This window comes from Lonchura striata, chromosome 7 (assembly GCF_050655825.1).
Source record: "Lonchura striata isolate lonStrDom1 chromosome 7, ASM5065582v1, whole genome shotgun sequence".
Taxonomy (NCBI): Eukaryota; Metazoa; Chordata; class Aves; order Passeriformes; family Estrildidae; genus Lonchura; species Lonchura striata.
The window spans coordinates 39029861-39173453 of NC_140709.1; the positions used below are offsets into that span (position 1 = coordinate 39029861).

Genomic DNA, 143593 nt, shown 5'->3' on the forward strand with positions numbered 1-143593 from the left:
CGCCCCCTACAGATGGGGACTCTTGGGTTGGGTCAAATCATTAGTTCAAACTGCTCTGTTACTTTTATTAGGCCTTGTTGTGTTTGTCATAGGTTTTAGTATTTTAAAGAAACTTATTTTAAAAGCACTAAACTCCACCATATCTATCAATCAAGTCCAGCTTTCCATCAAAGAAGACAACCATCCCTCACCAGAAGAAGAGTGCCTCAACCAAGATCCCTGGTTCGAGGATCAGATGGACTCAGAAACCCCCGTTTAAGTTCAATTATTTTGATTATCGTTACTCATTTCCTTCTTTTCTTTTTAAACAAAAAAGGTGCAGATGTGGAGTTGTGTTTTTATGTTTTATTGTATTTCCTTTTCAAATGGTTTACCCCGTTGTAGCCCTCTGTATCCCCTTGGTTTCTCCCTGGTTTTTCCCGCCTATCCTTGTGTCCATCAACATTAAAACTGCTGATTCATTCCCTCAGCTCCCCCCAGGTGCCTTGTCTGTCACTCGGAGTCCCTTCCCCTCTCTCTGGAAGCTTCCACAGAGGGCATCAGGTGGTTGGACAAGGGCCTGGGCTCCCTCCCCTGTTCCTCCTTAACTGGATCCCCTGTTTGTCAATCCCTAAGAGAGCCACACCTCTATTCCTTCCCATTGGCTGTTCAGGTTTCCCCTCCCTCCCTGTATAAGTTACCGTTCACAGCATTCCAGTGCTCTCTCCCGTTGGATTTATTCATGTGCAGTTGGGCTCCGGGGGCTTCCTGGAAGTCATAATAAACCTCGGAGTTATCCCCAGGAGAGTGTCACCTCCTCTCATTGCCGTTGGGATCAGCAGTGTCTTGGGACCCACAAAGGCACTCTCTAAAGCCCTGCAGGTTCAGCAGAGAGTGCCTCTCGCTGCCCTATCGCCCTGTGGAGAGCTAGCTGGGGCTGGCAAGGGATCTGGTCTTGCTGAGTGGGGACGAGAAGTGGCAAGTAAATGTCGTGGCAGCGTTCTGAAGACCATGTCAAAGTACCTCTGGAGTGAATGCTGTCACAGGCATTACCTGGCGCTCTGAGGCCTCGTGGTGCTCACCAAGGATGTCTCGATGGTGAGGAGGAGGCAGCGGCTGAAGCTGCGCTGGGCAAAGCAGACCCTTGGGCTGGCAGGGCTTCAGGAGCTGAGGCAGCCGCTCCCAGCTCTCCTGCCTCACCTGCCCCAGTGCTTTGGGACAGGCCTTTGGCCTGTGGGCCCTGCAGCAGCAGGGTGGGCTTGCAGTGCCTGGGCGGTATTGGCCGTGCAGCCGTCCACGGCTTCCCAGCACAGCCTTGTGTTCTGCACAGGCCAGAAGAATGTACCCTCTATCCTAAAGGCTTCTGGAGCTGCTGGGGGATGCAGATGTGGAGGTGGTCAGCATGAGCCTCTGTGTGTTCATGAATGTGCTCCAGCACCAAGACATCCTGGTATCCAGCACCACTGCCCCGAAGCTCGCTGAGGCACTCCTGCTGCTCTTTGACCACGTAAGGTTCTGCATCCTGAGCCACAGGCATCAGGTGCTTCCCAGAAACTTGTTCCTGGTTAGGGAGGACGTGGAGCTTGGATGATCCCTTACACTTCACAAGCCCCTTCATCGAATTCCATGAGAACATCAACAGGTCTTCCTTCCCTGGAAGAATAGAAAGGTCTCTCGGCTGCCTGTTCTCAGCGCTGGGTTTTAGAAATGAGCTCATCAAAGAATCATGCAGTTGGGAAGCAGGGCTCAAAAAGCAGGGCTGTGTAGCTGAGGTTGGAATACCATGGGATAAAGATCCCTCATCGTCTTTGAGCTCCAGACAGGAACCCTCTTGGGGGAAGACTTTGTCCTTAAACTGAGCTGGAATTTCCCGTGTTCCCTCTGGTTCCTGTTTCTGCTGTTGTCCCTTGGTCCCCAGCAATGATTGCAGTGGCTGGTCCTGGCATCCCCCATCTCCAGGGCTGGAGGCCTGGGCCTGGCTCCAGGCAGGATTCAGTGGCTCCTGGACAAGCTGTTCTTAGAGAGTCACTATATTTAATGCCTTCCACACGTGCGGACTCTCCTTTCTTGCCTGAATCTATCTCTGAAATTTTACTAACAAAATTGTCTGACAGAATAGTTTCAAGTTGCCATGGTGACCAACTTGCTGAAGACACAGTGTGGACTACAGGGTGCTGGGGAAGCTCTCACATGTTCCCTTGGAAAAGCACATCTCCCATTTCTTCTGAATATTGTGCTCTGGATTCAGATCCATTTCAGAGCAGACCACACATCAGCTTCTAGCCTCAACCAGCTCTGATTTTGGGACTTGACAATACGTGTTGATTTGTGACCCATGCATTTTATTTCACTGTTGTTAATTTTTGTTACAGTCTGTTTCTTTTAATTCATTTTTCTTTTCACCCTAATTAGCCATTGCTACGACATTGGTGCACATACAAAATGTTTTACATATGCAGGTTTCTTTTTGCAGATTCCACAGGGTGGGAAGGAAATTAATAAGTAACTTGTTGAAGCTGAATGCACTTTTCCCAAGGATGTTTGGTTGGTTCTGAGACAAATTTTCAGACATTTCTCCTTGCTCTCTGTTTTCAAAGCAGATTGGAGAATGAGAAAAGTCAAGATTCAAAGATCCAGCATGGGAAGAAAGAACCTGATGCCTTGGCCTTTCCTTTTTGGTGAAAAAACTTTTCTTCCGTGTAGTAAGAGTATTTCCCCAAACTGACTTTCTGCTCTGACAGCAACTGGAGGAGCTCATGAGATGCTAAATACACCCTGATCCATCGATAGCCCTTTTGATGTGTTAGGTCTCCCTGGGAGAACTCTAATTTAACTGTGTCCAGGACATTTCCACCATCCCATAATGATGCTATTAAAACCTCATTATTCCATTTGTTTGTTCTGTGTTTCTCTCTGCTTGCTTGTAATTTTCTGTGGTGCTCCCGGCTAATTATTGATTATTCAAAAGAATACACCCACACTGAATTCCTTTCTCTCCGGGCTGCAGCAGCTGCAGACAGAGAAACCTCGCTCCAAATCCAGAGACTGGTGTTGTAGCCCACCAGGAATTCGGCTTTAATGGGTACTTGGTCGCTAATGTAGAGAGCTGAGGGCTGCTAATGACAATGATTGTCAGGTACTAATGGCTTTTGGAAGAAGGCCAGGTTATAGCAGACCTCTGATGTGTTCCTCACCTGGGAAAGGTCTCAGCAGTCTTGTCCCCCTTCTCTCCACTCCCTGCACAGAGCCCACCCTTCAGCTCTTCAGGAAATGGAAGATTGCTGTGCAGCCTGGGTGTTCTTATCGTTTTTGGTTGTTTTTGGTTTTTTTTTAAGGATTTATCAGTCACAATAGAATTATTTTTCTCTCTAAAGCCATTGTCCCACCCAGTTTGACTGTCACCCATTTTTCCCTCCTGATTGCAGCAAGGTAAGCTGATTTGTAGGAATTTCCACCTCAAAAGCTTGAGAATATGTAGTCAGAGCCCTCGATGACCACCACCGGGGAGCAGGGAGCAGAGGGTGCTGGTAAGGTGCAGAGGTCTAACAGAGGAAGTGATGTTTTCCTTTTCCAGAGTTGTTTTGCTTTGCTTGGATGAACAGGATGGGAACCTTCGAGGCCAGGCTGGATGGGGCTTAGAGCACCCTGGGATAGTGGGAGGTGTCCGTGACACGTCAAGGGGGTGGGATGAGATGAGCTTTAAAGTCCCTTCCAACCCAAATCAGCCTGAGATTCCATTATTCCTTTGCTCTGAATGCACAGTGCCAAAGTCCTCCATGATTTGTCTCTCTTCCAAATCTTTGCTGAGCATCTTTTTCCCCAATAGGGCTGATTCCACCCATCTGTGCTTATTTTAGGTAGAACCATTACTCTTCATTGGGCAGGAACAGCCTAGGTGCTTTCTGAAATGCCTGAGCTCAAGAGATTGTGGCTTACATCTTTTTATACTGTCTTTCTGGCACAGGTGAGCAGAAGACCTTCCTGGCCTGTTTCTCCAAGACCTGGCTTTGTTTCCTGGAAGGAATGAGGTGGATGGACACAGGAAACAGCTTCAGCTGGGCTTCTACACTTCCCTGCTTCACTCTTGCTTTTCTCAGTTCCCCAACAGGCAGTTCTCAGGACCAAGAGTTGGACTCAACAGTCCTCGTGGGTCCCTCTGACTCAGGCTATTCTTTGACTTTATATTTTGGTAATATGTGATAATTAAATGTGCATGTCTCTACACACACACACACACACACACACACACACACACACACACACTCCAAAAAAAAAAAAATCCCCACCTTCTTTCCCTTTTTTTTTTTTTTTTTTTTTTTTCCCCACCAGCCAAAATGATTGCAGTGTACTTTAAACTCCTGGCTGCATGCATGCAAATGCCTTCACACCTAGGAGCAGCTGATGTGGCATCTGCTGTGCAGATGTTTATGTGGCAGCAGGGAGCAATATTTCCTTTGTCCACATTACTTTCCTGAGCCTTTCCTGGTCCCAGATTGCTGACTCAAGAACTCGGTACTCCAACATATCAGTGACCCTTGCTAGGGATGCTCCCTTCCAACTCCCCTGGCTGAAAGTTTGGTCTGTGTAAGCAGACCAAGAGTTTTGTTGTTGGATTTTGCTTGGGGAGTGGAGATTTATGCAGCAGCAGGGATAGGGAGGGAGCTTTCCCCGAACCCTTAGAGGCACTACTTGCCCTGGAAGGGATGTGCAGAGTAGAAATTCTCTCTTCCTGCAGACTTTGAGGCTATTCAGAAACTCTGAGGCAGCAAAAAAGGGAAGGGAGACAGGAAAACCATGGGGCATGAGTCTGGGCCTTGCTGCATACAGGGACTTTGTGGCTGTTTGAGCTTTGCTGCCTTAGCAGAAAGTGAAATGTTGTCACCCTTCCGATGCAAAGCAGTTGTAGGATGAGGAAAGAAATGAGAGTTTGGATTTGTGCAGTGACTTGGGTAATGAACTGAAGCTGCCCACACAGGACAGGACACCTGGCCCCTGTCCAGATCTCCAGCACTGCAATCTGTCCCCAGGGAAGGGTGGAAACTGCTGACTTTCTGCTCTCTGAGAAAAGCAGTAAAACCTGCATCCATGGCAGAATCACTCTTTTCATATTCATTTTCTCTGTTTGGTTTTTGTACAGCCCGACACTTTTTATGCTGACAGTGTCTGGGCAGGAATTCCCATGGTGTGGGATGGATGAAGGACAGCACCACGCAGTGATACTGCAAAAAAACTGGGCTCAGTTCCCTTCTCTCCCTTCAGTCAGCACTTGTGGAATTTGGGCTCCAGGGTGCCACAGCATCTCATTTGCCAGACCCTCTTTTTGGCATCATGTCACAGATGCTCCATGATGAACCCCCCACCCCTGGAAGTGCTTCAAGGCCAGGTCAGACAGTGCTTGGAGTAACCTGGTCTAGTGGAAGGTGCCCTCAGATGGTCTTCAAGGTCCCTTCTAGGCCAGTCTGTGATTCTGGGATCACTGCCAGGCACCGGTGTGACTTGTGCCACCACGAGACTGGCGCTGGTGTGTTGGCAGCCCTACAACAAATCCTGCTCATATGGGCTAGCTGGAAATGGGTAGAGCTACCAGCAATAAAGAGGGGCCCAGTCCTACATGGAGCTAGCCTGAAAAAGTTCCCAAAGAGCAGAGATGATCAGCTGGATGGAGCTTAGCCCAAGATAGAGAGAAGGCTGTTGCTCATCCTGGAGGAATGTGGAGATTTCTGAGCACATGCTCGGCTGTCAGCAGCCTCAGCTCAGGCTGCTCATCCAGCCTGACCCCTAGATGATCCCTCTGGAATGAAGAAGAGGCATTAATTGCCCAATCTGTGTCCTGATTCAGAGTTGTTGAGAAACTGCTGGGAGCAGGACCTGAGCATTTTCCCGTGGGCTCTGCCGTGGAGCATGGGCTTGGAGCAGGTCTGCAAGTGCGAGTTCAGCACGGACACTTGGCAGGGTCCTCAGGAGCCACAGCTGTGCTGAGGGTGATGAACATCCTCTGTGGCACAAAGAATCAGTGGCTGATTCCAGGGCTGTCAGTGAGCCTGCCTGGCCACTCCTGCTCCTGCTCCTCGTTGGTGCTGATGCCCACTAGATGTCAGAATTGAATAAATGCAAGGGGAGGCAGCATCTCAGTTCTCAAATTATTCCCCTTTCTGGCCCGCCCCCTTCTGATTTCTGGCCATCTGTGTGATAAAATGACCTTTGTGCAAGGAGGGTCGGTGCGTTTAAATGGTGAAGAGAACAGGGGATGCAGAGGAGAAATGACAAAAAATCCTGTCTAGATTGGAGTGCTTGTTTTGCCTGTGGCAGCCCAGAGCTTAAATTCTGCCCCAGTCATGAAGATGGTTTTGCTTTTTACTCTGTGGACAGTGGAATTTTCTTTCTCCTGTATGACAGACTTATCCTTTTTGATAAAATGGCTTTAAATCAGATTTCCTAGCCTTGGCTATGCAGTGCCTTTGGTAAGAGGAGAGCTAGAGAAATAAATGCTGCTTGTGGAGAGGGTCTGATTTCAGCATTGAAGTCTTCTACTGTTCCCAGCTCCCATTTCAGCTCTTACTCAGGAGCTCAGCTCATTCACTGCAGCTGCTTAACTTTAGCAAGAGCATCCTAATGCCTCTTAAAGATTAGTTGAGTTAATTAATGCTTCCACAACCAGGAAGAAATCTTCTGCACTCTGACATTCACAGCTGCCACAGTGTTTGCTCCCTTCAAACCTCCTGCTGGCCTTAAAATCCTGACTTTCCCCCCTGTTTTTTCCCCAGGACAAAATGTTGCCTCTGTTTCATGGCACAGTGGGAATTCTTTGAAGGAAATGGTGTGCCAACACTTGGCAACCATCATGTGATGGAGGCTTCTGAAAGGGTGGTGGTGACATGTCTGTGGGCACTGCTTGTCCCCTGTGGCAAACAAGGAGTCTGGACTGGAAAAACGGCATTAGACCTGAAAAGGGGATCTTAAAACATGGGCCTTAACTCTTCCAAGGAAATAAAGCTCCTGGAAGTTATCTAGATGTCCGTTGGAGATTAAATCAGGGGGAGATTAAGCTGGGAGAAACAGCCCAAGAAGGAAATAGGGATTTCAGGCTGGCCTCCAGAGACCAAACTGGTTTAGGGCATTATTTATCTGTGACTTGAAGGAGGAGACCACCAGGAAAACCACAAAGCCTGGCAGGATCCCAGGGATTACAGGCCTTGATTAATGAGAGTTTAAAAAGAAACTTATGTGCTTGTGGAATATTCTTTCTGAGCAGTGAGAAGGTGATGCTGCTGGCTGAGCCTCCTGATGTGGAATGAATAATGGAGAGGAAAAAAAGCCCCAGTGTTAGGGAAGATGAAACAAAAAAGCCTTATAAATATGATTGCCTGGCAAAAGATTTAGGAACTACAGAGATTGAAATGGTAACAAGTTTTGAGATACCAAACCTTAGTTACTGCACAAGTAGAAGACAATAGTACAGCCAGGATGAAGACAATCCCCGCTTCTGGTTGAACAATGCCCTTACCTACAGGTAGGTCCAAAGGTCAAATGGGCTGTTCCATCTCACCCCCCAAAATGTATGGTTCATCCCACACCTGTAACCTTCCCCTGAAGCATCAGGTGTCTGTGACCCCATTGGCCTAAGTCTTGTTCCAGCCCACCTTGAAGCCCCCCTGATAAGAAGTCCCTGAGGAGCCAGACGCTCTCTTGGAACTTCCACCCTCTCCTGGAACATCCTCTTATCTCCCCCTACCCCTTGCCTCTCCCTTCCCCCACTCCCTAGGGCCGGCTATGTGTTGTGTCTGGTGACCCCAAGCACGGCCTGTCACCCTCTCTAATAAACCATAGATTCTAAGAGCAGCCTTCAGAGATCTCTTGTCTCCATCTATCCAAACCGTCCTGGAGTCCAGCATCCCCACAGAAGGGCTTTTCCATAGCTTAGCTAGAGGTTTGTAAATGCCTGACTGCATGTTTTTGGTCCCCTCCCAGGTAAATCCTGTCCTAGGTGAATAAAATGTCCTGGAATTTTCCTGGCTGGAAAGTACCTTAAATATCATCTAGTTCCAACTCCAGTGCCTAAGGAGAGCTTGAGATGGAAACGTGCTGTGGGATCTTCATTGTATTTGTAACTTCCTGATGTGGGAATGTGGAGAGAAAATAGATCCAGGTATGTCTGAGGTGTGCAGGAATGGGGCACTGGACACAAGCTGGAACACAGGAATAAGTAGGAGAGCAACCTGGGATAGCGGAATGTTGGAACCCTGGTTACTGAGAATTTTAGACTTTCTGTGTTGACAGGCACAGACCCTCAAGAGAACACTGCATTTGACCTGACGCTGTGGAGAAGGCTTCCAAAATTGAGTGATAGAAGTTGGATTGTGGGTGTGTAGCTTGAATAGAAGTGTGTGATATCACAGGGTGGAAAACTTAGAGTTTAAGGTTTTAGAATATTGTCTAGGTTCGACAAGACAGGAATCTGCGAAGGAGGGCTAAAGCCTCCTGTGCAATGGAGAAGGTAAACCCCCTCCCTCCAAATTACTAGGAGTTTTAAATCAAAAGGCTCTCAGGCAAAGATATGGGAATGGGAGTAACAATTCTTTACTAGGAGAAAACTAGACAACAATTTAAAAAGGCAAATGCAATCGGTACAAACAAAACCAGTGAAAAAGTCCAGAACCTGAGGATTCGGGGTGCCAGTAGCAGTCCTGCTGGGACGATTGCTCCCCTTGCAGTGGTTGATGAACTGCAGCTGCAGTGGTGATCTTTTGAAGGGTATAGTTTTCCTCTGAAGGTCTGGTGGCAGTGGGGCCGGTCTTCCTCTGCGCCGGGGTTGCCTCCGAGCTCCGCCGCCACCGCCTCCCCGGCTGTTTCGCTGTGAGATCCCGCGAAGAAGAGAGAGAGAGCTGCTTCACTGGGAATCCCGCGAAGAGAGAAAGCGAGCTGCTTCTCTCGGAGTCCCGCCCAGAGAGCTGCCTCGTCTCCCCAAAAAGCTACCCCTTTAAACAATAATAGAGTGCTTGGCTTCCCCCTCTGGGTGGGACCCCTCACGGTGTTACATTTACCAGCCCGGCAGTGAGTCAGTCAGTAGTGTATAAACAAACCATTGCCTCTACGGGGCAAACCATTGTCTTTGGGAGAGATAACAAAACCTGCCCAACCTTTCGACAGATGGCAAATAGAATACAAGCTTATCTTACAACCCAGGACAAATATACTAACATATAGTAATATATAGTAATATAAAGCTAAGATGGAGATTTTAGGGCAGAGACTGATCCTTCTTCTTCACCTGCTTCTTCACCTGCTTCTTCACCTGCTTCTTCACCTGCTTCTCCATGGGTTTGGGTGGTATTTTGTAATTGGACAGAAAAGTCCACACTGCAGGACATGGGTGATTGCTTATTGGGTTAAAAGTGAAAATAATTTAGGTGTCATTTCTGAATTTGATAGTTTTTTCCTTAAAAGACCTTGTAGAGATAGATATAGGGCCATTTTATGGCTTGCTAGTGAAATGCTGGAGAAGTCACAACTTGTAAGACTGTAATACAGATAAGAATTAATAAACATCTGAGTCCAAACACAAAATACCATCTCGAGCACTTTCAATCTAAGCTCTGACCCAGGCAGAAAAAGAAGAAAGAAACGCAATAGTGGAAGGTGTCCCTGCTCAGGGCAGGGGCTTGGATCAAGATCAACTTTAAGGTCCCTTCCAACCTAAACCATTCTGGGATTTTCTTGTATCAGAAAAAAAAAAATCCACCTGAGGATTTTCAAGCACTAGAAAAGACTCTGGAGAGACTGTGGGATTTATGTTCCTTGAGCTCTTGAGTCACATGTAGTTTAGTTCTGACTTATTTGGACCTCTAGAGGTACCTTCCCACTTACTCTGAAAACTCTGATTTCCATGGATTAAAGGCATTTTGCCCAAGGTATCTCTGGATATCTGGTTAAGTGTAGCTTTTTGGGGTGGGATAATCTACTGCCTGCTGCTGACACACACCATTATCCACACAGTGGTGTGAGACTGGAATGGAATGGATGTGCAAGGTTTGCATGTTACACCCAGCTCCCAGAGAATGGAGACTGAAATAGTCCCAAGCATATGTTAATTTTCACTGAATATTAGATGAATTTGACAACGTGTTTTAGTCATATGGCTCTGTGAAACAGATGTACTTCTTCACTGGAGGGAGGAGTTTATGTGGACTAAATGAACATTTGAGAGCTTTTTCTTTGGTCTTACCACTTGTTTTTGTGCTGTATGGCTTTGATTTCTGTATATGATCTTAGTGCATGCAAAACAGGCACAGGAAATTATGCATAAACTCTTAAAACAGAAAGATGATACAGTCTGGGCTGAATTCTGAACTTTACAAGAGTAAATGACAGCAGATATTACTAAGGATAATACTCTGAATCTTGCAACAATATTACCACGAGCCTTGAAAAATTAAAGAACTTGGTATTTTCCTTAAATATTCTAGCCATACTCAAATATACTTCATTATTGAAATGTGTCCTTCCTTTCCAAGAAGGTGGTTTTCATGAAGTTTTGATGCAAAAGTAAAAATAATTTCATTTATTTATTGCATTTAGTTTGATTTCTTTTAAGTTTTGAAAGTTTTGTTGCTGAGACTTCCCTGTGATTGTCATCAATTGGAATATTCTGGATTAATGCACATTTTAATTTTGATCCTAGTTGAATTCTAAGAAATCCATGGAGCTGTAAGTAAGATGTGAGCCCACTGCATTGAAACTGGTGGAAGTGAGTCTTCAGTTGACTAGAGTTGTGTTAATTAGAGCCTTCTTGTTGCTTTTTCTTTGGGTTTCGGGTGTTTTTTTTAGCTCATCTCAAGCATGCATCTCCTCTCCTCACCTCTCCTCATTTTTAAAGCTTGATGAACACTTTTTCAGAACTTTTCCATCATATAAAGTGCATAAAAGCCAGAGGTGCACAATTTCTAGTCACTCAACACTGATAAGCTGAAAATTACATAATTATTTCTGGTGGATTTTTGTTTATTTATTTATTTTATTTTTAGGGCTTTTTACAGAAAGAATCTGCCAGTGTTCTGTTCCTACCTATTAATATTTCACACCAAAATGCACTTTCAGAGCTTTCTGGGCTGACATGCACATCAGAATGATTTCATTGTTCTTCAAATGCAACGCACCCTCACACTGAAAGGAAATACAAGTGTCTGCACTTAGGAATGTAAATTGTGAAAAAGGGTTTTAAATGCTTGTGGACAGCAGGATGGGTGATGAGGGAGGGCAGGACCACAGCTCTCTGCTTTGTTGTATCCCCATTTTCAAGGTTCCACAGCATTAGGTCTTTATCTCTGCAGGGTCACACTTAAATTTTCCAGGAGACTTTTGTCTTTCAGTGAGACTAGTTTGACACTCAGACTAGTCAGAAGTGCTTCTAATAGATTTAAATTCCATTAAAAATCCCTTTTTGAACAGTTCCAACACCACTAATTGCCTTAATATTGCCATTTTGCACCAGCTTGTGTTCTCTTTTCTCTTTGGTGTGTCCTTTAGTGTGTCATTGCAGGATTGATGGAATGTTCTGTTACATCCTTAGGTAAATGGCTAAAAACTGCTTTCAGTTATTATTTCAGTTATTAAATTAAAACTCCCTGTGACTTGAACAGCTTGATGGAAATATACCATAAAACAATATTTGCCATTCAAATGAGTAAGAGTCACTGGAGCTGGGATCTTCTATGAAACTTGCTTTGTGTCCAGCAGTGCACCTGCCCTCCTGAATGCAGAAGAAAGGAGGAACCAGAAAGCGCTGCCTGCACACAGAACTTTAGCAGCTGTCACCACAGAAAAATGCTCTTTAGGCTCTTCCAAGATTTTTAAAGAACCAAACCCCAAAGAAGTTGTGCTATCTGTGCTTTTGTTGCCAAATTTGTATGTAGCAAGACTTAGACCACCTCTGCTTTGGGTAGGACTCCAGTCTAGTTTGAGTAGTTTCATTGACCTTGCTTGCACTGAAGAAAACCTTCTGTGGCTCCTCACTTTAGTGTGCCTTCATATAACCCAAAATTAGGACAACAAATTGACTGTATTATTATGGCACATAATTCTCTGTATTCCTCCTCAGGTTTGTTGTGCTCATGCTCATTATGTTAGAGATGCTTCTGAAGATGAGGAGTGCTCAAATGTTATCTTGTAGTTCCTATTTAGGTTGTGAATCCAAAATCCCAACATGAAGAGAGTGAGGAGCCACACAGTAGCTGTTATCCCTGTTCAAGGTGGGCTTCTGCAGCTTGGATAAAAAGGGGAGAAGTAGATTTTTGTACAAGCAATGAAGGGGTGCAGAAGGCAGGTCATGCACAGCAAATGAAATTCTGTGTGCAGCTGCCAGTTTCCTGCTCAGAAACAGGAGCAGTGTTAACAGCTTGCAGCCAAAGCAAGAGAAATCCAGAGGGATTTGGGGGATAGAAATGTTCTTTGTGACTCTCCATGTAATGCTTTGTTTGAGCTGCTGTAATTAGTAAGTACCCTGGCTGTTCTACGACAGTGTTTGACATTTTGTTCTCTCTGGCAATCCGTGGGGAGAGCTGAGATGAGGGAATGTTCGTGATTAGCACTCAACAGAGTAAGTATTAGTTTTTTTGCCTGTTTGAGCCATCATACTTTTAACTATTGGATTCTGTGGAGCCTAAGCTTTGAAACCCCACATACAGATCTCCAGGAAGACATTGCCTTGCAGCAGTGGGTAAAAATTATAGAATCCCAGAATGGTTTAGGTTGAAAGGGGCCTTAAAGCTCATCTTCTTCCAACCTGACATGGGCAGGGACACCTTCTACTAGACCAGGTTGTTACAATGCACACTCAAAGCTTAGCCAAAAAACCCTTCCTCCTAAAAAGGGATTTCATGGCTAGTAATGGTGATCTCATTGCTGTCAGACAATGATGGTCTCCTTGGCATTAAAATTGTTGCTTGGTGTGGTGAACTGAGACTGACTTAATTTTAAAAAGCTCCCCACCCCAATCTCCAAAATAAAATAAACTCTACAGGAGAGTTAATATATATTTCACAGGGATATAGTGATAGGACAAGGGGAAGTAGTTCTAGAATGAGAGAAGAGAGCTTCTTTAGATGAGATGACTGCAAGAAAGTCTTCCCTGGGAGGGTGGGCAGGCCCTGGCACAGGTGCACAAGAGCTGTGGCTGCCCCTGGATCCCTGGAAGTGTCCCAGGCCAGGTTGGACACTGGGGCTTGGAGCAGCCTGGGACAGTGGAGGTGTCCCTGCCCATGGCAGGGGGTAGGATGAGATGGGCTCTTAGGTCCCTTTTGACCCAAACCATTCTGTGATTCTGTGATTTCACTTGATTTCACAGGTATGTAGTCAATTCTGCCTTCACCCATAAAAAGCCCCTCTCAAGATTTCACAGGTTTTGGGAGAAAAAGTGATTTCCTGCCAGCCAGTGAATTCAATCCCATTGTACCTGTTTTTGTGCACAGTGGGGGCTGCAGGGCTCAAATCCCTGTAGCTCTTCAGGCACCATTTTCCTTAAAGCTGCTCTCTGGCTTTATACTTAATTTTAAACAATGATAAGGCTCATTCAGATGCAGAAGAAGCTTTTTTCTTCACAGTCTCTTCACTGCTCTCAATACAATGGAAAATATTTTCAAAGCTATGTGAATTTCCATTTAGTAATACAAGTGCTTGCTGCATTTTGATTCCTGCATAGATAACAAGAATTCTGATCCTGAGGCTGACATCTTTTACTTTTTCTCCACCAGAAAGACACAGATCTCTTTGTCCAGGATCCATAACATCACCTTTTGGTTGTTCACAAATAGCTCTGTCTAGTCCAAACCTATTTAAATAACTTCTGTGAATTGGGAGATGGGACGTGCTGTGCAGTTTGGCAAGTTCCCACTGAAATCTCTGCTGGAGTCAGCCCTGTTTTTCTGGAATACAGTAAATATTAACATGTTCCTGTAGATTTGGAATACCTGTATGTGTATTCTCCAAACAAGAATGCAGGAATGCTGGGAAGTGTGAATTATTGCCCATGGAAATGCTCTTGTCTTTGGAAAATATTGATTATCTTTACCCTAAAACCTTTCAGAGAGCATTTTTGACTTACGTTTAGGATACCAAATTTCTTACTTGAGAACCATAAAGTGGCCCCAAAAAATCTCTCTCTTTTCCAGGTTTGCTCTACCTAAGAGAACGAGGCAGAAAGGTTTGCTCCTCAACTGCGTAATAACATTTTTAAAATAATAACTGAGCTCTCCATTTATGTACTGGGTAGTTATTTTTCTTGAGAGTTGCCAGCCAGGCTGGTTTCACAGGGCAGTGATTAAGGGGTTATCTGCAGGTATAAACCACAGTAAAGATTTGTGTTCAGTACCTCAGGAATGTTGCTGCATGACCATAGTGCTGCTGTCCATGAAAACCCTGCTTTAAGGAAACAGGGTGCCAGAAAATGCACAGGAGCTATTTAGTTTCTTCTCAGGTTTAGCTGCAGATCCTTGAAATCTGTTTTCTTTGTGTTTTTTTAGGAGCAGTGGGTCACTGGATGTGTTCTGTCATTCTCATCAGACATGTTTTAGGGACATGTTAGATGCTGCCATGTGGGGTGTGATAAGTGATGATTCATGAAAATGCAGATGTGTATATGCCAAGGTAATGTGAGATCTAAGACAAATAAACCTACCTTTCATCACAGAAATAAAGATTACTCTGAGACTTAAAATCCTGAAATGATTTAGGTTTGAAGGGACCTCAAAGCTCAAATTTTCTACCCCCTGCCATGGGCCTGGACCCTTCCATTAGACCAGGTTGCTCCAAGCCCCTTCCAACCTGGCCCAAACTTGTCCAAATTGGGTGACTGAAAGGCAGCAGAAGACTCTCCAGCAGCAAATGGAGCAACACTACTTTCTGCAAGGAAGGTGGCCTGGGAGCAATCCATCTGTCCATGGAGTCACTGAATAGCACAGCAATAGAAATTGCTTTTACCTGAGTGAAAAGCTTTAAGGCAAAAGCAGGAAAACACCAGATTACTCTATGCCGAGTGTCAAACAAAAAATTAAGGAACTGAGTCTGATTTTTGTTGAGTAAAAACACTTTTAAAATCCTCTGTTGCACTCAACAGCACTTCAACAGCCTGGTAGTAAATTAGATTAATAGGTGTTGATTTTACAGCTGCTTCATTATCTCCTGCAACATTAAAAATCAACTTATTTATTCCCACAAGCGTTTTCTTTTACTCCTGGCTTTTCAGCGGTGCCGTTGATGCCACACACGAGCTGCAATGTTTTCTGTTCCCGCAGTCCATGGGCAGCAGGTGGGACAACAAACACCTCCCTCAGAAATCACCTGCGGCTGCTGTTCCCCGCACCCTGCTGCAATGAAGCCTCCTCAGGAGCTGGGGAATAACTCCGCTGATCCTCGCTCCTGGCCATGATCCCTCCCTCCCGTATAAGGAAGGCGTGACGCAGATAAAGGTGGGGCTTGGCCCACCCGACTATTTCAGAGCCTTCCCTTGCAGTCATGATTGCAGGAGGAGTCCTGGGGCATATTCTGGAGGCTTTGGTGAGTTTGTGCTACTGATTAAATCCTGGTTTTTCTGTCCTTGAGTACGCTTCTATACGCTTGTACTTTGAATACGCTGAAGTTGTGCGAGCGGGTGCAGCTGAAGTTCGGCCACATCCTCTGCTGCTGGAGAGGTTTCATGTAAAGCCAGTTTTGGGAATTGTTAATGCAATTTGTGGTTCCGTGTATCTAGAAGCTTCCTGAGAATGGAGCTGGTCTTGCTTTTTCAATTGCAGACAAATTTCTAAAAGCCTCTTACTTTGTCTTTTTATAAATAGTTTTTTTTCCTCTGTTTTATGTCGCCTCAGGCTGAAGTTTTCTTTGGATATGCTCCTTGAATTGCCTTGGAAGTTATAGTCTTATGCTTTACAGGATTATTTTGGAGTTTATCCAATGGTTATTATTCTCAATATATGTTGCTTTAAGACAGTTATGCTTCAATGCGTTGAATATTTTTATTTAATTTAATGGGTTGGAAATGTGTTAGCAAAAGAGTAGTTTGCCTGTTCCGTGGACTGCATCTATGTCGCAAGTTTTAAAATATGTATAATTGCTGTGTTATCTGCGACACTTGCAGAGTTGATGAATGTCACTCACTGGTATCAGCTAAACACTGTGCTATCGATGAAGCTGTTATGTGTAGTAAATATAATTCGTGCCATTCCTTGTATGAAATATGAAATATTGGATACTTGTTAGATTATGCCTGTTTGTATTAGCTTCTCCCCTCTTTGCAGGCGAGACTGGGTGTATATTGGAAACTGATTTACAAGTAAAAGGATGTGGCTCAGCCAGGAGTTGGGCCATGTCTGGGCTCCAGGTGCTGACCATTGGGACTCCAGGTGTTGATCATCACATAAACGACCCAAGATGGATATCATGGAAATCCTCAGACAGATACATGTGAATGCAACCTTCCCGTAAAATCTCATCTGGGATTCACCTACTCCAGACACTGAATTATTCCTCCTCATCACCAAAAAAAAAAAAAATCTTATTAACCTATGGACTCTGAATAGAAGAAAAGACTGATTGCTGAAATCTTGGCCTCAGGTGGAATTTTCCCTATAAAAACTGCTTGTGCCAGGATGGAGGTGTGGGCATAGGAGAAAACCTCTCCTGAGGCTGACTCCTTGTTGCACACCCAGGGTCGATTCCTGGGCTCGGCTCTGTCTTTTTCCATGGCTGGCTAGATAGAATTTGACTGCTAATAAAATTATTTTTTTTTTTTATTTTTAATCTGGCTGAATAAATTCTCATTTATAACAAAGATTTTCAGCATTTAGAATTAAATACCAGGTTTTCAGAGGGGCTCTTTGCACTCTCGCTAACTCTTTTCAGTTTGTTTGTTCATTCTTATAATAACTTAGGAAAGCAGCAAGGCAAACTTGAAATCCTGTAGTGTTTGGAATTAATAATTTAAAGCCTTTGTTTCCTTTTAATTTCCTCTCTGTGCAGTTATGTCCATAGTCACTTTTCTGGTGTTAAATTTATTAAACAAATCAACAGTGAAAGTAAAACTGTCAATAAAGAAGTAGCATAGATCCAGATCTAAATGTAATTTCCCTCCGTGGAGCTTTTATCTTGAATTACAGCTTTAAAATCATCTTTACACTGAACATTAATTACATGACATATTAAGAATTCCTTTCTGGGTTACTAGGAAATATGTCTTCCAGTGCAGAGTTCTCTGTGTCCTTAAACTTCAGGTTTATCAGTGATAGAGTGGCATAGATCCCTGGGCATGCTGCAGAATTTGGGGGAAGTAGCTGAGGGCTTCTGCCATGCACAGTAAACAACACTGAGTCAATCATGCTCCCCCTCAACTCGAGATGTTTTTCAAAGGATTTTTAAAATAACTATAACACATAAATATATGTGTCTTTATGGAAAGCTGCCGTTCCCTGCTGCTTTGGGGGCTTGTGCGGTTATCATGCTGGCATGGTAGCGTGGAGGAAGGTTTTAGAAAGGCCTTGGGAATGGTAAAATGAGGAAAAGGATACATTCATGTATGCCCCATTGTATTAGAAAGGCTTTGGGAATGAGAAACTGAGGGAAAAGATACATTTATGTATGCTCCACTGTTTCGGGAAAGTCCCGCTTCAGCATTCCTCTGTAAACCCCCTTCTCCCCACCCCTGAGCAGTTCGCATTGGACCTGGCCCCTGGGGTGGTTCTGATGTGCCTTAGCTGGACACTGTCTCTATTGTTTAGTCCTTATCTCTTAATTTTGCTGTATAAAACTGTATCTGGGCAATAGCAGGATGCTGATGGATTTGTCACTTTCCCCTTTATGGAGAAATTTTCCTGACCAGTGACCTTCAAGCAGCAGCTGACACGGTGAAACCCTAAGGGTGTATTGCCTTCCTTTTGAGCCCTGTAGCTCTTTATTGTGCTTTCTTCATCACTTCTGGTTTTAAACCTTTTCCTGCGTTGCAGCAAGAGACAAATTTGTCTGTGTAAAGAACCACCCCAAGCTCTTCTCGCAGCTTGATGGCCAAGGCAGCCAACATATGGTTATGTTAAACATCCCTTCCTGCCTGAAAGATCTGCTGATTCCAGCAATTGTCTGGCAGATTCCCTGCTCCTGGTGGGTTTACAGAAGGCCTGAATGACCAATTCTTAGGACTTCAGCAAGTGCTTCCTCCTCCTTCTGTGTTTTTGGTCATGCACATTTGTGACTTTTACCAGTTGAATGCGTTCCTTTCCGTTTTCCTTGTTTTGGATATAATGCTTGTAATTTTTTATCTGCTTGGAATAACTTCTCCTACCTGCTGTTTAACCACAAGTGTTGTGTCAAATGGGCAAACTGAACTGTGACCGCCTGTGTTCCCTTTGTGTCCCAGTGAAATCTCACCCTGCAAATCTAAGCTGTACTTAAAAGCAAACCAAAAACCCCCAACTCTTCATCAGCAAGTGAGAATTTGTCTTTGCTTTCTTAGCTTGCAGAGGCAGATTAGGGATGAATTTGCATTCCCCGAGTGTCAAAGCTTCTCCAGGGAGTTTCAAGGTTAATAGCGGAATTAATAGTTAAACAACCTGGAGAGACTTCGCATTTCACTGAGCTCCCAGAAAGGAGAACTTGAAGTTGTTCTGGTCTCCTACTGGGGTCTTTGTGTGTTGAATTAAAACAGTCTCTACCTTAAAGAATGTTACAGTCTTCCCTATTTTATCTTTTTTTTTTTTTTTTACCATTGGGAAGAATGTTTGCCATAGAGTTTTAAGCAGTATCTTTGTGTTCACACTGTCTGTGTTGTTACTGAGGTATCTTCTGTTCATAAGTTATCAGAAATAAGCTTCTAAAAATTATTTTCCAGGATCTGGCCAACTTCATCCAAGAAAACTTTAAGAAGAGAGAATGTGTCTTTTTTACAAAAGACACCAAGTCAATGTAAGGAGACACTTTTCTCTTTCAAGAACAGGGGGCTGGTATGTGAGGGTATTTCTGTCTGCAAAGGCAGGGAGAAAAGTTTTGGGTTTTTTTGTTCAGAGTCTGGATCAAGCAGTACAATCTCACCTCAGTCTCCTTGTTTGAGTTACTCCACAAGTAATTTGATGCGGAACTAGGGATCTCATCTTCTAGCAGCTCTGTCACAGGGTTTAATATCAAATTCCCTATTTGAAGCATAACTGGGACAATAAGATGCTTGAAGGATGCAGCACTGATATTGGTGTATGAGAAGGTATGCATCAGAGGTTTGCATAATTTGAATTTTCCTTTTAAACCCAAATCATAAATTTAATGCACAAACCTTCCACAGGCACTAGGTTTTGCTCAGGCTGATGTTCTCTTGAAACAGAATATTAAACTGGCCCCATTTTTAGGCACAGGTACCAGTGCAGTGCTAGTTTGAGGACCATAACATTGTTTTGTGGTTTGGGGGTGTTTTTTTTTGTCTCAGAAGAAAAATGATCAAACTAATATAGCTGCAGAAATCCTAGTATTGAGCTCTGAGGGCTCTGTGACACCACTCTGCTCTGAAGCTGGAAGGAAATTAGTCTCATTTCAGAAAGTCTTGCTCGGGGTTTTCCTCTGCCACCAAAAATGGGATGTCTGGCAAGGCACCAGTGGATTGAGGAGCTGGTTCTCATCAGCTTTTCTTCCTGCAAGCCCTCTGGGAGAGGATTGCAGAACTTGCTGGGTTATTTTTGTCTAGATATTTTTAAGGTAAGCTGGTTTCATTTGCAAGGTACAGAAGAGTAAAATAAACTTTTCTAAAGGAGACAAGCAATTCCACCTTCTCTGTGTCCTCTGAGGAAGCAGGAGTGTGGGCTATGGGAGAGGACCTTTAAAATCAAGTCAGCCCAGCACCACCACTAAACCACATCCTCAAGTGCCACATCCACGTGATTTTGGAATACTTCTAGGGATGGTGGCTCCACCACGACCCTGGACAGCCTGACCAATGCCTGACAGCCCATTCCATGCAATTGCTTCCCCCCTGATACCCAATCTGAACCTCCCCTGGCACAACTTGAGGCCTTCTCCTCTTGTCCTGTCACTTGTTACCTGGGAGAGGAGATGCAGTGAACTCATTCTGTGTGGTTAAGAGCACAAAAAGGGGAAGAAAGCCCCTCAGCACAGCCTGGTTCCTGAGCTGTGTTCCACTTCCCAGTGCCGGGCAGAAGCAGGCTTTTGGGGAGGAAGCAGGATCAGCTTCTGCTCTGCTTTGTCAGGTGGTAAATCCCAGTAGAGTGCCACACATGACTGGTTCTGTAGCTCCACCTGCTGCTTTCCTTGCTGGCAGAGCTCCCTTTTCTGTGCTCAGCGTCCCTCAGGGGTCTCGTGTCTATTCCCTCTTCTTTCAGGGGTAACTTATGTAAATGTGGATACCCTGAAAATCAGCACATAGAGGGCACCCAGGTTAACACCACCAAAAAATGGAACTACAAGAAGCGCACCAAGGAGCTTCCTACTGATGCCTTTGGGGACATTCAGTTTGAAAACTTGGGGAAAAGAGGAAAGGTAAGTGGAAATATTAAGGATATTCATGAGTTCCCCTGTTGGGAGCTCCTGAAAAGCAAGGAAGGTGAAATGGATTTTATTCTAATGGCAGGAGATAGGCTACAAGCGACAGAAGCAGGTTTTTCAAGCCCTGAAAATAGGTAACAAAGGATAATTCCTTCTGTATTACTTGTTGGTTAGGCTGGTCATGGGAGTGAAAAGATACACTCTTTCCAGACGTGGCAGGTGAATGAGGGTGATATTCAAGGATTATTTTATATACGCAGACCAGCTTGCTCAGGCCTATAAGCATTTGACCATTTCCCAGGATGGAGAGTTCTGGAGGGGGATGTAAGATATCTGTGGAACTTCAGAAGTTTTATTCCATTTGTTTTTTTTTTTTTTCCTTGTGTCTTTGCTCTGAGTGTGCATATAGGTCTCCTAGTCCATCCCATTGGAATGTTGGCTGGAATCACACCTTAATTCCCTCCTTATTCCCTACACAGCAAGGCACCTGCTGCTTCTGAAGATTGCCAAGTATTTTCTGTTGATGCACGGCAGGGAGGACTTCAAACTCGGGGTGACCTGAGAATTGCTGTCAATTATCAATGAGGGATGGAAAGTTTTATACCCTGCATTGTGACACATGAGTCCTAAAAAGTTCTGCGCAGAAATGAGATGTGAACAGACCCATAAAGAGGTTTGAGGACAGGCTGGGAGAGCTGGGGGTGCTTAAGCCTGGAGAAGAGAAGGCTTAGTGATTAGATTATGTCTAATCAAATAGATCCAGAGAGACCTCAGTGCCCCTCCCAGTGCCTAAAGGGTCTCCAGAGAAGCTGTAGAGGGGCTTGGGATAAGGGATGGAGGGACAGGACAAGGGAAAGTGGCTTCCCACTGCCAGAGGGCAGGGTTAGATGCGATATTGGGAGGAAATTCCTCACTTTGATAATGATGAGGCCCTGGCACAGTTTGTCTTAGAGAGGCTGTGGCTGCCCCTGGATCCCTGGAAGTGTCCCGGGCCAGGTTGGATGGGGCTTGGAGCAGCCTGGGATAGTGGAAATTGCTCATGGCAGGGATGGGACTAAATGATCTTTAACTCCCTTCCAGGCCAAACCACTCTGGGATTCTGCAAAATATCACCTTCTGTAAGTCGTGCTTTTGAGCTCTTCGTTTCTGCTGTGCTGCTCAGACCCTGTAACATCCATGAGCATCTCAGTCGCTGCATTTAATGTTCTGGGAGCCCGAACCCCAGAAAGACTTCCTGAATCACAGCCCTGGTGTGGGAGCAGCATCCAGCAGTACCACGAGATGGCATCCTTGTACTTCAGAGGAGGGAGATGCTGAGCTGAGGAGTTCACCTGCTGCAGTGGAGCTGTCAGCTTTGCTGTGGGCAGGGCTGACCACGTTCTTTTCCTGGCAGCTCCCCCCTCTCCTATAGGGAAGCCTCTCCACAAAAACACCCAAAGCGTCATGTGACTGAAGCTTCTTGGGGCAGAAGCTGTGAGAGTCCCTTAGCTCTCCTGGGCATCCTCTGTGATGGCCTAAATGCTTTAACTCCTTCTGGGAACCTGTCTTGGAGCACATGAATATTTTTATTCAAGTACATTGTCTCTTAGGTGGGGACATTTCTTTCTCAAAGCAATATTTCATTTTGCTCTCCTGCAAGTACTGGGCAATCAATATGAAATCCTCTATGATTCAGGTCCAAGCTGCTCTTTTTCATCTCCTAATTTGGCTTGTGCAGCCATGAATGTCTTCCAAAAGTGATGAAACTGTGAAGGGGCTTTTGAATAGCAAAGTAAGACAGGGTCAGAGGAGCTTTTACATAAATGGAGACATGTTTAGTCCACCTGAAGCCAGATAATCTTTCTTACTTTTTGGCATCTTTGTAGAGCATTCAAGCTTTACTACAAACTTGGGATATTTGTTTTGTCTTACACTTGAAGCACTGGAGTGGGTACGTGTTGTGATAGGGACACCACTCACATGGAGCCTCAAATTTATTTGACTAGTGAATCAAAATACAACTGTCCTTATTAGTTCACTTGCAATAATGCTGCCTCTCATTCATAATCTAAGCTTTAAATAGCACCATTGGAGTTAGTTGCTGTAGTGGTGGTGTGTTCATCCTTGTAGAGTTCCTCTGAAGCCCCAGGTCACTGCTCTTGCCTTCTCTAGAGGAAGCTGAGTTGGGTGCCTGGTTGTAGGGGAGGGATAAAAGTGCTTCAGAGGAAGAAATAAGGATTTCATCATCACCTGGCCTTTCATGTCCTGGCTGTTGAAGCTAAGCTGTGCAGCAGAGAATAAAATGCAATCTCTGGGTTGTTGCCAGCCACCTCGGTTTCTCTCCTGCTATATTTGTTCTCCTATTTTCTCTCCCCCAAGTACATACGCCTGTCATGTGACACAGACTCAGAGACACTCTATGATCTCATGACCCAGCACTGGCACCTAAAAACCCCAAACCTCGTCGTCATCATCACCGGCGGCACCAAGAACTTCGTGCTCAAGCCCCGCGTGCGCAAGATATTCAGCAGGCTGATCTACATCGCCCAGTCCAAGGGTGAGCACCTACTTCTGTGCCTCTGTTAACCTCACTGCTGCACAACAGGCGTGCAGAGGTAGCAGCTCAAAGGGTCTGTGGGGGAGCAGAGCGTTCATTTTGCTTCTGCTTAGCTGCTGCACTTGGAACACATGTGACATGAATGGTTTGGAAGTAACACGAGTGGGATTTAGTCAGGGGTGCCTGTGATAGCATAAGGTGAGTTGTGTAGCATCTCTTCTGTGCTTAATTAAAGAGCCAACCCCCAAGGTAACGAAAGGGGTTTGGGTTAAGTCTTTAATGCCTTGGGAGGGTGGATGTTTGGCTGTGTTCCCCCAGGTGACTGAGTGTTGTTCCAGGAGCCTGGATTTTCACCGGGGGAACGCACTACGGGCTGATGAAGTACATTGGGGAGGTGGTCAGAGACAACACCATCAGCCGCAGCTCTGAGGAGAACGTGGTGGCCATTGGCATCGTGGCCTGGGGCATGATCTCCAACCGGGAAAACCTCATCCGCACGGCTGACAGCGATGTAAGGAGCACGGGCTCAAGGAGTCATTGATGAGCTTAGAGTTAAGGTTGGACAAACTGAGACTTCTTCTGAGATCATAGAGTCCAGCTGTCAGCCCAGTGCCACCACCACATTCACAATGTGAATTAAACCACGTCCTCAAGTGCTGCATGGATGGGTTGGTGGGAAAAGAAAGAGGAAGCTCAGCCTCAAAACTTCGGGTGCTCTTCTCAGAGCAGGAGCAAAGTAAAATGTTCTCATGCCTGAGTTAGTCCAAGGTCACATCAGGCCTGGTGAGGAGGATTTCAGCTGTGCCAGATTTTGGCATGTCTGTGTGGGAGTTCAGCTGCTGTAACTCCATGTCTGGCATTGCTTTAGGGAATAACTACTCCCATGGTTATTCTAGCTCTGAATTCCCCGTGCACTCTTCCACAGTAGGGGTTCCCATGAGCTAAGGCACACGGTACCTGCTGCTGCTGTTTAGGATTTTCATTGACACTGTCATCCTACCTGTCAGATGCACTGGGGTAGCCCCCTTTGTCTCTTGTCCACCAAACACAATAGAGCACATCTAAAAAATTGTCCTACCCCATAAATAGGGTGGGCGTGTCCTTGTCCTTGAATTCCTGGCTCAAATGCTAGGGGAGTTACCTGGCCCACTACATCATGGATGACCTGAAGAGAGACCCCCTGTACTGCCTGGATAACAACCACACCCATCTCCTGCTGGTTGATAACAGCACCCACGGGCACCCCACCATAGAGGCCAAAGTGCGGACCCAGCTGGAGAAATACATTTCAGAGCAGGTTATCCCAGGTATCCTCCTCCTCCTCCTCCTGGCTCTGCATGCTTTGGGGCTGATCCACAATTATTTTCTTGGAATAAGAAAGTAGTGGCAGCATCCTGTGGCTGCTGAGCTGCAAGGCATCTGTGTGTGAACTGCAATGCATCTGGAGCTCTTTCAGGAGCAACACCTTCCCTCATCTTCCTTTCTGTGTGTCCTTTGTGCCACAGCAAATGCGTCACTTCAGCCACACAGCCCTTCCCCCACTTCCTCTTTGAAGCTCTATATCTCTTCTACCTGTCACTGAATTCCAGGTAGCTGGAGCACAATTACACAGGCTTTTCCAAAAATACTTATTTATGAGGTTGATTGAGCTGCCTGCAACCTGCTGCTAAATAATTTCTCTTTTGCCCCCTTCTTTACAAAAAAAAAAAAAAAAAAAAAATCAAAGGCTTTAGCAGGAAGTTCTTTAAAAGCTTTTTGACATGTTGTTGTTCGGGTTTTATTGTTTTGGGGTTTTTTTTGGAATGTCTCTCAAGCACTAGCTCCTAGATTTGCAGAATTCTTACCTTTCTTCTATGATTGGAAATGTGAACTCAGGTTCTTTGTCTTGAGCTTGTGATAAGAACCTTTCACTGAGACTCAAAATAAATAGTCAAAGGAGCAGATAAATGCAATAAAATTCCATTTTAAGGGCTTCAGAGATAGCAAAAATTTGGATTTCTAGAAGGAAAAGCTGTTGGAGAAGGGTGTCTGAAGTTAGCTATGCAGAATGTTATGCAAAACTGAGTTTCTATTAAAAATACCTGTTAGTAACTGGGAAAATCAGCAGCAAACTAGTATTTACATGAATTGTTCGGAAATTCTTTCATTGTACTCAAGAAAAGTAAGTTATTCAAACTGCATTAATTGATTTAATATTTTCTCTGTTTTTTCTCTTTTGATGTATTTCACAGAATCTAATTACGATGCGAAGATCCCAATCTGTGAGAACCCCGGCCTTGCTCTGGGATCTCATGTGGTGGTGAAATTCCTTTTCCAACCCGTGCTTCCAAAGAAAAACTCCGCAGGCTTTAGCTGTTCGGTCTCAAGGCAGTTTATTGCTAGTTATCTAACAGATTATGTTCTTGGACTGCGGCTGTTTGATCAGCGGCCTGGGTAGAGGCACACACACACACTGACATCCTCTCTATCTGCTGTCTTCTTCGTCACTCCCTCCGCCCAGGGCTGCTGCTATCTTTTATAAGATATATTACGTATAACATGTTTACAATTATTCCCCAATACCTACTACCTACGTTGCCAAGTGTTTTTCTACTCTAAACCAATCTGTGAGTGCCAACATCACCAAGAACATGGAGGTAAGGAAGAAGAAGGAGGAAGAACAGGATCAGCCCACTTTCTGCCATCTTAGAACTTCTGACCCCCATGTACAAAGTGAAAACCCCCCTGTACATGTGTTAAAACCCCCCTGTACAATACTAAAAAAATTTCCCCTCTACTTTGTAACTACTTTTACTATACTATCTAACCTTTTGTGATTGCTTGTTCCACCTCCAAAGTTGGTAATTCATTCCATGGCTCAAACTCAAAATCACAGCTGTTTTTCAGCTGTCTGCCAGGGTTTAGAATGCTTCTGACCAAGGCCTGGAACCTCTAAAAATGTCTAAGAGACATTTTGAGTTCACACATCTCCCCTCTCTGTTTGAACCAGAAACACCTGCTTTGCCATGTTGTTCAAGGCTCTTCGAATGCACATGAAAATGCATGGCAGAACAAGTAGAACTACAAACCCTATAAGAATATAAAACACTGTTTTAAAAAGTTTTTTCCACAATGGTGAAAGATTTAAAAGGCCAATGAAATCATTTCACCGGAATCCTGTAAGTTTCTTTTTTCCCAATTTGCTGATACTACTTTGTATCTGTTTTGTATTCTCATGAATAGATTTTGAATGATCAAACAAGTTCATGCAGCATGTCCCCTCAAATTTTTCACGTCTGTGCCCATGTGACAGCAGCAAATAATCAACTGCTGCCCTGTTCTGAAACACCGCTTGTCTTGCACTGCTGATATCTGTTAACATGTCACTCAGTGCAGACGAAATGGCACGACTGTGTTTACTCAACCAGCATGCTATGTGGTCCAATTGTGTCAAGGCCACCCCCAACGCTGTTTTTGGGGTGAGAAAATTGCAACTGCAATTCTCCGAGCCTTGTCCCAAGTACAAACATCATTATCACAATTTGGCTATATTGTTCAAAGAATGTTTTCTCTTTCCTGTGTGTCTGCTCCTTTAAAGTTCTCAAATCAGGTGTTATCAATGAGAGCTCCTCAATGCTGCATGGATTGCTTTTGACTTTTGCAAGGATAGCAGGCCAAATTCTGTCCCCGCAAACTAAAAAACACTCCCTTTGGTAAAGTGGCTGGGTGTTGAAGGGATAGTTTGCTCGTCACTTTGGTGTGATTGCACCAAGATGACACATCTCTATAAAAGAACTGATTTGGAATGATATCTACTATCTGATTATCTATCTTTGCCACTCTCAATGGATTGAATTTGATACCAAATTCCATTTTTGTCGATCCAAAAATTTCCAACTTTGGAGGTTCAAAGTGAGCCACAGGAAGGAACTGTGTCCAGACATGCCATCCCTCCATAGGATCCGAAAAAGACTTCAGAACCTTTTGGAGGGGTGTCCCCTGGAATTGGTCATTCCTTCACTGGCACACCTACCAAGCATGTCAAAAATTGTTTCCCCAGTTCTGAAGGGTCAGGCAAATGCTGTCCAGACCCACTGCCTTTGCCAAAGTCTCCCACACCTTTTCCCTTGGCTGTCTCATGGGAAAACCTGTCCCATTGCCCAAGGCAACAAGCAAGGGAATGAAGCACATGAACACTATATGTCTGAACCCCATGTCCATGCCCCCAACCTCTGTGAGAAACCCAGCAATGCAGCAACACCCAAACAACACTTGATTCCCCAGAAAAACCCCAAGTCTCTGAGTTGCCAATCGTTGTCTGACGAGACATCTGCAGCGTTGCTGTCCATCTTTGTCTGCATGCTTGCTTCTCTGCTTCTCTGGTCCATGTTCACTGGCATCTGCACCCGATGAGGTTTCACATGCCTTGCCGACACCCACTTCGGTGCTCGTTCTATAGAAATACAAACAAAACCCTTGCCCCAAGTTATTAATGTAAATGAACTTTCAATTTGTCCTGACTCTGGGTTTTTGACCAAAACTAAAGAATTTTCCCTTAGCACTGCTCGTGCACTGTTTGTAAAATGTCTGACAATTCACATACAAAACTTTGTTCAACTGCATGTGGGATGTTGCTCCTGCCTCCTCCTTTTCTGTTTATCCAAATGGATTTTAAGGTATGATATATGCTGTGGTTTCTCCTGTATGTCATGATCCAAAAATTGCTTCTGGAAATGTGTGAACTGAAATATAAATGTGAAAACATATTAACTGAAACACAAATGTTTTCAAGCCTCTCAAAAGATGTATATTTTGTGACATCAGTTTGCCACAGCTGAAGACTTTTTCAAACCTCTCAAACTGGTCACTCCTGTAAATACAGGATGCTGTACAAACTGACACTCTGACAAACACTGATGATTTCCTTTGCCTGACCTTTAGAAAGTGAAAGGATTCCATCAATGCTTGTATACTTTTGTGAAAAAATGCATGGCTCAATTTTTCTTGCTCAAAAATGTCTGGCAGTGTTTGTGAGATGGACACTGTAAATCTATCTATATGAACATTCACTTTTACTAAAAACCTCAGAAGTGAAAAATGCATTCTGATGTGCATAACAAAATATTTATGTTCTCTGTCTTTTAGGGTTATTTTCATGCATAATAGATACGAATATAAAATTTCATTGTCCATATGTTTTAAAAGTGATTCCTCTAATTGTTTGGCCACATTTGAAATATACATTGAATCTGTGATCAGATTGATGGCTTCTGAAATAACTGAAAAACTCTGACTATTGCTACTAATTTTACAATTTGTGGTGAGTCTTGTACCATTTTTTACATCTGATTCCCATTTCTCTATTTTTGGAATTTTCCATGTGATTTGTGAGTTTTCCTTGAACTATCAGTAAACACTGTCATCTTTTCCATTAATTCTTAACTTATTTTTGATTTCTCTCTAAAACTTATTTTTACATTTAATGTTTTGTGAGCTAAAAAATGAACTGTGCAAACTTCTGGGTATTCTAACAACGTGATTGAAAAATCTTGTGACTTTGGATTGTCCACTCAAAATATTTTTTCTTTCTTTAAATGTAAATGAATGATTAAGAAATCTTTGCCTGACATTGCCAGCAATCTGGTGTTTGCCTTAACAATGATCTGAGCCATTATCTCTAAATCTGTAAGAACACCTTTTGAGGGCCTGTAAGCTAAAAACAAATACCTACTTTAAACGTTATGAAAACATTACCACGATCCTTGCTCAAAGTTATTAACTTGACTGATTTTTTCAATTTGATCCGTCCAGTGTCTGGCACTCTCTTCATATTTTCCTCGACAATCAGCGAAATCAAGTCTACAAAAGAACAATCTCAAAAGATTAAAATATACAAAATTTTCATTACTTATTCCAGCCTTATTTCAGGCACTTCTTCACTTTTTTTCTTTTTTCTCTTTAAACCATTTTTCTTTTTTCTCTCTTTCTCTTCTTCTCTTTTGAAACAAGAAGGTTAAAATATAAAACATAATATAGAACAAGACAAAATATCTTAATAATAAAATGCAGAAAACTTATTAAAATCAATAACAATTCAAAGGAGTTCAAAAGAAAGATTCTAAATAACATATATAATATTGAACAAAGCATAATTATCAGAAACATTGTGCCAGTGGTTCAGAGTCTGCAAACAGCTGAAACATTTGTTTCCAGTGAAAATTGGCATCCCTTCCCGGGCAGGGCTGACAAGTCTCACCCCGAAGCTGTGTCAGCTGTCACATGTGTAGGATCGAATTGATGGATCAAAATTATCTATATAACATTCATTTTTGTGCAAAAACCTCTGAATTTTGCTGGCAAACTCATCCGTCCAAGTTAAAATCAGGGCCTGGCCAAAACCCAAACTTTAAATTGGAGTGATGCTCTTTAACATACTATCTTAAACAAAGCTTATACTAACATTACATATATGATACCTAAAACATAACAACTTATTATAACATTTTCATATAAAATAAGCACTCAAAGTTCAAACTGATAAATTGATCAAATGACACAAGGATTCATTCTTCTTGAAACTCCTTTGAAGGCAACAGATGTTTTTTCAATTGAAAGAAACCATAAAATTAACATTAACAAAAGACTGTCAGAGTGCTTCAGGAATCTGTGTCTGAGATTTTCTGAAAAACATTCAAGAATGTTAAAAAATAGAAATGCAATGATTCCACTCACAAGAGACATAAAAACAAACCAGATAGTTCACCTAGAAAAATGCACAACATAGTTAAAGTCCAAAATGAAACTTCAGAATGACATGTAACCTGGATGAGATTACAAAAACAAGAATAAAACATACAAAAATTCGCTATGAAAGAACAAAGCACAGAGCTTCACCTGATAACATGATAAAATTTCTTAACAATAACATTTATAAAACACTTAAATAGTTAAACGCAAAAGAAAGAATTTGGAAATAAACACCCTTTGTATCATTACACCAAGAAATAACAAAATAAACAAGTGATCATTAAACAATGAAACCAATATCAGAAAAACTCAGAATAAATTTCTTCAAGACTCTTATACACTGATAAGCTTACAATAAAACAGAAAATACTAAAAGAAAACCAAGAATCCGATAGACTGTCTTCCCTTTAACTTAATATTCATTATCATCTCATAAACTCTTTCAGTCAAAACCTTCTTATCCTTTAAGAAAAACAACTAAACTTTGTTAATTGAACAAACTTAACCTTTGAAAAACTTAAAATATTTTTTGAATTAAACATTACTTAAACTTAACATATAAAATATTGGTAAAAAATCTCTAAATTATATTAACTTTATGAAATATATATATATATCAAATTAACAATATATAAATCTATTATCAATTAAATGCTTATAAACTTAACTTTTTCAGGGCCCAAACTAAGATAAACTTAAAGTTATATACTCTAATTAAACAATACTTAACTTAAATTTAAATTAAACTATATATAAAATTCAATTCTATTATTAATAGAATGCTAAAATACAACTTAACTTAAACCTTAACATAATAAATAACTAAAGTTTCATACTATTCAATTCTCTATCTCAATTCTCATTATGATATCTCTTTTTCACATTATGTTCTATAAACAATATTCTTCACCACACCGGATGGGTGCATGTGCTGATCAATTCTGTCACCTAACTAAAAAATCTGGGGTTAACGTTTAGAAACATTGGAGAAGTTTGAAGGAGACCCTTATGATTTCAAGTGGCGACTTAGCTGTATCTTATTTTTTTGGGTGAATGTTGGAATTCCATCTTGTCATTGCTGTGGGACAACATTTGGTGCAATACATGTGCTTTGCAAAAAGTTGTTTACTTTGGGTGCTGTGGTTTCTGGGCTGTGCCGTGTATTTGTTGTTAATGTTTGGATGTGCACTGCAGTGGAAAAAGCCTCGGCATCTGTCACACCGCAGCTCTGCTGTGGAGAGGCAGTGACCAAAGAAATCCCTGCCTTGGCTCTGCCCAGTCCCCGCTTGCACGAGCCTGAACGGTGTGCAGGGGAGCAGTTTTGGCACAGTCACGCCCCGCTTCTGCCTGCATTGGGGTGACTGTGTCTCTCTCCTGCTCTCAGCCCTCGCTCACACCCAGTGTCGGCTGTGCTGGACCCGTGCCTAAAACCTGTCCCTTAGACACTTCTGCGTTTGCTTTAACTTCTGCAAACGCAGTGTGCATTCTGGATTCACCCGTCTCTCTCTGTGTTGCCATGGGAACAAGAGAAGGAACACCAGCCCCGACTGTGCCCCACCGCGCCGGCCCCGGCCACGGCCGTGAGCTCGGGACTGCCCCCTCTCATGCCCGATTGGACCTGGCACCGCTCCGGTCCCGCTCGGGTCGTCCCGCCCGGCCCCGGTGGCTGTCCCCATCTCAGCGTGGTTCGGCGCTCTGCTGACGTCATCAGCGCGCGACCACCGCTTCCCGCCGCCGCCGCGCCCCGCGCCGCGTCCCGCGCTCGGGTTTCCCCCCCCCGCACAGTCGCCGCGCAGTCTGTGGATGCCTGGCTGGCGGCCATCGCCGCTGCTGACAGTCTCACTGCCCGTGCCGCGCTCGAGATACGAGAGAACCCGCGCCACGGTTCCATGCACTCCGCTCTCCAATTTGTACTTCCGACAATTGATTTACATTCGCAAACCCCGTACTAATTCCTGATAAACTTTCAGTCTAACATTTATTCTTGTTATAAATTGTGACACGACAATTTGAAGTGTCTTAATTCAATAAAGCAATTTTATTTAAAATAGCAAGCGAGTAAGGCAGGCAAAGCACAGCGCTGGGCGGCCGGGAGTCTCCTGCTCCACCAACGGCGCACAAAAATGTTCTGTCCCAACCTTCCTTTTATCCCCCCCCTTCTCCTTGCAGGCGTGACTCTCCAGATGTAGTCTGAGTCTGGTCGTTGTGATAGCTTCTAAGTCTCTTCTTTTGAGATACGGCAAGCAGACCAGATACACACACCCAGGACTCTAATCTCAACCTCCTTATCACCTTGTAAGCAAATAAACATTTCAAAGACACACCAGTACATTCTTATGCAAACCAAGGTAAGCGAGCATACCACAGTGAACAAATGATCTTCCACTTATCTCATTCTGACAACCGATCTATGTGTAACTGATTCTTGATGCAATAACTATTAAGTTCTGGTCGTGTCTGAAACTGACAGGGGTTGCTGTGGGTTTATGCTGGCTGTTGCCATGGGAACCGCAACGGACCCGTTCCCTGAGTCATCCTGGCCACGCTCCGTCCCAGCCTGTGTCACCCCGGGGGTGAGGACGCTCCTGCTCTGGTCCCGGCCGTGCTTTCGCCTCGCTCCGGCTCGCAGCGCCTGGTTCAGAGCCACTGCCGTCCCCCCCGGGCTGACGTAATCACCCTCCTGTTCCCATTTCGGCCCCGATGTCTCCCATCTCACTTTGCCCCTCTCCTGACTCTGTTCCAGCACCCACAGCCCGTGCGCGCCGGCCCCGCCCCGCCTGCGCCCGTTCCGCGCGTTCCAGATGCGAAAATTCCCCTGCACCCGTGGCTCTCGGGCTTTGCTCGACCTTCACGCGCGTGCCCGCCGCCTGAGTTGCAGCGAGGGACGCCTCTCGCTGTCCCTCTGCTATTTCCTCAGCGGGTCTGGCTGCCGCGGTCTGGGAGCTGCCCCCCCCGCCTCTTGGATGGCCGCTCTTGCAGCTTCACGGATTCTTGACACTGAACGTGCCACGGGATGCTCGGGACGCCTGGCCACTGCACCCGCGCCCCCGCCGCCCCGTGTCTGCGCTGTTCTCGCTGCACCCCTCTCGTCTGCACCGCGGGCTGTTTTGAACTCCCCGCCCGCACAGCTACGAAAGATTTCTCCTCTCCCCTCCTCTTCCCTCTCTGCTCTGCACTCCCTCTTCACCCTCCCCCGCGGAGACGCCGCCGCTGCTGCCCCTCTCGCTGCGGGTTTGGACTCGAGCAGCGCGTGGTCCCTTCCCCCGCCGGGGGCTGCGGCTGTGCTGGGCTTATCTCTCTGTCTGGGGGATTTGCATTGGAGGAGCTCAGGGACTGAGGTTCAAGGGAAACTGAGGAACAGTGGGAACCTGGAGACACAGGGCATGATGACAGACCATCCCCTGATCCTCCATGGGAGGCTGTCCTGCTTCCCCTGGGTCTGTGGTGAGGAAAACTGCCCCAAGCTGCTGGCTGGGCGATCTTCCTCCTTTGTGCTCCCATAGAAGCCCCAGCTGTCCGGCTGGACGTGCCGTGCCGTAGAGCTGGCTATAATATTGTCCTTGTTAAAAGCAAATGTTTTGTGGCAGTCTTATCTTTTTGTCCTTTTGTGGCTCAGTAATAAAGTTACTTATTGATTCTTTGCCAAAAATTCAATCCCAAGAAAAAATATATATCTGTGTGCGAGTGACTACACCGCACCTATGATAACAAAGCTTTCATTTCATTTGGGCTGTCTCTACCTGATGGGTAGAAGTTTCGCCCTATAGGGCTAAAAAAAAATCTTTAGTGTGTCATTGGGAAAAATCCTTCCCTCCCCATGTTCTTAATTTCGACCATTCTCACCAAAAGCTGAGTCAGCATGAAGTCAGTCCAGAGATGGCACTGTCTATCGTCCAGCAGGCCACAGGCGAGGAATCCCAGGCGCGCTTCTGGTTTCTCTCCTCCTGGTTGTCCTCCAGACGAAATGCCTTGGTGAAGGTCAGGTTCTTATCTTGAGCTTTCCGCTCCCTTTCTTCTTGAAATTGCGGAGAGTGTGTACTGCTCTTCTTTTTTTTTTTTTCTTCTTTCTTTTTCTGCCGATGAAGGTTGGAGGTTGTTTGATGTTTCTTTTTCTTCTTTTTGTTGATGCCCGACCAGGGACGCCAATTGTGAGAACCCTGGCCTTGCTCTGGGATCTCATGTGGTGGTGAAATTCCTCCTCCAACCCATGCTTCCAAAGAAAAACTCCGCAGGCTTTAGCTGTTCGGTCTCAAGGCAGTTTATTCTAGTTATCTAACAGATTATGTTCTTGAACTGCCGCTATTTAATCAGCGGCCTGGGTAGAGGCACACACACACTGACATCCTCTCTATCTGCTGTCTTCTTCGTCTCTCCCTCTGCCCAGGGCTGCTGCTATCTTTTATAAGATATATTACGTATAACATGTTTACAATTATTCCCCAATACCTACTACCTACGCTGCCAAGTGTTTTTCTACTCTAAACCAATCTGTGAGTGCCAACATCACCAAGAACATGGAGGTAAGGAAAAAGAAGGAGGAAGAACAGGATCAGCCCACTTTCCTCCATCTTAGAACTTCTGACCCCCATGTACAAAGTGAAAACCCCCCTGTACATGTGTTAAAACCCCCCTGTACAATACTAAAAAAATTTCCCCTCTACTTTGTAACTACTTTTACTATACTATCTAACCTTTTGTGATTGCTTGTTCCACCTCCAAAGTTGGTAATTCATTCCATGGCTCAAACTCAAAATCACAGCTGTTTTTCAGCTGTCTGCCAGGGTCTAGAATGCCTCTGACCAAGGCCTGGAACCTCTAAAAATGTCTGAGAGACATTTTGAGTTCCCACACTAATCGTGTGTTTTGCCCTAGGTGGTGGGAAGGAGACTTTGAACGTAAGTTAATTTCTTTTATTTCTTTCCAGGAATCACAACAGGTCATTGCTCTAATATTGGAGACAAATTGCTCCAAAAGAAATTTGACTAAGTAGACAGTGCTGTTATTTACAGAAGCTTGCCTTACTTCCTGTTCTCACCAGAGCTGTGATGTTACTGTTGAGGTTGATCAAACTACTTGGCTTGTCAGGAGGATAAACAATGTGATTTCAGAGCATGATCTCTGCTTCCTCTTCATTGCTGTGTTAATCAATTGGTCTGAATCAGTGTGAAATTCCAGATTGTTATCCCAGCCTCCCTGTATGTTTCATGGGAGTTTGGTTCCATTCACATGATGAATTTTATCTTTGCCCAATTGCGATGAATGCAAATGCAGTGTTAATTGGAGGTCCTGAGATGAAATGAAGCATCCAGTCAGGATTTAGAGGAAGGTTGTGCTCAAAGGGTTGTGTTGGATATGTCCATTTCCATTTAGCTCAAAATTGCTGATGTTTGAGAAAGGATCTGGCTACCACTGAAGGAGCTGACTGACTGCCAGGTGCTGTAGCTGTGCAGACTTATGATTTTGTATTCCAAAAAAAAAGATTTTTTTGAGACCTTAGACCCACTGTTAAGCAGTGATACACAACACAGACTTAGTAGCTGCCTAACCAGAATGAGTTAAAGCCTTGTTAAATAAATGCATAATTCCTGGCAGGAGTTTCCTCTGGGAAGTACCTGGATGATTATTCAGTTCAGGGTCCATGCCGCTCTCTTGGCTATTTCATAGAATCAAGACAACATTGAAGTTGGAGAAGACTTCTAAGATCCTGAGGTCAATCTAGCACCATTACCATGTTCACCACCAAACCTGTCCTCACATGCTACATCCACACATTCTTTGGACACTGCAGGGATGGTGACTTCTTAACCAGCCTGTCCCAGTCCTTGACAACCCTTTCAGTGAAGAATATTTTGTGATATCCAACCTAAACCTCTCCTGGTGCAACTTGAGGCTGGTTTATGTCATGCTGAGTTTTTATTTCTTGGTGTTGGAAGTGCACTGAGATATTCTGAGGTGAAGCCTTTCTTAAAGGAGTAAATTGAGTCTCTGACCAGCCCCAATGACTCGGCAGAGTCCATGCTCTGGATGTCTGTCCTTGCCATGCCTTGGTCCTAGCAGTGCTGGCCAGGAAAGGCTCCCTCTTTCTCAGCTTCTGTGACTGGTGCATGATGACTAGAATCAGCATTAGTGAGGGAGAAGTAAAACTGTTCCAAGCTTCTGTTTTAAATTTCCCTGTGATGTAAAACATGCACTTTAGCTGAACCTTTTTTTAGAAAACCACTTTCATCTAGCTGATAAGAAAAGCCTCCTTGCCTTTGTCAGAGACCTGCTCTGCAGTTGACAGGAGGAATGCACGCACAGTTTTGATGACTGAGTTGTTTTTTTTTTTTGTTCTCAAAAAGCTCTCTTAACTAATAGATGTTCTGTCTTTCCAGTGTTTGATGATAACTTGCATTGAATCCCTTTGTACAATTTGCTGGCAGCCAGCTTATGCTGTGACTGTTCTCAGTATAGTGATGCGAATGAAACCAGCATCTCCTATGGTCTTTGCACCAGGAAGGTTAATGGTCCTTCCAGCATTATTTCAGCAGGTTTTTGTCTTGCTATTAATCCATGTACTATATTGCTGTGTGCGAAATCATGTAAGTGGCTACTTGGAGACTTTCAGTAACATTAGATTGTGATGCTACAGAAATGATCTCTCTGTAAAACACTGCTGCTTCTGCCTCCAGCAAATAAATCCAGAGCCCTGGGTCCCAGCTGAGCAATGCTGTGCCATAAACCAGCAGTGACTGTAGCTGGGCAGCACTGTTGTGTGACCTGAATGCCATTTCCACTTGGCAGTTGTCCTGATCTGCTGATCCACTCTCAAACTGAGCAGCCTGGCCTACTGGAAGTTGTCTCTGCCCATGTCTGGGGGTGGAGCAGGATGTGCTTTGAGGTCCCTCCCAACACAAATTGTTCTGTGATTCTATGAAAATTTGGCGGATGGTGATTTCTGACTCTCAGTCTCTCTGGGGCTCTTTACAGCCCTCTCTCATTAGATGGATGATGCTTTAAAGAGTTGTCACTGGTAATGCATCAGTGGCTAATAATAAAAATACTCCTGTGGACTGTGGGTTTCTGTTGTTCCCTAGGCTTCCTTACTCAATAGCAGGCTCTAATAACAGTCATGCTTCAAGTGCTCTCCCTGTGTCTCCTTAGTCCATCAATGTGGCCATCAAGAGCAAGATTCCCTGTGTGGTGGTGGAAGGCTCTGGGCGTATTGCTGATGTCATTGCGAGCCTGGTGGAGGCTGAAGGCACTCTTGCTTCCTCCTGTGTCAAGGAGAGCTTGCTCAGGTTCCTGCCTCGCACCATTTCCAGGCTCTCAGAAGAGGAGACTGAGAGCTGGATCAAGTGGGTGAGTGTGGGATGCTGTGGGAGGAGAGTAGAGGGAGCAGCTGGTGGCTTCCAAGTCAGGGGTGTTGCTGTCTGGTGACATATGGGGTGTGCAGGGCTCCTTGACATGTTACATCTGTGCAGATTTAAAAAAGGAAAATTCTGAATCTCCAGGGTTTGGAACAAAAGCCTTGGAAGGGGCTGCAATCAAGTCAGAAGATGTCTGCTCACAGGAAAGTTAAGAAGGTTCCAGAAGGATGTCTTCCCTGTGGAGTGTGGAGCTGCTGAAGGCAGTGTTCCCTGTCTGGCCACACTCCTCACAGCTTCTGCTGAGCTGCTTTAGAGTGTACTTCCTCCTGCATCAGAAATGGCCAAGATTATTTGTCTTTCATGTGCTAAAATGAAATTAACTCTACAAAGCTTCATTATGAGAAAAATTATCTGGTTTTGACAAAGCACAAGGAGGTAGAGACTGTTCGCTAACAAACTGCTTGACATAAGTTGAAACTTGTGCTGTCACAATCTTTTCTACTTTCAAGAATCACTTCTAATTACTGAGATTATATCATCTTGTTCAAAATGATTTGCATAGGGGAATCACAGTTATTTGCTGTATGTTCAGGGGATAATTAACGTTGTCCTTTGGTGACTTTAAAATCAAGCTCATTATCTACTTCTGTTTGGATTTGTTAAAACTCAGGACTGATGAGAAGCAGCTTTTCTGTGATGTGGTGGCAAATTTCTTTTTAATAGGAGATCTGTTACTAAACAGCCTTGATAGCTTTGAAACACTTTTTTTTCCTGTAGATCAAAGAAGTCCTTGAGAGCCCTCATTTACTGACCGTGATCAAAATAGAAGGAGCTGGAGATGAAATTGTGAGCAATGCCATTTCCTTTGCCCTGTACAAAGGCAAGTATTTGTTTTTCTGAGTTTGTTTGGGGATTTAAAAATTGAAAAAGAAATGGCTATTTATTCTCTAGAACAGGTTTCCTTAGAGCAGTGCTATCTCTCTAGAGCTAAGCTACTGCCACAGTGTGGAGCCTGTCTTCTTCTGAAGGGGTGTGGGCAGGCTACAGCAGCAGTATGGGATCTCTCAGTGTGGGAAAAATCCAAACCAGGTAATTGGGAAGGCAGCTTGGAGAACCCTAGGGATGCTGGTAGGAATCCTGCAGAATCTCTGCTGTGTAGAGGCTGCAGGACTCTGAGGAGCCTGAAGGAAGCCTTGTGCTGACCTTGGTTATGAGGTGCTCCTGGCAGCTCCTTTGTGGCCTGTCTTGGACCATAAACACATCCCTGAGCCTCCAGCATCCTCCAGCCCCCCAGTCGGGAAGATGTGCATGGGTGTGGGGAAAGAGCCACTTGGAAGGAGTCTTGTCCTGGCAGTGTGAGAAGCAGAGATGATAAATATGCCTGGTCTTGACCCAGAGGTTGTTCCTGCTCTGCAGCGTTCAGCACCAACGAGCACAACAAGGATAACTGGAACGGGCAGCTGAAGCTGCTGCTGGAGTGGAACCAGCTGGAGCTGGCCAGCGATGAGATCTTCACCAACGACCAAAACTGGGAGGTACAGCCCCCTTCTGAGTGAGTGCAGGGGGGACACATCCCAGCAGGAGCCACTGTCTCAGCACCTCAGCCTCTTGGTGTTTATTGCTCCTGCACTGACACATTCCGTTCAGCCTGGAGAAGAGGTCAGACCTCCTTGGGAGCTGCTGCTTCCTCACAAGGGGCAGCTCCCATCTCTGCTGTGACAGGGATAGGACCCTAGGGAGCAGCTGGAGCTGTGTCAGAGGAGGATCAGGCTAGATATTCTTCCTCTGGATGATGCTGGGCACTGCCCAGGCTCCCCAGGGAATGCCCAAGAAGCATTTGAACAATGCTCTCAAGGATGCACAGGATGGGATTGTTGAGGTGTCTGTGCAGGGCCAGGGGTGTCAGACTTGATCCTTGCAGGTCCTTTCCAACTTGGGATACTCCATGAAGCCATGATCCATCATTCCATGATGATCTATTGTACGATCAGTGGTTGCAAAGGTGATCTGCCCATGCCAGAAATGCTCTGGGCCATCCAGCCAGGGCAACCGTGTACAGAAAAAAAACTGATTCTGATGAAAACGTGACAGTGACCACATGTCAGGCCTTAGATAAGGTGTACACGTCTCATATGTTCCCTAATATTTACTTTTCCACTTCTTCCTAGTCTGCTGACCTGCAGGATGTGATGTTCACAGCCCTGGTGAAAGACAGGCCCAAATTTGTCTGGCTCTTCCTGGAGAACGGCTTGAATCTACGGAAGTTCCTCACCACTGAGGTCCTGAGGGAGCTGTACACCAACAACTTCAGCAGCTTGGTGTTCAAGAACCTGCAGATTGCCAAGAACTCCTATAATGATGCCCTCCTCACCTTCGTGTGGAAGATGGTGGAGGATTTCCGGAGAGGTTTCAAAAGATACTACAAAAACAGCAAGGATGAGATGGAGATCCAGCTCTCAGTGAGTGATGGGCAGTTTGATCCTGCTGCAAGTGAGGTTTTATCTGGACTGCAGTGGTTAGAGCAGAAAGTGCCTTTTACACAAATATTCTTATTGCCAGCTTCAGGAAAAACACGGAGGCCGATTCTTTCCTGTCGAATACTTTAAAGTCAAAGGTTTTAATAGAAATAGCAAATGTAACCTAGCTCACAGTAGTGTGTGACAACTGGCAGAGAACTGAGAGAAGGGATTGGTAAGGTGGCTGTGAAACAAAGAAAATACAAAAACAGGAGAGTCCAGACATGGATTTGTTCCTGCTGAAAACATTTGGTGAGCCTAGGTCTGAGTTCTTGCTCTCTCTTTCAGGAGGAGTGTCCTGTCACAAGGCACCCATTGCAAGCTCTGTTTATTTGGTCAGTTCTTCAGAACAAGAAGGAGTTGTCCAAAGTCATTTGGGAGCAAGTAAGTCAAGTTCTCCTTTATTTCTCTTTGCAGGCAGCGCAGTCGGGTTCTGTGCCTTTGGTTTATTGGCCTTTGAAGGCTCCACGTCCAGCTTCAAACACAACACCACAAGAGATAACTGCTAGATGACTCTCAGTAGATTTTATATTGCCCATTTTGTCTGGATGTGGACTTTATCCTTTCATTTCCTAAGGTTGTGTGTGAGTCAGCAGTCTATATCCATTGTATGTTGTCATCTGTGCCTAAGCTGGGATGCTGAGTTCCCACACATTTCACAGCATGGATGGATTCTGATTCCAGCTGTTTGATGGAAATCCAATTTCTAATTTGGATTAGACAGAAATGTAATGATTGTAAAATCCAATAGATCATTCTGGACTGGGAACTGAGCAAAATGGAGGATAATGTTTAAAGGATTCCCCCTGGTATAGTGGAAGCTATCCCTGCCTGTGGCAGGGGGTTGGGATGAGATGCTCTTCACGATCCTTTCCAACCCAGATCACTGTGGTTTCAGGATTCTGTGATCATGTTCCATTCTCAGGGGGATTTGCATGACTTTAGTCTCTCTCCACAGACCAGAGGCTGCACTTTGGCAGCCCTGGGGACCAGTAAGCTCCTGAAAAGCATGGTGTCTTGGTTTGACAAGACAGGAGTCTGTGAAGGAGTGCAAAAGCCTCCTGTGCAATGGAGAAGGTAAACCCCCTCCCTTCGAATTACCAGGATTTTTATATTAAAAGCCTATCAGGCAAAGATATGGGAATGGGAGTAACAATTCTTTACTAGGAGAAAACTAGATAACAATTTAAAAAGGCAAACGCAATTGGTACAAACAAAACTAGTGATAAAGTCCACAACCTGACACCCTGAGGAGTTGGGGTGTTGGTAGCAGTCCGGTTGAAATGACAGCTGCTCCTCTTGCAGTGGCTGATGAATTGCAGCTGAAGTGGTGATCTTTAGAAGGGTATAGTTTTCTCTGAAGATTTGGTGGCAGTTGGGCCGGTCTTCCTCTGCGCTGGGGCCGCCTCCGAGCTCCGCTGCTGCCGCCGCCTCACCGTGCTCCGGCCGTTTCTCTGGGAATCCTGCCGAAGGAGCTTCTCTGGGAATCCCGCAAAGAGAGAGCTGCTCTGTCTCCCAAAATGTACCATTTTATACAATAAAAGAGTGCTTGGCTTCCCCCTCTCGGTGGAGCATCTCACAATGGGATGGTGTTACGTTACCAGCCCTGCAGTGAGTCAGTCAATGGCCCATTAACAAACCATTACCTCTTTGGAGCAAACCATTGTTCTTGGAAGAGATAACAAACCTGCCCAACCTCCAACAGATGGCAAATAGAATACAAGCTTATCTTACAACCCTGGACACTACCCCTCGATCCGGAACCCACATTGCAGAACACATTACATGTTTGCTCAAGAAAAGTTACCATTCCTGTAAAGGATCCCCATGGGACTCCCCAACCACCATCCTGGAGAGTCTCCTTTGCTGAGGCTATGATTCCTAAGTAAGTCAACTCCTGCAGCAGCACCACTTCCAAGGGCCACCATCTAAAGGACATCTCTCGGAGAAGACCTGCCACCTTTGCAACCAAAAGGGCCATTGGGCACATCAATGCCCAATGAAAGAGGACTTTCTCAAATTCAAGCAATAGCAACAACAAGGGCGAAGCACCCTCCACCAAGGAGGAAATTCAAAAAACTAGATAGCCAGCACAGTCCCTCCCTGCGTGAAGAAATAAATGAGGCAGGACAGTTAACATTACCAGAGGGGAGGGACAAAGTTGCAAGGCACCCACCTAAGAACTCGAACTGTGACACAAATACCGATAATGACGTTTCACCGGATGTGACTCTTCTCAATGAACCAACCTATATGGGGGAGGATGTTAGCTTCATTTCCAAGATGTGGCTTGGTCGGGACCCCGACCATCCCAAACCAATTCTTAACATCCAATCTAATTTCTCCCTTTATAGGTTGGCCCTGACTGAGCCATTGTATCTGCCTGACACCGATTGGCACTTCATCGGCATGGACGCTAAGGACCCCAGAACCTGGAGGAACATCTGCAGTAAGTACATCATTCTTGGGGACACAAAATTCATACCCGTTGACATTACCATTGCACCCAGTTTAACACCATCTAATCCAAAACATTTAGTAGTGCGGCTGCACTGTGCTCACCTGCCGGTCTTCCTTCCAAAAGGCCAGATTATAGCGCAGGCCATTCCCATACCTGGGCCTCCAGTTGACCCTGAAGATCTCTGGAAGAAGACCCTGGAACAAATCTAGCAAGTATGTTAAGCCCAGGTACTGGGAAGGACAGACCAAAGATAGCATGTTGCATGTGGAAAGGGGGTGAGCACAAGTATCTAAATGGATTACTTGACACAGGGGCAAATGTAACAGTTATCCCTTTGTGGGATTGGCTCTCACGATGGGAATTGCAGGATGTGGCTGGACAGATTCAAGGTGTAGGGGGCACCCAATTGGCCAAACAATCTAAGAATGTCATAAAATCCAAGGGGCCAACCGGACAATCGGCATATTTCTGTCCGTTTGTATTAGACTACACGGAACCCTTGTGGGGGAGGGACCTGATGGCCCAGTGGGGGGTCACAATTGACATTCCAACCCCCCAGGTTTTTCAGGCAGTGGCCGCTGAGAGGTGTCCTACCCAGAAATTAAACTGGCTGACTGATAGACCAATCTGGGTAGAGCAGTGGCCGCTCAACAAGCAAAAACAAAAAGCGCTCCAGGAGCTCGTGGTGGAGCAACTCGCCCAGGGGAACAGACAGAAAACAACATCCCCCTGGAATTCCCCTGTCTTTGTTTTAAAAAAACCGAGCAAAGACGAGTGGCAGCTCCTCCATGACCTCTGTGCCATTAACAAAGTTATTGAAGACATGGGCCCTCTCCAACCAGCAATGCCGCCCCCCACGATGTTACCGCAAAATTGGGATCTGGCTGTCATTGCTATAAAAAATTGCTTCTTTCAAATTCTTCTGCACCCTGAAGATGCGCCATGTTTTGTCTTCTCCGTTCCCTCCAGCAACCAAGAAGCCCCAGTGAAGAGATACCATTGCCGAGTTCTTTCTCAGGGAATGAAAAATACTCCAACTATTTGCCAATGTTACGTCTCTTCATTGCTGTCCCCTGTCCGCGCAGCCACCAAGGGCGTAATTATACAACACTACATGGATGACATCCTGATATGTGCCCCCAACGACGATCTGCTTACACACGCGCTTGACCTGAAAACCAATGCGTTGGTTATCTAATTACAACCTGTTTTCCAGCCACATTGCAGCTCCCTTTGATCAGCGCTGGTACTGTTTGAGCAGCACTGGACTAAATGGCCTCCAGAGTTCCACTATTTTACAGCCTATTTTTTAGGCAACTTGGAGTCCAGCACATCCCAGAAGCACCAGGAACTGGTGATCCTTGTAGATTTTATTAGGTGGTTGCAAGTCATTCATGACTAAAAGGCACTCAGTTCAAGTGAATATCCAGTTCTCCCAGGAAAAGAGTGAGCTGACTGGGAAATGTTTGGCACAGGTTTAAGGTTTCTTGGACAAAACCACTCTGTGGAAGAAAGAGCCAGGCCGTAATGTCCGGGCTGATCAAGTTGTTCCAGATTATCCCATTCAACAGTTACACTTCTTAACCTGCTGTCTCTAAAGGTGACAGTGTTCTCTGCATCAATATTCTGTCTGCTTTTCACATCCCACTGTGGGACCCAAAACAATTCTTTCTTGAAACTGGAGGCAAAAGGACACAAGGCTGATGACCCGACACTCAAACTGGACCTGAGGCTTTGGGTCAGCTCCTCACACTGCAGTTTATTGTACAGGACACAGGAAGGCTACAGCAATCCAGCCTAATGCCCCACTTTGATAGTGGAAAAATAAACCTTACTCCTGCCCTCACTTCTGTCTTTTCTATTTGGATTGCCTGCTCTTCAGAGTTAAAAGATACCAAGGGTAAAGGATCCGGCACAGCAGCTCCTCATTTTCTAGAAGCCCTCCAACAAAAAGACAACTAAAATAACCTTGGGTTAGTTATTCAGAGGCAAGCAAGCAAAACAAGGTATTTTAAACAGTGCCAAAAATTGATAGAAACCCCAGATGGAAAACTGTATTTTTCATAAAGAAAAACACAAATGAGGAAGAGAAGTTGGGTCTCGTTTCTTCCCCAGTATCAGACAATATGAATACAACCATCAACAATTAATACTAGCTCTTCTTTCAAAGACACACCAATTTAACACCACAAATGCTGGTAATTTTTTCAAGGCAGACAATGGATTTAAAGAGGGCTTACCCTGCTCCAGTAGCTGCTCTTGAATTTCAGCTCCACTTATTTAATTTTACTGGAAATCTCTTTCAGAAGGCCTTTCAAATCAGAGAGCTTAAAAAAAAAAAAAAAGAGGAGGTTATTTTTGTAAAGTCCATCTAGCTGAAGGAATGCAATGCTAATGAGCAATGAAAGTAACAAGTAATTGCCTCTGCAAGTATTACACCGAATGCAAGAGTGCTCGAGAGGACAGTCCCAAGTACAGTGTTCATCAGGGCAATTAATGCAGCAAGCCCTGACGCCTCTATTTCAGTGAGTTAACCAGCAGTAACCAGAAGAGAAAAGCAAGAGATGGGTATTTATTTTCAGGAGAGAATTAAGGTTAGCAGATCTCCTTTCAGTTTCAAGAGCAGCATCACTAACCACAGACTCACTCACCACTTCCCTTTCAGTCTGGAAGCAAGCTATTATTTTGCAATCTAAATTATTTGACAGTAACCAAAAAAAGTACTCTGAAGTATATGTGGGTCTTTTCACCTGAGCTTCTCAAAAAGTCTGTGCTTCATACCAAAGCCACTCCCCACTTCAGAGGCCAAACAGATAATTCAGTCAAGCCTCAGAAAATACCCATTGTGAACACACATACCCATTTCAACATCACAGTCATAAAAAATTATTTGTATGACAAAACTCATAATGTGCTCTCTGGTATATGGGTAGCCTTATATTGCTTAATTACACCATGCCAACACCACCAGAAGCCAAACTTGACAGACACCTTTGGGACGGGGACATGTCAAGTGTGTGACACCCCTTCTTCCCACTGGCGTTTCATGGACCAGTTAGACAGCAGAATGTTGCAGTTTAAGATGGAAATTACTTCTGCTTTAGTCCATCCCACAAGGAATATTGAGAAACACTCCTCCAGTGCTAAGCAAGTGTTTTTGTTTCATTTTCCTGCACATTAGAAAGCTCTTGTGGCTTGGAAGGGATCTCACAGCTCATTGTTGGCTGCTCCAACCCCATCCAGCCTGGCTTTGGATACTTCCAGGGATCCAGGGGCAGCCACAGCTTCGCTGGGTACCCTGTTCCAGGGTGGGCCCACCCTCACAGCCAAGAATTTCTTTCTATTATCCCATCTAATCCTCCTCTCAGTTCAAAACCATTCCCTTCTGTCCTAATCACTACACGCCCTACACACTCCTATCTATGGAATCAAAAGAGCACGGTAAAAAAGCCCAATTAAAATGGGGTCCTGGTGACAGTGACAAAGACTGCACACAACTCTGGGAGTCTCATTTTCCTTGCCATGGCACACCCCGTGCTTTACCAGAGAGAATCACTTTTCCCGGAGCAATCTGGGACAGAAGTACCTTTGCATCCAGTTGTCTGAATCGATGCACCATCCTAGAAGCAGAAGGAGAACATGAAGCAATGGGATCAGTCTGGATACCAAGGAAAACTTGGCTAATTACCACACCCCAACTCTCCCCAGTGCTCCATCCTCCCAGGGAGGCAGGGCTGCATGTGACTGGCATCATTTTTACAAGTAAAAATGTACAAGTAAATTAACTAACATGCAAATTACTATTAGTAGGATGCTATTACATTTTCCTTCTCAAGACATTTTTGCTTCCAGTACCAAGGAAATGTTTTTGGTATTTGTTTGGCTTCTCACGCAATGCTGTTTGTCTCTGGGTAGTCTTAACCTAAACACTTATTTGTGGACGGCAATGTTCATGCCCACAGATATGGAAGGGTCTGGTTTTTCTTGTCCATTCCTGTCAGCTGTCTCTGATTAAGAGAAATATTCAAGCTGCCAGAAGTTAGCAAAGTTAAGCAATCATACAGAGCAGGTTTTGTTCTCGAGCAGTGTTCTGTTTTCTTGCTTTCTTTCAGTTTTTGTTGTTTTTTTTTTTCCTCTTATACTGTTACTCTGAAAACAGTGAGACAGATCCCAAAGATAATCTTTCCATGAGCTGGCAGTCAAAGAAATATCCAAGCGTAAGTCTCCAAAGTTTCAAATACCATGATTCTAAAGACCATCTTCCCCTCCTCAGAGGTCTCCACAACTCATGCTACTAATTACACATCTCCATTTGGATTACTGCTGTGGGAATGTCTGAGATTCCAGGTCCAACAGTAAACATTCTCTGCTAAATGTAAAATCATAGAATTATTTGAGTTGGAAAAGATCGAGTCCAACCAATTCCACCACTAACTCAGGTCCCCAAGTGCCATATCCACACAGCTTTTAAATCCCCACGACGAGATGGGGGTGCCACCACTGCCTTGGGCAGTCTGTTCCAGGGCTGGACAACCCTTTCCATAAAGAACTTTTTCCTAATATCCAGCCTAAACTAATGCTACAGTAAGAGTCAGCTGTGGCACTGCTTCCCATGATGAGATCTCAAAACACCATGGGAAGACTTTTTTTGTCTTCTCTTCAGCAAACAAAAAAAAGCACCATTTCACTTCAGAAATAAAAAGCACATTTATGCTGAGTTTATTTACTTACTCATTAGTTTGTAAACACCTAGAGCGGCTGAAAATATGCCTTCACTAGAAATGTTCAAGAGAAAATTAAGAGAATGAAGACAAAGATAGGCAGGCTTACTCTTCTGATGAATCATTTGCTTTTGTATTGATTTTGACAAGGTAATTTTCCTTCATGACAGCTTCCCATGCCAGGATTTCATTGTCCTCATTCTTGAGCCTGGGAAATGTATTTGAAAGAAAAATACTTAATTTGTGTTCGAAAGCCAAGGTGCAAAGCGGCTGGGTCAGTGTGTGCATTCAGAGGTTAATGATTCCCTTCTCCACATCCTGAGCACTCACAGCCCCACTGCCCACCTGTGACTCAGCTCTCACAGATGTGACACTAATGCCTTTCACTGAATGCTCCTGGCAACCAGAGTCACTTAAAAACACAAAATACGAGCAAACATAAAACCCAAAACCCACCAAATAAGCAAACACAAAACCAACCCACAACCTTACAAGCTCCAGAAGTCGTTCTGTACTTTTTTTGAGTCTTGGTTAACACAGGTGCCTTTGCTTCAACAGGTACAGGATATTCTAGCAAGATCCCATCTGGGTTTGAGCTTTCCATTTGTTTCTACATTACCCCATATTGGATCATTAGGAGTAACAATTCTAAGGACCATGATATATGATTTTTGATTGAACTGAAACACTCCAGAATGATGAAGAATTGTCTTCTCTAAGAAGCATTTTGTGGTGGTGCTGTAAATTCAAGAGCTGATACAGAGAAGCCCACTTTGAGGCATCAAAGACATCCAGGGTAATACTTCAGCATTTTGTCATGTTCCAAAAGGACACAATAAACCACAGGGGTTTAAATAAAAAAATAAAATAAACTGCGACAGAAGAAGCCCCAGGCTGGTGAATGGATGAAGTCCCTTTCTTCCACCCAGTGCTCCTCTGACCTCACAAACCCCTCAGCTGTTCCCCCACAATCCAACAAGCATCTAAGCACTCAAATCCCAACCATTTCCATAAGAGTTAAAGGGGAAGGCAGGATTTTACCACAGTCAATACATCAGTGTGCTTCCTCCATGCAGTTCTCAGTTCCTATCATCAGCAAAACCACAACCATTTTCTGGCTCTAATTAACTCTCTCATTCTTTCAGAGCTGCAACATCAACTGTGCATCATTTGAGCAGGAATTTCTGCCACCCAACAGCTTCCCCAGCAAGAAATCCACACAGCAATTTAGACAGCCAAAATGATTTAGTGCTAAACAATTTTATACCCCAAAGAAAGCCCTTCCTCCTAAACTGGTAACAAATCCAGCTTCTGCTGCAGGGCACCAGGCAGGTTATTGATGGATGGGAAAAAGCCTGTCAATTAATTCAATGTATTCTCTCTCAGCTGAGAAAACACTATATTTGCTGGAGAGGCAAGGGGGAAGGCTTGTTAAAACAATTCCTATCTGTGTCCCCCAACAGAAAAAGGAGAAATAGCTTGAGCATTGACTTGTCACATTTTTGAGGTGGTTTGCTCATTTGGCTACATGGAAACTGTTTGTTCTCTTTCTGTCACTCCCTAGAAAGAAGAATGAATTACAAAAAAGCCAAACCCACAACCTTGCAAAGCTGAGAAATAGCACAAGCAGCCCTAAAGAATTAGGATTAATCTGAAGTCTTGATGAATTACAACACACAAGGCAATTCTACATGGAAATGGCTTAGATAAGAGAGCACTGGATAAATATCACTTGAAAACTTGAATCTTACTGAAGAGATTTCCAGCAGCACAGTGGATTTGCATGACAGAGGTCTACATGGCCCTTGGAAATCTCCCAGCACAGCACAAAATGCCTGGAATAAGCACAGGATGCCATGGAGGAACTGCAATGCACCTGCTGCAGAGATGACTTTTGGTCAACAAGGAAAAATCCAACTCACAACAAATGGATGGATCTTTGCTTTCTTTGTTACAGCAGCACTTGACGCATTTCCTCAGCATCATGAATATGTAGGCAAAGATGGTCAGGCGACTGCAGTATTCCTGCACCAGGAAAAAGCACTGGAAGTTCCACACCTGGTCATTGTTCTCTTGCACTGATCCAACAGTGTAACTGATGGGAAAGAGAGAACACAACCAGGATGAGTTGGTCACCAAAGAGCTTCATCAGAGCCAAGAACAGAGCATTCCTCTACTGTACCAGGGCATGGTTTTATAGTCACAGAATCCCAGAGTAGTTTGGCTTGGGAAAGACCTTAAAGCTCACCCCATTCCATCCCCTGCCATGGGCAGGGACACCTTCTATCATCCCAGGTTGTTCCAAGCCCCATCTAACCTGGCCTTGGACACTGCCAGGGATCCAGGGGCAGCCACAGCTGCTCTGGGCACCCTGTGCCAGGGCCTGCCCACCCTCACAGGGGACAATTCCTTCCCAGTATCCCATCCATCCATGCCCTCTGGCAGTGGAAGCTATTCCCTGTGTCCTGTCCCTCCATGCCTTATCCCCAGTTCCTCTCCAGCTCTCCTGGAGCTGCTTTAGTCCCTGCAAGGGGCTCTGAGCTCTCCCTGGAGCCTTTTTCTCCCCAGGTGAGCACCCTCAGCTCTCCTAGCCTGGCTCCATTCCCTTTGAGAATCTCCTCTGGACTCATTCCGGCAGCTCCATGTCCTTCTGATGTTAGGGGCCCTAGTCATTCTGAAGGTAGTCATTTTTATTGACTAGGAGGTTATTTAGTTTGTTCTCCTCCTTAGAGAGTAATTTGCAAATGGGTGGAATTAAAACAGTAGAAAACAAAAAAAAAACAAAAAACTTTGAAGTTACAAATAAACAGGAAAATATATGAATAGGAAGAAAATACTCCATGTACTTTTACTACCTCAGCTCTAACCAGTCTTCTTCTAGCCTAGACACATGAGAACAGGATGCTTCTTCACAAGATATTGTGTCTTATTAACGGAGCATATAACTGCTTTCTTAGGAAAAAGCCCAAACCTAAAACTAGAATACTTACAAGAAATTTAAAAGCTCCTGAGATTTATAGTAGATGTATTAAGGACACTGCAGGCACAGATCAAACCCACAGCACAAGGCACTGTATGGACCTTGCAAAGCAACAACCACAGGTGCAAGCAGCTCCCAGGCTGCCTGACCTTTCAGTGTGACATTAAGTGGCAGATGGATGCTCCCAAAATGCCTCTGCTGAGAGCCTAACGCACCTTTATTGTAGTAGATAGGGACAGGCGAACGGAAGATTTCGGGATGTGACGGAAAGAAAGACCCCCATCCCCCTCTCACCCTGCAACATGTTATCCATTACCCCAAAGAATGTAACCACACCTAACCCAGTAGTTTTCCACTCCTGACTAACCCTAGAGACCCTGCCAACCCCCCCTGACGTAACAGAGTCCCCCAAGACTATTTAAACCCATGAGATAAGATAATAAAGGCTTTTAGACCGTCCACCACATTGGTGTCCTGCGTGTGTCGTTAGCCCGAGTGGCCCAGGGGAAACTGGGCTGCCGTGCTGTTCCTTTCAACCAGGTCGCCGTTGCCTCCCATGAAGGCAACACTTTATGTGAGATAAATGCAAACCTTCACCTGGTGGAGATTCCCTTTTTGTGTAAAAGATAGATGCAACTGGTGAAAACTAGAGAGTTTTTTACTGGCATAACAGCATAAACCAGAGCATTTACCATCAGGTACTGTTAAAGTGTTCTAGCAAATATTAAAGGTTTTAGGGTAGAGCTGGCTTACTGCTGTATACTTTCCTTCATTGTTGAGAGGTACTTGCACCCTTCCTAGGGAGTATGAGCATGCTTGTCTCTCCCCAGGCACAGATATGCTTTACCTATCTTGGATGCCTTGCCAAAAATAGTATTTCTGATTTTCTTTAGATTCTAGGTCAGCCTGGGGAAAAGGGGTCAGAGCAGAACCTAAATCTGAGGCATTCTCAACTTACCACTCTCTAGCATCTCATCTCAGGCCAGGAAACGCAGCGTCATTCAGCTGAGAGATGCTCTTGAGCAGCACCAGGAGTCCTGTCAATACTCCTGTTGCCAAAGCAACTTCCTGCCAAGGTACCATCAAATCACAGAAATAAACTTGTGGTCCTCAAGAAGGGTGGTCAGAGGTTTTGAGTACTCTTGTCATGAGTGTAAAGCAGAAAAGGACAAGGGCTGGGAATGGGAACAGAGGCACAACACCAATCCAGCTGCATTCCCAAGTGAGACATGAAGGCAACACACCCCCAAAGTCTGATATGAGGAACTTCCCATGATTAAATCAACTCTGTGCCACAGCTTGCAGAGGATGCAACAAAGATTTCTGGGAGAAGCTGAGGAAGACATTCCCTGACCTTGCTGGTCTAGAGGTGATGGCACTTCTCAAGACAAAGTCCTTTTGCATGTCCCAGGGGGATGTGGCCCATTGCCTGTGGTCTAAGTCAGAACAATAAATGGCAGGTCCATCAAATCAATACCAGACTTATCCTCACCACACAGCAGCTCAGGTTAATAAAACCACAGTGTCCTGAAGAGTGATGATAACTCATTTACTCACTCTGCTGCTCAAGCAAGTTCACTTGGGCAGCAACTCACATTTCGGTAAGGCTCTGACCCAGCATCACCCCTGTGATGGGTTTGCTGGGGTTTGCACCACACCCACAGTGCAGAGGATGCTTAGAGATGGAGGCAAAGGACAGGCAGCAATCCCTCCCCAGGACACTGCACCAGTTTCCCCCAGGCTGCTGTGACAGATGCAGAGGCAAGGCTTGGCTTCCTGCTGTTTTCCAGCACTCCAGTCTCTTCCCCAGAGCTATGTCAGTGCAGGGATGACCAGGAAGCCACGGCTCCTTCGTTACGTACACAAACATGGCCACGGGCAGGTTGACCAGGAGGATGTTGGTGGAGAGCATGTAAATGCACACAAGGGGAATGGTGATCCACTCCGGGAAGCGGGGCTGGTTGTTGGCATCCAGCTCCACGCACAAGGGCTTGGACTTGTTCCCAGAAAAAGTGCAGTGGTCGAAGTTGTAGGTGGTACCTCAGAGAGGGGAGAGCAAACAGTGAGCTCCTCGTTCTGCTGGTCCTGCCCTCATCCCTCCATTCCTGCTCCCCATTAGACTTGGAGGCAGGGGGCCAGCACAGGGCTGGCCAACCTTTAGAAGGACAGAACCTTTGACCCACCGAGGAGGGACTCCCCAGAAGATAAATACCATCAATATCATCAGGGTAATGGCCAAACATGGCTAGGTAGGGCTCGTAAATGACCGAGCGGAAGATCCACTCCCAGCGGTGCTCGTTCTTCCTCAGGATGCCTTGCCTAGCTACACCAAAGGCCACCATCCACACAGCAAAGAGGAAGAGGAAGAAGAAGACATCTATCATCTGAAAAGGGACAACAGGCATCAATCAGTGCGCCCCTGCAGGTCTGTTGCAAGCCACACAGGTATGGCTCCTAATTTCACAACACACATGGTAATAACTGACCACTCCCATTCAGAGAACTTCAAAAATATTTATGCAACCACAAAAGCAAAGCATGTTTTGGAATACAGGATATCCCCCTGGCATCGGACAGGCTCCACAAAAGCCAGAACCAGGTAAAAAGGACTGTGGCTCACCTTACCCCTGTGAGATGAAAGCTTCTGAAAATGCCACTCTGGATGGCTTCCAACCAGCATTTACAGCCCAGACACTCTGGCCAATGATTGCATGAATTTCTAGCACTGTATGAGAGGATCCTCACCACTCTCTTCCTCAGGTACTTGTGTGATGGATGCAGTGGAGGACCAAAGTCCTCCTCCTGTACCCTCTACCATCACTCTCTTGTTTGGGGAATACGATGGGAGCAACAGAAATACCACTGGAATGTTTGAGGTATGGAAAACAAAAGCTACCAGGAAGCAAGTCTCCTCTTCTCGTCTTCAATCTAATCCTTACTCTTTCTCTTGACAGAGAAAAATGCCCTACTCTTAATTAGGTCCCACTTAAATCTTAATTCATCCTGTTTAGCTGATTTAACTTGCTGCCATTATCAGAACATGGCGATTTCACTCTTAAGAGGGAAGGGGGAAAAAAAAATTGTCACATCATGTATTTAGACTTTTGAATAGCTGCCAGAATCTTATCATCCTCTGCAGCATAATAATTTTGGGTCCTAGATTCCTGCTAACTGTGGAAATATGGATGAGCCTCAGGGTAAAAACTATGTAGTCCAAACAGAAAATTACTCTCCCAGAATACCAAGAGCTTTCATCAGAGTGAAGCCTGATGGAGACAGCAGAAGAAAACAAAGAGAAGCCTTGGTTGAATCATGCAGAAATCAGGTAAAAACACACTGAAACATTGAAATGGAGAGTGGTAGGTGAGTAATTAGAAAGCAGAGCACAGCTATCCAGGACCCCATCTAATGACAGGTGACAGAGATGGTTAATGCACACTCGGTTTATACCCTTTCTTCCTGACATGCATCATCATCCTGCTCACTTTTTCTCTTACCCTTAAAGCTATTAACAGCAAGGAAATTTGTACCTGGAGCTACTCCCACAGCCCTCTGAAACCACCACAGTGCAACATCTGCTGCACTGCCCTGAGGCAACAAGTACTAAGTTACAGCTGACTGCACAATTACTTTGGAAAATGTGTTTCCATCATTTCTTTGCCATGGTTTTTAACTCACCCCATTGTGTAAAACAGCTTCTAGGAGATAATGACATTGTTAGGCTGCTGCACAGTCCTCTTAAATATAATGCAAGGCCCAGGTGGTCATATTAAACAGCCAGTAGCAGGAGCCACAAAAAATTCTAAAGATCCCCTGTCTTTTTTTTTTAAGTCAACACTTGTCAGTATTTGGGACCTTCACAATGCGAATTCCATGAACACATTGCTCCCCAAAATTTAATTACAGGTTGTAGGCAAAACCCACCAAGGAAGGGAAGCAAAGCTGTAACGTGGACAAGAGAAGGCACTACTACTCACCTGAACACAATTCCTGCTATGAAATAGAAGATTGCAAGGGTATCCATAACATTCCACAGGTCTGAGAAATACTTGCTGCCATTCATGTACCACTGGGAAGGAAAAAGAACAGAAAATAACTCCCACACAGTATAGTTTCTTTGTCCAATTAACATTTTGTCACACAGTAAATAACATCAGAGTTCAGATGGCTTTCAGTTTTCCCAGAAAGAGGGGTTTCATGTATCCAGCAATGCCACAAGTTACTGGCAACCTGGTTTTTTGGGTCTTGGTGTGACCCAGGAAGCACTGCAGGGGGGAAGGGGGTAACAGTTTAAGGGTAGCTGATGCATCCTGGCTTCTCTCCCTTCACAGAGCTCATTCACTAATCTGCCCCCAGCTATATACACATGCTTTGGATGCAAGACCCAGATTTAATTTTTTTTTTTTTTTAATTACATAGCTCTCTATTTCTGAATTGCAAGTCTAGTGAGAATCCCTGCTCATTCCCAGACTGAGTGGTACAGCAGCCTGGATCCCAAGTCTGTGCAAGAACTAACTTCTGGAATCAATTCAGAGGTGACTCATAAGGACAAGAAGCTTCATCAGGACAAACCTCTGCCAGGTCTGGAGAAATAAACTGCATCCCAAATCGTAAGTCTTTTCAATTTCAATTTCCATTGATATCAAAGTTTTGCAGAGTACTGCTCAATGAATCTCTAACTGACATATCCAAGGAAGGCAATTTTGTCCTTAGTAATTCTATGGGAAACAAACAGAAATCCAAGGGAGTTTTCTCCCAAGTGCTGTCTCTGCCCAGTCGCTCCTTAAATCAAATAAAACATCTGGGACTGAGGTGCAGCTCTCCAAATTCCAAGCAGTTTCTTCTGCTGAGAGGTGAAATGCACAGAGGTTCTGTCCAGATTCCTTCTCCACTGGAGAAAACAGGGCTTTCCTTCACACCCCCCAGTCCACCCACTCACCTGGCTGGAGGCTACCTCCATGTGGCTAAGGAAACAGCAGGGAAAAGGCCTTGCCAATTTCCCCATGGCTCAAAACAGGATTAGGAGCAGCTCCAGCTACTTACAAATCCCTGGGACCACCAGAAGTGAAAGCAGGGCTGAGCCAGTGGCTTACAGGTCAGAGACTGTTCCAGACCAAGGGCTGATTTCTCCCCAGAACTGGTTATCTAACTGCAGCAGCTACAGGGACCCCAGGCAAACTGCTCTTACTTTGTCTGGGATGTGAAAACAAAATCTGAGAGACCCCTCTGTTTTCCTTTAAATATAAAGGACACACACAACTCTGATGCAGAGTTAGACTAATGCACCCATGGTCTATCTCAGGGGAAGCCAGGGAGGAATTTCCCCAAGAAGTTTAGAGGATTGGGACACTGCTCTGCTTTCTGCTCCATTTCTCCTCCTCAGGAAAATGGCTTTGCAGCCAGAACACTGGCTGCAGATAACTTTAAGTCTTCAAATTTAGCTGCCTCCACTGCCAAATTGGTACAGTCTGGCTACCAGTTACTAACAGTAATTGCAGCAGTTCTACCTGCTCAGGATTGTAAGAAAAAGGGACATTGTTAGGAAAATAAGGTTTCTATCCCTAAGGTTTTCCCCAGGACTTTTGCTGGGTACACACAGGATGTGCAAGGACAGGTCCAGAGACACCAGAACCTTAATCAGCAGAAACAAACACTCCATTAGTGTTTTCATGGCAAAAGAGTCTTTTCCCCCATTTTCTTAGCAAGTAAAGTTGCCATAAACAGTGTTCCACCTTGACTATTAAAAAGGGAAAAGACCACAGTAACAGCAGTATCAGAAATGTCATCTGAGCTCAAGTAGAAAATGATATTGCAGGGTGGGATGATCCAGCAGATCACCCACAAACACTCATGACATGACTCAGGCCTTACAGCAGAATCAGAACGCAGCACCAAACCCACACACCCACTGCTTTTTGACTCCCCCAGCATCCTCCCACATCTCCCAGCTCTGACCACAGACTGGCAGAGACCAGCTTGCCCAAAAGCCACCAGATTCCATGTGAAGTGAGAAGATACCAGCTAAGTGGCTGGCTATAAAGGCAGTCCCACATGCTGTTCCCCCATCAGAGCTGGTCCCTGAGTCTACATTGAACCAGCAAAAAGTATATAGATGATTAAAAGCAAAATAAAAATGCATAAAGGTATGTAGATTACTAGTAACATAAAAAATAAAGGGGATGGAATGTAGAGAAGAGAGGCAGTAATGACTTCATCCAAAGCTTTGCACCAAGACAAATGTGCTAAATCTAGCCATTTACTACCAACTACCTTGGCAAGCCAAGCATTCCTGGGAAATGCCTGCACCAGGCTTATCCTCTTGGTGCACAGACACTGCACTGCAGGGGCACAAGCAGGAATTAAACACCAGAGGAAAAAATCCCTCACTGGGCCCTGAGCTGCCTGAGCAGCTCTGCTAGGAAGTGGCTCTGAGCACCTGCACTGCCTTGGAGGGGGAAAAGCTCAAGGCTGTGGGTCTAACACTAAACTTTCTGGGGTTGCAAGTGCTGGCTACTTGTTTCACTTCATCACAAAGCAGAATGAAGACCAGCACGTAAAGGATGATCTCCAGGGCCGTGGGTTCTTTCTGGAAATCCATAAGCAACACATAGGCGAAGAGCAACAGGAAAGCAATGTAGAAGATGACGTTCCAGGAGAAGACCACAAAGGGGGAGGTGAAGAAAGACACATAATATAAGAAGAGTTTCTTACTCTTCTCCACAGGCTTTTTCCTGAGGAATTAAAAGAGGGAAAAGGTCTCAAAGCATAGCTTTTAATGCCTAGAAACATCTGTGTTCTTAAAAGTGAAAGCGCAAAGGGTGCAAAGTCCAGCTCAGGATGTTACTTCAGAGGTAAAGACATCCTGCAACCCCTGCCTGGAGGCGCTCCAGTAAACTGGTAAATCTTCCAGCTTGGATGGGGCTTGGAGACACCTTGGGATAGTGGAAGGTGTCCCTGCTCATGGCAGAGGCTGGAACAAGTTAAGTTTTAAAGTCCCTTCCAACCCAAACCATCCTATGATTCTGCGGTCTTCAATCCAAGATCAGAGTGAAAACCAAACTGTCAAAAGCTCATTTGGCTTTTTAATACCTTTATCTAAGATTGGCTGAACACTAGAACAGCTTCCCCAGAATAGCTGTGGTGTCTCCACCCTTAGAGATATCCAAAACTGGACACAGTCCTGGGGCAACCTGCTCCAGCTGACCCTGTTTGAGCACAGGGTTGGACTGGATGATCTCCAGCCAGCCTTGCCCTAAGATTCTACAATTAATTAACTTGCTTTCCCTCTGAAAAAATTTCCCACTAATGAAAAGTCAATTGATTACCTGAATGAGATGAAACCACAGCCTATTAAAGGGGAAAAGAACAGGCACAGTATAATCTTCCAGTTCTTCGGGTCTCTTGAAATCTCTCCATACCACTGCTTGGAAAGGAAATTCTGCAGGGAATAAGGAAACACCATTATTTGTTGCAACAGCAACAAAATAACCTAGGAATGCTATTTTAGAACATTTGATTTAGTAAAAGTAAACCCCAAACTTTGAGATTTCAATCAAAATACTAGGGATTTCTTTTGCAACAAAACAGAAAGGTTTCTGCATCAGTAACAGCTCCTTAGGGCAGCCATGCTCCATTTATGGGATGAGGAGTTAAAAGTGAGGCTGAGCAGGACTTGACCCGATTGATAAAACACTTACAAACCATTGGATTATATGCAATGCTCATCCATGCTGGTCATTACATCCACACTGTGCAAGCCCAAAGCAGAAACCACTTCAGGCAATCTTTATTATCCAGTTCATGATGATTTATAGCCTCAAGTCAAGATTTTTTCCTCCCGATTTACATTTGTGGGTAGAGGAACCAAGACCCCCTGTTAGAGCACAAGAGCTACAGTGACCTGTACACCTTTCCTTCACTGCCATTACCTGCACACCTGGCTGGGCAATAAACTGCTGGTCTCTGGCTTCCACTGCTAGTTCCAGACAGTTGCTCCCTCCCCAGGCTTCACAGGAATAAGTCAGCAGCTGCTCAGCCAGTTCTTCGCCGTTGCTGTAGCACTCAGTGAACAGCTCTGGTAGAAAGAAACAACTCCACATTGAGCTCCAACTTCAATTTCCCACCAATTTGTGTGCAAGTATCTTTAGTGTAATATTTCTAATATCAAAGCATGTAGACAAGAACCCTTTCCACATTTTCAGCACTGCAGAATGACTGTGCATCCCTTTACAACCCCACTTGCACATCTTCAACTTTTGATACAGAATTTGTGTCTGGATGGAAAACTGTAACATTAAATCACACAGAGCACTTAGTTCTGAACTAAAAAATTGAGTAAAAATGTGAATTCCTCCTTAAATGACTCAGTAAATCTATTTGCTTCATCCTCTTAAATTCCGTTTGGCATTGATCTAATGAATTATAGGCAGTCCAAAATTAAGAGCAGGGTGGAAAAAGAATCTGATCCTTTTTCACTGGGAAATGCACTGTTCACTCCTTAGTGTATTGCTAAATCATTTGGCCTCAGGGATGTAGATACCTTTAAAAAAAGTCTATTTCAGCAGTTTTTGCTTTGTAGAATAAAAGATGCTCTCTGGAAACAAGCAAGATATTTCCAGCATGGCCTTGAGCTGGTCCTTATAAAGTCACAGAATCATCAATCTACTTTTTACCTGCTACTTGTTCTCACTCCCCAGAAGTACTCCCTGAAGGGTGTTTTTTCCCAACCTGAATACTACCAGTACTCCTTAGGAAAGTTTCTCCTTTTCCATATTCTCCTTCCTGTTTGTGGGCACCTTTCTTCAGCCCTGCCAGTAGAGCTAAGGAGCTTTTCCTCCCCATGAAAGAAATTCTCCAGCCCAAAAAAAAAACTCCACAACATGCACCCTTTGAAGCCAAATTCTTAAGACAGGACACAAAATTTCTACTGGGAACAAATGGTATGGAAGGAATTTCTAAGCAGTAAAATCACATGTTGACATAAAAGAAAAATATATTTAATGTTGGATATCTAGTTTTTAATTCCCTGGTCTCTGACCCTTCCCACTAAATTTCTGAAGGAGTCACAGAGCAGCCACTTACCTACTGCTCTTGTCTCATACTCATTAGTGAGCTCCTTGGACTAACCAGCAGCATTTATACCATTCTTCACCTTGGCCATGTGTCCTGGTTTGTAAGATAAGCTTGTATTCTATTTGCCATCTGTTGGAGGTTGGGCAGGTTTGTTATCTCTTCCAAGAACAATGGTTTGCTCTGAAGAGGTAATGGTTTGTTAATGGGCCATTGACTGATTCACTGCAGGGCTGGTAACGTAACACCATCCCATTGTGAGATGCTCCACCCAGAGGAGGAAGCCAAGCACTCTTTTATTGTATAAAGTGGTACCTTTTGGGAGACAGAGCAGCTCTCTCTTTGTGTGATTCCCAGAGAAGCAGCTCCTTCGGCAGGACTCCCAGAGAAGTGGCCCCTTCACTGGATTCCCAGAGGAAGACCGGCCCAACTGTCACCAGATCTTCAGAGAAAACTATACCCTTCTAAAGATCACCACTTCAGCTGCAATTCATCAGCCACTGCAAGAGGAGCAGCTGTCATTTCAACCGGACTGCTACCAACACCCCAACTCCTCAGGGTGTCAGGTTGTGGACTTTATCACTAGTTTTGTTTGTACCAATTGCGTTTGCCTTTTTAAATTGTTATCTAGTTTTCTCCTAGTAAAGAATTGTTACTCCCATTCCCATATCTTTGCCTGATAGGCTTTTAATATAAAAATCCTGGTAATTCGAAGGGAGGGGGTTTACCTTCTCCATTGCACAGGAGGCTTTTGCACTCCTTCACAGACTCCTGTCTTGTCAAACCAAGACACCATGCTTTTCAGGAGCTTACTGGTCCCCAGGGCTGCCAAAGTGCAGCCTCTGGTCTGTGGAGAGAGACTAAAGTCATGCAAATCCCCCTGAGAATGGAACATGATCACAGAATCCTGAAACCACAGTGATCTGGGTTGGAAAGGATCGTGAAGAGCATCTCATCCCAACCCCCTGCCACAGGCAGGGATAGCTTCCACTATACCAGGGGGAATCCTTTAAACATTATCCTCCATTTTGCTCAGTTCCCAGTCCAGAATGATCTATTGGATTTTACAATCATTACATTTCTGTCTAATCCAAATTAGAAATTGGATTTCCATCAAACAGCTGGAATCAGAATCCATCCATGCTGTGAAATGTGTGGGAACTCAGCATCCCAGCTTAGGCACAGATGACAACATACAATGGATATAGACTGCTGACTCACACACAACCTTAGGAAATGAAAGGATAAAGTCCACATCCAGACAAAATGGGCAATATAAAATCTACTGAGAGTCATCTAGCAGTTATCTCTTGTGGTGTTGTGTTTGAAGCTGGACGTGGAGCCTTCAAAGGCCAATAAACCAAAGGCACAGAACCCGACTGCGCTGCCTGCAAAGAGAAATAAAGGAGAACTTGACTTACTTGCTCCCAAATGACTTTGGACAACTCCTTCTTGTTCTGAAGAACTGACCAAATAAACAGAGCTTGCAATGGGTGCCTTGTGACAGGACACTCCTCCTGAAAGAGAGAGCAAGAACTCAGACCTAGGCTCACCAAATGTTTTCAGCAGGAACAAATCCATGTCTGGACTCTCCTGTTTTTGTATTTTCTTTGTTTCACAGCCACCTTACCAATCCCTTCTCTCAGTTCTCTGCCAGTTGTCACACACTACTGTGAGCTAGGTTACATTTGCTATTTCTATTAAAACCTTTGACTTTAAAGTATTCGACAGGAAAGAATCGGCCTCCGTGTTTTTCCTGAAGCTGGCAATAAGAATATTTGTGTAAAAGGCACTTTCTGCTCTAACCACTGCAGTCCAGATAAAACCTCACTTGCAGCAGGATCAAACTGCCCATCACTCACTGAGAGCTGGATCTCCATCTCATCCTTGCTGTTTTTGTAGTATCTTTTGAAACCTCTCCGGAAATCCTCCACCATCTTCCACACGAAGGTGAGGAGGGCATCATTATAGGAGTTCTTGGCAATCTGCAGGTTCTTGAACACCAAGCTGCTGAAGTTGTTGGTGTACAGCTCCCTCAGGACCTCAGTGGTGAGGAACTTCCGTAGATTCAAGCCGTTCTCCAGGAAGAGCCAGACAAATTTGGGCCTGTCTTTCACCAGGGCTGTGAACATCACATCCTGCAGGTCAGCAGACTAGGAAGAAGTGGAAAAGTAAATATTAGGGAACATATGAGACGTGTACACCTTATCTAAGGCCTGACATGTGGTCACTGTCACGTTTTCATCAGAATCAGTTTTTTTTCTGTACACGGTTGCCCTGGCTGGATGGCCCAGAGCATTTCTGGCATGGGCAGATCACCTTTGCAACCACTGATCGTACAATAGATCATCATGGAATGATGGATCATGGCTTCATGGAGTATCCCAAGTTGGAAAGGACCTGCAAGGATCAAGTCTGACACCCCTGGCCCTGCACAGACACCTCAACAATCCCATCCTGTGCATCCTTGAGAGCATTGTTCAAATGCTTCTTGGGCATTCCCTGGGGAGCCTGGGCAGTGCCCAGCATCATCCAGAGGAAGAATATCTAGCCTGATCCTCCTCTGACACAGCTCCAGCTGCTCCCTAGGGTCCTATCCCTGTCACAGCAGAGATGGGAGCTGCCCCTTGTGAGGAAGCAGCAGCTCCCAAGGAGGTCTGACCTCTTCTCCAGGCTGAACGGAATGTGTCAGTGCAGGAGCAATAAACACCAAGAGGCTGAGGTGCTGAGACAGTGGCTCCTGCTGGGATGTGTCCCCCCTGCACTCACTCAGAAGGGGGCTGTACCTCCCAGTTTTGGTCGTTGGTGAAGATCTCATCGCTGGCCAGCTCCAGCTGGTTCCACTCCAGCAGCAGCTTCAGCTGCCCGTTCCAGTTATCCTTGTTGTGCTCGTTGGTGCTGAACGCTGCAGAGCAGGAACAACCTCTGGGTCAAGACCAGGCATATTTATCATCTCTGCTTCTCACACTGCCAGGACAAGACTCCTTCCAAGTGGCTCTTTCCCCACACCCATGCACATCTTCCCGACTGGGGGGCTGGAGGATGCTGGAGGCTCAGGGATGTGTTTATGGTCCAAGACAGGCCACAAAGGAGCTGCCAGGAGCACCTCATAACCAAGGTCAGCACAAGGCTTCCTTCAGGCTCCTCAGAGTCCTGCAGCCTCTACACAGCAGAGATTCTGCAGGATTCCTACCAGCATCCCTAGGGTTCTCCAAGCTGCCTTCCCAATTACCTGGTTTGGATTTTTCCCACACTGAGAGATCCCATACTGCTGCTGTAGCCTGCCCACACCCCTTCAGAAGAAGACAGGCTCCACACTGTGGCAGTAGCTTAGCTCTAGAGAGATAGCACTGCTCTAAGGAAACCTGTTCTAGAGAATAAATAGCCATTTCTTTTTCAATTTTTAAATCCCCAAACAAACTCAGAAAAACAAATACTTGCCTTTGTACAGGGCAAAGGAAATGGCATTGCTCACAATTTCATCTCCAGCTCCTTCTATTTTGATCACGGTCAGTAAATGAGGGCTCTCAAGGACTTCTTTGATCTACAGGAAAAAAAAGTGTTTCAAAGCTATCAAGGCTGTTTAGTAACAGATCTCCTATTAAAAAGAAATTTGCCACCACATCACAGAAAAGCTGCTTCTCATCAGTCCTGAGTTTTAACAAATCCAAACAGAAGTAGATAATGAGCTTGATTTTAAAGTCACCAAAGGACAACGTTAATTATCCCCTGAACATACAGCAAATAACTGTGATTCCCCTATGCAAATCATTTTGAACAAGATGATATAATCTCAGTAATTAGAAGTGATTCTTGAAAGTAGAAAAGATTGTGACAGCACAAGTTTCAACTTATGTCAAGCAGTTTGTTAGCGAACAGTCTCTACCTCCTTGTGCTTTGTCAAAACCAGATAATTTTTCTCATAATGAAGCTTTGTAGAGTTAATTTCATTTTAGCACATGAAAGACAAATAATCTTGGCCATTTCTGATGCAGGAGGAAGTACACTCTAAAGCAGCTCAGCAGAAGCTGTGAGGAGTGTGGCCAGACAGGGAACACTGCCTTCAGCAGCTCCACACTCCACAGGGAAGACATCCTTCTGGAACCTTCTTAACTTTCCTGTGAGCAGACATCTTCTGACTTGATTGCAGCCCCTTCCAAGGCTTTTGTTCCAAACCCTGGAGATTCAGAATTTTCCTTTTTTAAATCTGCACAGATGTAACATGTCAAGGAGCCCTGCACACCCCATATGTCACCAGACAGCAACACCCCTGACTTGGAAGCCACCAGCTGCTCCCTCTACTCTCCTCCCACAGCATCCCACACTCACCCACTTGATCCAGCTCTCAGTCTCCTCTTCTGAGAGCCTGGAAATGGTGCGAGGCAGGAACCTGAGCAAGCTCTCCTTGACACAGGAGGAAGCAAGAGTGCCTTCAGCCTCCACCAGGCTCGCAATGACATCAGCAATACGCCCAGAGCCTTCCACCACCACACAGGGAATCTTGCTCTTGATGGCCACATTGATGGACTAAGGAGACACAGGGAGAGCACTTGAAGCATGACTGTTATTAGAGCCTGCTATTGAGTAAGGAAGCCTAGGGAACAACAGAAACCCACAGTCCACAGGAGTATTTTTATTATTAGCCACTGATGCATTACCAGTGACAACTCTTTAAAGCATCATCCATCTAATGAGAGAGGGCTGTAAAGAGCCCCAGAGAGACTGAGAGTCAGAAATCACCATCCGCCAAATTTTCATAGAATCACAGAACAATTTGTGTTGGGAGGGACCTCAAAGCACATCCTGCTCCACCCCCAGACATGGGCAGAGACAACTTCCAGTAGGCCAGGCTGCTCAGTTTGAGAGTGGATCAGCAGATCAGGACAACTGCCAAGTGGAAATGGCATTCAGGTCACACAACAGTGCTGCCCAGCTACAGTCACTGCTGGTTTATGGCACAGCATTGCTCAGCTGGGACCCAGGGCTCTGGATTTATTTGCTGGAGGCAGAAGCAGCAGTGTTTTACAGAGAGATCATTTCTGTAGCATCACAATCTAATGTTACTGAAAGTCTCCAAGTAGCCACTTACATGATTTCGCACACAGCAATATAGTACATGGATTAATAGCAAGACAAAAACCTGCTGAAATAATGCTGGAAGGACCATTAACCTTCCTGGTGCAAAGACCATAGGAGATGCTGGTTTCATTCGCATCACTATACTGAGAACAGTCACAGCATAAGCTGGCTGCCAGCAAATTGTACAAAGGGATTCAATGCAAGTTATCATCAAACACTGGAAAGACAGAACATCTATTAGTTAAGAGAGCTTTTTGAGAACAAAAAAAAAAAACAACTCAGTCATCAAAACTGTGCGTGCATTCCTCCTGTCAACTGCAGAGCAGGTCTCTGACAAAGGCAAGGAGGCTTTTCTTATCAGCTAGATGAAAGTGGTTTTCTAAAAAAAGGTTCAGCTAAAGTGCATGTTTTACATCACAGGGAAATTTAAAACAGAAGCTTGGAACAGTTTTACTTCTCCCTCACTAATGCTGATTCTAGTCATCATGCACCAGTCACAGAAGCTGAGAAAGAGGGAGCCTTTCCTGGCCAGCACTGCTAGGACCAAGGCATGGCAAGGACAGACATCCAGAGCATGGACTCTGCCGAGTCATTGGGGCTGGTCAGAGACTCAATTTACTCCTTTAAGAAAGGCTTCACCTCAGAATATCTCAGTGCACTTCCAACACCAAGAAATAAAAACTCAGCATGACATAAACCAGCCTCAAGTTGCACCAGGAGAGGTTTAGGTTGGATATCACAAAATATTCTTCACTGAAAGGGTTGTCAAGGACTGGGACAGGCTGGTTAAGAAGTCACCATCCCTGCAGTGTCCAAAGAATGTGTGGATGTAGCATGTGAGGACAGGTTTGGTGGTGAACATGGTAATGGTGCTAGATTGACCTCAGGATCTTAGAAGTCTTCTCCAACTTCAATGTTGTCTTGATTCTATGAAATAGCCAAGAGAGCGGCATGGACCCTGAACTGAATAATCATCCAGGTACTTCCCAGAGGAAACTCCTGCCAGGAATTATGCATTTATTTAACAAGGCTTTAACTCATTCTGGTTAGGCAGCTACTAAGTCTGTGTTGTGTATCACTGCTTAACAGTGGGTCTAAGGTCTCAAAAAAATCTTTTTTTTTGGAATACAAAATCATAAGTCTGCACAGCTACAGCACCTGGCAGTCAGTCAGCTCCTTCAGTGGTAGCCAGATCCTTTCTCAAACATCAGCAATTTTGAGCTAAATGGAAATGGACATATCCAACACAACCCTTTGAGCACAACCTTCCTCTAAATCCTGACTGGATGCTTCATTTCATCTCAGGACCTCCAATTAACACTGCATTTGCATTCATCGCAATTGGGCAAAGATAAAATTCATCATGTGAATGGAACCAAACTCCCATGAAACATACAGGGAGGCTGGGATAACAATCTGGAATTTCACACTGATTCAGACCAATTGATTAACACAGCAATGAAGAGGAAGCAGAGATCATGCTCTGAAATCACATTGTTTATCCTCCTGACAAGCCAAGTAGTTTGATCAACCTCAACAGTAACATCACAGCTCTGGTGAGAACAGGAAGTAAGGCAAGCTTCTGTAAATAACAGCACTGTCTACTTAGTCAAATTTCTTTTGGAGCAATTTGTCTCCAATATTAGAGCAATGACCTGTTGTGATTCCTGGAAAGAAATAAAAGAAATTAACTTACGTTCAAAGTCTCCTTCCCACCACCTAGGGCAAAACACACGATTAGTGTGGGAACTCAAAATGTCTCTCAGACATTTTTAGAGGTTCCAGGCCTTGGTCAGAGGCATTCTAGACCCTGGCAGACAGCTGAAAAACAGCTGTGATTTTGAGTTTGAGCCATGGAATGAATTACCAACTTTGGAGGTGGAACAAGCAATCACAAAAGGTTAGATAGTATAGTAAAAGTAGTTACAAAGTAGAGGGGAAATTTTTTTAGTATTGTACAGGGGGGTTTTAACACATGTACAGGGGGGTTTTCACTTTGTACATGGGGGTCAGAAGTTCTAAGATGGAGGAAAGTGGGCTGATCCTGTTCTTCCTCCTTTTTCCTTACCTCCATGTTCTTGGTGATGTTGGCACTCACAGATTGGTTTAGAGTAGAAAAACACTTGGCAGCGTAGGTAGTAGGTATTGGGGAATAATTGTAAACATGTTATACGTAATATATCTTATAAAAGATAGCAGCAGCCCTGGGCAGAGGGAGAGACGAAGAAGACAGCAGATAGAGAGGATGTCAGTGTGTGTGTGCCTCTACCCAGGCCGCTGATTAAATAGCGGCAGTTCAAGAACATAATCTGTTAGATAACTAGAATAAGCTGCCTTGAGACCGAACAGCTAAAGCCTGCGGAGTTTTTCTTTGGAAGCATGGGTTGGAGGAGGAATTTCACCACCACATGAGATCCCAGAGCAAGGCCAGGGTTCTCACAATTGGCGTCCCTGGTCGGGCATCAACAAAAAGAAGAAAAAGAAACATCAAACAACCTCCAACCTTCATCGGCAGAAAAAGAAAGAAGAAAAAAAAAAAAAAGAAGAGCAGTACACACTCTCCGCAATTTCAAGAAGAAAGGGAGCGGAAAGCTCAAGATAAGAACCTGACCTTCACCAAGGCATTTCGTCTGGAGGACAACCAGGAGGAGAGAAACCAGAAGCGCGCCTGGGATTCCTCGCCTGTGGCCTGCTGGACGATAGACAGTGCCATCTCTGGACTGACTTCATGCTGACTCAGCTTTTGGTGAGAATGGTCGAAATTAAGAACATGGGGAGGGAAGGATTTTTCCCAATGACACACTAAAGATTTTTTTTTAGCCCTATAGGGCGAAACTTCTACCCATCAGGTAGAGACAGCCCAAATGAAATGAAAGCTTTGTTATCATAGGTGCGGTGTAGTCACTCGCACACAGATATATATTTTTTCTTGGGATTGAATTTTTGGCAAAGAATCAATAAGTAACTTTATTACTGAGCCACAAAAGGACAAAAAGATAAGACTGCCACAAAACATTTGCTTTTAACAAGGACAATATTATAGCCAGCTCTACGGCACGGCACGTCCAGCCGGACAGCTGGGGCTTCTATGGGAGCACAAAGGAGGAAGATCGCCCAGCCAGCAGCTTGGGGCAGTTTTCCTCACCACAGACCCAGGGGAAGCAGGACAGCCTCCCATGGAGGATCAGGGGATGGTCTGTCATCATGCCCTGTGTCTCCAGGTTCCCACTGTTCCTCAGTTTCCCTTGAACCTCAGTCCCTGAGCTCCTCCAATGCAAATCCCCCAGACAGAGAGATAAGCCCAGCACAGCCGCAGCCCCCGGCGGGGGAAGGGACCACGCGCTGCTCGAGTCCAAACCCGCAGCGAGAGGGGCAGCAGCGGCGGCGTCTCCGCGGGGGAGGGTGAAGAGGGAGTGCAGAGCAGAGAGGGAAGAGGAGGGGAGAGGAGAAATCTTTCGTAGCTGTGCGGGCGGGGAGTTCAAAACAGCCCGCGGTGCAGACGAGAGGGGTGCAGCGAGAACAGCGCAGACACGGGGCGGCGGGGGCGCGGGTGCAGTGGCCAGGCGTCCCGAGCATCCCGTGGCACGTTCAGTGTCAAGAATCCGTGAAGCTGCAAGAGCGGCCATCCAAGAGGCGGGGGGGGCAGCTCCCAGACCGCGGCAGCCAGACCCGCTGAGGAAATAGCAGAGGGACAGCGAGAGGCGTCCCTCGCTGCAACTCAGGCGGCGGGCACGCGCGTGAAGGTCGAGCAAAGCCCGAGAGCCACGGGTGCAGGGGAATTTTCGCATCTGGAACGCGCGGAACGGGCGCAGGCGGGGCGGGGCCGGCGCGCACGGGCTGTGGGTGCTGGAACAGAGTCAGGAGAGGGGCAAAGTGAGATGGGAGACATCGGGGCCGAAATGGGAACAGGAGGGTGATTACGTCAGCCCGGGGGGGACGGCAGTGGCTCTGAACCAGGCGCTGCGAGCCGGAGCGAGGCGAAAGCACGGCCGGGACCAGAGCAGGAGCGTCCTCACCCCCGGGGTGACACAGGCTGGGACGGAGCGTGGCCAGGATGACTCAGGGAACGGGTCCGTTGCGGTTCCCATGGCAACAGCCAGCATAAACCCACAGCAACCCCTGTCAGTTTCAGACACGACCAGAACTTAATAGTTATTGCATCAAGAATCAGTTACACATAGATCGGTTGTCAGAATGAGATAAGTGGAAGATCATTTGTTCACTGTGGTATGCTCGCTTACCTTGGTTTGCATAAGAATGTACTGGTGTGTCTTTGAAATGTTTATTTGCTTACAAGGTGATAAGGAGGTTGAGATTAGAGTCCTGGGTGTGTGTATCTGGTCTGCTTGCCGTATCTCAAAAGAAGAGACTTAGAAGCTATCACAACGACCAGACTCAGACTACATCTGGAGAGTCACGCCTGCAAGGAGAAGGGGGGGGATAAAAGGAAGGTTGGGACAGAACATTTTTGTGCGCCGTTGGTGGAGCAGGAGACTCCCGGCCGCCCAGCGCTGTGCTTTGCCTGCCTTACTCGCTTGCTATTTTAAATAAAATTGCTTTATTGAATTAAGACACTTCAAATTGTCGTGTCACAATTTATAACAAGAATAAATGTTAGACTGAAAGTTTATCAGGAATTAGTACGGGGTTTGCGAATGTAAATCAATTGTCGGAAGTACAAATTGGAGAGCGGAGTGCATGGAACCGTGGCGCGGGTTCTCTCGTATCTCGAGCGTGGCACGGGCAGTGAGACTGTCAGCAGCGGCGATGGCCGCCAGCCAGGCATCCACAGACTGCGCGGCGACTGTGCGGGGGGGGGAAACCCGAGCGCGGGACGCGGCGCGGGGCGCGGCGGCGGCGGGAAGCGGTGGTCGCGCGCTGATGACGTCAGCAGAGCGCCGAACCACGCTGAGATGGGGACAGCCACCGGGGCCGGGCGGGACGACCCGAGCGGGACCGGAGCGGTGCCAGGTCCAATCGGGCATGAGAGGGGGCAGTCCCGAGCTCACGGCCGTGGCCGGGGCCGGCGCGGTGGGGCACAGTCGGGGCTGGTGTTCCTTCTCTTGTTCCCATGGCAACACAGAGAGAGACGGGTGAATCCAGAATGCACACTGCGTTTGCAGAAGTTAAAGCAAACGCAGAAGTGTCTAAGGGACAGGTTTTAGGCACGGGTCCAGCACAGCCGACACTGGGTGTGAGCGAGGGCTGAGAGCAGGAGAGAGACACAGTCACCCCAATGCAGGCAGAAGCGGGGCGTGACTGTGCCAAAACTGCTCCCCTGCACACCGTTCAGGCTCGTGCAAGCGGGGACTGGGCAGAGCCAAGGCAGGGATTTCTTTGGTCACTGCCTCTCCACAGCAGATGCCGAGGCTTTTTCCACTGCAGTGCACATCCAAACATTAACAACAAATACACGGCACAGCCCAGAAACCACAGCACCCAAAGTAAACAACTTTTTGCAAAGCACATGTATTGCACCAAATGTTGTCCCACAGCAATGACAAGATGGAATTCCAACATTCACCCAAAAAAATAAGATACAGCTAAGTCGCCACTTGAAATCATAAGGGTCTCCTTCAAACTTCTCCAATGTTTCTAAACGTTAACCCCAGATTTTTTAGTTAGGTGACAGAATTGATCAGCACATGCACCCATCCGGTGTGGTGAAGAATATTGTTTATAGAACATAATGTGAAAAAGAGATATCATAATGAGAATTGAGATAGAGAATTGAATAGTATGAAACTTTAGTTATTTATTATGTTAAGGTTTAAGTTAAGTTGTATTTTAGCATTCTATTAATAATAGAATTGAATTTTATATATAGTTTAATTTAAATTTAAGTTAAGTATTGTTTAATTAGAGTATATAACTTTAAGTTTATCTTAGTTTGGGCCCTGAAAAAGTTAAGTTTATAAGCATTTAATTGATAATAGATTTATATATTGTTAATTTGATATATATATATATTTCATAAAGTTAATATAATTTAGAGATTTTTTACCAATATTTTATATGTTAAGTTTAAGTAATGTTTAATTCAAAAAATATTTTAAGTTTTTCAAAGGTTAAGTTTGTTCAATTAACAAAGTTTAGTTGTTTTTCTTAAAGGATAAGAAGGTTTTGACTGAAAGAGTTTATGAGATGATAATGAATATTAAGTTAAAGGGAAGACAGTCTATCGGATTCTTGGTTTTCTTTTAGTATTTTCTGTTTTATTGTAAGCTTATCAGTGTATAAGAGTCTTGAAGAAATTTATTCTGAGTTTTTCTGATATTGGTTTCATTGTTTAATGATCACTTGTTTATTTTGTTATTTCTTGGTGTAATGATACAAAGGGTGTTTATTTCCAAATTCTTTCTTTTGCGTTTAACTATTTAAGTGTTTTATAAATGTTATTGTTAAGAAATTTTATCATGTTATCAGGTGAAGCTCTGTGCTTTGTTCTTTCATAGCGAATTTTTGTATGTTTTATTCTTGTTTTTGTAATCTCATCCAGGTTACATGTCATTCTGAAGTTTCATTTTGGACTTTAACTATGTTGTGCATTTTTCTAGGTGAACTATCTGGTTTGTTTTTATGTCTCTTGTGAGTGGAATCATTGCATTTCTATTTTTTAACATTCTTGAATGTTTTTCAGAAAATCTCAGACACAGATTCCTGAAGCACTCTGACAGTCTTTTGTTAATGTTAATTTTATGGTTTCTTTCAATTGAAAAAACATCTGTTGCCTTCAAAGGAGTTTCAAGAAGAATGAATCCTTGTGTCATTTGATCAATTTATCAGTTTGAACTTTGAGTGCTTATTTTATATGAAAATGTTATAATAAGTTGTTATGTTTTAGGTATCATATATGTAATGTTAGTATAAGCTTTGTTTAAGATAGTATGTTAAAGAGCATCACTCCAATTTAAAGTTTGGGTTTTGGCCAGGCCCTGATTTTAACTTGGACGGATGAGTTTGCCAGCAAAATTCAGAGGTTTTTGCACAAAAATGAATGTTATATAGATAATTTTGATCCATCAATTCGATCCTACACATGTGACAGCTGACACAGCTTCGGGGTGAGACTTGTCAGCCCTGCCCGGGAAGGGATGCCAATTTTCACTGGAAACAAATGTTTCAGCTGTTTGCAGACTCTGAACCACTGGCACAATGTTTCTGATAATTATGCTTTGTTCAATATTATATATGTTATTTAGAATCTTTCTTTTGAACTCCTTTGAATTGTTATTGATTTTAATAAGTTTTCTGCATTTTATTATTAAGATATTTTGTCTTGTTCTATATTATGTTTTATATTTTAACCTTCTTGTTTCAAAAGAGAAGAAGAGAAAGAGAGAAAAAAGAAAAATGGTTTAAAGAGAAAAAAGAAAAAAAGTGAAGAAGTGCCTGAAATAAGGCTGGAATAAGTAATGAAAATTTTGTATATTTTAATCTTTTGAGATTGTTCTTTTGTAGACTTGATTTCGCTGATTGTCGAGGAAAATATGAAGAGAGTGCCAGACACTGGACGGATCAAATTGAAAAAATCAGTCAAGTTAATAACTTTGAGCAAGGATCGTGGTAATGTTTTCATAACGTTTAAAGTAGGTATTTGTTTTTAGCTTACAGGCCCTCAAAAGGTGTTCTTACAGATTTAGAGATAATGGCTCAGATCATTGTTAAGGCAAACACCAGATTGCTGGCAATGTCAGGCAAAGATTTCTTAATCATTCATTTACATTTAAAGAAAGAAAAAATATTTTGAGTGGACAATCCAAAGTCACAAGATTTTTCAATCACGTTGTTAGAATACCCAGAAGTTTGCACAGTTCATTTTTTAGCTCACAAAACATTAAATGTAAAAATAAGTTTTAGAGAGAAATCAAAAATAAGTTAAGAATTAATGGAAAAGATGACAGTGTTTACTGATAGTTCAAGGAAAACTCACAAATCACATGGAAAATTCCAAAAATAGAGAAATGGGAATCAGATGTAAAAAATGGTACAAGACTCACCACAAATTGTAAAATTAGTAGCAATAGTCAGAGTTTTTCAGTTATTTCAGAAGCCATCAATCTGATCACAGATTCAATGTATATTTCAAATGTGGCCAAACAATTAGAGGAATCACTTTTAAAACATATGGACAATGAAATTTTATATTCGTATCTATTATGCATGAAAATAACCCTAAAAGACAGAGAACATAAATATTTTGTTATGCACATCAGAATGCATTTTTCACTTCTGAGGTTTTTAGTAAAAGTGAATGTTCATATAGATAGATTTACAGTGTCCATCTCACAAACACTGCCAGACATTTTTGAGCAAGAAAAATTGAGCCATGCATTTTTTCACAAAAGTATACAAGCATTGATGGAATCCTTTCACTTTCTAAAGGTCAGGCAAAGGAAATCATCAGTGTTTGTCAGAGTGTCAGTTTGTACAGCATCCTGTATTTACAGGAGTGACCAGTTTGAGAGGTTTGAAAAAGTCTTCAGCTGTGGCAAACTGATGTCACAAAATATACATCTTTTGAGAGGCTTGAAAACATTTGTGTTTCAGTTAATATGTTTTCACATTTATATTTCAGTTCACACATTTCCAGAAGCAATTTTTGGATCATGACATACAGGAGAAACCACAGCATATATCATACCTTAAAATCCATTTGGATAAACAGAAAAGGAGGAGGCAGGAGCAACATCCCACATGCAGTTGAACAAAGTTTTGTATGTGAATTGTCAGACATTTTACAAACAGTGCACGAGCAGTGCTAAGGGAAAATTCTTTAGTTTTGGTCAAAAACCCAGAGTCAGGACAAATTGAAAGTTCATTTACATTAATAACTTGGGGCAAGGGTTTTGTTTGTATTTCTATAGAACGAGCACCGAAGTGGGTGTCGGCAAGGCATGTGAAACCTCATCGGGTGCAGATGCCAGTGAACATGGACCAGAGAAGCAGAGAAGCAAGCATGCAGACAAAGATGGACAGCAACGCTGCAGATGTCTCGTCAGACAACGATTGGCAACTCAGAGACTTGGGGTTTTTCTGGGGAATCAAGTGTTGTTTGGGTGTTGCTGCATTGCTGGGTTTCTCACAGAGGTTGGGGGCATGGACATGGGGTTCAGACATATAGTGTTCATGTGCTTCATTCCCTTGCTTGTTGCCTTGGGCAATGGGACAGGTTTTCCCATGAGACAGCCAAGGGAAAAGGTGTGGGAGACTTTGGCAAAGGCAGTGGGTCTGGACAGCATTTGCCTGACCCTTCAGAACTGGGGAAACAATTTTTGACATGCTTGGTAGGTGTGCCAGTGAAGGAATGACCAATTCCAGGGGACACCCCTCCAAAAGGTTCTGAAGTCTTTTTCGGATCCTATGGAGGGATGGCATGTCTGGACACAGTTCCTTCCTGTGGCTCACTTTGAACCTCCAAAGTTGGAAATTTTTGGATCGACAAAAATGGAATTTGGTATCAAATTCAATCCATTGAGAGTGGCAAAGATAGATAATCAGATAGTAGATATCATTCCAAATCAGTTCTTTTATAGAGATGTGTCATCTTGGTGCAATCACACCAAAGTGACGAGCAAACTATCCCTTCAACACCCAGCCACTTTACCAAAGGGAGTGTTTTTTAGTTTGCGGGGACAGAATTTGGCCTGCTATCCTTGCAAAAGTCAAAAGCAATCCATGCAGCATTGAGGAGCTCTCATTGATAACACCTGATTTGAGAACTTTAAAGGAGCAGACACACAGGAAAGAGAAAACATTCTTTGAACAATATAGCCAAATTGTGATAATGATGTTTGTACTTGGGACAAGGCTCGGAGAATTGCAGTTGCAATTTTCTCACCCCAAAAACAGCGTTGGGGGTGGCCTTGACACAATTGGACCACATAGCATGCTGGTTGAGTAAACACAGTCGTGCCATTTCGTCTGCACTGAGTGACATGTTAACAGATATCAGCAGTGCAAGACAAGCGGTGTTTCAGAACAGGGCAGCAGTTGATTATTTGCTGCTGTCACATGGGCACAGACGTGAAAAATTTGAGGGGACATGCTGCATGAACTTGTTTGATCATTCAAAATCTATTCATGAGAATACAAAACAGATACAAAGTAGTATCAGCAAATTGGGAAAAAAGAAACTTACAGGATTCCGGTGAAATGATTTCATTGGCCTTTTAAATCTTTCACCATTGTGGAAAAAACTTTTTAAAACAGTGTTTTATATTCTTATAGGGTTTGTAGTTCTACTTGTTCTGCCATGCATTTTCATGTGCATTCGAAGAGCCTTGAACAACATGGCAAAGCAGGTGTTTCTGGTTCAAACAGAGAGGGGAGATGTGTGAACTCAAAATGTCTCTTAGACATTTTTAGAGGTTCCAGGCCTTGGTCAGAAGCATTCTAAACCCTGGCAGACAGCTGAAAAACAGCTGTGATTTTGAGTTTGAGCCATGGAATGAATTACCAACTTTGGAGGTGGAACAAGCAATCACAAAAGGTTAGATAGTATAGTAAAAGTAGTTACAAAGTAGAGGGGAATTTTTTTTAGTATTGTACAGGGGGGTTTTAACACATGTACAGGGGGGTTTTCACTTTGTACATGGGGGTCAGAAGTTCTAAGATGGCAGAAAGTGGGCTGATCCTGTTCTTCCTCCTTCTTCTTCCTTACCTCCATGTTCTTGGTGATGTTGGCACTCACAGATTGGTTTAGAGTAGAAAAACACTTGGCAACGTAGGTAGTAGGTATTGGGGAATAATTGTAAACATGTTATACGTAATATATCTTATAAAAGATAGCAGCAGCCCTGGGCGGAGGGAGTGACGAAGAAGACAGCAGATAGAGAGGATGTCAGTGTGTGTGTGTGCCTCTACCCAGGCCGCTGATCAAACAGCCGCAGTCCAAGAACATAATCTGTTAGATAACTAGAATAAACTGCCTTGAGACCGAACAGCTAAAGCCTGCGGAGTTTTTCTTTGGAAGCACGGGTTGGAAAAGGAATTTCACCACCACATGAGATCCCAGAGCAAGGCCGGGGTTCTCACAAGATTGGAGCTGGGAACAGTAGAAGACTTCAATGCTGAAATCAGACCCTCTCCACAAGCAGCATTTATTTCTCTAGCTCTCCTCTTACTAAAGGCACTGCATAGCCAAGGCTAGGAAATCTGATTTAAAGCCATTTTATCAAAAAGGATAAGTCTGTCATACAGGAGAAAGATAATTCCACTGTCCACAGAGTAAAAAGCAAAACCATCTTCATGACTGGGGCAGAATTTAAGCTCTGGGCTGCCACAGGCAAAACAAGCACTCCAATCTAGACAGGATTTTTTGTCATTTCTCCTCTGTATCCCCTGTTCTCTTCACCATTTAAACACACCGACCCTCCTTGCACAAAGGTCATTTTATCACACAGCTGGCCAGAAATCAGAAGGGGGCGGGCCAGAAAGGGGAATAATTTGAGAACTGAGATGCTGCCTCCCCTTGCATTTATTCAATTCTGACATCTAGTGGGCATCAGCACCAACGAGGAGCAGGAGCAGGAGTGGCCAGGCAGGCTCACTGACAGCCCTGGAATCAGCCACTGATTCTTTGTGCCACAGAGGATGTTCATCACCCTCAGCATAGCTGTGGCTCCTGAGGACCCTGCCAAGTGTCCGTGCTGAACTCGCACTTGCAGACCTGCTCCAAGCCCATGCTCCACGGCAGAGCCCATGGGAAAATGCTCAGGTCCTGCTCCCAGCAGTTTCTCAACAACTCTGAATCAGGACACAGATTGGGCAATTAATGCCTCTTCTTCATTTCAGAGGGATCATCTGGGGGTCAGGCTGGATGAGCAGCCTGAGCTGAGGCTGCTGACAGCCGAGCATGCGCCCAGAAATCTCCACATTCCTCCAGGATGAGCAACAGCCTCCTCTCTATCTTGGGCTAAGCTCCATCCAGCTGATCATCTCTGCTCTTTGGGAACTTTTTCAGGCTAGCTCCATGTAGGACTGGGACCCTCTTTCTTGCTGGTAGCTCTACCCATTTCCAGCTAGCCCATATGAGCAGGATTTGATGTAGGGCTGCCAACACACCAGCGCCAGTCTCGTGCTGGCACAAGTCACACCGGTGCCTGGCAGTGATCCCAGAATCACAGACTGGCCTAGAAGGGACCTTGAAAACCATCTGAGGGCACCTTCCACTAGACCAGGTTACTCCAAGCACTGTCTGACCTGGCCTTGAAACACTTCCAGGGGTGGGGGTTTCATCACGGAGCATCTGTGACATGATGCCAAAAAGAGGGTCTGGCAAATGAGATGCTGTGGCACCCTGGAGCCCAAATTCCACAAGTGCTGACTGAAGGGAGAGAAGGGAACTGAGCCCAGTTTTTCTGCAGTATCACTGCGTGGTGCTGTCCTTCATCCATCCCACACCATGGGAATTCCTGCCCAGACACTGTCAGCATAAAAAGTGTCGGGCTGTACAAAAACCAAACAGAGAAAATGAATATGAAAAGAGTGATTCTGCCATGGATGCAGGTTTTACTGCTTTTCTCAGAGAGCAGAAAGTCAGCAGTTTCCACCCTTCCCTGGGGACAGATTGCAGTGCTGGAGATCTGGGCAGGGGCCAGGTGTCCTGTCCTGTGTGGGCAGCTTCAGTTCATTACCCAAGTCACTGCACAAATCCAAACTCTCATTTCTTTCCTCATCCTACAACTGCTTTGCATCGGAAGGGTGACAACATTTCACTTTCTGCTAAGGCAGCAAAGCTCAAACAGCCACAAAGTCCCTGTATGCAGCAAGGCCCAGACTCATGCCCCATGGTTTTCCTGTCTCCCTTCCCTTTTTTGCTGCCTCAGAGTTTCTGAATAGCCTCAAAGTCTGCAGGAAGAGAGAATTTCCTATTGGGAAAAAAGATGCTCAGCAAAGATTTGGAAGAGAGAAAAATCATGGAGGACTTTGGCACTGTGCATTCAGAGCAAAGGAATAATGGAATCTCAGGCTGATTTGGGTTGGAAGGGACTTTAAAGCTCATCTCATCCCACCCCCTTGATGTGTCACGGACACCTCCCACTATCCCAGGCTGCTCCAAGCCCCATCCAGCCTGGCCTCGAAGATTCCCATCCTGTTCATCCAAGCAAAGCAAAACCACTCTGGAAAAGGAAAACATCACTTCCTCTGTTAGACCTCTGCACCTTACCAGCACCCTCTGCTCCCTGCTCCCCGGTGGTGGTCATCGAGGGCTCTGACTACATATTCTCAAGCTTTTGAGGTGGAAATTCCTACAAATCAGCTTACCTTGCTGCAATCAGGAGGGAAAAATGGGTGACAGTCAAACTGGGTGGGACAATGGCTTTAGAGAGAAAAATAATTCTATTGTGACTGATAAATCCTTAAAAAAAAAAACAAAAACAAACAACCAAAAACCATAAGAACACCCAGGCTGCACAGCAATCTTCCATTTCCTGAAGAGCTGAAGGGTGGGCTCTGTGCAGGGAGTGGAGAGAAGGGGGACAAGACTGCTGAGACCTTTCCCAGGTGAGGAACACATCAGAGGTCTGCTATAACCTGGCCTTCTTCCAAAAGCCATTAGTACCTGACAATCATTGTCATTAGCAGCCCTCAGCTCTCTACATTAGCGACCAAGTACCCATTAAAGCCGAATTCCTGGTGGGCTACAACACCAGCCTCTGGATTTGGAGCGAGGTTTCTCTGTCTGCAGCTGCTGCAGCCCGGAGAGAAAGGAATTCAGTGTGGGTGTATTCTTTTGAATAATCAATAATTAGCCGGGAGCACCACAGAAAATAACAAGCAAGCAGAGAGAAACACAGAACAAACAAATGGAATAATGAGGTTTTAATAGCATCATTATGGGATGGTGGAAATGTCCTGGACACAGTTAAATTAGAGTTCTCCCAGGGAGACTTAACACATCAAAAGGGCTATCGATGGATCAGGGTGTATTTTAGCATCTCATGAGCTCCTCCAGTTGCTGTCAGAGCAGAAAGTCAGTTTGGGGAAATACTCTCACTACACAGAAGAAAAGTTTTTTCACCAAAAAGGAAAGGCCAAGGCATCAGGTTCTTTCTTCCCATGCTGGATCTTTGAATCTTGACTTTTCTCATTCTCCAATCTGCTTTGAAAACAGAGAGCAAGGAGAAATGTCTGAAAATTTGTCTCAGAACCAACCAAACATCCTTGGGAAAAGTGCATTCAGCTTCAACAAGTTACTTATTAATTTCCTTCCCACCCTGTGGAATCTGCAAAAAGAAACCTGCATATGCAAAACATTTTGTATGTGCACCAATGTCATAGCAATGGCTAATTAGGGTGAAAAAAAAAAAGAATTAAAAGAAACAGACTGTAACAAAAATTAACAACAGTGAAATAAAATGCACGGGACACAAATCAACACGTATTGTCAAGTCCCAAAATCAGAGCTGGCTGAGGCTAGAAGCTGATGTGTGGTCTGCTCTGAAATGGATCTGAATCCAGAGCACAATATTCAGAAGAAATGGGAGATGTGCTTTTCCAAGGGAACATGTGAGAGCTTCCCCAGCACCCTGTAGTCCACACTGTGTCTTCAGCAAGTTGGTCACCATGGCAACTTGAAACTATTCTGTCAGACAATTTTGTTAGTAAAATTTCAGAGATAGATTCAGGCAAGAAAGGAGAGTCCGCACGTGTGGAAGGCATTAAATATAGTGACTCTCTAAGAACAGCTTGTCCAGGAGCCACTGAATCCTGCCTGGAGCCAGGCCCAGGCCTCCAGCCCTGGAGATGGGGGATGCCAGGACCAGCCACTGCAATCATCACTGGGGACCAAGGGACAACAGCAGAAACAGGAACCAGAGGGAACACGGGAAATTCCAGCTCAGTTTAAGGACAAAGTCTTCCCCCAAGAGGGTTCCTGTATGGAGCTCAAAGACGATGAGGGATCTTTATCCCATGGTATTCCAACCTCAGCTACACAGCCCTGCTTTTTGAGCCCTGCTTTTTGAGCCCTTCTTCCCGACTGCATGATTCTTTGATGAGCTCATTTCTAAAACCCAGCGCTGAGAACAGGCAGCCGAGAGACCTTTCTGTTCTTCCAGGGAAGGAAGACCTGTTGGTGTTCTCGTGGAATTAGAGGAAGGGGCTTGTGAAGTGTAAGGGATCATCCAAGCTCCACGTCCTCCCTAACCAGGAACAAGTTTCTGGGAAGCACCTGATGCCTGTGGCTCAGGATGCAGAACCTTACGTGGTCAAAGAGCAGCAAGAGTACCTCAGTCAGCTTTGGGGCAGTGGTGCGGACACCAGGATGTCTTGGTGCTGGAGCACATTCATGAACACACAGAGGCTCATGCTGACCACCTCCACATCTGCATCCCCCAGCAGCTCCAGAAGCCTTGGAGACAGAGGGTGCATTCTTCTGGCCTGTGCGGAACACAAGGCGGGGCTGGGAAGCCGTGGCCGGCTGCACGGCTAACACCGCCCTGGCACTGCAAGCCCACCCCGCTGCTGTAGGGCCCACAGGCCAAAGGCCTGTCCCAAAGCACTGGGGCAGGTGAGGCAGGAGAGCTGGGAGCAGCTGCCTCATCTCCTGAAGCCCTGCCAGCCCAAGGGGCTGCTTTGCCCAGCGCAGCTTCAGCCGCTGCCTCCTCCTCACCATCGAGGGATCCTTGGTGAGCACCACGAGGCCTCGGAGCACCAGGTAATGCCTGTGACAGCATTCACTCCAGAGGTACCTTGACATGGTCTTCAGAACGCTGCCACGACATTTACTTGCCACTTCTCGTCCCCACTCAGCAAGAGCAGATCTCTTGCCAGCCCCAGCTAGCTCTCCACAGGGCGATAGGGCAGCGAGAGGCACTCTCTGCTGAACCCTGCAGGGCTTTAGAGAGTGCCTTTGTGGGTCCCAAGACACTGCTGATCCCAACGGCAGTGAGAGGAGGTGACACTCTCCTGGGGATAACTCCGAGGTTTATTATGACTCCCAGGAAGCCCCCGGAGCCCAGCTGCACATGAATAAATCCAACGGGAGAGAGCACTGGAATGCTGTGAACAGTAACTTATACAGAGAGGGAGGGGAAACCTGAACAGCCAATGGGAAGGAATAGAGGTGTGGCTCTCTTAGGGATTGACAAACAGGGGATCCAGTTAAGGAGGAACAGGGGAGGGAGCCCAGGCCCTTGTCCAATCACCTGATGCCCTCTGTGGAAGCTTCCAGAGAGAGGGGAAGGGACTCCGAGTGACAGACAAGGCACCTGGGGGGAGCTGAGGGAATGAATCAGCAGTTTTAATGTTGATGGACACAAGGATAGGAGGGAAAAACCAGGGAGAAACCAAGGGGATACAGAGGGCTACAACGGGGTAAACCATTTGAAAAGGAAATACAATAAAACATAAAAACACAACTCCACATCTGCCCCTTTTTTGTTTAAAAAGAAAAGAAGGAAATGAGTAACGATAATCAAAATAATTGAACTTAAACGGGGGTTTCTGAGTCCATCTGATCATCGAACCAGGGATCTTGGTTGAGGCACTCTTCTTCTGGTGAGGGGTGGTTGTCTTCTTTGATGGAAAGCTGGACTCGATTGATAGATATGGTGGAGTTTAGTGCTTTTAAAATAAGTTTCTTTAAAATACTAAAACCTATGACAAACACAACAAGGCCTAATAAAAGTAACAGAGCAGTTTGAACTAATGATTTGACCCAACCCAAGAGTCCCCATCTGTAGGGGGCGCTGCCTGCTCCTGGACGGTATAGATGAATGGAGATGAGAGATCTCTGAAAGGCTGCTCTTGGGGTATAAGGTTTATTAGGGATGGAGAAAGGTCCTGCCTCGAGCTGCCAGATGCAGCATGTGGCGAGGCTTGAGAGGGTGGGGAAGGGGAGAGACAAAAGGATGCTCTAGGAGAGGGGAAGTTCCAAGAGGAGGAGAAGTTCCAAGAGGCCGTGTGGCCCCTTGGAGCCCCCTTATCAGGGGGCTTCAAGGTGGGCTGGAACAAGGCTTGGGCCAATGGGGTTACATGCACTTGATATTTCAGGGAAGGGTTACAGGTGCAGGGTGAACCATACATTTTAGGGGGTGAGATGGAACAGTCCACTTGACCCCAGGACCCATCTGTAGGCAAGGGCATTGTCGGGCTAGCAGAGAGGACTGTTCTCATCCTGGCTGTATTATTTATGAATAATTATATTTATCTATCCTCTCCAAAACCCATCCTTCAAAAGCAGTCCCCAGCAAGTCCAATGATTCCTTCTTCAGGTCACTGATCATGTTTTGCATCTTTTGGATGGTAGCATGGATGTCCTCAGCCTGTGAACTCAAATTTAAGGAACATAAACCAGCAAATTCCCCACAACAATGATTATGTAAGAGTAAAAGAAAATCGATTGCGGCTCGGTTCTGAAGGGTGGCCTGCCTCGTTGTTTCCTCATCTGATAGGAGTTCTGATAAGGCAGTTGAGGTAAGGTTGGCCTGTTTAGCTACTCAACATTCGAGGGCTGCCAATTCCCCGAATGTTTTTGCTATAGCCACCCATGGCAAAAAGGTGATAGTGGCTACACTTTTTGGTTTTGACCAATAAATTACTTCAGCATCACAATTTGAGTCCCAGTTGGAAAGTCCAGTGTCTTGTTTTGGTTGAGCCAATTGAAGAGTTTGATTTAGGGGTTGCCAATGCAAAATTTGTGTCTTATTGGGTGTAAACAGGCTCAGCTGCCTGAAGGCACGTAGACCTCTGATCAGGTGAGGGGGGATGCCAGCCCAAGCCGGCTTTCCACAAAGAAGGAAGGTGCCTTTGGGTAGGGCATGGGGTTTGTTATCAGGTGTGGAGAACATGGGGATTTGGATTTCCCTTTGGCACCATTCCTTCGCGGTATATTCTTTGATGGTTTGTTTGACTTCAATGAAAGGTTAAGCTTTGGGATAAGGGCTGACAGTGAAATGGACACAGGTGGAAGCAGGAGAGGAGCCAAGCAAATATAGTTCTTCAGGGTTTTTATCCATTACGGGGAACAGTTTGACCCATCTCCTCCATGCGTCCTGTTGCTGGATGATGAAGGAGTGGATCTCCCTGCTAGGGGAAGAAGTGTGTCCTGGTTTGTAAGATAAGCTTGTATTCTATTTGCCATCTGTTGGAGGTTGGGCAGGTTTGTCATCTTTTCTAAGAACAATGGTTTGCTCCGAAGAGGTAAACGTTTGTTAATGGACCATTGACTGACTCACTACAGGCCTGGTAACGTTACACCATCCCATTGTGAGATGCTCCACCCAGAGGGAGAAGCCAAGCACTCTTTTATTGTATAAAGTGGTACCTTTTTGGGAGACAGAGCAGCTCTCTCTTTGTGGGATTCCCAGAGAAGCGGCTCCTTCGGTGGGGTTCCCAGTAAAAGTGGCCCCTTCACTGGATTCCCAGAGGAAGATCGGCCCAACTGCCACCAGATCTTCAGAGAAAATTATACCCTTCTAAAGATCACCACTTCAGCTGCAATTCATCAGCCACTGCAAGAGGAGCAGCTGTCATTTCAACTGGACTGCTACCAACACCCCGACTCCTCAGGGTGTAAGGTTGTGGACTTTATCACTAGTTTTGTTTGTACCAATTGCATTTGCCTTTTTAAATTGTTATCTAGTTTTCTCCTAGTAAGGAATTGTTACTCCCATTCCCATATCTTTGCCTGAGAGCCTTTTAGTTTAAAAATCCTGGTAATTTGGAGGGAGAGGGTTTACCTTCTCCATTGCACAGGAGGCTTTTGCCCTCCTTCACAGACTCCTGTCTTGTCAAACAAAGACAGATTTTGGCGCATCAACGTGGGGCTCGAGGGCATTGAGAGGGAAAAAGGATTAACAGTTCTTAAGTAATTTGGTTTTTTGTTGTGTGTAGAAACATTCTAAGCATCACCATGTGGTCTAGTTACCCTTGGTTTGGGTGGCATGTGATCGTAGCTATACTTTTCCCATTTGCAGACCCTTATCTAAAAATGGGTCCTATAACTAAGGCTACGGTGTCTGTTATCAAGTTTGGCTTCTGGGTTAATTGGGTGAGGAATTCATGGATCTTTAATTTCCTCTGGAAGGCAGGTACATGGATTCATAGCTATCACACACTAACTGTATGTTTTTGGAGTTACTTTAATAACGGTACCTACTGCGAGGAAATAGCACCTGGGGAAACTTTCTCCCAACCTTTTAACCATCTTTTTGGGTCTGCTCCACCAGTTCTCAAAGGGTTAAGATCCTCTCTAAGTGCTAATGATACCATACAATGGGTGGTGTTGCTGATAGGCCTGTTATATTTAGCACTCAGAGATAAGGGAAGATTAACCTGGATAACTACCCTCACACCTACACCAGAGGCTAGGTATGCTCCTGCAGAACCTGACACTGCCCCAGAGACTCGAGATGCTGCTGCTCCAGAGCCTGACCCTGCCCCACAGCCCACCTCAGAAATGAACCACCCAGATTGGGTGAGGGTTCTGGTTAAGGAGATACGAGAGATGCTGAAGGAGTGCATTTCCCCAGCTGGTGAGAAACCGGCCCTTTGCCTTGAGGAGGGACAGTCTAATAGTACAGCTGTGGAACCCACAAATGTTACAACTGTCCAGGTTCCAGCTGAACCACAAAGGCAGTCACAGCCAGCAGCAGTTGCCCTGGTAGAAACAAGGAAGTCTAAGATGAAAGCAGAGCACCCTGCAGATAGGGACAGGAATGGAGGAACCTCACAATCCACAGGGGAGCCAGAGATGCTATCATCACCGAGTCCCTGACGTACGAAAGTCTTCGCAATCTGCATAAAGACATTGTGCGACGAGGGCGTGAGGCTTATACTACTTGGTTACTCCGGGTTTGGGATCTTATGGGTACAGGCGTGCAGCTGGACGGTGGTGAGGCAAGGAACTTGGGACCCTTGACCCAGGACTCGGGTATAAATCAGGTTTTTGTAAGGGAACCAGGGTCCCTTTCTCTCTGGGAGCGGCTCTTAATGAGTGTCAGGGAGAGGTTTCTCCACAGGGAGAAAATGCAGGAGCACCATCATAGAATGCGCTGGAAGACCCTCGAGGAAGGGATCCAACAGCTGAGGGAGGTGGCAGTATTGGAGGTACTCTTTGGGAGGGATGGACGACACAATAATGACCCTGACAAGGTCAGGTGTACAGGAGAAATGCTGTGGAGTCTAGCAAATCTTGGGCCATCTCAATACACCACTTTCATTGCAACAATCAATGCTGACGCTCACCAAGAGACAGTGGGCTCTGTTGCCAACAAACTTAGGAATTATGAGAGTATGATTAATGGCCCAATGCAGGCTCATATCTCAGCTGTGATTAAGGAGTTTAAAGAGGAGATGAGGGAGGAGATGAGGAAGGTTAATGCAGCACCTATGAGAGTCACAGGCCCCAGAATCAGCGCCCAACAATCCCCAGCTAGAGAGAGAGGGCACACCCCAAGGGCTAATCTGTGGTTCTTCCTGCGTGACCATGGGGAAGACATGGGGAGGTGGGATGGGAAACCCACTTCTGTCCTGGCAGCACGGGTCCATCAGTTCAAGGAGGGAAACTCTAACCGGGGGAGTTCCACCAAAGTGAAGGTAGCCTCAACCTCCCGTGACCAAGCTTGTGGGTACGATCTGTCAGACTCCCTTGAAGGGACCTCTAGTATGTATGCCCAGGAAAGGAATAATAACCAGTGTTAGAGGGGGCCTGTCTCTAGCCAGGGAGAGGCACGGGAAAACCGGATCTTCTGGACAGTGTGGATCCGATGGCCTGGCACATCAGAGCCACAAAAATATGATGCTTTAGTTGATACTGGTGCACAGTGTACTCTGATACCATCGAGACATGTGCGGGCAGAGCCTGTTTCCATTGCTGGTGTGACAGGGGGATCACAACAATTGACTCTGGTGGAAGCCGAGGTGAGCCTGACTGGGAAGGAGAGGAAGAAACATCCTATGGTGACTGGCCCAGATGCTCCGTGTATCCTAGGCATAGACTTCCTCCAGAACGGCTATTACAAAGACCCAAAGGGACTCAGGTGGGCTTTTGGAATAGCCGCTGTAGAGGCAGAAGACATTAAGCAATTGAACACCTTGCCTGGACTGTCAGAAAACCCCTCTGCAGTAGGACTCCTAAGGGTGGAAGAACAACGCGTGCCAATTGCGACCTCGACAGTGCACCGCCGGCAGTATCGGACGGATCTAGATGCCGTGATCCCCATCCACAAAATGATTCGGGAGCTGGAGAGCCAAGGGGTGGTCAGCAAAACCCACTCACTGTTCAACAGCCCCATCTGGCCTGTGCGCAAATCTGACAAAGAATGGAGATTGACTGTGGACTACTGTGGCTTAAATGAAGTGACTCCACCGCTGAGCGCTGCTGTACCGGATATGCTGGAACTCCAGTACGAGCTGGAGTCCAAGGCAGCAAAGTGGTATGCCACCATTGATATTGCTAATGTGTTTTTCTCCATTCCTCTGGCAACAGAATGCAGGCCTCAGTTTGCTTTCACCTGGAGGGGCGTGCAGTACACCTGGAACTGACTGCCCCAGGGGTGGAAACACAGCCCCACCATCTGCCATAGACTGATCCAGGCTGCACTAGAAAAGGGTGAGGCTCCAGAACACCTGCAATACATTGATGACATCATTGTGTGGCGGAGCACAGTGGCAGAAGTGTTTGAGAAAGGTGAGAGGATCATCCAGATACTACTAGAAGCTGGTTTCGCCATCAAGAAGAGCAAAGTCAAGGGACCTGCCCGAGAGATCCAGTCCCTGGGAGTGAACTGGCAAGACGGACAGCGCCAGATTACCACTGAGGTCATCAACAAGATAACAGCTATGTCCCCACCAACCAGCAAAAAGGAAACATAAGCTTTCCTAGGTGCCATAGGTTTCTGGAGAATGCACATTCCCGAGTATAGCCAGATTGTGAGCCCTCTTTATCTGGTTACCCGAAAGAAGAATGATTTCCACTGGGGCCCTGAGCAGCAACAAGCCTTCACCCAGATCAAGCAGGAGATCACTCATGCTGTAGCCCTTGGCCCGGTCAGGACGGGACCAGAGGTCAAGAATGTGCTCTACTCTGCAGCCGGGAACCATGGGTTGTCCTGGAGCCTTTGGCAGAAATTGCCTGGGGAGACTCGAGGCCGACCACTGGGATTCTGGAGCCGAAGTTACGGAGGGTCTGAAGCCAGCTACACTCCCACAGAGAAGGAAATCTTGGCTGCCTTTGAAGGAGTTCAAGCCGCCTCGGAGGTAATTGGCACAGAAACACAACTCCTCCTGGCACCCTGACTACCGGTGCTGGGGTGGATTTTTAAAGGAAAGGTTCCTACTACCCACCATGCCACTGACGCCACATGGAGCAAATGGATTGCCCTCATCACTCAGCACGCCCGTATTGGAAACCTGAATCGCCCTGGGATTTTGGAGATAATTACGAACTGGCCAGAAGGTGAAAACTTTGGTCTCACTGATGATGAGGAGCAGGTACAAGTGACAAGGGCTGAAGAAGCTCCACCATACAACCAACTACCAGCAGAGGAGACCTGCTACGATCTTTTCACTGATGGTTCCTGTCGCATTGTAGGGATGAACCGGAAGTGGAAAGCAGCCGTATGGAGCCCCACACGCCAAGTTGCACAAGCTACCGAAGGAGAAGGTGGATCGAGCCAACTCGCCGAACTCAAGGCCGTTCAGCTGGCTCTGGACATTGCTGAAAGGGAGAAGTGGCCAAAGCTCTACCTTTATACTGATTCATGGATGGTAGCCAATGCTCTGTGGGGCTGGCTGGGAAGGTGGAGGAAGGCCAACTGGCAACGTAGAGGAAAGCCAATCTGGGCTGCTGATATATGGAAAGACATTGCCTCTCGGGTGGAAAAGCTGACGGTGAAAGTCCGTCATGTAGATGCCCATGTCCCCAAAAGTCGGGCTAATGAGGAGCACCGAAACAACGAGCAGGTAGATCAGGCAGTAAAAATAGAGGTGTCAAAGATAGACTTAGATTGGCACCATAAGGGGGAGTTGTTCCTGGCTCGATGGACTCATGATGCCTCAGGTCATCAGGGCAGAGATGCCACCTACAAGTGGGCACGAGACCGAGGGGTGGATCTAACCATGGACAGTGTTTCCCAAGTTATCCATGACTGTGAGACGTCTGCTGCCATCAAACAGGCCAAGAGAGTGAAGCCCCTATGGTATGGTGGGCGGTGGTCCAAGTACAAGTATGGGGAGGCCTGGCAGATTGACTATATCACACTGCCCCAGACACGCCAAGGCAAGCGCTACGTGCTGACCATGGTGGAAGCCACCACTGGATGGCTGGAGACTTTCTCCGTACCTCATGCACTGCCCAGAACACCATCTTAGGCTTGGAAAAGCAAGTCCTGTGGAGACACGGCACACCTGAGAGAATTGAGTCTGACAACGGCACCCATTTCAAGAACAGCCTTATCAACACCTGGGCCAGAGAACATGGTATCGAATGGATATATCATATTCCCTATCATGCTCCAGCTGCTGGCAAAGTTGAACGGTGCAACGGACTCCTTAAGACTACCCTGAAGGCACTTGGTGGGGGAACATTTAGAAACTGGGAAATTAACCTGGCAAAAGCAACCTGGATGGTCAACACTCGGGGGTCTGTCAATCGAGCTGGCCCTGCTCAGTCAGAACCCTTACACGCAGTAGATGGAGATAAGGTCCCTGTAGTACATATGAAAGGTATTTTAGGGAAAACTGTTTGGATTAATCCCACCTCAGGCAAAGACCAACCCATTCGTGGGATTGTCTTTGCTCAAGGACCTGGTTACACTTGGTGGGTAATGCAGAAAGATGGGGAGACCCGCTGTGTACCACAGGGAAACTTGGTCTTAAGAGAGAACTGGGTGTAAGATGTCATGGTGTGCAGATGGAAATAGAATAAGGGGTGGATAATGTCCAGGGTTGTAAGATAAGCTTGTATTCTATTTGCCATCTGTTGGAGGTTGGGCAGGTTTGTTATCTCTTCCAAAAACAATGGTTTGCTCCGAAGAGGTAATGGTTTGTTAATGGGCCATTGACTGACTCACATCAGGGCTGGTAACGTAACACCATCCCCTTGTGAGATGCTCCACCCAGAGCGGGAAGCCAAGCACTCTTTTATTGTATAAAGGGGTACCTTTTGGGAGAGAGAGCAGCTCTCTTTTTGCGGGATTTCCAAGAGAAGCAGCTCCTTCGGCAGGATTCCCAAGAGAAGTGGCTGGAGCACGGTGAGGTGGCGGCAGCAAAGCTTGGAGGCGGCCCTGGCGCAGAGGAAGACCAGCCCAACTGCCACCAGATATTCAGAGAAAACTATACCCTTCTAAAATCACCACTTCAGCTGCAATTCATCAGCCACTGCAAGAGGAGCAGCTATCATTTCAACCGGACTGCTACCAACACCCCGACTCCTCAGGTTGTGGACTTTATCAATAGTTTTGTTTGTACCAATTGCATTTGCCTTTTTAAATTGTTATCTAGTTTTCTCCTAGTAAAGAATTGTTACTCCCATTCCCATATCTTTGCCTGAGAGCCTTTTAATTTAAAAATCCTGGTAATTCGGAGGGAGGGGGTTTACCTTCTCCATTGCACAGGAGGCTTTTGCCCTCCTTCACAGATTCCTGTCTTGTCAAACCAAGACAGGTAGGCTTAGGATCGCCTGTCGACAAGTTTCATTGGCATTTTGTTTCACAACCTCCATGATGATTCCTTTCCTAAGGCACTCGTCCGGAACCTGACCCTCAATAGCTCGGTGCAACCTATCAACGAAATTCAGAAACGATTCCCAAGGCTCCTGCTTAATGAATAGATAGTTAGTAATTGGGCTGCTAGGCCTTAGTATAAAAAGGCCTTTTCCACTGCCCTCTCACTAAATCGTAAAGCCTCCCTAGGTATTTTCTCGGCCTGTGTTGGGCCTCAGTCCCTATCCCCCACCCTGCACAAGTGATCCACAGATAAAATTGCCCCACTGAGATCAACTGACGTCTCTGTATAGGCCCAGAGGTCTGGGAACACTTCCCAGACTTCCCGCTTCCATGTGGACTCCCACAGTTAAGAACTCAGCCTGTGTTATCAAAGAGAAAAAGAGAGTCTGCATGTCCGTGGGCACACATTCTGATGAGGAAAGTGTTGCTATCAAGTAACCTCTAAAAAACTCACTTTCTCTTCCAAATTCTTTCGGGGCCATACAGAAATCCTTAATTATTTGTTGGGGAATGGGGGACTACCTGCCTCCCTGCCACGGGGTGTAGATGACTGGTGCAGCTGAGAAGGCAGGTAGGGATTGGGGTAGGCCGTGGGAACCACACTCCCCTGCCCCGCGCCCCAGAACCCAAATCGTGGGAAACAGAAGTGGGGTTGTGGGAACAGAGGGAGGAGGTGGAAGGGGAAGAGTCAGGGCCTGGGGGAGTGGTTGATGGGAAACCCCCCCCCCCCCCAGGGGCGGTGTCAAGGGAGGAGGTATTAAATAATTCATGGTGTAACATAAGAGAGGTAGGAGGAGGGAAGGAACTGGCGGGAAAGTCTGGGGACCGGAAGGGATTGGCAGTCGGGAGGAAGGGGTTTAGGGAAGAGGCGGGAAAGGGATTGTGGGAAGAAGAAGCACAAGTGGCGGGAAAAGCCATGTGGTCTCCGCCATCTTGTGCCCCTGGGGAGCAGGTAGAGGGGAATCCATTTTGGGAGGTATTTTTAGAAGGATTGGGAGTGGGATCAGGGAGATTAAAGCTTACTGAACTTCTATGAGATGGGTCTGTACAATGCGGGGACATAGGGCTGCAGGGAGATTCCAGAGCAGTGCCAGCACTGCCCTGGTAGGGATTCCGGGAATTCCTAAAGGGGCCAGAATCTGCCTGCAGGCTCTGCCGGGATGCCCATCTAAGAATCCCCATTTTAGGGAGAGAGGGAGAGGGAAGAGGGGTAGGGTTCTGTGAACTGGGGTTTGGTTTGTCCAATGATGGCTGTGGCAGCGCTTCATAATTCTTCTGAACAATGTCCCTAATTTGGACGGCCAAATAAAATAATTTTGAGAGGGAAAGACCTCCCTGTTTCAAAATTTCCCTTCCGACTTGGTCCCAAAACAGGATTTGATATAATTTAACTGCTGAAATATCAGGGAAGCTCTGCAGCAACCATTGGGCAAACCACTAAACATCCGATTTTTTAAACTTCTTATCTTCCCCTACAAAGATACCCACAACTTGGCTGTACAATCTCCTTTGTGGCACTGTCAGCCTTGCACCCATGCTGACTGGTGTTAGATTTGTACCACAAAACCAACAACTGAGAAAAGCACAACAAAAAGGAGAAACCTGCAACTAAAAGCTTAAACAACCTGCCCTTTGAGCTCCCCGACACCCCGGGAAAGGGAGCTATACCAAAAAGAGAATTGGGGATCTTTTCCCTGCCACCAGGGAAAAAGAACACCCACCCAAAAAGGGAATCCCTCCCTCTATCCTTAGGGAGAAAAGGAAAACCCTCAAAAGGAATGGATGTTTAAGCCCCAAGAACCAACTCTCCCCTTGAGATGGTTCAGTCACGTCAGCGCAGAAATGAAATCCTCAGTTGAAGGCACACTGGCAAAAGGACTGACTCCTGCGGCGCTTTCAGGAGCTGCTGGCCCCGTCCCCAAGAGTGCCACCCACTAAAACGTGGGTCTGCTCCCACTGGGGTAGATTGACGGCCACGAAGGAAAGTCCCACAGTCCCAGAGACTTCAGAGCTCTTCTGCTGTGGGGTCTGGCAGTGTTCTCAGGCCCCACATTGGATGCCATACTGCTGCAACCTTGCCCCAAATGCAGATCCTAAATTCACTCGCCCTTGGCTAGCTCACCAAGGGGCCAGTAGGGCAGCAAGAAGCACTCCCCGCTGGGCCCAGGTGGGCTTTAGGGAGTGCCTCCATGGGTTCAGAGGTGCAGCAGACCCTGCCGGTGAAGGAAGGAGAGTCTCTTGTTAGGGGTTAAACTCCAAAGTTTTATTGGGGCTCTGAAGAGCCCAACAGCACTCGAATACAACCAACTAACAAGAGCACCCGAGAGGTGCAAACCGCAGTTTAAATATCGAGAGGGAGGGGATCTGACTATCCAATAGGGAAACAGTAAGGGGTGGCTCTTGTATAAACTGATAGATGAGGTATCCAATGTGGGAGGAACGGGGGAGGGGCCCCAGGTCCTCATCCAATCACCTGGCACCCTGGATAGATGGGAGGGAGGGGACGCCGAGTGATGGACAAGGCACCTGGGAGGAGACGAGGGGATGACTTAGCACTTTTAGGGTGATGGACACATGAGGAGAGGCATGAAAACTAAGGGAGAAACCAAAGGGAATATGGGGGTACATAAGAATGAACCATTACAGAATAAAACATACAAACACAATTCCACACTGGTGTCAGTGTTTCTGATGGCCATGTTCTCAGTCATTGCCATGTGAACAGCCGTCACCCTCTGAGAATTGATTGCATTGTTCTGTGAGTGTGCTGTCAACTGTGGGCTGACATCAGGTTCTGCCTGGATCTCAGTCAGCTCCGAGTCAGGCTCAGCTGGGCCCTCAGCTGCTGTGCTGTCGGTCTTTCTACGTGGAATGCACGGGAACTTCCAGAACATCTGGAGGAGAGCAACGGACAGGGAAACCAGGGATGTTCCATGGAGTGCTTCAGGTGTGCTGCTAGGTTGAGCAGTGACAGCAGGCCCAGCCCAGGTGGGGATGGCTGCAGGCACCTTCAGGGTTTTGCGGAAGCGGCCATGATTGGGTTTCTGCTCTTGTGTCTGGTCCAGGGCTGCATCTGGCAAAGAGCAAGCGCAGCCAGGGCTGAGGGGCTGCGGGAGAGACCAGAGAACATAGCCCATACCTGCTCTCCCCAGGCAGGGACAGCCCCAGGATGCCACAGGTGGATGGAGCACGGCCACTGTGGGGTCTCTGCCTGGGCCCTTCTTCGATCCTTTCCATGGGCACGTCCCCAGGAAATGGGATGGGGCCAAACTGGCAGCAGCCATCAGCCCTGCGGCCTGGCTCTGCCACTCACCATCCTGCAGTGGCTGAACAGACTTAAGTGGCCTCAGCTGCACTGAGGTCTTCCCCTCCAGACCACACGCCAACCTTGCAGTCCTCCTTTGCATTCCGGCTAACAGCTGAATATCTTTTTATATTGTGGTGCCCAAAACTGCAGCCGTTTGCTTACAGCCATTATCTTGGCAGCTCCTTCAGGGTGCTGGCACCAAAATCAGAGACACAGAAGAGCTTTTCCTCCCAGAGTTATTCCTATACTCTGCACTTCCCGATGTGTGTGCCTTGATGTTCATTGGGCAACTTATAACTATGTTGCCTCCGATTGCTGTACTCAGAGGGGATGTTGTTGGACATGAGCTGCCAGAGCAAGACACGCAGGAACTGAAGCCTAGAATATCAGAGGCTGGGCAGATTCTACTTTTTTCAGAATGCAGGAAAGAGAGTCAAAAACCACAAGAGAATTTCACAGTATTCCTTTCCAATTTAATTATCCTGGGAAACTCAAAAACTGATGGCGTTCTGGTGCTACTGCCAAACCCTTCCATGAAAAAAATCCATTTCAGGAAAGAGCAACATCATCTGACAGACACCAAGCATTGCCAGCAGTTGCTCCAGGTGCTCCTGCCAACAGCCTTTGCAGTCAGGAGCACATCCCCCAGTGCACATGGGTTTGGTTTCCTCTGGCATAGAAGCCCCCCAGGGGCACAGGTCTCTGGGGCAGGAGACGGGCACCAGCCCTGCCAGGGCTCGGGAGCTGGCAGGTCTGCTTGGGCGGGGACTCTGCCACACCTGCTGGTGTCAGTGTTCCCGGGCCCCAGAGCTCAGAGGAGCTGGCCCACACGTTCCTTGTCCCTGTTACACCTGTGGATGGCCACAAACTGGGAAGTGTCCCAAGGAGGCCGTGGCAGCTTCCATGGAAGGTCCCGTGCCCTTCCCAGCACAGCTGCATCGGCAGCCCTGGGGGCTCTTTCTGCTGCCCTGAGCTCGCAGAGCAGGGCAGCATTTGCTGATGGTCTGAGACGTTCCTAAAGATCCTGTTGGGCTGTCTCAGACACTTGGGGCCAGGGATTCCTTCAAACCTGGGACACTTTGGGTGGGCAGGGGCGGCCCCAGGGCAGGTGGCAGTGTATCAGAGGGCCCTTTGTGACACGTGCAGCATAGAATGGAGCCGGGTGTCCAAGGGCCCTGCGTGACACGGTGCAGCATGGAATGGAGCCGGGTGTCCAAGGGCCCTTTGTGACACGTGCTGACATAGGAGCTGGAAGTGGCAAGAGCACGCCACAGTGCTCAGAGCAGGCAACGGGACAGGACAGGACAGAGTGGTGCCGTGAGGAGCCCCCACACAGCGCACTCATTCCTGTCCAACCCGGAGTGTTTCTGAAGCATTGTTCTTGCAGCTCACCTTGAGGCCAGACCACAGGACTCGGTGAGCTGTGGCCTTCCAAGGCTTCAATTCTGCAGGTGCCCTTGAGGGCAGACCGTGGGACTTGGTGCCCTGGAGCTTTTCCAAGGCAAGTCTTCTGCAAGTACCCACAAAACCAGTCGCTGACATGGAGCAGAGACCCCTGAGAGAGCCCCAGCAGACCTGGGTGGAGGAGGAAGAAGGCGGCCCTGCAGCTGCCCCAGCACCGGAGACTGAAGAGGTGGTGCCATTCCATCCACCGCAGGAGGGTGAGTGGCAGAGCCAGGCCGCAGGGCTGGTACCTTCAGCCAGCTTGGCCCCATCACACCCCACCCCATCCCATCCCATCCCATCCCTTGGGGACGTGCCCATGGACAGGACGGAAGAGGGGCCCGGGCAGACACCCCGCAGTGGCCGTGTTCCATCCACCTGTGGCATCCTGGGGCTGTCCCTGCCTGGGCAGCGCAGGGCGGGGCTGTGTTCTCCAGCCCGTCCCGCAGCCCCTCAGCCCTGGCTGCGCTTGCTCTTTGCCAGATGCAGCCCTGGACCAGACACAAGAGCAGAAACCCAATCATGGCCGCTTCCACAGAACAGCACAGGTACCTGCAGCCATCCCCACCTGGGCTGGGCCTGCTGTCACTGCTCAACCTAGCACCACACCTGGAGCACTCCATGTAACATCCATGGCTTTTTGCCCTTCTCCTTCAGCTCGTTTGCAAATTCATCAAGACAATTCGGCAGGAAGAGAACATCACCAGGGGCGCTGGGCTCAGAGCATACTCGCCCATCTTCCAAACCAAGACCAGTGCTGCCCTGCTGGATTTGCTTGTAGAGGGAGGTTTTTACAATCCAAAGCAAGTAAGCAGCCTGTGGCCAGGGTTTGGTCCTCCCAGGAATTGCTTGGCCTCTTAAGGAGGCCACTGGTGAGCCTTTGAGACCATTGCAGTGCGGTGGGAAGGGAAGCACTTCTCTGGAGATACTGGGAACACTGCTCCCTCTGGCAGCTTTCCAAGTCTCCCCGTGCCTTCTCCAGGTCCCTGCCATGGTGAGATACATCCACCAGTGGCTCATGGCCAATGATTCTGCTGAGCACAGGCTGGACAACGCCCTGCTGTATCTCACAGAAGCGCAGCCAAATGATGCAGTAATGACACTCCTGCGTGTGGCCCCATCCTGTGACAGGTATGGGGCCCACCGGCCTAGAGGGCTCACGGCTCACCACAACCCATCGCCCTGTACAGCCTGTGCCAGGTGTCTGACCAACAGAGAGTTCCAGGGCCCTCTGGCTGCTCCCTTTCCCAGCCCTGGCATGTCACCCCCGAGCCTGCTGTCATGCTCCCTCGTTGCCCCACAGGGCCCTGTCCCCCATAGGGCTGGGCTGTCTGGCTGCTGCTGGAGAGGGGCAGTGGGCAAAGGCAGAGTCGGCAGTCAACCCAGGCCTCTAGAGATGCCCACGCCATGGTGCTGTGTCTGAGATGCCCTGAGACAGAGCTCTAACCCTGCAGAGCTGCCATGGCCATGTGGAAGACCATCATGTGCATGCCCAGGACTGCAGAGCTGGCACAGCGGATACTCCTGGATGTGCTGGGGAGCTGGCCAGAGCACAGCACATGCACCTCCGATGGGGACAAAATGGGTGTCTTTGCCCTGGCTGTGAGTTTCTGCCAGTGGCCTTTGCTGGCCCCAAGGCTGCCTGTCCCACAGCTCTCCATCCTCCTTCCCCCACTGCATCTCCATTCCTCAGGCACTGGCCTGAAAGCTGGACTAGGGACAGCTGCAGGGCCACCAGGCCCACTGCTCCTCCTGTGTCTCTCTGGGCCTCTCCCTACCACGCTCGGTCCCAGTCACACAGACACCTCAGCACTGAGCGCTGTCTTGGGGGGCTTTGTCCTTTGCAGGGAACTGTGGTGATATGGAAGATCCTCCAGGAGCCCAGTGTCCCACGTAAAGTGATGGTGCATTTCCCGCAGTTATTTGTGCATCTGCTCTTCCAAGTGTTCTTCAGCACCAAAGAGATGTCAGAGGTGGTTGATACCTTTTGGAAGGGATGCCAGGAAGAACATGGCCTTGCCACCAGCCCCAACAGGTGCTCCATCCCAGTCCTTCTGTTCCTGCCACATGGACAGGGCAGGAGCCAGTGCTCCCAGTGTGACCCGGGCTTTGCTCTGCACTCAGGTTTGCAGTGAGGACCCTGAAGTCCCTGCTGTGCCGAAAGCAGTATGAGCATGTTGTGGTGTCAATGGAGCGCAAGCATGGCTGGGACACGCTGCTCTGTGCTGACACCCACCATTATGCTGTGGGTCTGCTGGCCAGGTGGGACCCCTTTCCCATTGCTCTTGGCATTTGTGCTCTGTGTCTGGGGTGTCCTTCACAGTCCCTGTGGTCAGGGGCCAGAGGGCCTTGTCACTGAGGGACAGCCAAGGAGACTGGAGAAGGCTGGGAGAGCAGGGTGCCCACAAAGAGTCACCTTCCTAATGGCCCATTTCTCCTTTCTGTGTGCTGGGGAATGACCAGACCACTGTGAGTTAGTTCTGGGGAGAGGTCTGTTCCCCGGACTCATAGTCTTAATTAAGAGACTTTTACTCCTGACAGGGAGATGTCCTGCATCTCCATACCCTCACGTTCCCGCATCTTTCACTACTTGCTCCGGCTGCTCAGCTCACAGGAGCAACGCTGGGATCTGCCTGCCCTGGCCTTCATTGTGGAGGTGAGCCTGTTGGCCAGCGCTGCCTCACTCAGCTGCCTCCCAGCTCTCTGCCCTCTCATAGTCGCAGCAGACTGGGACGGTGCCCACGCCCTGTGCTGCTGCCTGGTCCCGGCCCTGTGCGGTTCTGGGCTCCTGCCGGCCGGGTCCCCTGTCACTGCCCTGTGTCTTTCAGGTCCTCGGGTGCCTGGAGTTGAGTGAACACGATGCTGACAGAGTCCTGCAAATCTTCTCAAGGCACCTGTGGAGCGAGTGCAGGGAGAAGCGTTGCCTGGCACTCAAGGCCCTTCTCAAGCTCACTGACGATCCCTCAAGGGTGAGAAGGGGGCAGCAGCTGAAGCCATGCAGGCAGCGTGGGGCTGGGGAACGCACTCGCTTGGGCTGCGTAGGGCTTTGGCCGCTGGGGCAGCCGCTCCCAGCTCTCCTGCCTCCCACTTCAGCTCGAGTGCTTCGGGACAGGCCTTTGGCCTCTGGGCCCTGCGGCAGCAGAGTTGCCTTTCACAAACTTGTGTTCTACACAGACCAGAAAAATGTGGAACCTGACTGAACGTCTTGTGGAGCTCCTGCAGGATGCAGATGGAGAGATTGTTAAGATAACAGTCATGGTACTCAGCTTTATAATCTTGGACAAGGACATGTGGATCCCCAGCCCCACTGTCCTGCAGCTGGCTGAGTCCCTCCTGCCTCTCTTTGACCATGTAAGGCTCCGTGCCCCCAGCCACAGCCACTGGCTGATGCCAGGACACTTGGTGCCCTGTGGATTTTCAGGCCTGTGCCCAGCTGAGCCCATTGCAGCCCATGCTGAGGTCTTCTTTTGATCTCTTTACACAGGATAATAACCAGGTACAGCTGCTCTCCATATTGCTCTTGAGAACATTGCTGACTCTTCCACTGGAAAAGGGAAGAAAGGCCCTGAAGGCACAAGTGTGCCACAGTGTACTCCCACTCTTCTTCCACTGCCATGATGAGAATCGGTGTGTGGCAAAGGTGAGGACGCAAGGGCTGCTGCTGTCCCCCTGGGAGGGGGCTCAGCTGCCTCCTGCCCTGGTGCCTGGAGGGCTGTAGCCTCCTCCAGGCCCTGGCACAGAGATGCTGATCCTGGGGGCCCTTGGCTGTGGGGCCATTTCTGTGTTTCTGCTGTTCTCCAGGCTTCTCGGAAAACGCTGCTTTCTGTGTCCAAGTTCCTGAAGAGAAGGGATCTTGACAAACTGGTGGACAAGAATAAGCTGTGGATGTTCGCCGAAAACCTGGTAAGGAGGGCCGGGAAGCCGTAGCCCCAGCCCGGAGAAGCCCCCTGAGTGCGGTGCTCGGTGTGCGGGCTGGCAGCTGTGCCCCTGCCCGCTGCTGCAGCCCGAGGCCGCACGGGGTCTGCTCCAGGCTCCTGCGGGCCCAGCCGGGTGCCGATGGAGCCGCGGACCGGCAGGGCTGCGAGGCGGCACCGCGGCTCCCCGGGCAGCAGCCGGCCCTCTGCCCCCTCCCAGAGCCCGGCGCCAGCGGCTGCTGGCCGGGCCTCAGGGCTGTGCGGGCAGGGGAGGCTGGGGCTGGCGCGGGGAGCGCCCGGCCCAGGGGCTGAGCCCGCGCCAACCCTTCTCTGCTGGCGCTCTCTCCAGCTGGCAGAGGAAAGCAGCAGCGCGGCCGAGCTCCTGCGCCGGGCCCTGCCCTACCTGGAGAGCCCACAGGGGCCCCTGCGAGAGGCGGCCGTCAGGTTCATGGGTGAGCCACAAGCCCGGGCTCCTTCCCCGCCCCGCCGCAGCTCGGCCCCAGCCCCGCCTGCCACCCCGGCAGCGCCACCCGGGCCCGGCGCCTCTGGCAGCCGTGCCCTGGGTTCGGCAGCGAGCGGCCAGGGCCCGGGCTGAGCTCTGCCGGGCCAGGAGGCCGTGTGGGCACAGGGCTGGCAGCGCCGCTGGCAGGAGCTGTGCCGCTGGGCCTGACAGGCTCTGTGTTCCCAGGGATGGCCGGGCGGAGCTTGAGGGGACAGCAAGAAGAGCTCCAGCTGATCTGCAATGGTGAGAGAGGGCAGCAGGCTGACAGCGGGGGCTGGCCGGGCGAGCTGCAAGCCCTGCCCTGGCTGTGGAGAGCTCTGCTCTCCTAGGTAGAGCACACAGAGAGTTCAGGGACACGTGTGGGATTCGTGGCCAGCAGCTTCGGGCTGATCCCTTTGGTCCCTGATGCCTCCCGGCCATGGCAAGAGCCGGCTGGGACGGCCCTGGCACGGGAGACTCCCCTCGGCTCCCCGCAGAGTCGGGACTGACCGTGGCTCTGTTCCTCTCCCTTGCAGCCCTTGAGGAAATGGCAAATGACCGCAGCCTTCCTGTCAGAAACCTGGCAGTTCAGACTCTGCACATTCTCCGGGCAGTAGCCACAGTTCAATATTCCATCCGTGAACATCTGGAAGATCGTCTCCGCAGAGCATGGAAGACACGGCGTCATCCTTTTGGGCTTGGCTGGCTGCGCTGCTGGTGCTCTGCAGAGAGCTGATCCCAGAGTCTCTGTCTGCTGGGATCACCTGAGCCAGCGGGGAATTTTCCTTTTGTTCAAGACTGTTCTTTGCCTCTTTTTGTTTTTTCTTTAGTCTATAAATATAGGAAGTTGTTATGTTAGACAGATTCCCAGGATCTTTCTTTTGCTCCCGAGAGTCTGCAGGGCATAGGGGAAGCAGGGGAAGGGTGCTTGTGCTCAGCAAGGTGCCCAGGCATGCAGTGTTGCAGGGAAAATGGCCACAAGCCCCTTGGCCTTTGGTGGCTCTGCTGAAGCCTTTGTGCTGCCCACAGAGCGGGTGGGCAGGGCCAGAGCTGCAGGGATCCCTGCGAGAGCGGTGTCCGGAGATGGCCACAAGCCCTGTCCCAGGCAGGAAGCACCATCCGTGTCCTCCTGCCTGTGTGTTGCTGGCTGGATTGCTGAGGGCTCCGAGGTTCCTCTTGATGGGGCTCCTCTGGAGCTCCTGTGGGGCTGCGGTGCCGCTGCCGGGCAGGTTGGCCGGGCTGGGGGAGACCCGGAGGGACTGGGGCAGTGGGAAGCCCTGAGCAATTGGGTGTCAGAGACCACAAGCAGACCTGGGCAGCCGCCTTGTTCCCAGCTCCCGGCTGCTCTGGCGCTTCCTCAGTGGGCGGTTGGAAGGACCTCCTGGCATCAGGCGTGGAACCTTGGGCCCAGCCTTTCAGGGCTGTTAGGCCAGAAGTTGTGGGGCTGGGTGTGTGCCCTCCCTGTGCTCAAGATTGGAGCCCCAGCCCCTCAGCCTTAGGCATTGAGCTCGACTGCCTGCTTGCTGTGTCTTGTTCCTGTTGCCATGGGGGAGGCCGAGCTCTGTGTCTTTAGGCACAAATGAGGGAGAAGAGCAGCAGCTTTGAGCCCAAGAGGGGCCACAGAAAGGCCCTCTGGACAAAGGGCATTCTTGGCATTCCCAGGGCAGGGACACATGAGAGTGTGGGCAGGCACCTTCAGGGTGCCTGGCTGACTTTGTGCTACCTCCCTGTGTGCAGGGCCGGGTCTTTCTATGGTGTTGTTGGCCTTTTGCTGTTGTGCTCCTTTTGCTGCCTGCAGAGAGGGGCAGCCCTATAAGGAGGGTGAAAGGCCCTGTCGCCAACACCTGAAGGAGGAAATGGAGCTTTCCCGACCCTCAGCCCACACTCTAGGCAGGGCAGAGCCTTTTTCCCAGCCTCGGTGGCTTTCTGCCTGCTGCTGGCCCCTGGTCCTCATGACCCACTTCACTTGTAGTGAGTTACCTAGGGGATGGCTGGTGCTCTTGATTAGCTGATGGGACATGAGGGTCACTGAGGGAAAGCTGGGTATCCCAAGTGATGCTGAGGGGTCACTGAGCAGACATGAGGCTTCCAGAGCAGGCTCCAGATTCCTTATGTGTCACTGAAGGGAAGGCCGATGGGTCGTGTGCCTCTGAGGTGTCATGATGGTCTCTGAATGGCATGCAGATGTCCTACATGCCACTGAGGTGACATGAAGGTCACTGAGGGGAGGCGGGTGTCTGTTGTGGCCCTCAGGGAACGTCAGTGTCACAGAGGGAGCATGAGCGTGACTTGAGGGGGACACGGGCATGCCGGCGTGTTGCTGAGCGGACATGCTGCTCGCTGAAGGTACGCCAGGGCCGCTGAGGGACGTGGGCATGGCCCTGAGGAGGCCTGGGTGGGTCCCTGCTGTACCGCCGCTGCCCGCTCCCCGCCGCAGGCGGCGTTTCCCGCCCTGCTGGTCCCCTCAGCCATAGGCAGATAAGTTTGAGGTGTTCTCTAGGGAACAAAATTACTTTTGAGGAAAAGTCTGAGTAATTTCTAGAGGGCACATAGAGATAATTTTGTGACACAAGCTGAGGTAAATGTTAGGGGGAAAAAAGAGCTTTTGGAGGGTAAAATCTCTGGTTATCTCACTTCCCACTACCTCGTCTCATGCCCCAGCATGGGAGCTTTGCCCTCCCTGTCCCCAGCCAGCTCAGCCTGGGCTCCCAGGGGTGTCCCCACCCTCCTGCTGAGGCCCAACCTCGAGGGCTTCTGCCGCAGGCCTGGGAGACGCTCTGGCCAAGCGCCGGAGCAGCCGGCTGTCAGGAGCAAGGCGGCTGCCTGGGGGATGCTTGTGGCCTCTGACACCCAATTGCTCAGGGCTTCCCAGCACCCTGACTCCTCTGGAGCCTCCTGTTGTTCTGCCAATTGACAGAGGTGATTTAAAGGGCATCTCCCTGGAAATAATGTTCTTCTTTTACTGTGAATATGAAGGAACCACAAAAGTAAGGTGATACTTTCAATGCAGCTGTGCACTTGGTTTTAGTGACAAGCAAAACCAAGCAAGGTCGTGCACCTGAATCAGTACTATACGAGAGAAAGGAGAGTGATTTATAAAGATGCATCACCGATTGCCTAAATTGTTGATCATCTTGCAGATCTGCAGTTGCTGGGGAGCCCCGTTCTGCACCAGGGACCCAGAGAACCATTCCCAGCAATTGGGAAAATCCTAGCACCTGGACTCCATGTTAATCCAACATGAAGTAGGGGCTTTGGATCATGTCAGAGGGTTACAGAGAGCTGACAAAGATTTTCCCTGGGACCACTGACCCAGTTCATGACCAACTGCCTAATTCAAGAGAACTGCGCACATGTGAAGGACTAAACCTCATTTTAATACAAAGTGGGGATGGGAGGTACTGGGGTTATGCATATGTACTATTTTGGGAAATAAATAGAAGGCAAAAATCCTTGTGCAGCGCAGTCACTCATTTCGCAGACGATCCCCACGGTGCTGCCTGATGGCATAATAAACATACCACTTTCGAACTTTGACTAGTTAAAGAGTCTTCGTCCATGATTTTTGGTTTTAATGATTCAATTGGCATGCCAGCCAGTTGGAGACTCTGCTCTGCTGTGAGGTCAGCTTGAGATGTAGACCCCCTTGGGTCGACCCCAAGGTATCCCTGAAAGAGTGTGGTCCACCACTTGGACTGTTCGTCCAGCAGCAGACAAGGACCCCTCACTGCTAAAACACTGAACAAAATGGTATTTTTAAAAATTAAAGCAGTTTTAAATAGTGACCTGTATGGTATAGAGATGGTCAGGAAAGGCCGTTTGATAAGTTGTGGGAGATGTTCCATGCGCAACTTGTGTCTCTGTAGTGTGCTCGCAAGCTGAAGATGCAGTTGAAATCTGGTTTATCTGTTTGCCAGCAGAAAGAGTTGTTTAACTGTTGTAGCGAGCTCTGGCTTTTGTTGCTGGCAGAAGGTGATTTTGCCATTTATTTCACTATAGAGGGCTCAATTTGGCTGCAATTGGGGCTACCAGTCATAAGGACAAATCCTGGTCTAAGGTTGTTATAACTGAGTTTATGTGTGTGGAAAGAAATACCCCTTTCCCAGTGAATTTGTATGTGGAAAGAGATACCCTTTTCCCAGTGAGATTATGTGTGTGGAAAGAAATGCCCCTTTCCCAGTGAGTTTGTGTGTGTAAACTTTCTAGTTGCAGGGAACAATATTCCCTATGGCACTTAGTATTTGACTATAACTAGTCTTTAATAACGCTTTTTGTTTGGGTATTAACCAATCCTTTGCCTGTGGGACCTGGGAGGCAAGGCTTGAATGCTGTAACATGGCACCTTTGTGGTCCCTCTCCTTGTGCAATTTGTAAAGCTACAGCTTTAGATTCATCTGGTGTGGTGTAAGATTTTGCTGGTTAATGTGTAAAAATTATAACAAACTGGCAATTTTTGTTTTGTGTTAGCTGTGTTGTTAACTGTACATTAAGCTTGTGTACATTAAACAACTATGTTGTTAAGCTGTACATTAAACTTGAGCCTGAGTTGAAAGGGTTAAGCAACTCTTTTAGAAGGGTTTTAACTTGATCCCTTTTCAGAGTAGCCAGAAGCTTTCCCTGCTACAACTACCAAAATGCAGCAGATAACCAAAGCATTGTTATGAACCAGGACATGATGTACAGCCTGGGGATTATGTATGTTAAGGTTTTTGCAGAGAAGACTCTGGAACTGCAGTAGGAGGGACCATTCAAAGTGCTCCTTACCACCTCTGCTGCAATCAAAATTAAGGAACAAAGCCCCTGGATCCATCATTCCCAAGTGAAGAAGGCTCCTGAGGTACTTTGGAAAGTTATACTGAGTGACAATGAAATGAAATTAAAACTTTTTCAAGAAAATAAATAAAGTGCAAGTAAAATGATAAGCATAGTGTAGTAATCCCCCAAAGAAAAGAAAAGCTTGTAGCTGTAATAAATAATTAAGTAACTTGGAGAGTTGTTGCATTTATGATTATTGCTATAACCATAGCTAATACAGCACCACTTACATATAATGTAACTAGGATATAAGTGTGAAAGGGAAGCCTATGATTTTGACTCCCATAAATCTCTGGGCCAAATGCTAAAAATTACAAATGCAACTGTGTGAGAAGGAAGAAATGTTTAGAGATGTGAATATGTGTTTGTCCAAGATAGATTTAATGAATCTCATTAAAAATCCTAAATACTGTGATAAATGCTTAACTAACTGCTCTAAGTTTAGTCTCTGGATGCAGAGCAAAGCATTTATCGCTTTGAAAAGCATCCCATTAACCAGACAAGCTTGCTTGTGTACACAAGACAAGGTTGTATCTGCCTCAGAACAGCATGCCCCACTATAATGGTAGATGAGATCACTGTGAATAAAACTCAATTTAACTTGTGCATTTGTAACTTTGCCAAAATCAAAGGATGTGATTTTTCCTATCAGGCATCTGTCATATCATACCAACATATAAAGGCAAATTTGATTGCTGTCCAAAAAATATTGTCTGTGTCTATAGGGATGAACTTAACTTTAGTTACTCAATTGTTAAAACATCGTAAATTAAAGAAAATTCTCAAAGAAGATAAAGGAAAAAGAACTTACAATTCTCTATGACACAGAGACTGTATGGAAAGTATTAAAAAAATTAGAAAAAGACCCATCCCATCATTGGTGGGATGTGTTTTTTGAGTGGTCTCCAAGGGCAATGACAGAAGCCAAAAAGTCCCACCTAAGCAATTCACTAGAAAAAGAAGAGAACAAAAGAAGTAATCGCTGTTGTGAAGTGTTTTAGCAGGAGCAAGAACCTCTTGCCCTGACTTGGTTTTTCTCTGTAAAGAGCTTTTTTATTTTGCCTTTTATTAAAACTTTTTGTTTCCAACACTGTCACAAGAGCCATCCTGCTACTTTTATGCAGGTAGCTGAGCTATCAAGGGTATAATGGCCTCTGAGAGCTTATAAGACCAGGCTTGAATAGACAAAGCATTCGAGCAGAGCCTTTTCCCCAGCCCCAGCGGCTTTCTGCCTGCTGCTGGCCCCTGGCCAGCGTGAGCTGCTCTACTGGGGCTGAGTCACTGAGGGGGTGGGTGGGTGGCTGCTGCCCCTTGACTCGCTGACAGGCCATAAGAGTCGCTCAGTGAAAGGTGGGTGTCCCAAGCATTGCTGAGGAGACCTGGGTCACTGAGGGATATGAGGTTCACTGAGGGGACATTCACCAGTGTCTTGGTTTGACAAGACAGGAGTCTGTGAAGGAGGGCAAAAGCCTCCTGTGCAATGGAGAAGGTAAACCCCCTCCTTCTGAATTACCAGGATTTTTAAATTAAAAGGCTCTCAGGCAAAGATATGGGAATGGGAGTAACAATTCTTTACTAGGAGAAACTAAATAACAATTTAAAAAGGCAAATGCAATTGGTACAAACAAAACTAGTGATAAAGTCCACAACCTGACACCCTGAGGAGTCGGGGTGTTGGTAGTAGTCCAGTTGAAATGACAGCTGCTCCTCTTGCAGTGGCTGATGAATTGCAGCTGAAGTGGTGATCTTTAGAAGGGTATAGTTTTCTCTGAAGATCTAGTGGTAGTTGGGCCGGTCTTCCTCTGGGAATCCAGCAGAGAAAAAAAAAAAGAGCTGTCTCTCTGGGAATCCAGCGAAGGGGTCACTTCTGTGGGAGTCCCGCCGTAGGAGCTGCTTCTCTGGGAATTCCGCAAAGAGAGAGCTGCTCTGTCTCCCAAAAGGTACCACTTTATACAATAAAAGAGTGCTTGGCTTCCCGCTCTGGGTGGAGCATCTCACAATGGGATGGTGTTACGCTACCAGCCCTGCAGTGAGTCAGTCAATGGCCCATTAACAAACGATTACCTCTTCGGAGCAAACCATCGTTCTTGGAAGAGATAATAAACCTGCCCAACCTCCAACAGATGGCAAATAGAATACAAGTTTATCTTACAAACCAGGACAACCAGTGGCTCCTGTCCAATGAGTCTGCTGAGGTCAAGCTGAACAGGACCCTGCTGGATCTGACTGAGTGTCCTAGTTTAGGGCAAATGTGGGAGACTGGATCTGATTGAGTGTCCTGGTTTAGGGCAAAACAGGGCCCCCCCTGCAGAAAGCCAACCCACATGGCCCCTCCCTCCAAATGGTTAATGAAAAAAATCTCTTCTGAGAGAAGTAGAAAAATACCTGTTTATTTAAATAGGTAAAGCACTCTCAGCACAAAAAGTGAACAATACCAGATGACAAAACTCATTCACCGCTCTGATGAGATGACAAATTCAGAAAATCTCTCCGGTGGGTGGTTGCTCTGTTATCAGTTCCTCTGGCACTGGGAAAGACTGATGCCACAAAGTGTGAGCTCTCGGTGTTTCCTCAGGTCCCAGTCCAGAGCAGGTCGGAACAGTTAAGCAGCGTTCACCACAATGGCTTTCTCTTGACTTGCCAGCCTCACAGCGGCGCTTGGCAGCTGCAGCTGCAGCCTGTGCTCCTGGCTGACTTCCACGGCCACACTTGAGGGCAGACTTGCCTTCCACAGGCGGGCGTCCCAAGGCAGCAACATTGGTGCTACGGTGAGAAAGAGACTCTGATGGGGCACGAGCCCTGTGCTGCAGCTGCCCTCCCTCTCCTCCATGCAGGCACCTTAAAGACACATTTGTCAGCTCTGAAACTGAATCCTGGACTTGCTTGCAACAAAGAACAAAGGAGGCACCGGAGAAAAGCTGGGCCTTCTACCACCCTGCCACGGCCACAGCTGCTGTGCAAGCACAGCTGTCACTAGGATTGGAATAATACTTTTCCATGTTTACCTTTTCCTCACCTGTATTTCAAGCTAACATGAAAAAAATCAGTCGGTTACAGCTGAATTTTGTAGCTCACACGACTTGGAATAGGAGTCTCCAGTGGGCCATGGTATGTCCATTCAGCCTTTGTTAGATCATTCTGATAGAGCTCAGCCCTGTGCAGCCCAGGCACAGGCACCAGGCTGGTCCATTTTAGCATCCCAAAGTCTTTGTGGCTTCCTGTGGACCCTGAGGCTCCAGAATCTGCTATTGAATTCCCAGTTAGTGCTGTGCAGGACATGAGAACACAGGAATCGCCTGCTTGGCTCATTCCTGGGTTTGCTGCTCCTGCCTAAAGGAATAATCAGGAGTATATGCTGATGTAAAGCTATAGCTAAACACCAGGGACTTTTTCTGTAGTGTCTAAACCTAAACCCTTGTGTGGCTGTTCATAGACTCTAAAACGCAGGGTGAAAATAACAGCTTTGTTATTTAAGAATCCCAGAAATTTTGACATGTGGTTTTTCTGGTCAAGGATTTCAGTGCTAATGCAGAAATTACAAAAATGTTAAAAGTTGTTTTCATTGGCATTGATGCCTTTAACTGGCATCAGCACACTTACAGGATACAAGGTATGACACTGGTGACAGTACCTGGCACTTAATGGCTTCAGATCTAAGAGATAAATGTTTTGTCCGGCTTCACCCAGGAGTTCAAGTTTTCCCAGTGCTTTGATTGACTGGTCACTGCAGGTAGCTTTCACCAAATGCAAAAGGATGTAACAGCAGAACTTCTGGAAAATGTGCCCTGTGGACCTACAGAGAGGGAGAAAACCTTGAAAATGATCAGTAGGCTCTGGAAAACTTAAAAAAAAAAAAAAATCAAAAAGAGATGCAGCCCTGTGACTTTTCAGGCACGACTCTTTGGGTCTGGAGGAAATATTTGCCTTTTATCAGGTACAATGTTGTGGCAATGACCCTATAAGGTCTTTTCTTTCTGACAGTCACAGGAAGGCCTCTGGAACTTCAAATATTTGAAGTTTCAAAGGCTAAAAGTAATTAAGTGAGACCTCTGAGATTGTGCTGCAGGCTGTGATGTTTCAGAACGCCCATCTGGGCTGTGTTAATGTGGTTTTGTTTGCTTTAACCTGTGTTTTTTGCTGCTTCGCTCTGAAAGTCTGTCTCCTGCAGCACCAGTAGAAGTTGTGGAGGGTTAGGTTGTGACCATCAGACCTGCAGTGCCCAAAGGATCAGACACAGCATAGAATGACAGAATCATTTTAGTTCTTCTCGGGAAATGTCTCCAAGACCTTTGCATCCAAGCTGTGTCTTATGCCCACCTTGTCACCAGCCCTGAGCTCTGAGTGCCACACCCAAGTTTTCCTTGGACATCTCCAGGGATGGTGACTCCACACCACCCTGGGCTGCTCATTCCAAGGCCTAAGCACCCTTTCCGTGGAGAAATTCCTGCTGATGTCCAACCTGAGCTTCCCATGGCCCAGCCTGAGGCGGTTTCCTCTCTTCCTGTCCCTGTTCCCTGGGAGCAGAGCCCGACTCCCCCTAGCTGCCCCCTCCTCTCAAGGAGTTGTAGAAGTGAGAGAAGTTCCTTTGAGCCTCCTTTTCTTCAGGCTGAGCTCTTCCAGCTCCCTCAGCGTCTCCTCAATGACTTAAATGTGTGGCAGAGAGTACTTGCTTAGGACAGTGTGTGAGCAGTTAGAGAAATTGGAATCTCAAAGATTTCTTCTCCCTCCCAGGAGGTCAAGGGCTGGAGAATATTCAGCATCCCACAGGCAGTGCCTGCATGGGCTGTATGATTTTCTGCCAATATCTCAAGGGACACACAGATGACTTAGGAAGAGAATCAAGGCTGAGACTGTTGTGTCTGTGAATTATGAATCAGGTCTCAAATCCTCTGGTAGTTTGAGCAAAATTTAGAAGCCTTTCTCCTACCTCTAGCAGCTCATGTCAATGTACATCTTCTGCAGCTATAGTGAAGTTACTCAGAGAATCATAAAACACTTTAGTTTGAAAGGGATCTGAAGGCCCATCTCATTCTGATTCCACCCTGACATGATCAGAGAAACCTTCTACTCTCCCAGGTTGCCCCAAGCCCCATCCAACCTGCCCTGGAACACTTCCAAGGATTGAGCAGCCACAGCTTCTCTGGGCAACCTGTGCCAGGGCCTCACCCCCTCACAGCGACAAATTTCTTTCCAATATCCTGTCTAATCCTGCTCCCTAGCAATGGGAAGCCATCCCCCCCTTGTTCTGTTGTGCCATGCCTATGGTGAAGAACTTCTCAGGGACCTTTTGGTTTTGCTAATGGCACACCACAAAAAGCTATGGAAAAACAGAGGAATGCACTGCTGTGAATTTACTTGGTTTTTCTCTTATCAGAAAGGACACCATTAACTTTCTTCTGTCATCTGAATGTCCAGGAAACAAGAGATTGGGAATAGCTCCTCAGTGTCTGGGATGCTGTTTAGACTGTTTTCAGCATACAGGCATGTGATGATGCTGGATGATTTACACTTTAAAGGAAAATACATCTTGTAATTACCAAAATTTCACTCACAAAGAGAAATTGCTGTTCTAGTTGTCTGGGAACAGAACTGACTTGATTTCCGGGAGTGAAAGGAGTCTGAAAATAGTCATCTAAGAGAGGCGCTTTAATTTCCTCATTTCTTAACTAGCGCCTGTTTGGTGTGTAGATTAAATTGGATACAACTCCCTCCCTCTGCTCCAATCTGCCTCGTCATCTAGAGTCCAAGTCCTTAGTCCTGAGACTGCCAATTCTCCATCTCACCTTTCATCATTTCTTTGTGTGCCATGGCACCACTCTCCACCTGGTGCTTCCTAGCAGAGTCCTTTTCAGCCAGTGCTGGAAGCCGAGCACAAAGAGAATGTGGAGAAAATCTCAGACCTTCCCAGAAACCCAGAACTTGAGTCTGAAAATGTAAAATTGGTTCCACTGCTTAAATATACTGAAATCAGAGATTCAGGGAGCTGGAATAGCAAACATCTCTGTTGTCCAGATGCTGTAAAGCCAGGGCTCTTCAGAGGAACTCTGATTTCATTAAACAATTTCCAAGTTTCACTCAGCATTACTACAATCCTGCTGGCAGCATTTCTAAAGATCTGCTCTAAGAGGACAGTCTTTAAACTCTGCAGTTGGCTCAATATTTAAAATTACTCTTGCACTGGCTACAACACTGTGCCTCAATGGTTGGGAAGGAATTTTACATATTCAGCTTCTAGTGGAGTATTAACTGATCCCAGCATACAAAAGGCAAATGGTTGCCTTTTTAGGGATGAAGTTGAAAGCTAAATGCTATCCAGACTACTGCAGCAAGGTGAAGAACAACAAGGATCTTGGGACTCTGAATGCCAAGGCCTTTCCGTTTGAATGGTTTGAGTGGTCTCATTCCACTGGGCAGACTCACCTTCCTCAGTTTCTGAAACAGTAGTGCACAAAGGAGTGCAAACATCCATCCCAGAACTAAGATGGGAGGCAGAACAAATAATCCTACTACCACCCAGGCACCTCTTTGGCAAGGAATGTGGGGAGAAAGGAAAACACTGTTCTCCCTCATCTGCTACAATCTCAGCACACACTTATTTTTGACAAAAGGTGCATTGAGTCTGGAGCTCTCTGTCTCTAATTCCCAACATTTCATAAGAAAAGAATTTGAAATATTGCTTTAAATGAGAAGGATGAGTTTTAAAAATCAAAACACATTTCTTTGATTAACATTCAGGAATCAAAATACTTTAATCAACTCTATGGCCCATCTCCATTTGCAAAACAAAACCACTCCTTCTTCCAAATGACATTTGAGCCACAGAAAACATTGCAAGACAGAAAAATAATATAAAAATATTAGAACATTGGATCAGCTGAAATACAGACACTGGTGAATGAAAATTATTACCATGTATCAACATTTCTGTATCCTTTATAACAGTATGTACTTTATTTAACATTGCCTCTGAATGTAGAGAAACCACAGCAGAAGTGGGTCAAAGAAATTGCCTGAAGGCTTTCCCTTGATCTGAGGCAGCTTGGTCTTGGCTCTGGCAGCAGGAAAGCTAGGTACTGCACAAAAGGCTGTTCCTGAGAGTCTCCAGATCACTTTAAATCCTTTGCATTGTGGTGCTCTGGCATGGTGTCCTGGGTTGTAAAATAAGCTTGTATTCTATTTGCTATCTGTTGAAGGCAAACCTGTCAGACAGGTTTTGTTATCTCCCTCAGAGACAATGGTTTGCCCCGTAGAGGCAATGGTTTGTTTATACACTATTGACTGACTCACTGCCGGGCTGGTAAATGTAACACCGTGAGGGGTCCCACCCAGAGGGGGAAGCCAAGCACTCTATTATGGTATAAAGGGATAGCTTTTAGGGAGAGAAGCAGCTCGCTCTCTCTCTCTTTGCGGGATTCCCGGAGAAGCAGCTCTCTTCGGGGCACTCGCAGCGAAGCAGCCGGCGCGCGCTGAGGCGACGGCAGCGGAGCTCAGAGGCAACCCCGGCGCAGAGGAAGACCGGCCCCACTGCCACCAGATCTTCAGAGGAAAACCATACCCTTCTAAAGATCACCACTTCAGCTGCAATTCATCAACCATTGCAAGGGAAGCAATTGTCCCAGCAGAACTGATACTGGCACCCCGACTCCTCAGGTTCTGGACTTTTTCACTGGTTTTGTTTGTACCGATTGCATTTGCCTTTTTAAATTGTTGTCTAGTTTTCTCCTAGTAAAGAATTGTTACTCCCATTCCCATATCTTTGCCTGAGAGCCTTTTAATTTAAAGATCCTGGTAATTCAGAGGGAGGGGGGTTTGCCATTCTCCATTGCACAGGAGGCTTTGCCCTCTTTCACAGACTCCTGTCTTGTCAAACAAAGACAGATTTTGGCACATCAACGTGAGGCCCGAGGGCATTGAGAGGGAAAAAGGATTAACAGTTCTTAAGTAATTTGGTTTTTTGTTGTGTGTAAAAACATCTTCAGCATCACCATGTGGTCTAGTTTACCTTGGTTTGGGTGGCATGTGATCATAGCTATACTTTTCCCATTTGCAGACCCTTATCTAAAAATGGGTCCTATAACTAAGGCTACGGTGTCTGTTATCAAGTTTGGCTTCTGGGTTAATTGGGTGAGGAATTCATGGATCTTTAATTTCCTCTGGAAGGCAGGTACATGGATTCATAGCTATCACACACTAACTGTATGTTTTTGGAGTTACTTTAATAACGGTACCTACTGCGAGGAAATAGCACCTGGGGAAACTTTCTCCCAACCTTTTAACCATCTTTTTGGGTCTGCTCCACCAGTTCTCAAAGGGTTAAGATCCTCTCTAAGTGCTAATGATACCATACAATGGGTGGTGTTGCTGATAGTCCTGTTATATTTAGCATTCAGAGATAAGGGAAGATTAACCTGGATAACTACCCTCACACCTACACCACAGACTCGAGATGCTGCTGCTCCAGAGCCTGACCCTGCCCCACAGCCCACCTCAGAAATGAACCGCCCAGATTGGGTGAGGGTTCTGGTTAAGGAGATACGAGAGATGCTGAAGGAGTGCATTTCCCCAGCTGGTGAGAAACCGGCCCTTTGCCTTGAGGAAGGACAGTCTAATAGTACAGCTGTGGAACCCACAAATGTTACAACTGTCCAGGTTCCAGCTGAACCACAAGGGCAGTCACGGTCAGCAGCAGTGGTCCCGGTAGAAACAAGGAAGTCTAAGGTGAAAGCAGAGCACCCTGCAGATAGGGACAGGAATGGAGGAACCTCACAACCCACAGGGGAGCCAGAGATTGCTATCATCACCGAGTCCCTGATGTACGAAAGTCTTCGTAATCTGCATAAAGACATTGTGCGACGAGGGCGTGAGGCTTATGCTACCTGGCTACTCCGGGTTTGGGATCTTATGGGTACAGGCGTGCAGCTGGACGGTGGTGAGGCAAGGAACTTGGGACCCTTGACCCAGGACTCGGGTATAAATCAGGTTTTTGTAAGGGAACCAGGGTCCCTTTCTCTCTGGGAGCAGCTCTTAATGAGTGTCAGGGAGAGGTTTGTCCACAGAGAGAGAATGCAGGAGCACCATCTTAGAATGCGCTGGAAGACCCTCTAGGAAGGGATCCAACAGCTGAGGGAAGTGGCAGTATTGGAGGTACTCTTTGGGAGGGATGGACGACACAATAATGACCCTGACAAGGTCAGGTGTACAGGACAACTGCTGTGGAGTCTAGCAAATCTTGGGCCATCTCAATACACCACCTTCATTGCAACAATCAATGCTGACGCTCACCAAGAGACAATAGGTTCTGTTGCCAACAAACTTAGGAATTATGAGAGTATGATTAATGGCCCAATGCAGGCTCATATCTCAGCTGTGATTAAGGAGTTTAAAGAGGAGATGAGGGAGGAGATAAGGAAGGTTAATACAGCACCCGTGAGAGTCACAGGCCCCAGAATCAGCGCCCAACAATCCCCAGCTAGAGAGAGAGGGTACACCCCAAGGGCTAATCTGTGGTTCTTCCTGCGTGACCATGGGGAAGACATGGGGAGGTGGGATGGGAAACCCACTTCTGTCCTGGCAGCACGGGTCCGTCAACTCAAGGAGGGAAACTCTAACTGGGGGAGTTCCACCAAAGTGAAGGTAGCCTCAACCTCCCATGACCAAGCTTGTGGGTACGATCTGTCAGACCCCCTTGAAGGGACCTCTAGTATGTATGCCCAGGGAAGGAATGATAACCAGTGTTAGAGGGGGCCTGTCTCTAGCCAGGGAGAGGCACGGGAAAACCGGATCTTCTGGACAGTGTGGATCCGATGGCCTGGCACATCAGAGCCACAAAAATATGATGCTTTAGTTGATACTTGTGCACAGTGTACTCTGATACCATCGGGACATGTGCGGGCAGAGCCTGTTTCCATTGCTGGTGTGACAGGGGGATCACAACAATTGACTCTGGTGGAAGCCGAGGTGAGCCTGACTGGGAAGGAGTGGAAGAAACATCCTATAGTGACTGGCCCAGATGCTCCGTGTATCCTAGGCATAGACTTCCTCCAGAATGGCTATTACAAAGACCCAAAGGGACTCAGGTGGGCTTTTGGAATAGCCGCTGTAGAGGCAGAAGACATTAAGCAATTGAACACCTTGCCTGGACTGTCAGAAAACCCCTCTGCAGTAGGACTCCTAAGGGTGGAAGAACAACGCGTGCCAATTGCGACCTCGACAGTGCACCGCCGGCAGTATCGGACGGATCGAGATGCCGTGATCCCCATCCACAAAATGATTCGGGAGCTGGAGAGCCAAGGGGTGGTCAGCAAAACCCACTCACACTTCAACAGCCCCATCTGGCCTGTGCGCAAATCTGACAAAGAATGGAGATTGACTGTGGACTATCGTGGCTTAAATGAAGTGACTCCACCGCTGAGCGCTGCTGTGCCGGACATGCTGGAACTCCCGTACGAGCTGGAGTCCAAGGCAGCAAAGTGGTATGCCACCATTGATATTGCTAATGTGTTTTTCTCCATTCCTCTGGCAACAGAATGCAGGCCTCAGTTTGCTTTCACCTGGAGGGGCGTGCAGTACCCCTGGAACCGACTGCCCCAGGGAAGGAAACACAGCCCCACCATCTGCCATGGACTGATCCAGGCTGCACTAGAAAAGGGTGAGGCCCCAGAACACCTGCAATACATTGATGACATCATTATGTGGGGGAGCACAGCGGCAGAAGTGTTTGAGAAAGGTGAGAGGATCATCCAGATACTACTAGAAGCTGGCTTTGCCATCAAGAAGAGCAAAGTCAAGGGACCTGCCCGAGAGATCCAGTTCCTGGGAGTGAAATGGCAAGATGGACGACGCCAGATTCCCACTGAGGTCATCAACAAGATCACAGCTATGTCCCCACCAACCAGCAAAAAGGAAACACAAGCTTTCCTGGGTGTCATAGGTTTCTGGAGAATGCACATTCCTGAGTATAGCCAGATTGTGAGCCCTCTTTATCTGGTTACCCGAAAGAAGAATGATTTCCACTGGGGCCCTGAGCAGCAACAAGCCTTCACCCAGATCAAGCAGGAGATCGCTCATGCTGTAGCCCTTGGCCCAGTCAGAATGGGACCAGAGGTCAAGAATGTGCTCTACTCTGCAGCGGGGAACCATGGGTTGTCCTGGAGCCTTTGGCAGAAAGTGCCTGGGGAGACTCGAGGCCGACCACTGGGATTCTGGAGCCGAAGTTACGGAGGGTCTGAAGCCAACTACACTCCCACAGAGAAGGAAATCTTGGCTGCCTTTGAAGGAGTTCAAGCCGCCTCGGAGGTAATTGGCACAGAAACACAACTCCTCCTGGCACCCTGACTACCGGTGCTGGGGTGGATTTTTAAAGGAAAGGTTCCTACTACCCACCATGCCACTGACGCCACATGGAGCAAATGGATTGCCCTCATCACTCAACGCGCCCGTATTGGAAACCTGAATCGCCCTGGGATTTTGGAGATAATTACGAACTGGCCAGAAGGTGAAAACACTGGTCTCACTGATGATGAGGAGCAGGTACAAGTGACAAGGGCTGAAGAGGCTCCACCATACAACCAACTACCAGCAGAAGAGACCTGCTACGCTCTTTTCACTGACGGTTCCTGTTGCATCGTAGGGATGAACCGGAAGTGGAAAGCAGCCGTATGGAGCCCCACACGCCAAGTTGCACAAGCTACCGAAGGAGAAGGTGGATCGAGCCAACTCGCCGAACTCAAGGCCGTTCAGCTGGCTCTGGACATTGCTGAAAGGGAGAAGTGGCCAAAGCTCTACCTTTATACTGATTCATGGATGGTAGCCAATGCTCTGTGGGGCTGGCTGGGAAGGTGGAGGAAGGCCAACTGGCAACGTAGAGGAAAGCCAATCTGGGCTGCTGATATATGGAAAGACATTGCCTCTCGGGTGGAAAAGCTGACGGTGAAAGTCCGTCATGTAGATGCCCATGTCCCCAAAAGTCGGGCTAATGAGGAGCACCGAAACAACGAGCAGGTAGATCAGGCAGCAAAAATAGAGGTGTCAAAGATAGACTTAGATTGGCACCATAAGGGGGAGTTGTTCCTGGCTCGATGGACTCATGATGCCTCAGGTCATCAGGGCAGAGATGCCACCTACAAGTGGGCACGAGACCGAGGGGTGGATCTAACCATGGACAGTGTTTCCCAGGTTATCCATGATTGTGAGATGTGTGCTGCCATCAAACAGGCCAAGAGAGTGAAGCCCCTATGGTATGGTGGGCGGTGGTCCAAGTACAAGTATGGGGAGGCCTGGCAGATTGACTACATCACACTGCCCCAGACACGCCAAGGCAAGCGCTACGTGCTGACCATGGTGGAAGCCACCACTGGATGGCTGGAGACTTTCCCTGTACCTCATGCCACTGCCCGGAACACCATCTTAGGCTTGGAAAAGCAAGTCCTGTGGAGACACGGCACCCCTGAGAGAATTGAGTCTGACAACGGTACCCATTTCAAGAACAGCCTTATCGACACCTGGGCCAGAGAACATGGTATCGAATGGATATATCATATTCCCTATCATGCTCCAGCTGCCGGCAAAGTTGAACGGTGCAACGGACTCCTTAAGACTACCCTGAAGGCACTTGGTGGGGGAACATTTAGAAACTGGGAAATTAACCTGGCAAAAGCAACCTGGATGGTCAACACTCGGGGGTCTGTCAATCGAGCTGGCCCTGCTCAGTCAGAACCCTTACACGCAGTAGATGGAGATAAGGTCCCTGTAGTACATATGAAAGGTATTTTAGGGAAAACTGTTTGGATTAATCCCACCTCAGGCAAAGACCAACCCATTCGTGGGATTGTCTTTGCTCAAGGACCTGGTTACACTTGGTGGGTAATGCAGAAAGATGGGGAGACCCGCTGTGTACCACAGGGAAACTTGGTCTTAAGAGAGAACTGGGTGTAAGATTTCATGGTGTGCAGATGGAAATAGAATAAGGGGTGGATAATGTCCTGGGTTGTAAAATAAGCTTGTATTCTATTTGCTATCTGTTGAAGGCAAACCTGTCAGACAGGTTTTGTTATCTCCCTCAGAGACAGTGGTTTGCCCCGTAGAGGCAATGGTTTGTTTATACACTATTGACTGACTCACTGCCGGGCTGGTAAATGTAACACCATGAGGGGTCCCACCCAGAGGGGGAAGCCAAGCACTCTATTATGGTATAAAGGGATAGCTTTTAGGGAGAGAAACAGCTCGCTCTCTCTCTCTTTGCGGGATTCCCGGAGAAGCAGCTCTCTTCGGGGCACTCGCAGCGAAGCAGCCGGCGCGCGCTGAGCCGACGGCGGCGGAGCTCAGAGGCAACCCCGGCGCAGAGGAAGACCGGCCCCACTGCCACCAGATCTTCAGAGGAAAACTATACCCTTCTAAAGATCACCACTTCAGCTGCAACTCATCAACTATTGCAAGGGAAGCAATTGTCCCAGCAGAACTAATACTGGCATCCCTCAGGTTCTAGACTTTTTCTTTCACTGGTTTTGTTTGTACCGATTGCATTTGCCTTTTTTTAAATTGTTGTCTAGTTTTCTCCTAGTAAAGAATTGTTACTCCCACTCCCATATCTTTGCCTGAGAGCCTTTTAATTTAAAGATCCTGGTAATTCAGAGGGAGGGGGGTTTGCCGTTCTCCATTGCACAGGAGGCTTTGCCCTCTTTCACAGACTCCTGTCTTGTCGAACCAAGACAAAGGTCCAGTGCTAAGAACAGAATTGACTCACCCCATGGAAAACTAATGGCTAAAAGAGAACAAAATCACTAGAGTCTAGTAGCCTTTGGCTACAAACATATCAGGAAGTCAGTGCTCCCCAGAGGAGAATTCAGCCCTGTGAAAAAGGCACAGCAGCCAATCAATTATCAGATAATTGCTGCTAAATGGAGACAAGCTGACAACAAACATTTACTCTCGGATCAATTCGTTTAAAGTGCAATGTTTGGAGCAGAGTTTGGATGTGGGGAGGTCAGGCCCACCCACAGGTTGCTCCAAGTACATACTGTTATAAAGGTTGCATTTATATAAAGACAGAGGGACATGCACTGGGAATCCCTGCTTGGAAAGGAAAAAGACTGGAGGGTTTTGGAAGACACACTATGAGAATCCTAATTTTTCTCCTCACACTGAACGTCTTCTTATGTTCAGGTAAGTTGGGAGCCTTGACTTCCTTTTTAGGAGGGTTTGGGGGTGAAAAGTACAATCCTGCAATGGACTTCTGATGGAATTGTGCCTCCCTCTCAGGGTTTCCAGCACATGACTATGACCTCCCTGTCACAGAAGAGCTCTCAATGCTTCCCTTGCACGGATCAATTCCCAGTCATGGAGCAGAAACCTGTATGGTGTTGTCAGGAGCCGAGTTATGGGAGTAAGTACAAAGACAACGGAGATCCTTTACCTGAAATGTGCTTTCCTGGGATGGAAAACTCTTTTCCACCCAGTCCTAGAAACCCAGGTTTAGTTGGAGTTGGCTGATGCTGCTTGAAAGAGGGTGGGTTTGGGCCATTATCTGAAGTTACAACTTCAAGAATCTTTTGTATATAAGTTTGTAATTAAAATACTTTAGGCATTCAGATTTTTCATGCCTAGAGTAGAAGTTTCTGAGGGTTGTCTTGTAGGATTTTGTTCAAAAGTGATGTTTTTAAATACCTCAAGCAAACTGCTTTGCTTTCGGCATCAAGCAGCCTGGTTCATCTGAAGCTCCTTGCTGATTTAATGCCTCCACAATTCAGGATTCTTTCTCTGATCTTTCTTTATGTCATCTGTCTCTATGCACCAATTCTGGTTTAAATCTGCTAGAGTCCAGGTGCAAGCAAGAAACCCTTATCTGTTTTAATTTGTGGTGCTCAGAATTATGTTGGATACTCCCCAAGTTAAGGAGTTAAAACTTCTTAATTCAGAGTTATAAAGTTCATGTTCCTGAGCACCCTCAGAACCTTTCTGTTTCTATAGGTGGCCTGTATCAAGTATGACACATGGATTTATATAATTTGGATTAAAACCTCGAGTATGTGAAAGTAGTGGGAATTTATTTTTTCTTGGGTTTTTTTGGGGCATTGCTTTTAAATTTTTTTTTTAAGTCTCCCATCTTGAGCTAAAGCATTGACTGGACTATGAGAAAGGGAAAAGAATAATCAAAATGGACTAATGCTGTGTTGTGTTGACCCTGCTTTCACCAGGTGCACATGTGGGACAGTGATACTTATGGGTTAGATCTGCACTTCAGCATCCGTGAGACCGTGTGCACCAAAGCTTCAGGGAGAGACCCCTTTACCTGTGACTTCAAAACTGGCCCTTTCGTGGTAGGTGCCCCTGGTGGGAATGGGAACCCTCCCCTCCATGCAGGATCTTCTCAGGAAGGGTTGTAGCGCTGCTGGTGCTGAGAAGTGAGGAATGGCTGCCTGGTTTTGATACAACCTGCAGCATGGAGTGGGTGTTGGGTGGGAAGGGTCAGTGGTGGGAAACCCTTCTGCCTGATCAGTGGGGAGGGCAGGGAGCTGCAAAGAGGATTAGTGTCTGGGAGCAGTGTGTAGTGAAGGTATGTGTGCTTTTGGGGCCAAATCATGGAAGGAATGGCTTGTTTTCTAAGGCAAGAGGGTAGAAAAGCTGGTATTCCATTTGCTTTTACCTATCTGGGCACCACATGAAGCGTTACCTTCCCATGTCGTGCGGATTCTTCCTCTGTGCTGACAGTGCTGATCTGTTTTGGATTTTTCACTCTCAGCCTGAAATAAAAAGCCTCTTGATACAGCTCTTGCTCTCCTCTGAGTCTTAAATCACCAACTTTGGTGGAAATACATTGTCTTTGAGTCTGTGCACAGACTTGGGACTTCTCTGTGCACAGTTACTCAGGCCAAGACACCTCTGTTCTGGGACTAAGCAGCTCATGCATGTGTGTAGATGGCAGCACACAGAATTGTTGGTTATTGCTTTGCTATTTTTCTTTAAAAACACAAAAGTTGGCTGCTACAGTGTTATCCCTGTATCCTAAACTGACACCATCCCCCTCTTCTTCCTAGGGCAATATGGTAGTGTGAGGATGTGTTTTCCAAACTTGAGTGCAGGTTTTGCTGCGGTTTTTTGTCCAATTGCAGAGACAATCTCTAAGGGTAGTTTAACTTCCAGAGCTGGAGCTGCTGTTGGCATAGCCCTGCACTGTCCTTCTCTTTGTGCTGAGCTGTGAAAAGCATGTGGAGGTTTTCTCCTACCCCGAGCAGGCTTAGAGGTTTGTACAACAAACACATGGCTGGGGAGAAATAACATGTCATTGTATAATTGTTTTCAGGTTTGTTTCTCTTGGAATTAGTTTTTTAAATCCTTCTGCAGGTTTCCACCACCAATGAGGGTTTGTATTAGATGTTTGCTCTGTGAGATTTGCTCTATTTTGTTCTGTTACAGCCCACTGCTTCCCGCAGGAGTGTTGTGGAAGTCTCTGGAGGGCTGATTGCCAACATCACCATGCGGTGCCATTCAGCTCTGAATCCATGAGCAGTGAGGAGGTAAGGAACGGGGGGAAAACCCTTTTTTGCTGCCTGGAGGAGCGAAAACTCTGCTTACCTTCTTTTAAAGAGAAGGCAGGTGTCTGTGTGTGCTCCTGTTGCAGGAGGAGTTTTGGATCAGGAAAGTGGATGTAGTTTGAAATCCATCTGTCAGCTGTAACTCTTCCCTTTCCATCAGCTGAGGGCTCTGGCCTTGCCTGGGAGAGTGTGACTCTGTGGCACTCTGGCACATTTATCAACTCCAGCACTTCCTTCATTGAGTATGGGCCTGGAGAACAGTGGCTGGCACTTCTTGGACACACAGAGATCCCTTTGTCTTGGGTCTCTTACCAAACCCAGCTCCCAGCTGAGCATGTCATTACAGCACAGCCCAAGGACATGTGCTCTGCTGAGATCTTTGTTCCCTTTTTGAGCTCTTTTTTGGTTTTAAGAGTGTTATTCAATGCTGACCTAACCTGGGGATTCCTACTGACTGTTTCCAAACTGTGCCAGTGTCTACTTTATCCATTAAGTGACTCTTGAACTTGTGCGTCTGTGCTTAGAATACAGATCTACAGTGCTTGAGGGAACACAATTTAACAAGCAAGGCTATGGACAGCTTTTATTTTTGTAAAATTCAGAGATCTAAATGAAGAATTTAAATTGTAGAATCTCAGAATGGTTTGGGTTGGAAGGGACTTAAAGTCCATCCAGTTCCACCCCCTAGAGTGGGGCAGGAACACCTTCCACTGGCCCAGGGTGCTCCTAGCCCCATCCAGCCTGGCCTGGAACACTTCCAGGGATCCAGGGGCAGCCACAGCTTCTCTGGGCACTCTGTGCCAGGGCCTGCCCACCCTCACAGGGATGGATTTCTCCCCAATATCCCATCTCACCCTTTACTCCTTTAGCTTAAGGCCAGTCTGCCTTGTCCAGTCATGACAAGCCCCTGTGAAAAGTCCCTCTCCAGCCACCTTGTAAGCAAATAGGGTTCTTTGTTACTTTTCCTTGGCTTGAATTGCCAAGTTAGCTCTTCTTTTATTCTTTTTTTCCTCAAAATCTCCGTTCAGAGCTGGCTAGTGAGTGCACCCCAGGAAGCCTGGCTCTGCAGAGCAGAAAGACTGCACGTGGAGCACTGCAATGTGTAACAGTTTGGGATGTTCAGTCAGTCCTCTGTGGGTTGACATAACCATTGTTTAACAGGGCACTCAGCACTTGCTTTTACAAGCAGACATCTTCCCCCAAGTCTTCCTTAACCATCACTTAAAATTCAGTGCTGTTGCCATATTCCTGCTGGGGAATACATTTCCTGCAATGTTAATAAGGAATAAATGCCAAAGGGAATTACTGCACTTGAAAAGTAAAGTGTTTCCCTCTGCAGAGGGCTGCAATAAGTGCACTGTAGCTCTTGCTGTGGAGCTGTAATTCTCCTCAGGGGATCTCAGTTTGGCTGAGGTGTGTGGTTGGTGTGCCTGTGGTGGTATTTGGATGGGAGAGGGAATTGTGATTGACTGAGACTGGCATCAAAGAACAGCCTGAGTTTGATAGGATCATAGAGTCCAACCTCTGGATTGCAGAAGCACCAGCAATAATCTTGTTATCAGCAAAATTAAGAATGAGGTTTGGAATTACTTTAGTGACCACCTCGTGCCTGAGGGAATGGAGAGGTGGGACTTCTTGCCAGGTGAGGTTTTTAAAGAAATGCTTTTAATTTCCAGATGATGCACATCCCCATAACGACCCCTGACAGGCGAGGCAGCGCTTGCAGGGAAGGTAAGCCAGCTCTGCCATGCTGGAATACCCTGACCTGTATTTTCCTCTAGGAACATCTCCAGGTCATCTATCTGAGGGAAAAGACAATGTGAAAGATCAGCTGTTTGCTCCTGGTCATGGGCAACTGGTTTTTCCCCTGAAGAGGGGTGTCTAGTTTAGGGTGCAAGGAGGGCACTGTCCTGCCAAGCCAGGCCATGCTGAGGTTTATACATTTTTTGGATTGCCAGATTTGTGCTCTCATAACCAGTGTGTGGAATGCAGTGCTGAATATTTTCTAGTCTAGAATCACAGAGTGGTTTGGGTTGGAAGACATCTGAAAGATCATCTCATTCCACCCCCTGCTGTGGACAGGGACACCTTCCACTATCCCAGGTTGCTCCAAGCCCTGTCCAACCTGGCATTGGACACTTGCAAGGATGGGTCAGCCATGGCTTCTCTGGGCAACAATCAACACAAGTCTGAAAGCATCTCATGCTTACAGATGGCCCCATGTTCTTTTTTTAGATGATGCCTTTGCTCCTGAAGCCTTCCCTTCAAGGGGAAGAGACAGCAGCCGTGGACACTGGAACAAACCCAGCTACTTCAGCCCTGACAAGATGGAATAACCTGGGTTGGGTGAGTGTGGGTTAGGGTTACGGCTGGGAGAGCCAAAGAACCTACAGTTCAAGTTACTTATTAATTTCCTTCCCACCCTGTGGAATCTGCAAAAAGAAACCTGCATATGCAAAACATTTCATATGTTCACCAATGTTGTGGCAATGGCTAATTAGGGTGAAAAAAAAAGGTATAAAAAGAAACAGACTGTAACAAAAATTAACAACAGTGAAATAAAATGCACGGGTCACAAATCAACACGTATTGTCAAGTCCCAAAATCAGAGCTGGCTGAGGCTAGAAGCTGATGTGTGGTCTGCTCTGAAATGGATCTGAATCCAGAGCACATATTCAGAAGAAATGGGAGATGTGCTTTTCCAAGGGAACATGTGAGAGCTTCCCCAGCACCCTGTAGTCCACACTGTGTCTTCAGCAAGTTGGTCACCATGGCAACTTGAAACTATTCTGTCAGACAATTTTGTTAGTAAAATTTCAGAGATAGATTCAGGCAAGAAAGGAGAGTCCGCACATGTGGAAGGCATTAAATATAGTGACTCTCTAAGAACAGCTTGTCCAGGAGCCACTGAATCCTGCCTGGAGCCAGGCCCAGGCCTCCAGCCCTGGAGATGGGGGATGCCAGGACCAGCCACTGCAATCATCGCTGGGGACCAAGGGACAACAGCAGAAACAGGAACCAGAGGGAACACGGGAAATTCCAGCTCAGTTTAAGGACAAAGTCTTCCCCCAAGAGGGTTCCTGTCTGGAGCTCAAAGACAATGAGGGATCTTTATCCCATGGTATTCCAACCTCAGCCACACAGCCCTGCTTTTTGAGCCCTGCTTCCTGACTGCATGATTCTTTGATGAGCTCATTTCTAAAACCCAGCGCTGAGAACAGGCAGCTGAGAGACGTTTCTGTTCTTCCAGGGAAGGAAGACCTGTTGGTGTTCTCGTGGAATTAGAGGAAGGGGCTTGTGAAGTGTAAGTGATCATCCAAGCTCCACATCCTCCCTAAGCAGGAACAATTTCCTCCATGCAGCTGTGAGTCTAATCCTTTAAAACAGATTGAGAAGAGGGGAACAAAGTGCAAGACAAAAATTGCTGCTGCTCACAGCACCAGGAGAATGCCACAGCGATTCTCCTCTCTGCTCTAACACTGCTGCCCCAGCCCTGCCACGCTTTGACCCCAGAAGCAGCAAAGGTCCTGCCTGGCTTTGTTTCCCTCCAAGTCCTTTGCCTCTGAACAGATGAAAGCATGCTGTCCCCTGCCACAGCGTGTCACAGCTGCCAGGTGACACTGAAGACTCATCACAGCCAGGCTCTCTGGCAGGAGCAAGAAAACAGCAGCCTGACACTTCCTAAAGCACCAAACTGCTCCAGCTCTGGCTCCCAAAGCACATCAGACACGGAGCTCATGCACCCTGCAACAGATCCCACCCTGCAGGGATTTTCCTTCCCCTCTGGTGCTTCACTTTTCTTTTTTTTTTTTTCTTTTTTTTCCACAGAAAGCAATAAGCTGCTCTATGAGAACACATAGAAAGTGGTGGGTGAATGGGAGAGGCAAAAACAAAGACATGAGGATATAAAACTGCAACTAAAATTAAGCAGCTCCTTAATGAGGGCACTGGGGATTAAAGCTCAGTTTTCCATTGCCCAGGAGAGCTGTGAACCCTGTTCTGATATTATATTCATAGGAGACAGGTAAACCATTTCACTCTGAAGGTCAGATCCTGGATTTCGTAGGTATGAGAAGAGGCCCAATGCTGCCTGTTAGTCTTCCATTGAAAAAAACCTCAGCCTAATATTTAAGGATGCCAGTCTATCCCAGTGCTGCTGCTAATCAGCTCCTCACTGCCACCACCCTCCTCCTGCCAGCAGCGAGCTGTGCCAGGTGACAGAGTCCTCAGTCAGAGAGCAGTTGTAAGGAAAATACGGAAAACTTGAGGACAAAATCACAGCCCCTTGGCTTGATGCTGAAGGAAGTTGATTTCCTGTTAAAAAACCACTTTCCTCGTGGTTAATGAGAAAGACGCAATCAGCATTCACCATCTACTTGTATTTTGCAAAGGCAGGAATTTGCTTCTTGATTTTCCTGTTCAAGGGCATGAAGCAGAGCTGGGGGAGACTCCAGATATAATTCAAGGGTCTCCACAAGAAAAAACTGTCTTAGGCAGGTGATTTTGGAACAGCAAAGCATCAGGGCCCTTTTGCTCCCTGGAGATTAAGGTGGTCAGCAAGTTTGAGCCATTTTTAGGCTTCTCTTTGCAATTCAGAGCACCATTAAGCAGATTCCAGCTCGTTGCAGGCACAGGCTGTTAACAGGTGATCAGCTCTTGTACAGCAGCTTTTTCCCCTTTCCTGTCACTCCCGGTGTGCCTGAGCTATTTATGGGAAAGACTGGTCCCAGAGCATGCCACAGGAATTTCACAATCTCCCCAGTTCTGGAGATGGACGAGGAAATAAATCCAGAAAATCTGATTAAGACTTGTCACTGAAGTAAGCCCATTAATCACTGATGGGGTTTTTCATATTCAATTTCTAATTCCCGCAGGCACCAGCAGACTGGCGGGTCTGAAGGCTTCAGACTTGAAAATGTTCTTTATATAACAATGGCACTGATTTCTTTTTTTCCCCTCCTGAATATTTAAGACATTCTAATAAATAAAAAGAGCTACAAAGCACCAGTGAGTCCATTTAGACTAGCTTCTTGCACGAAGTCAGGCACAGAATTCTACTGAAATAATTCTTGAAGCCAAAAAGATAAGAAGGCCTAGCTCAGAAATTTAAAATCCAGCATGAAAAACTGTCAGCCACTTGCCTGAGCAATTTTTGCAGCAGTCAGTTACCCATTCTGGTGTGTAAAAGAAAAAAAAAATCACATTTAATTTCTTACCTGGACTTGTCTAGCTTTGCCCGTCAGCACCAGGTTCTTTCAGTAACAGATGAAAATCTTCTGTTATTAAATTGCTATTTCCCCAGCATCCCCCAAAATCTCAGCTAAGCTAAGCCAGTCGAGCCTACTGCCATTTCAAAACTCAGCACTCATTTTCCATGCCCCCACCAAACCCTGCATGGCTTGTAATAATGCCAGCCAGGATCATACATATGCCAAAACCAGGGAAAACAGCAGGGAATAACTTTTCCTGGCATCCGAGCTGGGTTTGGTAAGAGACCCAAGACAAAGGGATCTCTGTGTGTCCAAGAAGTGCCAGCCACTGTTCTCCAGGCCCATACTCAATGAAGGAAGTGCTGGAGTTGATAAATGTGCCAGAGTGCCACAGAGTCACACTCTCCCAGGCAAGGCCAGAGCCCTCAGCTGATGGAAAGGGAAGAGTTACAGCTGACAGATGGATTTCAAACTACATCCACTTTCCTGATCCAAAACTCCTCCTGCAACAGGAGCACACACAGACACCTGCCTTCTCTTTAAAAGAAGGTAAGCAGAGTTTTCGCTCCTCCAGGCAGCAAAAAAGGGTTTTCCCCCCGTTCCTTACCTCCTCACTGCTCATGGATTCAGAGCTGAATGGCACCGCATGGTGATGTTGGCAATCAGCCCTCCAGAGACTTCCACAACACTCCTGCGGGAAGCAGTGGGCTGTAACAGAACAAAATAGAGCAAATCTCACAGAGCAAACATCTAATACAAACCCTCATTGGTGGTGGAAACCTGCAGAAGGATTTAAAAAACTAATTCCAAGAGAAACAAACCTGAAAACAATTATACAATGACATGTTATTTCTCCCCAGCCATGTGTTTGTTGTACAAACCTCTAAGCCTGCTCGGGGTAGGAGAAAACCTCCACATGCTTTTCACAGCTCAGCACAAAGAGAAGGACAGTGCAGGGCTATGCCAACAGCAGCTCCAGCTCTGGAAGTTAAACTACCCTTAGAGATTGTCTCTGCAATTGGACAAAAAACCGCAGCAAAACCTGCACTCAAGTTTGGAAAACACATCCTCACACTACCATATTGCCCTAGGAAGAAGAGGGGGATGGTGTCAGTTTAGGATACAGGGATAACACTGTAGCAGCCAACTTTTGTGTTTTTAAAGAAAAATAGCAAAGCAATAACCAACAATTCTGTGTGCTGCCATCTACACACATGCATGAGCTGCTTAGTCCCAGAACAGAGGTGTCTTGGCCTGAGTAACTGTGCACAGAGAAGTCCCAAGTCTGTGCACAGACTCAAAGACAATGTATTTCCACCAAAGTTGGTGTCTTGGTTAGACAAGACAGGAGTCTGTGAAAGAGGGCAAAGCCTCCTGTACAATGGAGAACGGCAAACCCTCCTCCCTCTGAATTACCAGGATCTTTAAATTAAAAGGCTCTCAGGCAAAGATATGGGAGTGGGAGTAACAATTCTTTATTAGGAGAAAACTGGACAACAATTTAAAAAAGGCAAATGCAATCGGTACAAACAAAACCAGTGAAAGAAAAAGTCTAGAACCTGAGGAATGCCAGTATCAGTTTTGCTGGGACAATTGCTTTCCCTTGCAATAGTTGATGAGTTGCAGCTGAAGTGGTGATCTTTAGAAGGGTATAATTTTCCTCTGAAGATCTGGTGGCAGTGGGGGCCGGTCTTCCTCTGCGCCGGGGTTGCCTCTGAGCTCCGCTGCCGTTGCCTCTGCGCGCCGGCTGCTTCGCTGCGAGTGCCACCGAAGAGAGAGCGAGAGAGAGCTGCTTTCCCCGGGAATCCCGCGCAGAGAGAGAGAGAGAGCTGCTTCTCTCGGAGTCCCGCGAAGAAGAGAGAGAGCTGCTTGCCCCCTCTGGGTGGGACCCCTCACGGTGTTACATTTTTTTCAGCCCTTCATTGAATCAGTCAATGGTGTATAAACAAACCATTGCCTCTACAGGACAAACCATTGTCTCTGAGAGAGATAACAAAAACCTGTCCAACAGGTTCGCCTTCGACAGATGGCAAATGGAATACAAGCTTATCTTACAACCCAGGACATTATCCACCCCTTATTCTATTTCCATCTGCACACCATGAAATCTTACACCCAGTTCTCTCTTAAGACCAAGTTTCCCTGTGGTACACAGCGGGTCTCCCCATTTTCCTGCATTACCCACCAAGTGTAACCAGGTCCTTGAGCAAAGACAATCCCACGAATGGGTTGGTCTTTGCCTGAGGTGGGATTAATCCAAACAGTTTTCCCTAAAATACCTTTCATATGTACTACAGGGACCTTATCTCCATCTACTGCGTGTAAGGGTTCTGACTGAGCAGGGCCAGCTCGATTGACAGACCCCCGGGTGTTGACCATCCAGGTTGCTTTTGCCAGGTTAATTTCCCAGTTTCTAAATGTTCCCCCACCGAGTGCCTTCAGGGTAGTTTTAAGGAGTCCGTTGCACCGTTCAACTTTGCCGGCAGCTGGAGCATGATAGGGAATATGATATATCCATTCGATACCATGTTCTCTGGCCCAGGTGTTGATAAGGCTGTTCTTGAAATGGGTGCCGTTGTCAGACTCAATTCTCTCAGGGGTGCCGTGTCTCCACAGGACTTGTTTTTCCAAGCCTAAGATGGTGTTCCGGGCAGTGGCATGAGGTACAGGGAAAGTCTCCAGCCATCTAGTGGTGGCTTCTACCATGGTCAGCACGTAGCGCTTGCCTTGGCGTGTCTGGGGCAGTGTGATGTAGTCAATCTGCCAGGCCTCCCCATACTTGTACTTGGACCACCGCCCACCATACCATAGGGGCTTCACTCTCTTGGCCTGTTTGATGGCAGCACACGTCTCACAGTCATGGATAACCTGGGAAACACTGTCCATGGTTAGATCCACCCCTCGGTCTCGTGCCCACTTGTAGGTGGCATCTCTGCCCTGATGACCTGAGGCATCATGAGCCCATCGAGCCAGGAACAACTCCCCCTTATGGTGCCAATCTAAGTCTATCTTTGACACCTCTATTTTTGCTGCCTGATCTACCTGCTCGTTGTTCCGGTGCTCCTCATTAGCTCGACTTTTGGGGACATGGGCATCTACATGACGGACTTTCACCGTCAGCTTTTCCACCCGAGAGGCAATGTTTTTCCATATATCAGCAGCCCAGATTGGCTTTCCTCTACGTTGCCAGTTGGCCTTCCTCCACCTTCCCAGCCAGCCCCACAGAGCATTGGCTACCATCCATGAATCAGTATAAAGGTAGAGCTTTGGCCACTTCTCTCTTTCAGCAATGTCCAGAGCCAGCTGAACGGCCTTGAGTTCGGCGAGTTGGCTCGATCCACCTTCTCCTTCGGTAGCTTGTGCAACTTGGCGTGTGGGGCTCCATACGGCTGCTTTCCACTTCCGGTTCATCCCTACGATGCAACAGGAACCGTCAGTGAAAAGAGCGTAGCAGGTCTCCTCTGCTGGTAGTTGGTTGTATGGTGGAGCTTCTTCAGCCCTTGCCACTTGTACCTGCTCCTCATCATCAGTGAGACCAAAGTTTTCACCTTCTGGCCAGTTCGTAATTATCTCCAAAATCCCAGGGCGATTCAGGTTTCCAATACGGGCGCGTTGAGTGATGAGGGCAATCCATTTGCTCCATGTGGCGTCAGTGGCATGGTGGGTAGTAGGAACCTTTCCTTTAAACATCCACCCCAGCACCGGTAGTCAGGGTGCCAGGAGGAGTTGTGTTTCTGTGCCAATTACCTCCGAGGCGGCTTGAACTCCTTCAAAGGCAGCCAAGATTTCCTTCTCTGTGGGAGTGTAGTTGGCTTCAGACCCTCCGTAACTTCGGCTCCAGAATCCCAGTGGTCGGCCTCGAGTCTCCCCAGGCACTTTCTGCCAAAGGCTCCAAGACAACCCATGGTTCCCGGCTGCAGAGTAGAGCACATTCTTGACCTTTGGTCCCGTTCTGACTGGGCCAAGGGCTACAGCATGAGCGATCTCCTGCTTGATCTGGGTGAAGGCTTGTTGCTGCTCAGGGCCCCAGTGGAAATCATTCTTCTTTCGGGTAACTAGATAAAGAGGGCTCACAATCTGGCTATACTCAGGAATGTGCATTCTCCAGAAACCTATGGCACCCAGGAAAGCTTATGTTTCCTTTTTGCTGGTTGGTGGGGACATAGCTGTGATCTTGTTGATGACTTCAGTGGGAATCTGGCGCCGTCCATCTTGCCATTTCACTCCCAGGAACTGGATCTCTCGGGCAGGTCCCTTGACTTTGCTCTTCTTGATGGCAAAGCCAGCTTCTAGTAGTATCTGGATGATCCTCTCACCTTTCTCAAACACTTCTGCCGCTGTGCTCCCCCACATAATGATGTCATCAATGTATTGCAGGTGTTCTGGGGCCTCACCCTTTTCTAGTGCAGCCTGGATCAGTCCATGGCAGATGGTGGGGCTGTGTTTCCTTCCCTGGGGCAGTCGGTTCCAGGGGTACTGCACGCCCCTCCAGGTGAAAGCAAACTGAGGCCTGCATTCTGCTGCCAGAGGAATGGAGAAAAACGCATTAGCAATATCAATGGTGGCATACCACTTTGCTGCCTTGGACTCCAGCTCGTACTGGAGTTCCAGCATGTCCGGCACAGCAGCGCTCAGCGGTGGAGTCACTTCATTTAAGCCACGATAGTCCACAGTCAATCTCCATTCTTTGTCAGATTTGCGCACAGGCCAGATGGGGCTGTTGAAGGGTGAGTGGGTTTTGCTGACCACCCCTTGGCTCTCCAGCTCCCGAATCATTTTGTGGATGGGGATCACGGCATCTCGATCCGTCCGATACTGCCGGCGGTGCACTGTCGAGGTCGCAATTGGCACGCGTTGTTCTTCCACCCTTAGGACTCCTACTGCAGAGGGGTTTTCTGACAGTCCAGGCAAGGTGTTCAATTGCTTAATGTCTTCTGCCTTTACAGCGGCTATTCCAAAAGCCCACCTGAGTCCCTTTGGGTCTTTGTAATATCCGTTCCGGAGGAAGTCTATGCCTAGGATACACGGAGCATCTGGGCCAGTCACTATAGGGTGTTTCTTCCACTCCTTCCCAGTCAGGCTCACCTCAGCTTCCACCAGAGTCAATTGTTGTGATCCCCCTGTCACACCAGCAATGGAAACAGGCTCTGCCCCCACATGTCCCGATGGTATCAGAGTACACTGTGCACCAGTATCAACTAAAGCATCATATTTTTGTGGCTCTGATGTGCCAGGCCATCGGATCCACACTGTCCAGAAGATCCGGTTTTCCCGTGCCTCTCCCTGGCTAGAGACAGGGCCCCTCTAACACTGGTTATCATTCCTTCCCTGGGCATACATACTAGAGGTCCCTTCAAGGGGGTCTGACAGATCGTACCCACAAGCTTGGTCACGGGAGGTTGAGGCTACCTTCACTTTGGTGGAACTCCCCCGGTTAGAGTTTCCCTCCTTGAGTTGACGGACCCGTGCTGCCAGGACAGAAGTGGGTTTCCCATCCCACCTCCCCATGTCTTCCCCATGGTCACGCAGGAAGAACCACAGATTAGCCCTTGGGGTGTACCCTCTCTCTCTAGCTGGGGATTGTTGGGTGCTGATTCTGGGGCCTGTGACTCTCACGGGTGCTGTATTAACCTTCTTTATCTCCTCCCTCATCTCCTCTTTAAACTCCTTAATCACAGCTGAGATATGAGCCTGCATTGGGCCATTAATCATACTCTCATAATTCCTAAGTTTGTTGGCAACAGAACCTATTGTCTCCCGGTGGGTGTCAGCATTGATCGTTGCAATGAAGGTGGCGTATTGAGATGGCCCAAGATTTGCCAGACTCCACAGCATTTGTCCCGTACACCTGACCTTGTCAGGATCATTATTGTGTCGTCCATCCCTCCCAAAGAGTACCTCCAATACTGCCACTTCTCTCAGCTGTTGGATCCCTTCCTCGAGGGTCTTCCAGCGCATTCTATGATGGTGCTCTTGCATTCTCTCTCTGTGGATAAACCTCTCCCTGACACTCATTAAGAGCCGCTCCTAGAGAGAAAGGGACCCTGGTTCCCTTACAAAAACCTGATTTATACCCGAGTCCTGGGTCAAGGGTCCCAAGTTCCTTGCCTCACCACCGTCCAGCTGCACGCCTGTACCCATAAGATCCCAAACCCGGAGTAGCCAGGTAGCATAAGCCTCACGCCCTCGTCGCACAATGTCTTTATGCAGATTGCGAAGACTTTCGTACATCAGGGACTCGGTGATGATAGCAATCTCTGGCTCCCCTGTGGGTTGTGAGGTTCCTCTATTCCTGTCCCTATCTGCAGGGTGCTCTGCTTTCACCTTAGACTTCCTTGTTTCTACCGGGGCCACTGCTGCTGACCGTGACTGCCCTTGTGGTTCAGCTGGAACCTGGACAGTTGTAACATTAGTGGGTTCCACAGCTGCACTATTAGACTGTCCCTCCTCAAGGCAAAGGGCCGGTTTCTCACCAGCTGGGGAAATGCACTCCTTCAGCATCTCTCGTATCTCCTTAACCAGAACCCTCACCCAATCTGGGCGGTTCATTTCTGAGGTGGGCTGTGGGGCAGGGTCAGGCTCTGGAGCAGCAGCATCTCGAGTCTGTGGTGTAGGTGTGAGGGTAGTTATCCAGGTTAACCTTCCCTTATCTCTGAATGCTAAATATAACAGGACTATCAGCAACACTACCCATTGTATGGTATCATTAGCACTTATAAAGGATCTTAACCCTTTGAGAACTGGTGGAGCAGACCCAAAAAGATGGTTAAAAGGTTGAGAGAAAGTTTGCCCAGGTGCTATTTCCTCGCAGTAGGTACTGTTATTAAAGTAACCCCAAAAACATACAGTTAACGTGTGATAGCTATGAATCCATGTACCTGCCTTCCAGAGGAAATTAAAGATCCATGAATTCCTCACCCAATTAACCCAGAAGCCAAACTTGATAACAGACACCGTAGCCTTAGTTATAGGACCCATTTTTAGATAAGGGTCTGCAAATGGGAAAAGTATAGCTACGATCACATGCCACCCAAACCAAGGTAAACTAGACCACATGGTGATGCTGAAGATGTTTTTACACACAACAAAACCAAATTACTTAAGAACTGTTAATCCTTTTTCCCTCTCAATGCCCTCGGGCCCCACATTGGGCGCCAAATTCTGTCTTGGTTCGACAAGACAGGAGTCTGTGAAAGAGGGCAAAGCCTCCTGTGCAATGGAGAACGGCAAACCCCCCTCCCTCTGAATTACCAGGATCTTTAAATTAAAAGGCTCTCAGGCAAAGATATGGGAGTGGGAGTAACAATTCTTTACTAGGAGAAAACTAGACAACAATTTAAAAAAAGGCAAATGCAATCGGTACAAACAAAACCAGTGAAAGAAAAAGTCCAGAACCTGAGGGATGCCAGTATCAGTTCTGCTGGGACAATTGCTTCCCTTGCAATAGTTGATGAGTTGCAGCTGAAGTGTTGATCTTTAGAAGGGTATAGTTTTCCTCTGAAGATCTGGTGGCAGTGGGGCCGGTCTTCCTCTGCGCCGGGGTTGCCTCTGAGCTCCGCCGCCGTCGGCTCAGCGCGCGCCGGCTGCTTCGCTGCGAGTGCCGCCGAAGAGAGAGCGAGAGAGAGCTGCTTCCCCGGGAATCCCGCAAAGAGAAGAGAAGAGAGAGAGCTGCTTCTCTCGGAATCCCGCAAAGAGAGAGAGAGAGCTGCTTCTCCCGGAGTCCCGCCCAGAGAGCTGCCTCCTCTCCCCAAAAAGCTACCCCTTTAAACAACAATAGAGTGCTTGGCTTCCCCCCTCTGGGTGGGACCCCTCACGGTGTTACATTTACCAGCCCTTCATTGAATCAGTCAATGGTGTATAAACAAACCATTGCCTCTACAGGGCAAACCATTGTCTCTGAGAGAGATAACAAAAACCTGTCCAACCGGTTTTGCCTTCAACAGATGGCAAATAGAATACAAGCTTATCTTACAACCCAGGACAACCTTCCTGTTTTGGCAGCTCCTGGAACCACTTCCAAGCTGGCATTCCCTGAGGATTTCCCAGCACCAGAGGGGAATTCACCCATGAGGAACTGCCACCATCACCCTGAAGACCAAAGAACCCATGAGTAGCCTCCTAGACACCAGGCACATGGCACATCACTGGGGCACAAAGTTTCAGCCCCAAAAGTTAATGGGATTTTTGTAAAATTATGTTGGAAACTGTTGCCTTCAAGCAAACTCATCTGTTGCTGCCTGTTCACAAGGCAGAGGTGGGTGTAACCATGTCCATTCTGAAGTGAAAAGGAGTGAAAATATGAAATATTTTTATTAAAAATTGATCAAAATAGAAATATAAATTTAAAAAAAAAAAATTTGAAAAATTTTAAATATAAATAATTTTTAAATATACATACATTTTAAAATATATTTATAAAATAGTGAAAATAGTGGAAATATTAAAATATTCTTCCATATGAGTGAAATTCCTCCATTAACCTTCAAATTGCAGTTCTTGAATTCTGTGGCACAAGTGTGCCCATGAGCTCTCTGTAACACCTCCCCCTTATTTGTTAAACAAGGTTACAGGAATTCACTGGACTCGATTCAACCCTGAGTATGGGTTTCCCACCACCTACAGTTGGTGGCGTGTAGTAGATAGGGACAGGCAAACGGAAGATTTCGGGATGTGACGGAAAGAAAGACCCCTTCCCCCTCTCACCCTGCAACATGTTATCCATTACCCCAAAGAATGTAACCACACCTAACCCAGTAGTTTTCCACTCCTGACTAACCCTAGAGACCCTACTAACCCCCCCTGACGTAGCAGAGTCCCCCAAGACTATTTAAACCCATGAGATAAGATAATAAACGCTTTCGACCGTCCACCACATTGGTGTCCAGCGCGTGTTGTTAGCCCGAGTGGCCCAGGGGAGACTGGGCTGCCGTGCTGTTCCTTGAAACCAGGTCGCCTTGCCTTCCCCTGAAGGCATCATAACTGGTGCCGAAGCCCGGGAATAATTCGCTCGGGCAGCGGGTGTCGCCTGGACAAGAGCAGCGGCCAGACCGGTGAGACCGTGTTCTCGGCAAGGGAGACGTCCCAGGACCCGCGGTCGTCATGGACGCCACTGCCAGGGTCGTAAGTGAGGTTCATAAGCAATGGGGAATTGAGTGTAAGCTCAAAGGCTTTTATCTTGCTATAGCAAGGCTGCTTGAGCTTGGGGCAATTGAACGCCCTGTGGATGTTTTGCATCCAGAAATATGGGAAAAATGCACAGCCGCGCTGGCCGAGGACACGAAATCCTCAGGCAGCGGCAAATGCCTTAAGGCGTGGGGAAAAGTAGAGAAAGCCCTGCGCAGAGCAATAGAAGAGCAAGAGACATGGAGCGCAGCGCGTACGTGTTTATTGGTTACACCCAAGCTAGGGGTAGGAGCGGCAACGCAAACCGCCCCTGAGGGTGATCCGCCCGGGAGCGGGGATCCGGGGGGGCTCGGTGCGTCGCCCCCCTCCCCGGGCCGGGGCCCGGGACCCCCCGCGGAAACCTCCCAAAGATCCGCGGCTTCCCCATCCGCCCCGCCACCGCCCGTCGGTGACCCGGTACCGGAGGTGCAGCAGCGCGCAGAGCTCTGTTGGCGGGGACTGGCGGGGGAAGCCAGAGGCGCGGGAACCGCGGCTCGGGAGGGGATCCTGCCCACGCCGCCTCCATACCCCTTTGAAAATGGCGCCAACAGCCAAGGGGAGGGGCGGGGCGCGGGCAGTCTCAGCGCGAAGAGCCCAGAGGCGCGGAGTTTCGCTAATGCGCGTGTGCGGGAGAAAGAGGAGGAGAGCGGCAGAGGGCTCGGAGCCGATCGGCAGCCGCGCCTGACGCCGCCACCATGTAAGGGAGAAACCCCCCCCTGCAGGAGGCAGGGCGAGCCCGGGGGGCGGCAGCGGCGCCACCCCCGGGGGGAGGAGCGGGGTTGGAGCCGCACAAAACGGCACCGAGCCCCGGAAGTGCGCTGGCATTCGACTTCCGACTCGGAGTCCAGCAGCAGCTCCGGCAGCTCGGAAGAACTGTCGGGAGCCGGCTGGGGCTCTGAGACGAAGAGAATAGAGCTAATGCAATTTAAAACAAAACCAAGTAAAGCTTTAAGCCGCACCGAAAAGCAGCCACAATACGAACCAGCCCAGTTTACCGACTGGGGAGAAATAAAAGGGAAAAACACAACCCACCCCAAAACCTTGCCCCCAAAAGTCACCGACACCCCGGCTGGCCATGCAGATGTATTCCAGATAAGCCGCACAGCCGAGTCCGATCCAAACCCAATTTTTCATATGCTAGAAGCTACCATTCTAACCCTAAACAAAACCAAACCGAACCTGACTAACTCCTGTTGGCTTTGTTATGATGTTAAACCCCCTTTCTACAAAGGCATTGCTTTAGACACCCCCTTCAGTTACTCCACAGCCAGTGCCCCCCACCAGTGCAGATAGGACACTCCCCGCAGAGGAATCACCCTGAGTCAAATCACAGGACAAGGCAAATGTTTTGATAATGCAACTTTAGCAAAGCAGAAAGGCAACTTCTGCACTAAAGTTGTCAAGCCCAACAGAAAGACCAATAACTGAGTGGTCCCATCCGCATCTGGGATGTGGGTTTGCCAGCGATCCGGAGTGAGTCATTGTGTGTTCCTTGCCAAATTTAATGACTCTATTGACTTCTGTGTCCAAGTTCTGATTGTTCCTAGGGTCCTGTACCACTCAGATGAAGAAGTGTACCACCTTTTTGAAGAATCTGACAGACTCCACAAAAGAGAAATAATCACAGGTATAACTATCGCAATGCTGCTCGGCCTGGGAGCAGCTGGTACAGCCACAGGTGTCTCAGCCATCACAACCCAACAGCACGGACTCTCTCAGCTGCAAATGACCATCGATGAAGACCTGCAGAGGATCGAGAAATCCATCTCCTATCTAGAAAAATCAGTCTCTTCGCTTTCAGAAGTAGTTTTACAGAATAGGCGAGGACTGGACCTCTTGTTCATGCAACAAGGAGGACTGTGTGCAGCTTTGAAAGAGGAATGCTGCTTTTATGCAGATCATACGGGAGTCGTTAAAGACTCCATGGCAGAACTCCGAGATAGACTGGCTCAGAGAAAGAGAGACAAGGAAACCCAGCAGAGCTGGTTTGAATCCTGGTTCAATCAATCACCTTGGCTCACCACTTTAATTTCTGCCCTGGTAGGTCCACTGGCAATACTGCTTTTAGCTGTTACCATAGGACCATGCCTGCTGAACAAGCTAGTCTCATTTGTTCAGGCCCGTCTAGAACGGGCAAACATTCTGTTTGTAGGCCAGCAAAAAATGCTGTAAACCAAAAACTGCGAACACAGTCAGCTGCAAAAGCCTTCGAAACACACCTTGCGAGATTTACTCAGGTTTACCAAAAACCCTTTTTTCCTTACCAAGTTACAAGTTTGTACCTCACTCCAGTGCCTATATCTACGACTACCTCATGTTACTTATGAAAAGGAGGGGTGAGATGTAGTAGATAGGGACAGGCAAACGGAGGATTTCGGGATGTGACGGAAAGAAAGACCCCTTCCCCCTCTCACCCTGCAACATGTTATCCATTACCCCAAAGAATGTAACCACACCTAACCCAGTAGTTTTCCACTCCTGACTAACCCTAGAGACCCTACCAACCCCCCCTGACGTAGCAGAGTCCCCCAAGACTATTTAAACCCATGAGATAAGATAATAAACGCTTTCGACTGTCCACCACATTGGTGTCCAGCGCGTGTTGTTAGCCCGAGTGGCCCAGGGGAGACTGGGCTGCCGTGCTGTTCCTTGAAACCAGGTCGCCTTGCCTTCCCCTGAAGGCAACAGTGGCGTAGTCAGGGCTCCTCAGATTAGCCAGCTCTATGTGGTTGACTTCTGAGGCAGAAGGTATGAGACCCTTGATAGCATTGAAAATCAAGTGACGCAGGATCCTGAACGCTAAGGTTACAAGGAACAAAATAATAAGGAGTAACAAAATTGATCTAACTATAGATGTCCACCACCCCGTGAATCCCAGCCCTTAAACAGTTCTGTAAAGCAATCTTCAGATTCTTGCTTCACTTGTCCAATCAGGCTGTTCATGCTTCGAAGGGCAGCATGGATGTTTGGAGCTTTTGAAGTCAGGTCCATGCAACAAAGTCCTTCAAATTCCTTGCATTCATGTCCATGCAGTAACAAAAGGAAATCTATTGCAGCACGATTTTGCAGCGTGACCTATCTGCTAATTTCCTCGTCTTCTAGGAGGGAGCTGATGGCGGCAGATGTTAAGTTTGCCTGTTTGACCACCCAGCACTCTAGGTGGCCCAATTCACCTAGAGCTTTGGCTGCTGCGACCCATGGAAGAAACAGGGACACAGCAACTCTTTTTGACTTGGCCCAATGAAAAATTTCTGAGTTACAATTTGTGTCCAGATTGTCTGCACTCCTCTTTTGAATTTTGTTTGCCGATTTGTTTTTGTGCATCCATTCACCAATTAGAGTTTGGTTGGGTGTCAATACAGACAGCCTCCTGATTGTACATGGCCCTCCTAAAAGCTGAGATGGAATTCCTGCCCATGCTCTATCCCCACAAATTAAACTCAATCCCTTAGGGAGACCTTTGGGATTGGAGTGAGATGGGTTGTCTGCCCCGATATGGCTTGTGTTCTGACACCACCTCCTTGCAGTGAACTCCCCACAGTGTTTTATAACCTGGTATTCATCAGTGTTAGAAGGTTTTGGGAGCACAGCAAAATGTACACAGTAAGCTGCAGGAGAGGAACCCAATAGCTCTAACTCTTGGGGTTCCTGAGCTATCCTGGGCAAACCCCGCAACCACTCCTCTAAGGATTTCAGGATCATCCCAACTTGCTTCTGATCCTTGTGTATGTATACCCTTATGTATCGAGGGGTGTATGACTCTAGGATTTCATTGGACCTATGTTTGTTCAGGCCTGCTGGAAATTCTCCAGCCTGCCATGGAATTCCTACCAGACAGGTGGACATAGGGTCTTTTGCTGCTGCAGTGGACAAGCAAATGTTTTCCTGCTGTAGTGTCTGTGCCAGGATCACCCAGACATTTTGCCATGGCTGAGGGACAATCCATGCAGCTGCCTGACTGTTCAGCATTAGCAAGATGACAGCTTGGATGGGGCTCATCACAGGGTTGAGTGGGAGGTAGGTTTTCTCTAAAAGGGAAAAAACAAACATTTTAAGAACATGTTAAAGTTTCTGTTTCTGCTGGAAGGAATTCACACTTTGGAACATTCTTCTTTCATCTGGCGGCGTCTTCTCTTAGAAGCATCAGCTACTTGCTTCTTGTCCCCTTTTGTCTGACCTGGATTCTTGGAGACAAAAGGTTTCACCCACTTCTGGGAAATCCACCGAGGGCCTGAGGGAGTAGCTACACACGCATAGCCACGACCCCAGGTTACAAGTTCATAAGGACCCTTAGTTTCCCAAGTTTCTGGATCCCTAATCAAGACTGGGGGATGCTGAGACAATTTGAACTGCTTGCCACGTGTAAAGTGACGTACAACAGGGTGGACTCATGTTTTCAAATGAGCAGTTCAGAAAATTGATGGCAAACATGGCTTTACAGAGCCTCTCCCATGGAGACATCCATGGAGCTGAGCTGTTTTGTTTTTTCAACATCTGAGTGTCTGGTGTGCACGTTTGACTACAGCTTGACCTGTGGGGGAGTGGGCAATGCCAGTTTTATGTTCCACTCCCCACTGTTGGAGAAATTCCAGAAACTCCTTGGATATATATGCTGGGCCATTATCTGTTTTGATTGTTTTTGGAACCCTCAATACTGGAAATGCTTGCACTAGGTGTTAATTGACATGTGCAGCCCTTTGTCCTATATGAGCATAGGCATATGTTGCACCTGAGAATGTGTCCACGCTTATATGAACGCATTCAAGGTGACCAAAACTTTGAATGTGTGTGATGTCTGTCTGCCATACCTCACAGCTGCTAAGGCCTCTGGGGTTTACCCCCATGCCCAACGATGGCATGGCCTGGAGATGGCAATTAGGACAGTTGGTCACAATGGCTCGAGCCTGACTCCGTGTTATCTGGAACTGTCGAATCAAACCTAGCACATTCTGATGGTAGTGCTGGTGACTCAGCTTTGCCTGTTGGAAGACATCAGGGAGACGTGATTTTTCAACTGGAGCAGCAAGGGACTCTGCTTTGCAATTCCCCTCTGCAATCTCACCTGGAAAATCAGTGTGTGACCTTACATGCAGCACAAAGAATGGATGCTCTCGGTGAGAGATTAAATAAATCAGCCTTGAGAGCAACCTGAAGAGATGTTCATTTTCAATTTCTTTGAGCACAGTCTGGACACTACTCCTGCTACATAGGCAGAGTCTGTCACCAAGTTGATTGGCTCAGAAAACTTCTCAAAAGCTCTCACCACTGCAGCCAGTTCAGCCACCTGGGGGATCCCTCCACAAGCTCAACATCATCTTCCCAATGCTGAGTCTGTGGATTTCTCCAAGTCATCACTGACTTGTGGGAAGCCCCAGAGGCATCCGTGAACACTGTGAGAGCCTTGAGTGCCCTCCGGCTCCTTTTCTCTTGAGGAATAAGGTGGAATTCCTCATTGAACAACTTGTGAGATGGCGCATGGACTGATATTTGTCCCCTGTAGTTGTCCAGAGATAACTGGAGACTGGCACTGCTCTGGAGCAAATGCTCAAACATCCCTTTGGTCAATCTCCCAGGAGAGTTCCTTCCCTCCTCAGAAAGCCTGACTGGAAGGTGGATACATGCAAAGTCACACCCTGCTAATTCGCACAACCTCACCCTGGCCTTCTGAACCAGCTTTGCTTTTAGCTCTTGTGGCCTAGTGATGGTTTTGGATCTTTGGAGTGATAGGAAAACCCATTCTATGATTAAGAGTGGATCCTTCTGCCCCTTGATCCATTGGAAAATCAACCCATGCAAGTGTGGCAGCTTTCCTAGAACAATGAACTGGAAAGGCATGTTTGGGTCACACCAATGTGCCTTTCTGACAAGGCCTTCTGTACCTTTTCAATTGCTGTCTTTGCTTCTGGGGTCAGCTCCCTGAGGGAGGCCAGCTCCCTCTCCCCCTTCAATAAATTGAAGAGGGGTTCTAGGTCCCTATTTGTGAGGCCTAGCCAGGGCCTTACCCAATTTAAAGACCCACACAGCGAGTGGAGGTCTGCTAGTGTTCTGGGGTTGCAATTGATCTCCAATTTCTGCGGGACAATGGTTCTTGCGGAGATTTCTAGGCCCAGGTATCTCCAAGGTGGCATTCTTTGAACTTTGTTTTTCTGCAATTGAAATCCAACAGAGGTTAAAACTTCAACCACTAGGTCAAGTGTGTATTGGAGTATGGAGTCATTGGGAGCACACACAAGCACATCATCCATGTAGTGAAGGATGATGGCATCCTTTCTCTCTGCACGTACCAGGGACAGTAGTGCTGCTACATACTGTTGGCATATGAAAGGACTGGATTTTAGACCTTGGGCAAAACTTTCCAGTGATAGCATTTCATTGGGGCTTCCCGATTGATGGTGGGAACTAAGAATGCAAACCTTGGGGCATCTTCAGGGTGCAATGGAATTTGGAAGAAACAGTCCTTTATATCTAATACAGCTAATTTCCAATCTAGGGGAAGCATGGCTGGACTAGGCATGCCTGGTTGGAGAGGTCCCATGTCCTCCACAATTTTGTTTATTTCTCCGAGATCATGGAGCAATCTCCACTTGTCCTTCCCAGCCTTCTTTATTACAAAGACTGGGAAATTCCAAGGGCTGTCTGTCTCTTGCAGGTGTCCTTGAGCTACCTGCTCCTTCACAAATTCCTCAAGCACCTCGAGTTTCTCACTACTCAAAGGCCACTCTGCTACCCACTTTGGGGTGTTATCCAACCACTTTAGCTTGTGGGCAGGGCGCCCCACAGTGGCTACTTCCAAAAATCCTGGGGTGTCTTAGGAATGATCAACTGGACTCCCCACTGGGACATGGTGTCTCTCCCCCACAGAGGAGCCTTATAGTCTGCCACAAATAGGCAAACACTTGCCAATTTCCCATCAGTTCCTTCAATTTGCACAACATTTTTTGAAATTTTTGCCAATGTGATTCCTCCTATACCCTGAAGTTTGCCTGCCACAGGTTGCAATTCCCAGTGTGGTGGCCACATGGTTTTAGGTATTACTGTGATGTCTGCACCTGTGTCCAGAACCCCTTCCACCTGAAGGTGCTCTGACCCATGTGCTAGGCTGCATGCCATCAAGGGTCTATCCTCTCCTACTACCTCTGCCCAGTAGACTTCTGGTGATTTTCCTTCTACTGTTATTTCTACTGGGATGGGGATGGCTTATACCAGATTTTGCCCCTTTTCTAGATAAAACGTAGGGTGTACGTATCGTGCCAACAGTGTAAGACTGGATATTTTTCCCTTAGTGGTCATGGGAATTATTTCAATTTCTGGAGGTGTGTATGCTGTGTCCCCAATAACAAAATACTCACTGTCCAGTTCCATATCATACTCCTACCGGTCTTGTGAGCTGTGTGACAGGTCCACTATAATAACTTTCCAATCAGTGGATCTGAAATGAAATCCTTTGGCAGTCACTAGGCGTAGTCGGCCTAATGGCTGCCAAACCTTGTTAATTGTACATTTTACATTTTTATTTTTCTCTCCCCCCACCCCCTCCCTCCACCATGAGTCTATTTGTTAAGTGTTGCCGTGCGAGACAGGCTGCAGGTGAGTGCCGGTGGGACACAGCGGGGGGGGGCGGGGGGGGGGGACACACAGCCGCCGCTTTTCCCCTTTGACTCTGAGAGGCTCAGTTCTAGCATGGGAACAGATGAGAGGGCGACACGGGGCTCGAGTAGCAAACACGTGTTTATTGTGGGAGCGTGTTCCCGAGACCACAGGCACCGACCCCGCGGGCCGGTTACACCCCGTGCTGGGGGCAGGGGGGAACCTGAGCTGTGGCCAATGCGGATGGGAGGCAGGGGAGAGGGGCAGGGAAACCCTGGGGACAGCGATGGGAATGGCGGGAGGGGGGGCAGGGACAGACCGCATGGTGAGGGGGAAGGACAAGGGAACGGACGGTCAGGACAAGGGACCGCGGGAGGAAGAGGGAATGCACGGGAAGTGGGGAGGGGGAATAGGGGAAGAAGGGAAAACTACAAACCCCGCAGTTAAGAGAGAGGCCTTGTCCCATGTGGGTCCCGCTATATTTATGTCTTTGCGCATAGTTGTTTTAGCAGGAGGCAGACGCTGGGCACCTAGTTTTTTTGTTTGTTGATCTGTCTCTGGTTCTGGTTTTGAGGACAGTTTCTGGCAAAGTGTCCTGGTTTCTTGCAACACAGGCAGATGATGTGCTGCAGCTGTTGTGATGATATTGGTTGCCTCCTTTGACATGGTGCAGCAATGGACACAGGCTGTAGTTCTGCAGATGTTGTATGGCTGTCAGGGGTATCGAGCAGCTCTTCTCTCCTGGCACAGGCATCAATCATCTGAGTGAGACTAGGTGCTAGGTCGAGAGGAAGACTGAGGATAATTCTGCGACAGGTCTCATTTGCATTCCTCTGAGACATTTCTTTAATCAGCTCTGTTTGTATGCTAGTGTCTTGCACCTGTCTTTCCACTTGGGTTCTCAAATGATCTACAAACTGTAAAAAACTCTCGGAAAGAAGCTGTTTAATGTTAATATAGCTACCCTTAGCCTCAGTTATTGGTAACTGATACAATGCCTTTTGTGCAGCATTACAGATTTTTTCCAAAACCGACCTAGATAACAGTTTGGTTTCTTTTTCTGGGCACTGTATGTCTCCTGTACCGCATAAATGATGCATTGTAATAGGATTACCATCACTGTCAATGGCCTCACTGGGTGTCTGTTGTATTTCTTGTAAAAGTACTGTCAAAGCTGACTTCCACTTATTTTCCCATATCTCATATTCAGAAGGTGTTAGTAAACATTTAAATAAGTAAGTGATATCTTTAGGTACCATTTCATTTGAATTAAATGTTGCCCTTATCATCCCTTTAAAAATCTCACTGGACCTCTCAAATTCTCTCTGTATTTTACAGATCTCTGTTTTGTCTCTATATGGTAGTGGTTGGTATGTTGTGGTACCATTTCTTCTTCCTAAATAAATAACCGGTGCTATAGATGGTATAGAGTCCTCGTCAGAGGCAGGTTTATGTCGCCCCGCCACTTCCTGGGGTCCGGTGAGAGGTAACTCCCCCTCCTTTTCTCGGGGTGCCAGTGCCGTGGTGGAAATTCTGGCCCCACCCATGCTGTGAGCTGCTGGGCTGCCGTGCCCTCCCCCTGCCTCATCCTCGGCACCGGGGCTGGGAGCTGTCCAGGGGCCGGCCTCGCCCCCGTTCCCGTTCCCGGGGCAAGGCGGAGGCTGGCCCTGATAAGGAGGGTGTGGGGGGGCTGTGGGAGATTGGAAGGGATTGGAGGAGGGGCAGGTGGGTGGGGGCAGGAAAGTATTGTGAAGGGGGAGGGGGTCGGAGCACATGGCCGCCGCCATTATGGTGCCACGTGTGTTTCAGAGCCATTGCAGGGTGCTGGGGAGAGAATTCCTCGGTTTCAGAGAAATCCGGACTATATTTCTCAGAAGAACCAGGTGTTAGAGGAAGATACAGGGTGGGTGAAGGGGTATCAGGGCTGGGGTACTGAGGGGGTAGGTAGGTGGTAGAAAAGGGATTATTTGGACTGTGATCCTGTGTCTGTATGCTCTTTTCTGCTTCTAAAATCTTTTTTTGGGCTTGTAAATATATCGGAATAAATCGAGAAGCTTTATGTTCACCATTTTTGACTTTTAAAGTTAATATCTGTCCAATTTGGTCCCAAAAAGAAAGCAAATTCAGTTCTCGCACAGTAAAATTTGGTATTTCTGCTAGTAGCCAGTGTTATAAATTGTGACACGGCAATTTGAAGTGTCTTAATTCAATAAAGCAATTTTATTTAAAATAGCAAGCGAGTAAGGCAGGCAAAGCACAGCGCTGGGCGGCCGGGGAGTCTCCTGCTCCACCAACGGCGCGCCAAAATGTTCTGTCCCAACCTTCCTTTTATCCCCCCTTTTCTCCTTGCAGGCGTGACTCTCCAGATGTAGTCTGAGTCTGGTCGTTGTGATAGCTTCTAAGTCTCTTCTTTTGAGATACAGCAAGCAGACCAGATAAACATACCCAGGACTCTAATCTCAACCTCCTTATCACCTTGTAAGCAAATAAGCATTTCAAAGACACACCAGTACATTCTTATGCAAACCAAGGTAA

At 47.0% G+C, this 143593-nt stretch overlaps 2 protein-coding genes, 1 non-coding gene and 1 pseudogene across 4 annotated transcripts; 2 read left to right on the forward strand and 2 right to left on the reverse strand.

The window, feature by feature from the left end:
- Positions 1-32559: 32559 nt before the first annotated feature.
- LOC110469976 (transient receptor potential cation channel subfamily M member 8-like) lies at positions 32560-44407 on the forward strand. The gene is made up of 6 exons (XM_085584744.1): positions 32560-32692; positions 34631-34653; positions 36902-37099; positions 37885-37987; positions 38524-38642; positions 39276-44407. The coding sequence occupies exons 1-6, from the start codon at positions 32560-32562 to the stop codon at positions 39711-39713; spliced, it is 1014 nt and encodes a 337-aa protein (XP_085440870.1). The 3' UTR covers positions 39714-44407.
- A 2362-nt stretch (positions 44408-46769) lies between these two features.
- Positions 46770-74288, reverse strand: LOC110472928 (uncharacterized). Its single transcript, XR_014956840.1, has 3 exons — positions 63184-74288; positions 53763-62398; positions 46770-52169 (listed from the first exon to the last, which is right to left on the reverse strand). It is a non-coding gene; the product is annotated as an uncharacterized LOC110472928 (transcript).
- Positions 74289-115873: 41585 nt separating this feature from the next.
- LOC144246666 (secreted phosphoprotein 24-like) lies at positions 115874-121435 on the forward strand (annotated as a pseudogene). The gene is made up of 6 exons (XR_014956638.1): positions 115874-116730; positions 116827-116950; positions 117762-117884; positions 118981-119081; positions 120776-120830; positions 121335-121435. The product of XR_014956638.1 is annotated as a secreted phosphoprotein 24-like (transcript).
- Positions 121436-141068: 19633 nt separating this feature from the next.
- LOC146766981 (uncharacterized) lies at positions 141069-143221 on the reverse strand (the record flags this gene model as incomplete). Its single annotated transcript, XM_085584745.1, is given in 2 exon segments — positions 141069-142810; positions 142812-143221. Coding segments are annotated over 2 exon segments (1632 nt in total), but the record flags the coding sequence as incomplete, so codon positions are not given.
- Positions 143222-143593: the final 372 nt, after the last annotated feature.

What these genes read in the sequence shown, in the direction of transcription:
- LOC110469976 (XM_085584744.1), top strand. Translation starts at nt 32,560, where the DNA reads ATGCGAAAATTCCCCTGCACCCGTGGCTCTCGGGCTTTGCTCGACCTT. An exon ending in GTGGGAAGGAGACTTTGAAC is followed by an intron (nt 34,654 to 36,901) that starts GTAAGTTAATTT and finishes GTGTCTCCTTAG; the next exon opens with TCCATCAATGTGGCCATCAA. An exon ending in TTCCTTTGCCCTGTACAAAG is followed by an intron (nt 37,988 to 38,523) that starts GCAAGTATTTGT and finishes CCTGCTCTGCAG; the next exon opens with CGTTCAGCACCAACGAGCAC.